The sequence below is a fragment of the Aulostomus chinensis genome, chromosome 1 (genome assembly GCF_037954235.1).
Source record: "Aulostomus chinensis isolate RoL2024-O1b breed Wild chromosome 1, RoL_Achi_v1.0, whole genome shotgun sequence".
Lineage (NCBI taxonomy): Eukaryota > Metazoa > Chordata > Actinopteri > Syngnathiformes > Aulostomidae > Aulostomus > Aulostomus chinensis.
Window position 1 is genome coordinate 17446678 of NC_141320.1, and position 144179 is coordinate 17590856.

A 144179-nucleotide genomic window follows, 5' to 3' on the forward strand; every position below is an offset into this window, starting at 1 on the left:
TGAGAGGGAAGGGTTCAGGGAACTGGTTCAGGTCCTTGAGCCTCATATGTTTGCCAACCAGAAAGGTTTGTGTGGAAATGATCTAAAGTAGTTGTTGATATCTCCAGTTTATTTAATCTTTAATTTCAATGTATTGATTTACTCTGGGTGTCATTTTCAGACCATCAAACAAACGGTGGCTAAAAAGTACCAGGAGGAACGGGAAGGAGTGAAAAAGGAAGTCCAGCTGCCATGTGGGCATCTGTGGACATGGAGGCTCCCTTGGCTCTGACCTGTCACTGCATTCGTGAGAATGAATGTGTTGGGAGTGCAAGACTTTCCACAAAGTCACCCTGCATCATTTCTTAGGTTAGTCGCAACTCTCGCGACATTACTGTAGCATCATTTTGAGATTCGTAGCAACTCTTACAACATTACTGGAAGCATCAGTTTGAGCATCGTAGCAACTCTGCCTACATCACTGTAGCATCATTTTGAGATTCGTAGCAACTCTTACAACATTACTGGAAGCATCAGTTTGAGCATCGTAGCAACTCTGCCTACATCACTGTAGCATCATTTCTTAGGTAAATAGCAACTCTCATTACATCACTTTAGCATGATTTTGAAATTACTATCAACTCTCACCACATCACGGTAGCATCATTTCTTAGGTTTGTAGCAACTCTCACTACATCACTGTCGCATCATTTCTTAGGTTTGTAGCAACTCTCACCACATCACTGTAGTATCATTTTGAGGATAGAGGCAACTCTCACGACATTACTGTAGCATTATTTTGAGGTTTTAAGCAACTCTCACAACATTACTGGAAGCATCATTTTGAGCATCGTAGCAACTCTCACTACATCACTGTACCATCATTTTGAGCATCGTAGCAACTCTCACTACATCACTGTACCATCATTTTGAGATTAGTCGCAACTCTCAATACATCACTGTAGCATCATTTCTTAGGTAAATAGCAACCCTCATGACATCACTGTAGCATCATTTTGCGGTTCGTAGCAACTCTCACTACATCACTGTAGCATCATTTCTTAGGGAAGTATCAACTCTCATTACACCGCTATAGCTTTATTTTGAAATTACTATCAACTCTCACTGCATCACTGTAGCATCATTTCTTAGGTTAGTAGCAAATCCCATGACATCACTGTAGCATCATTTTGAGGTTCGTAGCAACTCCCATGACATCACTGTAGCATCATTTTGAGGTTTGTAGCAACTCTCACTACATTACTGGAAGCATCAGTTTGAGCATCGTACCAACTCTGCCTACATCACTGTAGCATCATTTCTTCGGTTAGAAGCAACTCTCATGACATCACTTTAGCATCATTTTGAGATTAGTATCAACTCTCAATACATCACTGTCAGCATCATTTTGAGATTAGTATCAACTCTCACTCCATCATTGCCACCTCATTTTGAGGATCGTAGCAACTCTCACCACATCACTGTCGCATCATTTTGAGGATAGTCGCAACTCTCGCGACATTACTGCAGCATCATTTTGAGATTCGTAGGAACTCTCATTACATCACTGTAGCATCATTTTGAGGTTCGTAGCAACTCTCATTACATCACTGTAGCATCATTTTGAGGTTCGTAGCAACTCTCACCACATCACTGTCGCATCATTTTGAGGTTCGTAGCAACTCTCACCACATCACTGTCGCATCATTTCTCAGGTAAGTAGCAACTCTCATTACATCACTTTAGCATGATTTTGAAATTACTATCAACTCTCAGCACATGTCTGTAGCATAATTTCATAGGTTTGTAGCAACTCTCATTACATCACTCTAGCATCATTTGGTCATTTGTAGCAACTCTCATTACATCAATGTAGCATCATTTCTGAGGTTTGTAGCCACTCTCATTACATCACTTAAGCATCATTTGGACATTTGTAGCAACTCTCACTACATCACTGTCGCATCATTTCTTAGGTTAGTAGCAACTCTCACGACATCACTGTCGCATCATTTCTTAGGTTCGTAGCAACTCTCACCACATCACTGTAGCATCATTTTGAGGATCGTAGCAACTCTCACCACATCACTGGAGCATCATTTTGAGGATCGTAGCAACTCTCAATACATCATTGTCGCATCATTTTGAGGATAGTCGCAACTCTCACGACATTACTGAAGCATAATTTCTTAGGTTTGTAGCAAATCTCGTGACATCACTCTAGCATCATTTCTGAGGTTAGTAGCAACTCCCATGACATCACTGTAGCATCATTTTGAGGTTTGTAGCAACTCTCACTACATTACTGGAAGCATCAGTTTGAGCATCGTACCAACTCTGCCTACATCACTGTAGCATCATTTCTTCGGTTAGAAGCAACTCCCATGACATCACTTTAGCATGATTTTGAAATTACTATCAACTCTCACCACAACACTGTCAGTATAATTTCTTAGGTTAGTAGCAACTGTCATAACATCACTGTAGCATCATTTTGAGGATCGTAGCAACTCTCACCACATCACTGTCGCATCATTTTGAAGATCGTAGCAACTCTCACTATATCACTGTTGCATCATTTTGAGGATAGTCGCAACTCTCGCGAAATTACTGTAGCATCATTTCTTAGGTAAGTAGCAACTCTCACCACATCACTGTCGCATCATTTCTTATGTAAGTAGCAACTCTCATTACATCACTTTAGCATGATTTTGAAATTACTATCAACTCTCACCACATCACTGTAGCATCATTTCTTAGGTAAGTAGCAACTCTCATTACATCACTGTAGCATCATTTTGCGGTTCGTAGCAACTCTCCCTACACCACTTTAGCATTATTTTGAAATTAGTATCAACTCTCACCACATCACTGTAGCATCACTTCTTAGGCTTGTAGCAACTCTCATTACATCACTTAAGCATCATTTTGAGGATCGTAGCAACTCTCACTCCATCACTTAAGCATCATTTTGAGGATAGTCGCAACTCTCACGACATTACTGTTGCATCATTTTGAGATTCGTAGCAACTCTCATTACTCATTGTTGCATCATTTTGAGGATCGTAGCAACTCTCACTCCATCACTGTAGCATCTTTTTGAGGGAAGTAGCAACTCTCATTTCATCACTGTAGCATCATTTTGAAGATAGTCGCAACTCTCGCGAAATTACTGAAGCATCATTTTGAGATTCGTAGGAACTCTCATTACATCACTGCAGCATCATTTTGAGGTTCGTAGCAACTCTCATTACTCATTGTAGCATCATTTTGAGGATCGCAGCAACTCTCACTACATCACTGTCGCATCTTTTTGAGGGAAGTAGCAACTCTCATTTCATCACTGTAGCATCATTTTGAGGATAGTCGCAACTCTCGCGAAATTACTGAAGCATCATTTTGAGATTCGTAGGAACTCTCATTACATCACTGTAGCATCATTTTGAGGTTCGTAGCAACTCTCACCACATCACTGTAGCATCATTTCTTAGGTAAGTAGCAACTCTCATTACATCACTGTAGCATCATTTTGAGATTCGTAGCAACTCTTACAACATTACTGGAAGCATCAGTTTGAGCATCGTAGCAACTCTGCCTACATCACTGTAGCATCATTTCTTAGGTAAATAGCAACTCTCATTACATCACTTTAGCATGATTTTGAAATTACTATCAACTCTCACCACATCACGGTAGCATTATTTCTTAGGTTTGTAGCAACTCTCACTACATCACTGTCGCATCATTTCTTAGGTTTGTAGCAACTCTCACCACATCACTGTAGTATCATTTTGAGGACAGAGGCAACTCTCACGACATTACTGTAGCATTATTTTGAGGTTTTAAGCAACTCTCACAACATTACTGGAAGCATCATTTTGAGCATCGTAGCAACTCTCACTACATCACTGTACCATCATTTTGAGCATCGTAGCAACTCTCAATACATCACTGTCAGCATCATTTTGAGATTAGTATCAACTCTCACTACATCATTGCCACCTCATTTTGAGGATCGTAGCAACTCTCACCACATCACTGTCGCATCATTTTGAGGATAGTCGCAACTCTCGCGACATTACTGCAGCATCATTTTGAGATTCGTAGGAACTCTCATTACATCACTGTAGCATCATTTTGAGGTTCGTAGCAACTCTCACCACATCACTGTAGCATCATTTCTTAGGTAAGTAGCAACTCTCATTACATCACTGTAGCATCATTTTGAGGTTCGTAGCAACTCTCTCCACATCACTGTCGCATCATTTCTCAGGTAAGTAGCAACTCTCATTACATCACTTTAGCATGATTTTGAAATTACTATCAACTCTCAACACATGTCTGTAGCATAATTTCAGATGTTTGTAGCAACTCTCATTACATCACTCTAGCATCATTTGGTCATTTGTAGCAACTCTCATTACATCACTGTCGCATCATTTCTTAGGTTAGTAGCAACTCTCACGACATCACTGTCGCATCATTTCTTAGGTTCGTAGCAACTCTCACCACATCACTGTAGCATCATTTTGAGGATCGTAGCAACTCTCACCACATCACTGGAGCATCATTTTGAGGATCGTAGCAACTCTCAATACATCATTGTCGCATCATTTTGAAGATAGTCGCAACTCTCACGACATTACTGTAGCATAATTTCTTAGGTTTGTAGCAAATCTCGTGACATCACTCTAGCATCATTTCTGAGGTTAGTAGCAACTCCCATGACATCACTGTAGCATCATTTTGAGGTTTGTAGCAACTCTCACTACATTACTGGAAGCATCAGTTTGAGCATCGTACCAACTCTGCCTACATCACTGTAGCATCATTTCTTCGGTTAGAAGCAACTCCCATGACATCACTTTAGCATGATTTTGAAATTACTATCAACTCTCACCACAACACTGTCAGTATAATTTCTTAGGTTAGTAGCAACTGTCATAACATCACTGTAGCATCATTTTGAGGATCGTAGCAACTCTCACCACATCACTGTCGCATCATTTTGAAGATCGTAGCAACTCTCACTATATCACTGTTGCATCATTTTGAGGATAGTCGCAACTCTCGCGAAATTACTGTAGCATCATTTCTTAGGTAAGTAGCAACTCTCACCACATCACTGTCGCATCATTTCTTATGTAAGTAGCAACTCTCATTACATCACTTTAGCATGATTTTGAAATTACTATCAACTCTCACCACATCACTGTAGCATCATTTCTTAGGTAAGTAGCAACTCTCATTACATCACTGTAGCATCATTTTGCGGTTCGTAGCAACTCTCCCTACACCACTTTAGCATTATTTTGAAATTAGTATCAACTCTCACCACATCACTGTAGCATCACTTCTTAGGCTTGTAGCAACTCTCATTACATCACTTAAGCATCATTTTGAGGATCGTAGCAACTCTCACTCCATCACTTAAGCATCATTTTGAGGATAGTCGCAACTCTCACGACATTACTGTTGCATCATTTTGAGATTCGTAGCAACTCTCATTACTCATTGTTGCATCATTTTGAGGATCGTAGCAACTCTCACTCCATCACTGTCGCATCTTTTTGAGGGAAGTAGCAACTCTCATTTCATCACTGTAGCATCATTTTGAAGATAGTCGCAACTCTCGCGAAATTACTGAAGCATCATTTTGAGATTCGTAGGAACTCTCATTACATCACTGCAGCATCATTTTGAGGTTCGTAGCAACTCTCATTACTCATTGTAGCATCATTTTGAGGATCGTAGCAACTCTCACTCCATCACTGTCGCATCTTTTTGAGGGAAGTAGCAACTCTCATTTCATCACTGTAGCATCATTTTGAGGATAGTCGCAACTCTCGCGAAATTACTGAAGCATCATTTTGAGATTCGTAGGAACTCTCATTACATCACTGCAGCATCATTTTGAGGTTCGTAGCAACTCTCATTACTCATTGTAGCATCATTTTGAGGATCGTAGCAACTCTCACTACATCACTGTCGCATCTTTTTGAGGGAAGTAGCAACTCTCATTTCATCACTGTAGCATCATTTTGAGGATAGTCGCAACTCTCGCGAAATTACTGAAGCATCATTTTGAGATTCGTAGGAACTCTCATTACATCACTGTAGCATCATTTTGAGGTTCGTAGCAACTCTCACCACATCACTGTAGCATCATTTCTTAGGTAAGTAGCAACTCTCATTACATCACTGTAGCATCATTTTGAGATTCGTAGCAACTCTTACAACATTACTGGAAGCATCAGTTTGAGCATCGTAGCAACTCTGCCTACATCACTGTAGCATCATTTCTTAGGTAAATAGCAACTCTCATTACATCACTTTAGCATGATTTTGAAATTACTATCAACTCTCACCACATCACGGTAGCATTATTTCTTAGGTTTGGAGCAACTCTCACTACATCACTGTTGCATCATTTCTTAGGTTTGTAGCAACTCTCACCACATCACTGTAGTATCATTTTGAGGACAGAGGCAACTCTCACGACATTACTGTAGCATTATTTTGAGGTTTTAAGCAACTCTCACAACATTACTGGAAGCATCATTTTGAGCATCGTAGCAACTCTCACTACATCACCGTACCATCATTTTGAGCATCGTAGCAACTCTCACTACATCACTGTACCATCATTTTGAGATTAGTCGCAACTCTCAATACATCACTGTAGCATCATTTCTTAGGTAAATAGCAACCCTCATGACATCACTGTAGCATCATTTTGCGGTTCGTAGCAACTCTCACTCCATCACTGTTGCATCATTTCTTAGGGAAGTATCAACTCTCATTACACCGCTATAGCTTTATTTTGAAATTACTATCAACTCTCACTGCATCACTGTAGCATCATTTCTTAGGTTAGTAGCAAATCCCATGACATCACTGTAGCATCATTTTGAGGTTCGTAGCAACTCCCATGACATCACTGTAGCATCATTTTGAGGTTTGTAGCAACTCTCACTACATTACTGGAAGCATCAGTTTGAGCATCGTACCAACTCTGCCTACATCACTGTAGCATCATTTCTTCGGTTAGAAGCAACTCTCATGACATCACTTTAGCATCATTTTGAGATTAGTATCAACTCTCAATACATCACTGTCAGCATCATTTTGAGATTAGTATCAACTCTCACTCCATCATTGCCACCTCATTTTGAGGATCGTAGCAACTCTCACCACATCACTGTCGCATCATTTTGAGGATAGTCGCACCTCTCGCGACATTACTGCAGCATCATTTTGAGATTCGTAGGAACTCTCATTACATCACTGTAGCATCATTTTGAGGTTCGTAGCAACTCTCACCACATCACTGTAGCATCATTTCTTAGGTAAGTAGCAACTCTCATTACATCACTGTCGCATCATTTTGAGGTTCGTAGCAACTCTCACCACATCACTGTCGCATCATTTCTCAGGTAAGTAGCAACTCTCATTACATCACTTTAGCATGATTTTGAAATTACTATCAACTCTCAGCACATGTCTGTAGCATAATTTCATAGGTTTGTAGCAACTCTCATTACATCACTCTAGCATCATTTGGTCATTTGTAGCAACTCTCATTACATCAATGTAGCATCATTTCTGAGGTTTGTAGCCACTGTCATTACATCACTTAAGCATCATTTGGACATTTGTAGCAACTCTCACTACATCACTGTCGCATCATTTCTTTGGTTAGTAGCAACTCTCACGACATCACTGTCGCATCATTTTGAGGATAGTCGCAACTCTCACGACATTACTGTAGCATAATTTCTTAGGTTTGTAGCAAATCTCGTGACATCACTCTAGCATCATTTCTGAGGTTAGTAGCAACTCCCATGACATCACTGTAGCATCATTTTGAGGTTTGTAGCAACTCTCACTACATTACTGGAAGCATCAGTTTGAGCATCGTACCAACTCTGCCTACATCACTGTAGCATCATTTCTTCGGTTAGAAGCAACTCCCATGACATCACTTTAGCATGATTTTGAAATTACTATCAACTCTCACCACAACACTGTCAGTATAATTTCTTAGGTTAGTAGCAACTGTCATAACATCACTGTAGCATCATTTTGAGGATCGTAGCAACTCTCACCACATCACTGTCGCATCATTTTGAAGATCGTAGCAACTCTGACTATATCACTGTTGCATCATTTTGAGGATAGTCGCAACTCTCGCGAAATTACTGTAGCATCATTTCTTAGGTAAGTAGCAACTCTCACCACATCACTGTCGCATCATTTCTTATGTAAGTAGCAACTCTCATTACATCACTTCAGCATGATTTTGAAATTACTATCAACTCTCACCACATCACTGTAGCATCATTTCTTAGGGAAGTAGCAACTCTCATTACATCACTGTAGCATCATTTTGCGGTTCGTAGCAACTCTCCCTACACCACTTTAGCATTATTTTGAAATTAGTATCAACTCTCACCACATCACTGTAGCATCACTTCTTAGGCTTGTAGCAACTCTCATTACATCACTTAAGCATCATTTTGAGGTTCGTAGCAACTCTCACCACATCACTGTAGCATAATTTCTTAGGTAAGTAGCAACTCTCACTACATCACTTTAGTATCATTTTGAGGATAGTCGCAACTCTCACGACATTACTGTAGCATCATTTTGAGATTCGTAGCAACTCTCATTACATCACTGTAGCATCATTTTGAGGATCGTAGCAACTCTCACTACATCACTTTAGCATGATTTTGAAATTACTATCAACACTCACCACATCACTGTAGCATAACTTCTTAGGTTAGTAGCAACTCTCATTACATCACTGTAGCATCATTTTGAGATTCGTAGCAACTCTCACCACATCACTGTAGCATCATGTCTTTGGTTAGTTGCAATTCTTATGACATCACTGTAGCATCGTTTCTTAGGTTAGTAGCAACTCTCACTACATCACTTTCAGCATCATTTTGAGGTTCGTAGCAACTCTCACGACGTTACTGTAAGCATCATTTTGAGCATCGTAGCAACTCTCACTACATCACTGTACCATCATTTTAAGATAAGTCGCAACTCTCACTACATCACTGTCGCATCATTTCTTAGGTTAGTAGCAACTCTCACCACATCACTGTAGCATCATTTTGCGGTTCGTAGCAACTCTCACTACATTACTGTAGCATCATTTCTTCGGGAAGTATCAACTCTCATCACACCGCTTTAGCTTTATTTTGAAATTACTATCAACTCTCACTGCATCACTGTAGCATCATTTCTTAGGTTAGTAGCAACTCCCATGACATCACTGTAGCATCATTTTGAGGTTTGTAGCAACTCTCACTACAATACTGGAAGCATCATTTTGACATTTGTAGCAACTCTCATTTCATCACTGTAGCATCATTTCTTAGGTTAGTAGCAACTCCCATGACATCACTGTAGCATCATTTTGAGGTTTGTAGCAACTCTCTTTACATCGCTGTTGCATCATTTTGAGGATCGTAGCAACTCTCATGACATCACTTTAGCATGATTTTGAAATTACTATCAACTCTCACCACAACACTGTCAGTATAATTTCTTAGGTTAGTAGCAACTGTCATAACATCACTGTAGCATCATTTTGAGGATCGTAGCAACTCTCACCACATCACTGTCGCATCATTTTGAAGATCGTAGCAACTCTCACTATATCACTGTTGCATCATTTTGAGGATAGTCGCAACTCTGGCGAAATTACTGTAGCATCATTTCTTAGGTAAGTAGCAACTCTCACCACATCACTGTCGCATCATTTCTTATGTAAGTAGCAACTCTCATTACATCACTTTAGCATGATTTTGAAATTACTATCAACTCTCACCACATCACTGTAGCATCATTTCTTAGGTAAGTAGCAACTCTCATTACATCACTGTAGCATCATTTTGCGGTTCGTAGCAACTCTCCCTACACCACTTTAGCATTATTTTGAAATTAGTATCAACTCTCACCACATCACTGTAGCATCACTTCTTAGGCTTGTAGCAACTCTCATGACATCACTGTAGCATCATTTTGAGGATAGTCGCAACTCTCACGACATTACTGAAGCATCATTTTGAGATTCGTAGGAACTCTCATTACATCACTGTAGCATCATTTTGATGTTCGTAGCAACTCTCATTACTCATTGTTGCATCATTTTGAGGATCGTAGCAACTCTCACTACATCACTGTCGCATCTTTTTGAGGGAAGTAGCAACTCTCATTTTATCACTGTCGCATCATTTTGAGGATAGTCGCAACTCTCGCGAAATTACTGAAGCATCATTTTGAGATTCGTAGGAACTCTCATTACATCACTGTAGCATCATTTTGAGGTTCGTAGCAACTCTCATTACTCATTGTAGCATCATTTTGAGGATCGTAGCAACTCTCACTACATCACTGTCGCATCTTTTTGAGGGAAGTAGCAACTCTCATTTCATCACTGTCGCATCATTTTGAGGATAGTCGCAACTCTCGCGAAATTACTGAAGCATCATTTTGAGATTCGTAGGAACTCTCATTACATCACTGTAGCATCATTTTGAGGTTCGTATCAACTCTCACCACATCACTGTAGCATCATTTCTTAGGTAAGTAGCAACTCTCATTACATCACTGTAGCATCATTTTGAGGTTCGTAGCAACTCTCATCACATCACTGTAGTATCATTTTGAGGTTCGTAGCAACTCTCACCACATCACTGTCGCATCATTTCTGAGGTAAGTAGCAACTCTCATTACATCACTTTAGCATGATTTTGAAATTACCATCAACTCTCAGCACATGACTGTCGCATCATTTCTTAGGTTTGTAGCAACTCTCATTCCATCACTCGAGCATCATTTGGACATTTGTAGCAACTCTCATTACATCACTGTCGCATCATTTTGAGGATAGTCGCAACTCTCACAACATTACTGGAGCATCATTTTGAGATTCCTAGCAACTGTCATGCCATCACTGTAGCATCATTTAGAGGTTCGTAGCAACTCTCACCACATCACTGTAGCATAATTTCTTAGGTAAGGAGCAACTCTCACTACATCACTTTAGTATCATTTTGAGGATAGTCGCAACTCTCACGACATTACTGTAGCATCATTTCGAGATTCGTAGCAACTCTCATTACATCACTGTAGCATCATTTTGAGGATCGTAGCAACTCTCACTACATCACTTTAGCATGATTTTGAAATTACTATCAACACTCACCACATCACTGTAGCATAACTTCTTAGGTTAGTAGCAACTCTCATTACATCACTGTAGCATCATTTTGAGATTCGTAGCAACTCTCACCACATCACTGTAGCATCATTTCTTTGGTCAGTAGCAATTCTTATGACATCACTGTAGCATCGTTTCTTAGGTTAGTAGCAACTCTCACTACATCACTTTCAGCATCATTTTGAGGTTCGTAGCAACTCTCACGACGTTACTGTAAGCATCATTTTGAGCATCGTAGCAACTCTCACTACATCACTGTACCATCATTTTGAGATTAGTCGCAACTCTCACTACATCACTGTCGCATCATTTCTTAGGTTAGTAGCAACTCTCACCACATCACTGCAGCATCATTTCTTAGGTAAATATCAACCCTCATAACATCACTGTAGCATCATTTTGCGGTTCGTAGCAACTCTCACTACATTACTGTAGCATCATTTCTTAGGGAAGTATCAACTCTCATTACACCGCTTTAGCTTTATTTTGAAATTACTATCAACTCTCACTGCATCACTGTAGCATCATTTCTTAGGTTAGTAGCAACTCCCATGACATCACTGTAGCATCATTTTGAGGTTTGTCGCAACTCTCACTACAATACTGGAAGCATCATTTTGACATTTGTAGCAACTCTCATTTCATCACTGTAGCATCATTTCTTAGGTTAGTAGCAACTCCCATGACATCACTGTAGCATCATTTTGAGGTTTGTAGCAACTCTCATTACATCGCTGTTGCATCATTTTGAGGATCGTAGCAACTCTCATGACATCACTTTAGCATGATTTTGAAATTACTATCAACTCTCACCACAACACTGTCAGTATAATTTCTTAGGTTAGTAGCAACTGTCATAACATCACTGTAGCATCATTTTGAGGATCGTAGGAACTCTCACCACATCGCTGTAGCATCATTTTGAGGATCGTAGCAACTCTCAATACATCATTGTCGCATCATTTTGAGGATAGTCGCAACTCTCACGACATTACTGTAGCATCATTTCTTAGGTTTGTAGCAAATCTCATTACATCACTCTAGCATCATTTTGAGATTCGTAGCAACTCTCACTACATCACTGTAGCATCATTTTGCGGTTCATAGCAAACCTCACTACATCACTGTAGCATCATTTCTTAGGGAAGTAGCAACTCTCATTACACCGCTTTTGCATCATTTTGAAATTACTATCAACTCTCATTACATCACTGTAGCATCACTTCTTAGGTTTGTAGCTACTCTCATTACATCACTTTAGCATCATTTTGAGATTAGTATCAATTGTCACTACATCACTGCCACCTCATTCTGAGGATCGTAGCAGCTCTCACCACATCACTGTCGCATCATTTTGAGAATCGTAGCAACTCTCACTACATCACTGTCGTATCATTTTGAGGATAGTCGCAACTCTCGCGACATTACTGTCGCATCATTTTGAGATTCGTGGCAACTCTCATTACATCACTGTAGCATCATTTTGAGGTTCGTAGCAACTATCACCACATTACTGTAGCATCATTTCTTAGGTAAGAGGCAACTCTCATTACATAACTGTAGCATCATTTTGAGGTTCGTAGCAACTCTCACCACATCACTGTAGCATCATTTCTCAGGTAAGTAGCAACTCTCATTACATCACTCTAGCATCATTTGGACATTTGTAGCAACTCTCATTACATCACTGTCGCATCATTTTGAGGATAGTCGCAACTCTCACAACATTACTGGAGCATCATTTTGAGATTCGTAGCAACTCTCATTACATCACTGTAGCATCATTTTGAGGTTCGTAGCAACTCTCACCACATCACTGTAACATCATTTCTTTGGTAAGTAGCAACTCTCACTACACCACTTTAGCATTATTTTGAAATTAGTATCAACTCTCACCACATCACTGTAGCATCACTTCTTAGGTTATTCGCAACTCTCACTACATCACTGTCGCATCATTTTGAGGATAGAGGCAACTCTCAAGACATTACTGTAGCATTATTTTGAGGTTTTAAGCAACTCTAACAACATTACTGTAAGCATCATTTTGAGCATCGTAGCAACTCTCACTACATCACTGTACCATCATTTTGAGCATCGTAGCAACTCTCACTACATCACTGTACCATCATTTTGAGATTAGTCGCAACTCTCAATACATCACTGTCGCATCATTTCTTAGGTTAGTAGCAACTCTCACCACATCACTGTAGCATCATTTCTTAGGTAAATAGCAACCCTCATTACATCACTGTAGCATCATTTTGCGGTTCGTAGCAACTCTCACTGCATCACTGTAGCATCATTTCTTAGGGAAGTATCAACTCTCATTACACCGCTATAGCTTTATTTTGAAATTACTATCAACTCTCACTGCATCACTGTAGCATCATTTCTTAGGTTAGTAGCAAATCCCATAACATCACTGTAGCATCATTGTGAGGTTTGTAGCAACTCTCACTACATTACTGGAAGCATCAGTTTGAGCATCGTACCAACTCTGCCTACATCACTGTAGCATCATTTCTTCGGTTAGAAGCAACTCTCATGACATCACTTTAGCATCAGTTTGAGCATCGTACCAACTCTGCCTACATCACTGTAGCATCATTTCTTCGGTTAGAAGCAACTCTCATGACATCACTTTAGCATCATTTTGAGATTAGTATCAACTCTCATTACATCACTGTCAGCATCATTTTGAGATTAGTATCAACTCTCACTACATCATTGCCACCTCATTTTGAGGATCGTAGCAACTCTCACCACATCACTGTCGCATCATTTTGAGGATCGTTGCAACTCTTTCTACTTCACTGTCGCATCATTTTGAGGATAGTCGCAACTCTCGCGACATTACTGCAGCATCATTTTGAGATTCGTAGGAACTCTCATTACATCACTGAAGCATCATTTTGAGGTTCGTAGCAACTCTCACCACATCACTGTAACATCATTTCTTAGGTAAGTAGCAACTCTCATTACATCACTGTAGCATCATTTTGAGGTTCGTAGCAACTCTCACCACATCACTGTCGCATCATTTCTCAGGTAAGTAGCAACTCTCATTACATCACTTTAGCATGATTTTGAAATTACTATCAACTCTCAGCACATGTCTGTAGCATAATTTCATAGGTTTGCAGCAACTCTCATTACATCACTCTAGCATCATTTGGTCATTTGTAGCAACTCTCATTACATCACTGTAGCATCATTTCTTAGGTTTGTAGCCACTCTCATTACATCACTTAAGCATCATTTGGACATTTGTAGCAACTCTCACTACATCACTGTAGCATCATTTCTTAGGTTCGTAGCAACTCTCACCACATCACTGTAGCATCATTTTGAGGATCGTAGCAACTCTCACCACATCACTGGAGCATCATTTTGAGGATCGTAGCAACTCTCAATACATCATTGTCGCATCATTTTGAGGATAGTCGCAACTCTCACGACATTACTGTAGCATCATTTCTTAGGTTTGTAGCAAATCTCGTTACATCACTCTAGCATCATTTTGAGGATCGTAGCAACTCTCACGACATCACTTTAGCGTGATTTTGAAATTACTATCAACTCTCACCACATCACTGTTAGCATCATTTTGAGTTCATTAGCAGTTCTTCCGACATCACTGTCGCATTATTTTGAGGTTCGTTGCAACTCTTACTACATGACTGTCAGCATCACTTTGAGGTTTTTCGAAACACTTACTACATTACTGTAAGCATCACTGAGTTAATTAGCAACTATCACTACAATACAGTTAGCATCATTTTGAGTTCATTAGCAATTCTTCCAACATCACTGTCGCAATATTTTGAGGTTCTTAGCAACTTTTACTACATTAGTGTCGCATTATTTTGAGGTTCGTAGCAACACTTACAACATGACTGTCAGCATCACTTTGAGGTTATTCGAAACTTTCACTCCATTACTGTCAGCATAATTTTGAGTTCATTAACAATTCTTACTACATCACTGTCGCATTTTTTTTTAGGTTCGTAGCAACTCTTACTACATTACTGTCAGCATCACTTTGAGTTTATTAGCAACTATCACTACATTACTGTTAGCATTATTTTGAGGTTCGTAGCAACTCTTACTACATGACTTTCAGCATCACTTTGAGGTTGTTTGAAACACTTACTACATTACTGTAAGCATCACTGAGTTGATTAGCAATTATCACTACATTAGTGTTCGCATCATTTTGAGTTCATTAGCAATTCTTCCGACATGACTGTCGCAATATTTTGAGGTTCGTAGCCACTTTTACTACATTACTGTCGCATTATTTTGAGGTTCTTAGCAACTCTTACTACATTACTGTTGCATCATTTTGAGATCATCAGCAATCTTCTGACATCACTGTCACATTATTTTGAGGTTCGTAGCAACTCTTACTACATTATTGTTGCATTATTTTAAGGTTCGTAGGAACCCTTACTACATGACTGTCATAATAACTTTGAGGTTGTTCGAAACACTTACTACATTCCTGTAAGCATCACTGAGTTAATTAGCAACTATCACTACATTACTGTTAGCATCATTTTGAGTTCATTAGCTATTCTTCCGACATCACTGTCGCATTATTTTGAGGTTCTTAGCAACTCTTAGGACATGACTGTCAGCATCACTTTGAGGTTATTACGAAAGTTTCACTCCATTACTTTTAGCATCATTTTGAGTTCATTAGCAATTCTTACTAAATCACTGTCGCATCATTTTGAGATCTTTAGCAATTCTTCTGACATCACTGTCGCATTATTTTGAGGTTCGTAGCAACACTTACAACATGACTGTCAGCATCACTTTGAGGTTATTCGAAACTTTCACTCCATTACTGTCAGCATAATTTTGAGTTCATTAACAATTCTTACTACATCACTGTCGCATTTTTTTTTAGGTTCGTAGCAACTCTTACTACATTACTGTCAGCATCACTTTGAGTTTATTAGCAACTATCACTACATTGCTGTTAGCATTATTTTGAGGTTCGTAGCAACTCTTACTACATGACTTTCAGCATCACTTTGAGGTTGTTTGAAACACTTACTACATTACTGTAAGCATCACTGAGTTGATTAGCAATTATCACTACATTAGTGTTCGCATCATTTTGAGTTCATTAGCAATTCTTCCGACATGACTGTCGCAATATTTTGAGGTTCGTAGCCACTTTTACTACATTACTGTCGCATTATTTTGAGGTTCTTAGCAACTCTTACTACATTACTGTTGCATCATTTTGAGATCATCAGCAATCTTCTGACATCACTGTCACATTATTTTGAGGTTCGTAGCAACTCTTACTACATTATTGTTGCATTATTTTAAGGTTCGTAGGAACCCTTACTACATGACTGTCATAATCACTTTGAGGTTGTTCGAAACACTTACTACATTCCTGTAAGCATCACTGAGTTAATTAGCAACTATCACTACATTACTGTTAGCATCATTTTGAGTTCATTCGCTATTCTTCCGACATCACTGTCGCATTATTTTGAGGTTCTTAGCAACTCTTAGGACATGACTGTCAGCATCACTTTGAGGTTATTACGAAAGTTTCACTCCATTACTTTTAGCATCATTTTGAGTTCATTAGCAATTCTTACTAAATCACTGTCGCATCATTTTGAGATCTTTAGCAATTCTTCTGACATCACTGTCGCATTATTTTGAGGTTCGTAGCAACTCTTACTGCATGACTGTCAGAATCACTTTGAGGTTTTTCGAAACACTTACTACATTACTGTCAGCATCACTTTGAGTTCATTAGCAACTATCACTACATTGCTGTTAGCATCATTTTTAGGTTTGTAGCAACTCTTACTACATGACTGTCAACATCACTTTGAGGTTATTCGAAATGTTCACTCCATTACAGTTAGCATCATTTTGAGTTCATTAGCAATTCTTCCGACATCACTGTCGCAATATTTTGAGATTTGTAGCAACTTTTACTACATTACTGTCGCATTATTTTGAGGTTCGTACCAACTCTTAGTACATGACTGTCAGCATCACTTTGAGGTTGTTCGAAACTCTTGCGACATCACTGTAAGCATCACTGAGTTGATTAGCAACTATCACTACATTATTTTTAGCATCGTTTTGAGTTCAATAGCAATTCTTACGACATCACTGTCAGCATCATTTTTTATTTACTCGCAACTCAAACCACATGACTGTCAGCATCACTTTGAGGTTGTTCGAAACACTTTCTACATTACTGTAAGCATCACTGAGTTGATTAGCAACTATCACTACATTACTGTTAGCATCATCTTGAGTTCATTAGAAATTCTTCCGACATCACTGTCGCAATATTTTGAGGTTCGTAGCAACTTTTACGACATCACTGTCGCATTATTTTGAGGTTCGTAGCAACTCTTACTACATTACATTCAGCATCACCTTGAGGTTATTTGAAACGTTCACTCCATTACTGTTAGCATCATTTTGAGTTCATTTGCAATTCTTACTAAATCACTGTCGCATCATTTTGAGATCATTAGCAATTCTTCTGACATCACTGTCGCATTATTTTGAGGTTCGTAGTAACTCTTACTGCATGACTGTCAGCATCACTTTGAGTTTGTTCGAAACGTTCACTCCATTACTGTTAGCATCATTTTGAGTTTATTAGCAATTCTTATTAAATCATTGTCGCATCATTTTGAGATCTTTAGCAATTCTTCTGACATCACTGTCGCATTATTTTGAGGTTCGTAGCAACTCTTACGACATGACTGTCAGCATCACTTTGAGGTTGTTCGAAACACTTACTACATTACTGTAAGCATCACTGAGTTGATTTGCAACTTTCAGTACTTTACTGTTAGCATCATCTTGAGTTCATTAGAAATTCTTCCGACATCACTTTCGCAATATTTTGAGGTTCGTAGCAACTTTTACGCCATTACTGTCGCATTTTTTTAAGGTTCGTTGCAACACTTACTACATGACTGTCATCGTCACTTTGAGGTTGTTCGAAATGTTCACTCCATTACTGTTAGCATCATTTTGATTTCATTAGCAATTCTTTCCAAATCACTGTCGCATCATTTTGAGATCTTTAGCAATTCTTCTTACATCACTGTCGCATTATTTTGAGGTTCGTAGCAACTCTTACGACATGACTGTCAGCATCACTTTGAGGTTCTTGGAAACTTTCACTCCATTACTGTTAGCACCCTTTTGAGTTCATGAGCAATTCTTACTACATCACTGTCGCATCATTTTGAGATCATTAGCAATTCTTCCGACATCACTGTCACAATATTTTGAGGTTCGTAGCAACTTTTTCTACATTACTGTCAGCATCACTTTGAGGTTTTTCGAAACTTTCACTCCATTACTGTTAGCATCATTTTGAGTTCATTAGCAATTCTTAATACATCACTGTTGCATCATTTTGAGATCATTAACAATTCTTCTGACATCACTGTCGAATTATTTTGACGTTCGTAGCAACTCTTACTACATTACTCTTGCATTATTTAAAGGTTCGTTGCATCACTTACTACATGACTGTCATCGTCACTTTGACGTTATTTTAAACTTTCACTCCATTACTGTTAGCATCATTTTGAGATCATGAGCAATTCTTCTGACATCACTGTCGCATTATTTTGAGGTTCGTCGCAACTCTTACGACATGACTGTCAGCATCACTTTGAGGTTATTCGAAACTTTCACTCCATTACTGTTAGCACCCTTTTGAGGTCATGAGCAATTCTTACTACATCACTGTCGCATCATTTTGAGATCATTAGCAATTCTTCCGACATCACTGTCGCAATATTTTGAGGTTCGTATTAACTTTTACTACATGACTGTCAGCATCACTTTGAGGTTATTCGAAACTTTCACTCCATTAATGTTAGCATAATTTTGAGTTCATGAGCAATTCTTACTAAATCACTGTCGCATCATTTTGAGATCATTAGCAATTCTTCTGACATCACTGTCGCATTATTTTGAGGTTCGTAGCAACTCTTACTACATGACTGTCAGCATCACTTTGAGGTTGTTCGAAACACTTACTACATTACTGTAAGCATCACTGAGTTGATTAGCAACTATCACTACATTACCGTTAGCATCATCTTGAGTTCATTAGAAATTCCTCCGACATCACTGTCGAATTATTTTGAGGTTCGTAGCAACTTTTACTACATGACTGTCAGCATCACTTTGAGGTTATTTGAAACTTTCACTCCATTACTGTTAGCATCATTTTTAGTTTATTCGCAATTCTTACTACATCACTGTCGCAATATTTTGAGGTTCGTAGCAACTTTTTCTACATTACTGTCAGCATCACTTTGAGGTTGTTCGAAACTTTCACTCCATTACTGTTAGCATCATTTTGAGTTCATTAGCAATTCTTAATACATCACTGTTGCATCATTTTGAGATCATTAACAATTCTTCTGACATCACTGTTGAATTATTTTGACGTTCGTAGCAACTCTTACTACATTACTCTTGCATTATTTAAAGGTTCGTTGCAACACTTACTACATGACTGTCATCGTCACTTTGAGGTTATTTGAAACTTTCACTCCATTACTGTTAGCATCATTTTGAGATCATGAGCAATTCTTCTGACATCACTGTCGCATTATTTTGAGGTTCGTCGCAACTCTTACGACATGACTGTCAGCATCACTTTGAGGTTATTCGAAACTTTCACTCCATTACTGTTAGCACCCTTTTGAGGTCATGAGCAATTCTTACTACATCACTGTCGCATCATTTTGAGATCATTAGCAATTCTTCCGACATCACTGTCGCAATATTTTGAGGTTCGTATTAACTTTTACTACATGACTGTCAGCATCACTTTGAGGTTATTCGAAACTTTCACTCCATTAATGTTAGCATAATTTTGAGTTCATGAGCAATTCTTACTAAATCACTGTCGCATCATTTTGAGATCATTAGCAATTCTTCTGACATCACTGTCGCATTATTTTGAGGTTCGTAGCAACTCTTACTACATGACTGTCAGCATCACTTTGAGGTTGTTCGAAACACTTACTACATTACTGTAAGCATCACTGAGTTGATTAGCAACTATCACTACATTACCGTTAGCATCATCTTGAGTTCATTAGAAATTCCTCCGACATCACTGTCGAAATATTTTGAGGTTCGTAGCAACTTTTACTACATGACTGTCAGCATCACTTTGAGGTTATTCGAAACTTTCACTCCATTACTGTTAGCATCATTTTTAGTTTATACGCAATTCTTACGACATCACTGTCGCAATATTTTGAGGTTCGGAGCAACTTTTTCTACATTACTGTCAGCATCACTTTGAGGTTGTTCGAAACTTTCACTCCATTACTGTTAGCATCATTTTGAGTTCATTAGCAATTCTTAATACATCACTGTTGCATCATTTTGAGATCATTAGCAATTCTTCTGACATCACTGTCGCATTATTTTGACGTTCGTAGCAACTCTTACTACATTACTCTTGCATTATTTAAAGGTTCGTAGCAACTCTTACTACATTACTGTCAGCATCACTTTGAGTTTATTCGCAACTTTCACTCCATTAATGTTAGCATCATTTTGAGTTCATTAGCAATTCTTACTAAATCACTGTAGCATCATTTTGAGATCATTCGCAATTCGTCTGACATCACTGTCGCATCAATTTTCAGGTTCGTAGCAACTCTTACTACATGACTGTCAGCATCACTTTGAGGTTGTTCGAAACTCTTACTACATTACTGTAAGCATCACTGATTTGATTAGCAACTATCACTACATTACTGTTAGCATCGTTTTGAGTTCAATAGCAATTCTTACGACATCACTGTCAGCATCATTTTTTATTTACTCGCAACTCAAACCACAAAACTGTCAGCATCACTTTGAGGTTATTCAAAACTTTCACTCCATTACTGTAAGCACCCTTTTGAGTTAATTAGCAATTCTTACTACATCACTGTCGCATCATTTTGAGTTCATTAGCAATTCTTACTAAATCACTGTAGCATCATTTTGAGATCATTAGAAATTCTTCTGACATCACTGTCGCATTATTTTGGGGTTCATTGCAACTCTTACTACATTAATGTCGCATTATTTTGAGGTTCGTAGTAACTCTTACTGCATGACTGTCAGCATCACTTTGAGGTTGTTCGAAAAACTTAGTACATTACTGTAAGCATCACTGAGTTGATTAGCAACTATCACTACGTTACAGTTAGCATCATTTTGAGTTCATTTGCAATTCTTACTAAATCACTGTCGCATCATTTTGAGATCTATAGCAATTCTTCCGACATCACTGTCGCAATATTTTGAGGTTCATAGCAACTTTTACTTCATTACCGTCGCAATATTTTGAGGTTCGTTGCAACACTTACTACATGACTGTAAGCATCACTTTGAGGTTATTCGAAACTTTCACTCCATTACTGTTAGCATCATTTTGAGTTCATTAGCAATTCTTACTACATCACTGTCGCATCATTTTGAGATCTTTAGCAATTCTTCTGACATCACTGTCGCATTATTTTGAGGTTCGTAGTAACTCTTACTGCATGACTGTCAGCATCACTTTGAGTTTGTTCGAAACGTTCACTCCATTACTGTTAGCATCATTTTGAGTTTATTAGCAATTCTTATTAAATCATTGTCGCATCATTTTGAGATCTTTTGCAATTCTTCTGACATCACTGTCGCATTATTTTGAGGTTCGTAGCAACTCTTACGACATGACTGTCAGCATCACTTTGAGGTTGTTCGAAACACTTACTACATTACTGTAAGCATCACTGAGTTGATTAGCAACTTTCAGTACATTACTGTTAGCATCATCTTGAGTTCATTAGAAATTCTTCCGACATCACTTTCGCAATATTTTGAGGTTCGTAGCAAGTTTTACGACATTACTTTCGCATTATTTTAAGATTCGTTGCAACACTTACTACATGACTGCCATCGTCACTTTGAGGTTATTTGAAACTTTCACTCCATTACTGTTAGCATCATTTTGAGATCATTAGCAATTCTTACTAAATCACTGTAGCATCATTTTGAGATCATTAGCAATTCTTCTGACATCACTGTCGCATTATTTTTTAGGTTCGTAGCAACTCTTACTACATGACTGTCAGCATCACTTTGAGGTTGTTCGAAATGTTCACTCCATTACTGTTAGCATCATTTTGATTTCATAAGCAATTCTTACTAAATCACTGTCGCATCATTTTGAGATCTTTAGCAATTCTTCTTACATCACTGTTGCATTATTTTGAGGTTCGTAGCAACTCTTACGACATGACTGTCAGCATCACTTTGAGGTTATTCGAAACTTTCACTCCATTACTGTTAGCACCCTTTTGAGTTCATGAGCAATTCTTACTACATCACTGTAACATTATTTTGAGGCTCGTAGCAACTTTTACTACATTACTGTCGCATTATCTTGAGGTTCGTTGCAACACTTACTACATGACTGTCAGCATCACTTTGAGGTTATTCGAAACTTTCACTCCATTAATGTTAGCATCATTTTGAGTTCATTAGCAATTCTTACTAAATCACTGTCGCATCATTTTGAGATCTTTAGCAATTCATCTGACATCACTGTCGCATTATTTTGAGGTTCGTAGTAACTCTTACTACATGACTGTCAGCATCACTTTGAGGTTGTTCGAAACGTTCACTCCATTACTGTCAGCATCGTTTTGAGTTCAATAGCAATTCCTACGACATCACTGTCAGCATCATTTTTTACTTACTCGCAACTCAAACCACATGACTGTCAGCATCACTTTGAGGTTGTTCGAAACTTTCACTCCATTACTGTTAGCATCATTTTGAGTTCATTAGCAATTCTTACTACATCACTGTCGCATCATTTTGAGATCATTAGCAATTCTTACGACATCACTGTAACATTATTTTGAGGCTCGTAGCAACTTTTACTACATTACTGTCGCATTATTTTGAGGTTCGTTGCAACACTTACTACATGACTGTCAGCATCACTTTGAGGTTATTCGAAACTTTCACTCCATTAATGTTAGCATCATTTTGAGTTCATTAGCAATTCTTACTAAATCACTGTAGCATCATTTTGAGATCATTAGCAATTCTTACTAAATCACTGTAGCATCCTTTTTAGATCATTAGCAATTCTTCTGACATCACTGTCGCATTATTTTTTAGGTTCGTAGCAACTCTTACTACATGACTGTCGGCATCACTTTGAGGTTATTCCAAACTTTCACTCCATTAATGTTAGCATCATTTTGACTTCATTAGCAATTCTTACTAAATCACTGTAGCATCATTTTGAGAACATTAGCAATTCTTCTGACATCACTGTCGCATTTTTTTTGAGGTTCGTAGCAACTCCTACTACGTTACTGTCAGCATCAGTTTGGGGTTGTTCGAAACGTTCACTCCATTACTGTTAGCATCATTTTGAGTTTATTAGCAATTCTTACTAAATCACTGTCGCATCATTTTGAGATCTTTAGCAATTCATCTGACATCACTGTCGCAATATTTTGAGGTTCGTAGCAACTTTTTCTACATTATTGTCGCATTATTTTGAGGTTCGTAGCAACTCTTACTACATGACCGACAGCATCACTTTGAGGTTATTCGAAACTTTCACTCCATTACTGTTAGCATCATTTTGAGTTCATTAGCAATTCTTACTAAATCACTGTAGCATCATTTTGAAATAAGTAGCAAATCGTCTGACATCACTGTCGCATTATTTTTTAGGTTTGTAGCAACTATTACTACATGACTGTCAGCATCACTTTGAGGTTGTTCGAAACTGTTACTACATTACTGTGAGCATCACTGAGTTGATTAGCAACTAGCACTACATTACTGTTAGCATCGTTTTGAGTTCAATAGCAATTCTTACGACATCACTGTCGCAATATTTTGAGGTTCGTAGCAATTCTTCCGACATGACTGTCGCATTATTTTGAGGTTTGTAGCAACACTTACTACCTGACTGGCAGCATCACTTTGAGGTTATTTGAAACGTTCACTCCATTAATGTTAGCATCATTTTGAGTTCATTAGCAATTCTTACTACATCACTGTCGCAATATTTTGAGGTTCGTAGCAACTTTTACTACATTACTGTCGCATTATTTTGAGGTTCGTAGCAACTCTTACTACATGACTGTCAGCATCACTTTGAGGTTATTCGAAATTTTCACTCCATTACTGTTAGCATCATTTTGAGTTCATTAGCAATTCTTCTGACATCACTGTCGCATTATTTTGAGGTTTGTAGCAACTTTTACTACATTACTGTTGCATTATTTTAAGGTTCGTAGCAACCCTAACTACAAGACTGTCATAATCACTTTGAGGTTGTTCGAAATACTTACTATATTACTGTCAGTATCACTTTGACTTTATTAGCAACTATCACGACATTACTGTTAGCATCATTTTGAGGTTAGTAGCAACTCTTACTACATGACTGTCAGCATCACTTTGAGCTTGTTCGAAACTTTCACTCCATTACTGTTAGCATAATTTTGAGTTCATTAGCAATTCTGACTACATCACTGTCGCATCATTTTGAGATCATGAGCAATTCCTATTACATCACTGTCACATTATTTTGAGGTTCGTAGAAACTCTTACTACATGACTGTCAGCATCACTTTGAGGTTATTCGAAACTTTCACTCCATTACTGTTAGCATCATTTTGACTTCATTAGCAATTCTTACTAAATCACTGTAGAATCATTTTGAGATCATTAGCAATTCGTCTGACATCACTGTCGCATTAATTTTTAGGTTCGTAGCAACTCTTACTACATGACTGTCAGCATCACTTTGAGGTTGTTCGAAACTATTACTACATTACTGTAAGCATCACTGATTTGATTAGCAACTATCACTACATTACTGTTAGCATCGTTTTGAGTTCAATAGCAATTCTTACGACATCACTGTCAGCATCATTTTTTATTTACTCGCAACTCAAACCACATGACTGTCAGCATCACTTTGAGGTTGTTCGAAACTTTCACTCCATTACTGTTAGCATCATTTTGAGTTCATTAGCAATTCTTACTACATCACTGTCGCATCATTTTGAGATCATTAGCAATTCTTCTGACATCACTGTCGCATCATTTTGAGATCATTAGCAATTCTTCTGACATCACTGTCACATTATTTTGAGGTTCGTAGAAACTCTTACTACATGACTGTGAGCATCACTTTGAGGTTGTTCGAAACGTTCACTCCATTACTGTTGGCATCATTTTGAGTTCATTAGCAATTCTTACTACATCAGTGTCGCGTCATTTTGAGATCATTACCAATTCTTCTGACATCACTGTCGCATCATTTTTACATCTTTAGCAATTCTTCTGACATCACTGTCGCATTATTTTGAGGTTCGTAGCAACTCTTACTAAATGACTGTGAGCATCACTTTGAGGTTGTTCGAAACTCTTACTACATCACTGTCAGCATCACTGAGTATATTAGCAACTATCACTCCATTACTGTTGGCATCATTTTGAGTTCATTAGCAATTCTTCCGACATCACTGTCGCAATATTTTGAGGTTCGTAGCAACTTTTACTACATTACTGTCGCATTATTTTGAGGTTCGTAGCAACTCTTAGTACAAGACTGTCAGCATCTCTTTGAGGTTATTCGAAACTTTCACTCCATTACTGTTAGCATCATTTTGAGTTCATTAGCAATTCTTACTACATCACTGTCGCATCATTTTGAGATCATGAGCAATTTTTCTGACATCACTGTCGCATTATTTTGAGGTTCGCAGCAACTTTTACTACATGACTGTCGCATTATTTTGAGGTTTGTAGCAACTCTTAGTATATGACTGTCAGCATCACTTTGAGGTTATTCGAAATGTTCACTCCATTACTGTTAGCATCATTTTGAGTTCATGAGCAATTCTTACTAAATCACTGTCGCAATATTTTGAGATCATTAGCATTTCTTCCGACATCACTGTCGCAATATTTTGAGGTTCGTAGCAACTTTTACTGCATTACTCTCGCATTATATTGAGGTTCGTAGCAACTCTTACTACATGACTGTCAGCATCACTTTGAGGTTTTTCGAAACACTTACTACATGACTGTAAGCATCACTTTGAGGTTATTCGAAAGTTTCACTCCATTACTGTTAGCATCATTTTGAGTTCATTAGCAATTCTTACTACATCAATGTCGCATCATTTTGAGATCATTAGCAATTCTTCCGACGTCACTGTCGCAATATTTTGAGGTTCGTAGCAACTTTTACGACATTACTGTCGCATTATATTGAGGTCCGTAGCAACTTTTGCTACATGACTGTCAGCATCACTTTGAGGTTATTCGAAACACTTACTAAATTACTGTCAGCATCACTTTGAGGTTGTTCGAAACACTTACTACATTACTGTAAGCATCACTAAGTTGATTAGCAACTATCACTACATTACTGTTAGCATCATTTTGAGTTCATTTGCAATTCTTCCGACATCACTGTCGCAATATTTTGAGGTTCGTAGCAACTTTTACTACATTACTGTCGCATTATTTTAAGGTTCGTAGCAACTCTTACTACATTACTGTCAGCATCACTTTGATTTTATTACCAAGTATCACTAAATTACTGTAAGCATCACTGAGTTTCTTAACAACTATCACTACATTACTGTTAGCATCATCTTGAGTTCATTAGCAATTCTTCCAACATCACTGTAACATTATTTTGAGGTTCGTAGCAACTTTTACTACATTACTTTCGCATTATTTTGAGGTTTGTAGCAACACTTACTACATGACTGTCAGCATCACTTCCAGGTTATTCGAAATTTTCACTCCATTACTGTTAGCATCATTTTGAGTTCATTAGCAATTCTTATTACATCACTGTCGCATCATTTTGAGATCATTAGCAATTCTTCCGACATCACTGTCGCATTATTTTGAGGTCCGTAGCAACTCTTATTACAAGAATGTCAGCATCACTTTGAGGTTATTCGAAATTTTCACTCCATTACTGTTAGCATCATTTTGAGTTCATTAGCAATTCTTACTACATCACTGTCGCATCATTTTGAGATCATTAGCAATTCTTACTAAATCACTGTTGCAATATTTTGAGGTTCGTAGCAACTCTTACTATATTTCTGTTGCATTATTTTAAGGTTCGTAGCAACTCTTACTACATTACTGTCGCATTATTTTGAGGTTCGTAGCAACTCTTAGTACAAGACTGTCAGCATCTCTTTGAGGTTATTCGAAACTTTCACTCCATTACTGTTAGCATCATTTTGAGTTCATTAGCAATTCTTACTACATCACTGTCGCATCATTTTGAGATCATGAGCAATTTTTCTGACATCACTGTCGCATTATTTTGAGGTTCGCAGCAACTTTTACTCCATGACTGTCGCATTATTTTGAGGTTTGTAGCAACTCTTAGTACATGACTGTCAGCATCACTTTGAGGTTATTCGAAACGTTCACTCCATTACTGTTAGCATCATTTTGAGTTCATGAGCAATTCTTATTAAATCACTGTCGCAATATTTTGAGATCATTAGCATTTCTTCCGACATCACTGTCGCAATATTTTGAGGTTCGTAGCAACTTTTACTGCATTACTCTCGCATTATATTGAGGTTCGTAGCAACTCTTACTACATGACTGTCAGCATCACTTTGAGGTTTTTCGAAACACTTACTACATTACTGTAAGCATCACTGAGTTGATTAGCATCTATCACTACATTACCGTTAGCATCATTTTGAGTTCATTAGCAATTCTTACTACATCACTGTCGCATCATTTTGAGATCATTAGCAATTCTTCCGACATCACTGTCGCAATATTTTGAGGTTCGTAGCAACTCTTACTACATTATTGTTGCATTATTTTAAGGTTCGTAGCAACTCTTACTACATTACTGTTAGCATCACTTTGAGGTTATTCGAAAGTTTCACTCCATTACTGTTAGCATCATTTTGAGTTCATTTGCAATTCTTACGACATCACTGTGGCATCATTTTGAGATCATTAGCAATTCTTCCGACATCACTGTCGCATTATTTTGAGGTTTGTAGCAACTCTTAGTACATGACTGTCAGCATCACTTTGAGGTTATTCGAAACGTTCACTCCATTACTGTTAGCATCATTTTGAGTTCATGAGCAATTCTTACTAAATCACTTTCGTATCATTTTGAGATCATTAGCATTTCTTCCGACATCACTGTCGCAATATTTTGAGGTTCGTAGCAACTTTTACTGCATTACTCTCGCATTATATTGAGGTTCGTAGCAACTCTTACTACATGACTGTCAGCATCACTTTGAGGTTTTTCGAAACACTTACTACATTACTGTAAGCATCACTGAGTTGATTAGCAACTATCACTACATTACTGTTAGCATCATTTTGAGTTCATTCGCAATTCTTCCGACATCACTGTCGCAATATTTTGAGGTTTGTAGCAACTTTTACTACATTACTGTCGCATTATTTTGAGGTTCGTAGCAACACTTACTACATGACTGTAAGCATCACTTTGAGGTTATTCGAAAGTTTCACTCCATTACTGTTAGCATCATTTTGAGTTCATTAGCAATTCTTACTACATCAATGTCGCATCATTTTGAGATCATTAGCAATTCTTCCGACGTCACTGTCGCAATATTTTGAGGTTCGTAGCAACTTTTACGACATTACTGTCGCATTATTTTAAGGTTCGTAGCAACTCTTACTACATTACTGTCAGCATCACTTTGATTTTATTACCAAGTATCACTAAATTACTGTAAGCATCACTGAGTTTCTTAACAACTATCACTACATTACTGTTAGCATCATCTTGAGTTCATTAGCAATTCTTCCAACATCACTGTAACATTATTTTGAGGTTCGTAGCAACTTTTACTACATTACTTTCGCATTATTTTGAGGTTTGTAGCAACACTTACTACATGACTGTCAGCATCACTTCCAGGTTATTCGAAATTTTCACTCCATTACTGTTAGCATCATTTTGAGTTCATTAGCAATTCTTATTACATCACTGTCGCATCATTTTGAGATCATTAGCAATTCTTCCGACATCACTGTCGCATTATTTTGAGGTCCGTAGCAACTCTTATTACAAGAATGTCAGCATCACTTTGAGATTATTCGAAACGTTCACTCCATTACTTTTAGCATCATTTTGAGTTCATGAGCAATTCTTACTAAATCACTGTCGCATCATTTTGAGATCTTTAGCAATTCTTCCGACATCACTGTCGCAATATTTTGAGGTTCGTAGCAACACTTACTACATTACTGTAACCATCACTGGGTTGATTAGCAACTATCACTACATTACTGTTAGCATCATTTTGAGTTCATTAGCACTTCTTCCGACATCACTGTCGCAATATTTTGAGGTTCGTAGCAAATTTTACTACATCACTGTCGCATTATATTGAGGTTCGTAGCAACTCTTACTTCATGACTGTCAGCATCACTTTGAGGTTATTCGAAACACTTACTACATTACTGTAAGCATCACTGAGTTGATTAGCAACTATCACTACATTACTGTTCGCATCATTTTGAGTTCATTACCAATTCTTCCGACATCACTGTCGCAATATTTCAAGGTTCTTAGCAACTTTTACTACATTACTGTCGCATTATTTTGAGGTTCGTAGTAACACTTACTACATGACTGTAAGCATCACTTTGAGGTTATTCGAAAGTTTCACTCCATTACTGTTAGCATCATTTTGAGTTCATTAGCAATTCTTACTACATCACTGTCGCATCATTTTGAGATCATTAGCAATTCTTACTAAATCACTGTTGCAATATTTTGAGGTTCGTAGCAACTCTTACTATATTTCTGTTGCATTATTTTAAGGTTCGTAGCAACTCTTACTACATTACTGTCGCATTATTTTGAGGTTCGTAGCAACTCTTAGTACAAGACTGTCAGCATCTCTTTGAGGTTATTCGAAACTTTCACTCCATTACTGTTAGCATCATTTTGAGTTCATTAGCAATTCTTACTACATCACTGTCGCATCATTTTGAGATCATGAGCAATTTTTCTGACATCACTGTCGCATTATTTTGAGGTTCGCAGCAACTTTTACTCCATGACTGTCGCATTATTTTGAGGTTTGTAGCAACTCTTAGTACATGACTGTCAGCATCACTTTGAGGTTATTCGAAACGTTCACTCCATTACTGTTAGCATCATTTTGAGTTCATGAGCAATTCTTATTAAATCACTGTCGCAATATTTTGAGATCATTAGCATTTCTTCCGACATCACTGTCGCAATATTTTGAGGTTCGTAGCAACTTTTACTGCATTACTCTCGCATTATATTGAGGTTCGTAGCAACTCTTACTACATGACTGTCAGCATCACTTTGAGGTTTTTCGAAACACTTACTACATTACTGTAAGCCTCACTGAGTTGATAAGCAACTATCACTACATTACTGTTAGCATCATTTTAAGTTCATTAGCAATTCTTCCGACATCACTGTCGCAATATTTTGAGGTTCGTAGCAACTTTTACTACATTACTGTCGCATTATTTTGAGGTTCGTAGCAACTCTTTTTACATGACTATCAGCATCACTTTGAGGTTATTCGAAACACTTACTACATTACTGTAAGCATCACTGAGTTGATTAGCAACTATCACTACATTAGTGTTCGCATCATTTTGAGTTCATTAGGAATTCTTCCGACATCACTGTCGCAATATTTTGAGGTTCGTAGCAACTCTTACTACATTATTGTTGCATTATTTTAAGGTTCGTAGCAACTCTTACTACATTACTGTTAGCATCACTTTGAGGTTATTCGAAAGTTTCACTCCATTACTGTTAGCATCATTTTGAGTTCATTTGCAATTCTTACGACATCACTGTGGCATCATTTTGAGATCATTAGCAATTCTTCCGACATCACTGTCGCATTATTTTGAGGTTTGTAGCAACTCTTAGTACATGACTGTCAGCATCACTTTGAGGTTATTCGAAACGTTCACTCCATTACTGTTAGCATCATTTTGAGTTCATGAGCAATTCTTACTAAATCACTTTCGTATCATTTTGAGATCATTAGCATTTCTTCCGACATCACTGTCGCAATATTTTGAGGTTCGTAGCAACTTTTACTGCATTACTCTCGCATTATATTGAGGTTCGTAGCAACTCTTACTACATGACTGTCAGCATCACTTTGAGGTTTTTCGAAACACTTACGACATTACTGTAAGCATCACTGAGTTCATTAGCAACTATCACTACATTACTGTTAGCATCATTTTGAGTTCATTAGCAATTCTTCCGACATCACTGTCGCAATACTTTGAGGTTTGTAGCAACTTTTACTACATTACTGTCGCATCATTTTGAGATCTTTAGCAATTCTGCTGACATCACTGTCGCATTATTTTGAGGTTCGTAGCAACTCTTAGTACATGACTGTCAGCATCACTTTGAGGTTATTCGAAAGTTTCACTCCATTACTGTTAGCATCATTTTGAGTTCATTAGCAATTCTTACTACATCACAGTCGCATCATTTTGAGATCATTAGCAATTCTTCCGACATCACTGTTGCATTAAATTGAGTTCATTAGCAACTCTTACTAAATGACTGTCAGCATCACTTTGAGGTTGTTCGAAACTCTTACTACATTATTTTAAGCATCACTGAGTTTCTTAGCAACTATCACTACATTACTGTTAGCATCATCTTGAGTTCATTAGCAATTCTTCCGACATCACTGTCGCAATATTTTGAGGTTCGTAGCAACTCTTACTACATTATTGTTGCATTATTTTAAGGTTCGTAGCAACTCTTACTACATTACTGTTAGCATTACTTTGAGTTTTTTAGCAACTATCACTACATTACTGTTAGCATCATTTTGAGTTGTTGAGCAATTCTCACGACATCACTGTCGCATTATTTTGAGGTTCGTAGCAACTCTTACTACATGACTGTCACCATCACTTTGAGGTTATTCGAAACACTTACTACATTACATTAAGCATCACCGAGTTGATTGGTAACTATCACTACATGACTGTTAGCATCATTTTGAGTTCATTAGCAATTCTTCCGACGTCACTGTCGCAATATTTTGAGGTTCGTAGCAACTTTTACGACATTACTGTCGCATTATATTGAGGTCCGTAGCAACTTTTACTACATGACTTTCAGCATCACTTTGAGGTTATTCGAAACACTTACTAAATTACTGTCAGCATCACTTTGAGGTTGTTCGAAACACTTACTACATTACTGTAAGCATCATTGAGTTGATTAGCAACTATCACTACATTACTGTTAGCATCATTTTGAGTTCATTTGCAATTCTTCCGACATCACTGTCACAATATTTCGAGGTTCGTAGCAACTTTTACTACATTACTGTCGCATTATTTTAAGGTTCGTAGCAACTCTTACTACATTACTGTCAGCATCACTTTGATTTTATTACCAAGTATCACTAAATTACTGTAAGCATCACTGAGTTTCTTAGCAACTATCACTACATTACTGTTAGCATCATCTTGAGTTCATTAGCAATTCTTCCAACATCACTGTCGCAATATTTTTAGGTCCGAAGCAACTTGTACTACATTACTGTCGCATTATTTTGAGGTTTGTCGCAACACTTACTACATGACTGTCAGCATCACTTTGAGGTTATTCGAAAGTTTAACTCCATTACTGTTAGCATCATTTTGAGTTCATGAGCAATTCTTACTAAATCACTGTTGCAATATTTTGAGGCTCGTAGCAACTTTTACTACATTACTGTCAGCATCACTTTGAGTTCATTTGCAACTATCACTACATTACTGTTTGCATCATTTTGAGTTGTTGAGCAATTCTCACGACATCACTGTAGCATTAAATTGAGTTCATTAGCAACTCTTACTAAATGACCGTCAGCATCACTTTGAGGTTGTTCGAAACTCTTCCTACATTACTGTAAGCATCACTGAGTTTCTTAGCAATTATCACTACATTACTGTTAGCATCATCTTGAGTTCATTAGCAATTCTTCCGACATCACTGTCGCAATATTTTGAGGTTCGTAGCAACTTTTATTACATTACTGTCGTATTATTTTGAGGTTCGTAGCAACTTTTACTACATTACTGTTGCATTATTTTGAGGTTCGAAGCAACACTTACTACATGACGGTCAGCATCACTTTGAGGTTATTCGAAAGTTTCACTCCATTACTGTTAGCATCATCTTGAGTTCATGAGCAATTCTTCCGACATCACTGTCGCAATATTTTGAGGTTCGTAGCAACTCTTACTACAATATTGTTGCATTATTTTAAGGTTCGTAGTAACTCTTACTACATTACTGTCAGCATCACTTTGAGTTTATTAGCAACGATCACTTAATTACTGTTATCATCATTTTGAGTTCACTAGCAATTCTCACGACATCACTGTAGCATTAAATTGAGTTCATTAGCAACTCTTACTACATGACTGTCAGCATCACTTTGAGGTTTTTCGAAACACTTACTACATTACTGTAAGCATCACTGAGTTGATTAGCAACTATCACTACATTACTGTTAGCATCATTTTGAGTTCATTCGCAATTCTTCCGACATCACTGTCGCAATATTTTGAGGTTTGTAGCAACTTTTACTACATTACTGTCGCATTATTTTGAGGTTCGTAGCAACACTTACTACATGACTGTAAGCATCACTTTGAGGTTATTCGAAAGTTTCACTCCATTACTGTTAGCATCATTTTGAGTTCATTAGCAATTCTTACTACATCAATGTCGCATCATTTTGAGATCATTAGCAATTCTTCCGACGTCACTGTCGCAATATTTTGAGGTTCGTAGCAACTTTTACGACATTACTGTCGCATTATATTGAGGTCCGTAGCAACTTTTGCTACATGACTGTCAGCATCACTTTGAGGTTATTCGAAACACTTACTAAATTACTGTCAGCATCACTTTGAGGTTGTTCGAAACACTTACTACATTACTGTAAGCATCACTAAGTTGATTAGCAACTATCACTACATTACTGTTAGCATCATTTTGAGTTCATTTGCAATTCTTCCGACATCACTGTCGCAATATTTTGAGGTTCGTAGCAACTTTTACTACATTACTGTCGCATTATTTTAAGGTTCGTAGCAACTCTTACTACATTACTGTCAGCATCACTTTGATTTTATTACCAAGTATCACTAAATTACTGTAAGCATCACTGAGTTTCTTAACAACTATCACTACATTACTGTTAGCATCATCTTGAGTTCATTAGCAATTCTTCCAACATCACTGTAACATTATTTTGAGGTTCGTAGCAACTTTTACTACATTACTTTCGCATTATTTTGAGGTTTGTAGCAACACTTACTACATGACTGTCAGCATCACTTCCAGGTTATTCGAAATTTTCACTCCATTACTGTTAGCATCATTTTGAGTTCATTAGCAATTCTTATTACATCACTGTCGCATCATTTTGAGATCATTAGCAATTCTTCCGACATCACTGTCGCATTATTTTGAGGTCCGTAGCAACTCTTATTACAAGAATGTCAGCATCACTTTGAGATTATTCGAAACGTTCACTCCATTACTTTTAGCATCATTTTGAGTTCATGAGCAATTCTTACTAAATCACTGTCGCATCATTTTGAGATCTTTAGCAATTCTTCCGACATCACTGTCGCAATATTTTGAGGTTCGTAGCAACACTTACTACATTACTGTAAGCATCACTGGGTTGATTAGCAACTATCACTACATTACTGTTAGCATCATTTTGAGTTCATTAGCACTTCTTCCGACATCACTGTCGCAATATTTTGAGGTTCGTAGCAAATTTTACTACATCACTGTCGCATTATATTGAGGTTCGTAGCAACTCTTACTTCATGACTGTCAGCATCACTTTGAGGTTATTCGAAACACTTACTACATTACTGTAAGCATCACTGAGTTGATTAGCAACTATCACTACATTACTGTTCGCATCATTTTGAGTTCATTACCAATTCTTCCGACATCACTGTCGCAATATTTCAAGGTTCTTAGCAAGTTTTACTACATTACTGTCGCATTATTTTGAGGTTCGTAGTAACACTTACTACATGACTGTAAGCATCACTTTGAGGTTATTCGAAAGTTTCACTCCATTACTGTTAGCATCATTTTGAGTTCATTAGCAATTCTTACTACATCACTGTCGCATCATTTTGAGATCATTAGCAATTCTTACTAAATCACTGTTGCAATATTTTGAGGTTCGTAGCAACTCTTACTATATTTCTGTTGCATTATTTTAAGGTTCGTAGCAACTCTTACTACATTACTGTCGCATTATTTTGAGGTTCGTAGCAACTCTTAGTACAAGACTGTCAGCATCTCTTTGAGGTTATTCGAAACTTTCACTCCATTACTGTTAGCATCATTTTGAGTTCATTAGCAATTCTTACTACATCACTGTCGCATCATTTTGAGATCATGAGCAATTTTTCTGACATCACTGTCGCATTATTTTGAGGTTCGCAGCAACTTTTACTCCATGACTGTCGCATTATTTTGAGGTTTGTAGCAACTCTTAGTACATGACTGTCAGCATCACTTTGAGGTTATTCGAAACGTTCACTCCATTACTGTTAGCATCATTTTGAGTTCATGAGCAATTCTTATTAAATCACTGTCGCAATATTTTGAGATCATTAGCATTTCTTCCGACATCACTGTCGCAATATTTTGAGGTTCGTAGCAACTTTTACTGCATTACTCTCGCATTATATTGAGGTTCGTAGCAACTCTTACTACATGACTGTCAGCATCACTTTGAGGTTTTTCGAAACACTTACTACATTACTGTAAGCATCACTGAGTTGATTAGCATCTATCACTACATTACCGTTAGCATCATTTTGAGTTCATTAGCAATTCTTACTACATCACTGTCGCATCATTTTGAGATCATTAGCAATTCTTCCGACATCACTGTCGCAATATTTTGAGGTTCGTAGCAACTCTTACTACATTATTGTTGCATTATTTTAAGGTTCGTAGCAACTCTTACTACATTACTGTTAGCATCACTTTGAGGTTATTCGAAAGTTTCACTCCATTACTGTTAGCATCATTTTGAGTTCATTTGCAATTCTTACGACATCACTGTGGCATCATTTTGAGATCATTAGCAATTCTTCCGACATCACTGTCGCATTATTTTGAGGTTTGTAGCAACTCTTAGTACATGACTGTCAGCATCACTTTGAGGTTATTCGAAACGTTCACTCCATTACTGTTAGCATCATTTTGAGTTCATGAGCAATTCTTACTAAATCACTTTCGTATCATTTTGAGATCATTAGCATTTCTTCCGACATCACTGTCGCAATATTTTGAGGTTCGTAGCAACTTTTACTGCATTACTCTCGCATTATATTGAGGTTCGTAGCAACTCTTACTACATGACTGTCAGCATCACTTTGAGGTTTTTCGAAACACTTACTACATTACTGTAAGCATCACTGAGTTGATTAGCAACTATCACTACATTACTGTTAGCATCATTTTGAGTTCATTCGCAATTCTTCCGACATCACTGTCGCAATATTTTGAGGTTTGTAGCAACTTTTACTACATTACTGTCGCATTATTTTGAGGTTCGTAGCAACACTTACTACATGACTGTAAGCATCACTTTGAGGTTATTCGAAAGTTTCACTCCATTACTGTTAGCATCATTTTGAGTTCATTAGCAATTCTTACTACATCAATGTCGCATCATTTTGAGATCATTAGCAATTCTTCCGACGTCACTGTCGCAATATTTTGAGGTTCGTAGCAACTTTTACGACATTACTGTCGCATTATATTGAGGTCCGTAGCAACTTTTGCTACATGACTGTCAGCATCACTTTGAGGTTATTCGAAACACTTACTAAATTACTGTCAGCATCACTTTGAGGTTGTTCGAAACACTTACTACATTACTGTAAGCATCACTAAGTTGATTAGCAACTATCACTACATTACTGTTAGCATCATTTTGAGTTCATTTGCAATTCTTCCGACATCACTGTCGCAATATTTTGAGGTTCGTAGCAACTTTTACTACATTACTGTCGCATTATTTTAAGGTTCGTAGCAACTCTTACTACATTACTGTCAGCATCACTTTGATTTTATTACCAAGTATCACTAAATTACTGTAAGCATCACTGAGTTTCTTAACAACTATCACTACATTACTGTTAGCATCATCTTGAGTTCATTAGCAATTCTTCCAACATCACTGTAACATTATTTTGAGGTTCGTAGCAACTTTTACTACATTACTTTCGCATTATTTTGAGGTTTGTAGCAACACTTACTACATGACTGTCAGCATCACTTCCAGGTTATTCGAAATTTTCACTCCATTACTGTTAGCATCATTTTGAGTTCATTAGCAATTCTTATTACATCACTGTCGCATCATTTTGAGATCATTAGCAATTCTTCCGACATCACTGTCGCATTATTTTGAGGTCCGTAGCAACTCTTATTACAAGAATGTCAGCATCACTTTGAGATTATTCGAAACGTTCACTCCATTACTTTTAGCATCATTTTGAGTTCATGAGCAATTCTTACTAAATCACTGTCGCATCATTTTGAGATCTTTAGCAATTCTTCCGACATCACTGTCGCAATATTTTGAGGTTCGTAGCAACACTTACTACATTACTGTAAGCATCACTGGGTTGATTAGCAACTATCACTACATTACTGTTAGCATCATTTTGAGTTCATTAGCACTTCTTCCGACATCACTGTCGCAATATTTTGAGGTTCGTAGCAAATTTTACTACATCACTGTCGCATTATATTGAGGTTCGTAGCAACTCTTACTTCATGACTGTCAGCATCACTTTGAGGTTATTCGAAACACTTACTACATTACTGTAAGCATCACTGAGTTGATTAGCAACTATCACTACATTACTGTTCGCATCATTTTGAGTTCATTACCAATTCTTCCGACATCACTGTCGCAATATTTCAAGGTTCTTAGCAACTTTTACTACATTACTGTCGCATTATTTTGAGGTTCGTAGTAACACTTACTACATGACTGTCAGCATCACTTTGAGGTTATTCGAAAGTTTCACTCCATTACTGTTAGCATCATTTTGAGTTCATTAGCAATTCTTACTACATCACAGTCGCATCATTTTGAGATCATTAGCAATTCTTCCGACATCACTGTTGCATTAAATTGAGTTCATTAGCAACTCTTACTAAATGACTGTCAGCATCACTTTGAGGTTTTTCGAAACACTTACTACATTACTGTAAGCATCACTGAGTTGATTAGCAACTATCACTACATTACTGTTCGCATCATTTTGAGTTCATTACCAATTCTTCCGACATCACTGTCGCAATATTTCAAGGTTCTTAGCAACTTTTACTACATTACTGTCGCATTATTTTGAGGTTCGTAGTAACACTTACTACATGACTGTAAGCATCACTTTGAGGTTATTCGAAAGTTTCACTCCATTACTGTTAGCATCATTTTGAGTTCATTAGCAATTCTTACTACATCACTGTCGCATCATTTTGAGATCATTAGCAATTCTTACTAAATCACTGTTGCAATATTTTGAGGTTCGTAGCAACTCTTACTATATTTCTGTTGCATTATTTTGAGGTTCGTAGCAACTCTTAGTACAAGACTGTCAGCATCTCTTTGAGGTTATTCGAAACTTTCACTCCATTACTGTTAGCATCATTTTGAGTTCATTAGCAATTCTTACTACATCACTGTCGCATCATTTTGAGATCATGAGCAATTTTTCTGACATCACTGTCGCATTATTTTGAGGTTCGCAGCAACTTTTACTCCATGACTGTCGCATTATTTTGAGGTTTGTAGCAACTCTTAGTACATGACTGTCAGCATCACTTTGAGGTTATTCGAAACGTTCACTCCATTACTGTTAGCATCATTTTGAGTTCATGAGCAATTCTTATTAAATCACTGTCGCAATATTTTGAGATCATTAGCATTTCTTCCGACATCACTGTCGCAATATTTTGAGGTTCGTAGCAACTTTTACTGCATTACTCTCGCATTATATTGAGGTTCGTAGCAACTCTTACTACATGACTGTCAGCATCACTTTGAGGTTTTTCGAAACACTTACTACATTACTGTAAGCCTCACTGAGTTGATAAGCAACTATCACTACATTACTGTTAGCATCATTTTAAGTTCATTAGCAATTCTTCCGACATCACTGTCGCAATATTTTGAGGTTCGTAGCAACTTTTACTACATTACTGTCGCATTATTTTGAGGTTCGTAGCAACTCTTTTTACATGACTATCAGCATCACTTTGAGGTTATTCGAAACACTTACTACATTACTGTAAGCATCACTGAGTTGATTAGCAACTATCACTACATTAGTGTTCGCATCATTTTGAGTTCATTAGGAATTCTTCCGACATCACTGTCGCAATATTTTGAGGTTCGTAGCAACTCTTACTACATTATTGTTGCATTATTTTAAGGTTCGTAGCAACTCTTACTACATTACTGTTAGCATCACTTTGAGGTTATTCGAAAGTTTCACTCCATTACTGTTAGCATCATTTTGAGTTCATTTGCAATTCTTACGACATCACTGTGGCATCATTTTGAGATCATTAGCAATTCTTCCGACATCACTGTCGCATTATTTTGAGGTTTGTAGCAACTCTTAGTACATGACTGTCAGCATCACTTTGAGGTTATTCGAAACGTTCACTCCATTACTGTTAGCATCATTTTGAGTTCATGAGCAATTCTTACTAAATCACTTTCGTATCATTTTGAGATCATTAGCATTTCTTCCGACATCACTGTCGCAATATTTTGAGGTTCGTAGCAACTTTTACTGCATTACTCTCGCATTATATTGAGGTTCGTAGCAACTCTTACTACATGACTGTCAGCATCACTTTGAGGTTTTTCGAAACACTTACGACATTACTGTAAGCATCACTGAGTTCATTAGCAACTATCACTACATTACTGTTAGCATCATTTTGAGTTCATTAGCAATTCTTCCGACATCACTGTCGCAATACTTTGAGGTTTGTAGCAACTTTTACTACATTACTGTCGCATCATTTTGAGATCTTTAGCAATTCTGCTGACATCACTGTCGCATTATTTTGAGGTTCGTAGCAACTCTTAGTACATGACTGTCAGCATCACTTTGAGGTTATTCGAAAGTTTCACTCCATTACTGTTAGCATCATTTTGAGTTCATTAGCAATTCTTACTACATCACAGTCGCATCATTTTGAGATCATTAGCAATTCTTCCGACATCACTGTTGCATTAAATTGAGTTCATTAGCAACTCTTACTAAATGACTGTCAGCATCACTTTGAGGTTGTTCGAAACTCTTACTACATTATTTTAAGCATCACTGAGTTTCTTAGCAACTATCACTACATTACTGTTAGCATCATCTTGAGTTCATTAGCAATTCTTCCGACATCACTGTCGCAATATTTTGAGGTTCGTAGCAACTCTTACTACATTATTGTTGCATTATTTTAAGGTTCGTAGCAACTCTTACTACATTACTGTTAGCATTACTTTGAGTTTTTTAGCAACTATCACTACATTACTGTTAGCATCATTTTGAGTTGTTGAGCAATTCTCACGACATCACTGTCGCATTATTTTGAGGTTCGTAGCAACTCTTACTACATGACTGTCACCATCACTTTGAGGTTATTCGAAACACTTACTACATTACATTAAGCATCACCGAGTTGATTGGTAACTATCACTACATGACTGTTAGCATCATTTTGAGTTCATTAGCAATTCTTCCGACGTCACTGTCGCAATATTTTGAGGTTCGTAGCAACTTTTACGACATTACTGTCGCATTATATTGAGGTCCGTAGCAACTTTTACTACATGACTTTCAGCATCACTTTGAGGTTATTCGAAACACTTACTAAATTACTGTCAGCATCACTTTGAGGTTGTTCGAAACACTTACTACATTACTGTAAGCATCATTGAGTTGATTAGCAACTATCACTACATTACTGTTAGCATCATTTTGAGTTCATTTGCAATTCTTCCGACATCACTGTCACAATATTTCGAGGTTCGTAGCAACTTTTACTACATTACTGTCGCATTATTTTAAGGTTCGTAGCAACTCTTACTACATTACTGTCAGCATCACTTTGATTTTATTACCAAGTATCACTAAATTACTGTAAGCATCACTGAGTTTCTTAGCAACTATCACTACATTACTGTTAGCATCATCTTGAGTTCATTAGCAATTCTTCCAACATCACTGTCGCAATATTTTTAGGTCCGAAGCAACTTGTACTACATTACTGTCGCATTATTTTGAGGTTTGTCGCAACACTTACTACATGACTGTCAGCATCACTTTGAGGTTATTCGAAAGTTTAACTCCATTACTGTTAGCATCATTTTGAGTTCATGAGCAATTCCTACTAAATCACTGTTGCAATATTTTGAGGCTCGTAGCAACTTTTACTACATTACTGTCAGCATCACTTTGAGTTCATTTGCAACTATCACTACATTACTGTTTGCATCATTTTGAGTTGTTGAGCAATTCTCACGACATCACTGTAGCATTAAATTGAGTTCATTAGCAACTCTTACTAAATGACCGTCAGCATCACTTTGAGGTTGTTCGAAACTCTTCCTACATTACTGTAAGCATCACTGAGTTTCTTAGCAATTATCACTACATTACTGTTAGCATCATCTTGAGTTCATTAGCAATTCTTCCGACATCACTGTCGCAATATTTTGAGGTTCGTAGCAACTTTTATTACATTACTGTCGTATTATTTTGAGGTTCGTAGCAACTTTTACTACATTACTGTTGCATTATTTTGAGGTTCGAAGCAACACTTACTACATGACGGTCAGCATCACTTTGAGGTTATTCGAAAGTTTCACTCCATTACTGTTAGCATCATCTTGAGTTCATGAGCAATTCTTCCGACATCACTGTCGCAATATTTTGAGGTTCGTAGCAACTCTTACTACAATATTGTTGCATTATTTTAAGGTTCGTAGTAACTCTTACTACATTACTGTCAGCATCACTTTGAGTTTATTAGCAACTATCACTTAATTACTGTTATCATCATTTTGAGTTCACTAGCAATTCTCACGACATCACTGTAGCATTAAATTGAGTTCATTAGCAACTCTTACTAAATGACTGTCAGCATCACTTTGAGGTTGTTCGAAACTCTTACTACATTACGATAAGCATCACTGAGTTTCTTAGCAACTATCACTACATTACTGTTAGCATCATCTTGAGTTCATTAGCAATTCTTCCGACATCACTGTCGCAATATTTTGAGGTTCGTAGCAACTTTTACTACATTACTGTCGCATTATTTTGAGGTTCGTAGCAACACTTACTACATGACTGTCAGCATCACTTTGAGGTTATTCGAAAGTTTCACTCCATTACTGTTAGCATCATTTTGAGTTCATTAGCAATTCTTACTACATCACTGTCGGATCATTTTGATATCAATCGCAATTCTTCTGACATCACTGTCGCATTATTTTGTGGTTCGTAGCAACTCTTAGTACAAGACTGTCAGCATCACTTTGAGGTTATTCGAAATGTTCACTCCATTACTGTTTGCATCATTTTGAGTTCATTAGCAATTCTTACTACATCACTGTCGGATCATTTTGATATCAATCGCAATTCTTCTGACATCACTGTCGCATTATATTGAGGTTCATAGCAAATCTTACTACATGACTGTCAGCATCACTTTGAGGTTATTCGAAACTCTTACTACATTACTGTTAGCATCATTTTGAGTTCATTAGCATTTCTTCCGACATCACTGTCGCAATATTTTGAGGTTCGTAGCAACTTTTACTGCATTACTCTCGCATTATATTGAGGTTCGTAGCAACTCTTACAACATGACTGTAAGCATCACTTTGAGGTTATTCGAAAGTTTCACTCCATTACTGTTAGCATCATTTTGAGTTCATTAGCAATTCTTACTACATCACTGTCGCATCATTTTGAGATCATTCGCAATTCTTCCGACATCACTGTTGCATTAAATTGAGTTCATTAGCAACTCTTACTAAATGACTGTCAGCATCACTTTGAGGTTGTTCGAAACTCTTACTACATTACTTTAAGCATCACTGAGTTTCTTTGCAACTATCACTACATTACTGTTAGCATCATCTTGAGTTCATTAGCAATTCTTCCGACATCACTGTCGCAATTTTTTGAGGTTCGTAGCAACTCTTACTACATTATTGTTGCATTATTTTAAGGTTCGTAGCAACTCTTACTACATTACTGTTAGCATCACTTTGAGTTTATTAGCAACTATCATTACATTACTGTTATCATCATTTTGAGTTGTTGAGCAATTCTCACGACATCACTGTCGCATTATTTTGAGGTTCGTAGCAACTCTTACTACATGACTGTCACCATCACTTTGAGGTTATTCGAAACACTTACTACATTACATTAAGCATCACCGAGTTGATTGGTAACTATCACTACATTACTGTTAGCATCATTTTGAGTTCATTAGCAATTCTTCCGACGTCACTGTCGCAATATTTTGAGGTTCGTAGCAACTTTTACGACATTACTGTCGCATTATTTTAAGGTTCGTAGCAACTCTTACTACATGACTGTCAGCATCACTTTGATTTTATTAGCAAGTATCACTAAATTACTGTAAGCATCACAGAGTTTCTGAGCAACTATCAACACCATTACTGTTAGCATCATCTTGAGTTCATTAGCAATTCGTCCAACATCACTGTCGCAATATTTTGAGATCTTTAGCAATTCTTCTGACATCACTGTCACTATATTTTGAGATTCGTAGCAACTCTTACTACATGACTGTCAGCATCACTTTGAGGTTGTTCGAAACACTTACTACATTACTGTAAGCATCACTGAGTTTATTAGCAACTATCACTACATTACTGTTAGCATCATTTTGTGTTGTTGAGCAATTCTCACGACATCACTGTAGCATTGAATTGAGTTCATTAGCAACTCTTACTAAATGACTGTCAGCATCACATTGAGGTTGTTCGAAACTCTTACTACATTACTGTAAGCATCACTGAGTTTCTTAGCAACTATCACTACATTACTGTTAGTATCATCTTGAGTTCATTAGCAATTCTTCCGACATCACTGTCGCAATATTTTGAGGTTCGTAGCAACTTTTACTACATTACTGTCGCATTATTTTAGGTTTGTAGCAACACTTACGACATGACTGTCAGCATCACTTTGAGGTTATTCGAAAGTTTCACTCCATTACTGTTAGCATCATTTTGAGTTCATGAGCAATTCTTACTACATCACTGTCGCATAATTTTGAGGTTCGTAGCAACTCTTACTACATGACTGTCAGCATCACTTTGAGGTTGTTCGAAACACTTACTACATTACTGCAAGCATCACTGAGTTGATTAGCAACTATCACTACATTACTGTTAGCATCATTTTGAGATCATTAGCAATTCTTGGGACATCACTGTCGCACTATTTTGAGGTTCGTAGCAACTCTTGCTACATGACTGTCAGCATCACTTTGAGGTTATTCGAAACACTTACTACATTACTGCAAGCATCACTGAGTTGATTAGCAAGTATCACTACATTACTGTTAGCATCATTTTAAGTTCAATATCAATTCTTCCGACATCAGTGTCGAAATATTTTGAGGTGATTAGCATCTTTTACTACATTACTGTCGCATTATTTTGAGGTTCATAGCAACTTTTACTCCATTACTGTCGCATTATTTTGAGGTTCGTAGCAACTCTTAGTACATGACTGTCAGCATCACTTTGAGCTTATTCGAAACGTTCACTCCATGACTGTTAGCATCATTTTGAGTTCATTAGCAATTCTGACTAAATCACTATCGAATCATTTTGAGATCATTAGCAATTCTTCTGACATCACTGTCGCATTATTTTGAGGTTTGTAGCAACTCTTACTACATTATTGTTGCATTATTTTAAGGTTCGTAGAAACTTTTATTACATGACTGTCAACATAACTTTGAGTTTATTAGCAACTATCACTACATTACTGTTGGCATCATTTTGAGATCATTAGCAATTCTTCCGACATCACTGTCCCATTATTTTGAGGTTCAAAGCAACTCTTGCTACATGACCTTCAGCATCACTTTGATGTTATTCGAAACTTTCACTCCATTACTGTTAGCATCATTTTGAGTTCATTAGCAATTCTTACTACATCACTGTCGCATCATTTTCAGATCATTTGCAATTCTTCTGATATCACTGTCGCATTATTTGAGGTTCGTAGCAACTCTTACTACATGACTGTCAGCATCACTTAGAGGTTATTCGAAACACTTACTACATTACTGTAAGCATCACTGAGTGAATTAGCAACTATCACTACATTACTGTTAGCATCATTTTGAGTTCATTAGCAATTCCTACGACATCACTGTCGCAATATTTTGAGGGTAGTAGCAACTCTTACTACATGACTTTCAGCATCATTTGAAATTGTTCGAAACACTTACTACATTACTGTCAGCATCACTGAGTTTATTAGCAACTATCACTACATTACTGTTAGCATAATTTTGAGTTCATTAGCAATTCTGACTCCATCACTGTCACATCATTTTGAGATCATGAGCAATTCTTCTGACATCACTGTCGCATTTTTTGGAGGTTCGTAGCAACTCTTACTACATGACTGTCAGCATCACTTTGAGGTTGTTCGAAACTTTCACTTCATTACTGAAAGAATCACTGAGTTTATAGCAACTGTCACTACATTACTGTTAGCATCATTTTGAGTTTATTAGCAATTTTTACTCCATCACTGTCGTTTCATTTTGAGATCATTGGCAATGTTTCCAACATGACTGTCCCATTATTTTGAGGTTCGTAGGAACTTTTACTACATTACTGTCGCATTATTTTGAGGTTCGTAGCAACACTTACTACATGACTGTAAGCATCACTTTGAGGTTATTTGAAAGTTTCACTCCATTACTGTTAGCATCATTTTGAGTTCATTAGCAATTCTTACTACATCACAATTGCATCATTTTGAGATCATTAGCAATTCTTCCGACATCACTGTCGCATTATTTTGAGGTTCGTAGCAACTTTTAGTACATGACTGTCAGCATCACTTTGAGGTTTTTCGAAACGTTCACTCCATTACTGTTAGCATCATTTTGAGTTCATTCGCAATTCTTACTAAATCACAGTCGCATCATTTTGAGATCATTTGCAATTCTTCTGACATCACTGTCACATTATTTTGAGGTTCGTAGCAACTCTTACTACATTATTTTTGCATTATTTTAAGGTTCGTAGCAACTCTTACTACATTACTGTCAGCATCACTTTGAGTTTATTAGCAACTATCACTACATTACCTTTAGCATCATTTTGAGTTTATGAGCAATTCTCACGACATCACTGTAGCATTGAATTGAGTTCATTAGCAACTCTTACTAAATGACTGTCAGCATCACTTTGAGGTTGGTCGAAACTCTTACTACATTTCTGTAAGCATCACTGAGTTTCTTAGCAACTATCACTTCATGACTGTTAGCATCATCTTGAGTTCATTAGCAATTCTTCCGACATCACTGTCGTATTCATTTTTATGTTCGTAGCAACTTTAACTACATTACTGTCGCATTATTTTGATGTTCGTAGCAACTCTTAGTACATGACTGTCAGCATCACTTTGAGGTTATTCGAAACGTTCACTCCATTACTGTTAGCATCATTTTGAGTTCATTAGCAATTCTTACTACATCACTGTCGCATCATTTTGAGATCATTAGCAATTCTTCCGACATCACTGTCGCAATATTTTGAGGTTCGTAGCAACTCTTACTACATTACTGTTGCATTATTTTAAGGTTCGTAGCAACTCTTACTACATTACTGTCAGCATCACTTTGAGTTTATTAGCAACTATCACTACATTACTGTTAGCATCATTTTGAGTTGTTGAGCAATTCTCACGACATCACTGTAGCATTAAATTGAGTTCATTAGCAATTCTTCCGACATCACTGTAGCATTATTTTGAGGGTAGTAGCAACTCTTACTACATTACTGTCAGCATCACTGAGTTGATTAGCAACTATCACTACATTACTGTCAGCATCACTGAGTTGATTAGCAACTATCACTACATTACTGTCAGCATCACTGAGTTTATTAGCAACTCTCACTACATTACTGTTAGCATCATTTTGAGTTCATTTGCAATTCTTACGACATCACTGTCACAATATTTTGAGGTTCGTAGCAACTTTTACTACATGACTTTCAGCATCATTTGAAATTATTCGAAACACTTACTACATTACTGTAAGCCTCACTGAGCTTATTAGCAACTATCACTACATTACTGTTAGCATCATTTTGAGTTCATTAGCAATTCTGACTCCATCACTGTCACATCATTTTGAGATCATTAGCAATTCTTCCGACATCACTGTCGCATTTTTTGGAGGTTCGTAGCAACTCTTACTACATTATTGTTGCATTATTTTAAGGTTCGTAGCAACTCTTACTACATGACTGTCAGCATCACTTTGAGGTTATTCGAAACTTTCACTTCATTACTGAAAGAATCACTGAGTTTATAGCAACTATCACTACATTACTGTTAGCATCATTTTGAGTTTATTAGCAATTCTTACTCCATCACTGTCGCATCATTTTGAGATCATTGGCAATGTTTCCAACATCACTGTATCATTATTTTGTAGTTAGTAGCAACTCTTACTGCATGACTGTCAGCATCACTTTGAGTTTATTAGCAACTATCACTACATTACTGTTAGCATCATTTTGAGTTCATTCGCAATTTTTACAACATCATTGTAGCATTATTTTTAGGTTATTAGCAACTCTTCCTCCATTACTTTCGCATCATTTTGAGATCATGAGCAATTCTTCCGACATCACTGTAGCATTATTTTGAGGTTTTGAGGTACCTTTGTTTGTAACCTCGTCCCCACTGATCCTGGATCTGCTCGACGTTCCTGCCTTTTAAAAGGAAGGTTTTCATCACCACTGTTGCAGGATGTGCTGCTGATGGAGAATTGTTGGGTGGAGGTTCATTGAAGGAGTTTGGTGCTGGACCTGCTCTACTAGTAAAGAGACATGACAGAACTTTGTTGTGATTTGGTGCAATACAAATAAAAATGACTTGACCAGTGTCATTTGTGGTCTTTTGTTAATTGCATGTCACATGAAATTATTATTGGTCACTTTTCTAGCAACAGTCTCACAGCGTCAAGACAAGAACACTTCTACTTTTGATGATGACAGTTTGTTCAACACTAAACTTCAACCAGTCCCATGTTGTCAAACACTGGAACCTCCACAGCACCTGAACAGGGACTTGAACCCTGGACCCTCACATTAAAAGTCTGATGCTCTACCGTCTGAGCTCCTCAGGCTCTTTCTACAGCATTGAGACAGGAACAGAAACACCTGTGAAGGTCAAACTGATGCTTTCTTGACTTGTTCAGTCCTCCATGTTGAAGTCCACCATGCTTTTGATTGGCTCTGATTCTCTGTGGCAAAATCCAACAAGAGGCTCCAAAAATGTCCTGAATGTCACAAGAATGCACAGGACAAGATGTTAGTTTCCTTCATGTCTCTGCAGTTCCTCCACTGGAAAGTAAAGTCAATGCTGCTCCTCTGCTGAAACCTGGGATCGGACCAGGGACCTTTAGATCTTCAGTCTAAGGCTCTCCCAACTGAGCTGGTTCAGTTCTGAGGGAGGGCCCTGCTTCTCTCATTTATAATCTCTTCCACTCTCACTGGACCTTAGAGAGGATTGGAGCTTCTGAAGTCCTGACACATTGAACAGTTCTCCAGGACCAAACTGAACGAACTGAAGAAGCTTCTTGGAACTCTAAACTTCTTAACTCTCCTTCTCCAAGAACTGTGCCTGGACGAAGGCCGTTTCCAGCTGTCCTTCAAGCTGACGAGGGCCAAGTTTGATGACCTGTTTGTGAGGATATCAAGAATGGACACCAACTACAGGCTCCAGGTCCGTTGACATGACTTCCCTGCCACCAGGGGAATGTCAGTGCTGACAGGCTCTCTGGACTCATTGTCATGAGAATTTGTCACATCAGTTGAATATCTTCACATACGTGAATTCATTGAAGGAGTGTGGTTCTGGACCTGCTCTACCTGTCAAGTGTCTTGAGATAACTTTTGTTGTGATGTGGCACAATATAAATAACATACTTAACATAATTAACTTAACTTAATTAGAAAACATAATTAGTAATAAATAATTAGTAATAAATAAATAATAATAATAAATAATAATAATTAATTAGTTAATTAATTAATTAATTAATTAAGTAGTAATAAATAATTAGTAATAAAAACATAATTAGTAATCCTCTTCATTAATCACTTCTTCTCCTTCATCATTTAACACACTTTTGTCCTGGTATCCTAGGTTTCCAGGTTCTAGTTCTTCTTCTAAATGCAGGGCTCCATTGAGCAGTGGGAGAGAGTGAGGCAGACAAGTTCTGCTCTCTTTTAGGAAGCTTAGACAGTTCACCAAGTGACGGAACAGGACTTTGGAGATCATCATTGGCAGCAGCAGCTGCTCAAGCAGAGGTGGAGGACTGAGTAGGTTTGCTATTGGGAGTCTGCTGCTGTAACTGGTAAAAGGTGTTCTCCTACCAGTCTACATGATCAGTGGAGTCGTTGCATCGAGTCTGTAACCTCAGGTGTTTAGGATCCCATCCTCGTCGCCATTAATTGTGGTCAAGTGGCCCTGCGTGGGGGGGTCGTCCGGCGGAGCAGTGAACAGAAAGGAGGCGGTGGTCTCTTTCTCAAACCTTACACACTTTATTCATGCATGAGAGAGAAGTTACAGCACTCACAGAGCATCAGAAGTTCTCTGGTGTTTCTGAGGAACAGTCAGCTATTTATCACCGTGGGGAGGGGACATACAGATTGGAGGTAGAGTCATGTCACATCCAAGGATTCTCAAAATCTCAAAATAGGCGCCCAGGTTGAGGTCAAATAGTTCAGATTATTAAAATTAACACATGCAAACATCAATCTGCCAACCACAAAGTAAGTTTACAACTTTGAGACCTGGAGCATGAGGGTACACACTTCAGCTCCTGTGGTTTGACCCAAATATATTTTAACGTCCATGAATAAACATCCTATTCTGCATGAATAGCACTTTTACAACATGAGCAAACATTCTCTAAGGTTTTAACAGTCTCAGCTGTGACGCTCTTCCACATTCTGCCTGACGTTTGCAGAGAAACATAGAAACCAACAGGTCATCTTCAGCTGCACAAATCCTGAGTGTCATATATTTTCATGAGCTCTTTTCTTGAGAACTCATCTGGAGGGCAGGGAGCTGTTCATTCCTCTGAGTTGGAAGCTCCTGGGTCCAGAGCTCTCTTCACTGACACCCTATTACTGGCCACTGCCTCCTCCTCATCCATCGTCACTTTGATTTTCAGCAGCCAACATCTCTTCCTTTCACCTCTAAAAACTCGTGCACATGCGCACACACACACACACACACACACACACACACACACACACACACACACACACACACACACACACACACAGACTCTACTAATGATCACATCCCATTTTTCTCTTAGTTCAATTTCAGTTTATTTTTGCATTTTTTGTTAAATGAATTCTTCAGTTGGACTTCAACATGCAACTCTCACTCTGGTTACGGCTTCAGAGCGACATTGTGACAAATGGTTTATTTCAAGGGTGTGTTCTCATGTGTGTTTTCAGGTGTCTCTTATCTAAAAATCTTTTGCCACATACCGAGCAGGGGAATGGTTTCTCCTCAGTGTGTGTTCTTTTGTGTCTTTTCAGATCCCCCTTTTTGGTAAATCTTGTGCCACAAACTGAGCAGGGGAAAGGTTTCTTCCCTGTGTGCGTTCTTGTGTGTATTTTCAGATCCCCCTTTCTGGAAAATCTTTTGCCACAAACTGAGCAGGGGTATGGTTTCTCCCCTGTGTGCGTTCTCATGTGTCTTGTTAGTTGTCCTTTTTCTGAGAACCTTTTGCCACAGACAGGGCAGGGGACTGGTTTCTCCCCAGTGTGAATGTACGTGTGTGTTTTCAGATGTCCTTTAAGTGAGAATGTTTTGCCACAAATAGAACAGGAAAATGGTTTCTCCCCAGTATGTGTTCTCATGTGACTTTTCAGATATGCCTTTTCTGAAAATCTTTTGCCACAAACTCAGCATGAGAATGGTTTCTCCCCAGTGTGTGTTCTCATGTGTTTATCCAAACTATTTTTGTAACCTTTACTGCATGTTGAGCACCTAAAGGGACGCTCATCCTTCCTGACTTCAGTCTCAGCCTCAGAAGAGTCTGACATCTGGTCTTCAGTCTGGGGTTGTACAAGTGGATCTGGATCATACCTTGCTGGCTGGTTCTGGTCCCCCACTCTCTTCTCCATCAGCTTCTGTTTTCAGAGGATGAACTGGGCTGCTGCTCAGAGACTCTTCTTTCAAGTTCTCCTCAGTTAGACTCTGATGAAGCTGTGGGAACTGAGGTTTCTCTTCGTTCCCTTCACTCTTCACAGGGACCAGAGTGAAGGAGAACGTGGTGATATCAGCCTCCTGCTGCCCTTGAAGCTGCCCTCCCTCCTCACTGGTCCAGAGCTCCTCCCACTCCTCTTTAATGTGGGGGGGCTCTGGGTCCTGCAGCTCAGGGGGAACCTCTTCTTTAATCACCAGCAGCTGCTCCACATCTGCAGGACACAAACAGCAACATCAGAAATCTCTTCATTTGACTCTGAAACAGCGGAGCAACAGACAGAAACAGAACTCAACTACGATCTGTTATCACGTAACTTCAAACTGAACATACTTGAATGACTGCAGATGTGTATGATGGTGTCTCATTGACTAATAAAAGTAGGGCTGCATTTCAAAATAAGAGAATATTAATTAAACTGTGCATGTTCAAATCAAGTGCTCCATTTCAGAAAAATAACAAAGGAGCCAAAGCTTGAGTTTCTCTTGTCCTGTCTCACATCTTGACTCAGTCTCAATCTCACAAAGAGGAAATCCCTCAACAGGTGAACCCTTGACTTCCTTCCCCTCTTGTGTTCTGCTCCTCCACTTCTTTGCTCACTGAGAGAATTGAGCTGACAGGATTTTAAACCTGGGCCTGAATGGAGTGGAGGGGCTCATTAGTGAGCCTGGAACGATCCTTAGTTTGATGAAGAGGAGGAGGAACCTGCCTGCAGTGGTTATGAGGAGCCAAAAAGGACCAAACACAAAGATGTGATTTTTTGAGGCGGTGGTGTTACAGGTCTCAGATTGAGACTCTGTGTGCAGATGATGTTTCCTGTAAAACAGGATAATTAAGACAATCGGTGAGACGCGTCTGCTCTGTTCAGCTTCTCCGTGAAGACTGGGGAAGGAAACCGGCGTTCACCGGGAGAAGCAGCCCGCGACACTGCCCCCTGCTGGCGGAATGACAAAACTCTCCCATTTTACATGGGACAGAAATAACATTAAAAAATAATCAAAATAACATAAAATGTGACCGACATTTAATGAGCGTCACAGTGGCATAAACAGACAGACATCGCTATCGGTTGATGCTGCTGGGAGCGACACAACACCTTCTCCTGGTCAGTGTGGGGGGGACTCACCTGCTCTGTCCAGCCGGACTAGGGGCTTCACCACGGCATCGAGCAGCAACCTCTGCTGGCGGTTCTCCCGCTCGTACTCCGCCACGGTTTCCTCCAGCAGAGCCCCGATCTGCTCCGCGGCCGCCGCCAGCCGCTCGGTGAGCAGCGCTCTCAGCACCGGGACTCCAGCCGCTGAGTCTCCTTCTCCCAGCTGCAGCAGGAAGTCTTCAGCGGCAGCGAGGATCCGCTCCTGGAACGACACCCGCAGCAGCTGCGCGGCGCACATGTTGAGGTTCTACCGGCGCCACTCAGCCTTCAGGAGACAAAGACCGAGGCCTTCCGCTTCTTTTCTTCTTCTTCTTCTTCTTCTTCAAAACGAGCAGAGTCCAAGCTCTGTTCTCTGTGCCACTCCAGACTCGCTAACCTGGTAGCAGCGGTAGTGATGAGTGGAGTGATCCAGGATTTCGTTTTGAAAAACGCGTATTGATAACGTATTTAGTGACGTCCAAAGCCTCGCCGACCGGCAGTGACCACGTGACTGATTCAAACCCTGGTTCTCCGGTTTGGCGTTAGATTCTAAACCACTAAAGCCTGATTTATGCTTCTGCGTCGCGTCGACGCAGACCCCAACAAAATCCTGCCTCCGTGACACGTCGACGCGTGGTGACGACAACGTTGAGGACTGTGATTTGTCCGCTCAAAACGTCATTTCCGGTTCAGTCGCAGCACAACAACACCGCCATTTTCAAAGTTTCTGAGGTGAAAGCTCCAAGAAAAAATGGACCAAGCTGAAGAAAGGATTATTGGCGGCACTACAAAGACTGACAAATGGCCAACAATTGTTGTCTGTGACCGGAAGAAAACCAAGGAATCCGACAAGAGCCCGTAAACAATACAAAGACAAAGCCACACCCCCTAGCGGCTTGGCGGTGAATTGCAGAGCAACGCGTTCCCTCGACTCAGAATAAACCAGGCTTTCCAATCTCACCTGTTTTACGCCCCCGTGCCAGATAAGGACCCCCATCGGGCTGTGCCACTCTGGAGGGAGCGCGTCTCACAGTCAGTCAGCGGAACCATGCGGATCCGGGCCGGAGCTGTGGGAAGGAGCGCCAATTGTATCGGGTTGTTGTTTTCTGGACTGCAGCAGAACAGGAGCAGCCGGGACTGGAATGTAGAAGTAGGTTATCTTGAAGTTGACTCAGTTATGGTGAACGATATTGTGGTTCAACACTTTAATGAGCTTTAAGGCAAACATATTTCATCAGGAAACAACGCCGGAATTGGACGGATTTCAGCGGCACACAACAACGTATCCGATACACCTCATTGGAAACCTGGTGGTCTCAGACTAAGAAACACCAGTCACCATGAAGAAAGGAACTTTTAGCTGAGTACTCATTTTCTTTTCTGCAGGTTGAATGTGGCATTTGTTGGACAGAAGCGTCTCATCTCAACAAAAGCACCTCTTCAGTGCTGAGGCATGATGGGGCCAGGCATGAGAATGAAGTCCCAGATCCACCAGGATGAACTCAGGTATACAGCCACTCTCCAACTGACTCACAGTTGCTTCATTGATCATTAATTCCTATTTATTTCTTCTCTCCTTCATCTTTAACCATCCAGCTTCCAGGAAGCAGATGCTGGATGAGGCTCTGCTGAATTTGATCCTGAAGGACTGCCAGCCCCTCAGCACTGTTGAGAGGGAAGGGTTCAGGGAACTGGTTCAGGTCCTTGAGCCTCATATGTTTGCCAACCAGAAAGGTTTGTGTGGAAATGATCTAAAGCAGTAGTTGATATCTCCAGTTTATGTCATCTCTCATTTCAATGTATTGATTTACTCTGGGTGTCATTTTCAGACCATCAAACAAACGGTGGCCAAAAAGTACCAGGAGGAACGGGAAGGAGTGAAAAAGGAAGTCCAGCTGCCATGTGGACATCTATGGACATGGAGGCTCCCTTGGCTCTGACCTGTCACTGCATTCATGAGAATGAATGTGTTGGGAGTGCAAGACTTTCCACAAAGTCACCCTGCATCATTTTGAGGTTCGTAGCAACTCTCACTACATCACTGTCGCATCATTTTGAGGTTAGTAGCAACTCTCATTACATCACTGTCGCATCATTTTGAGGTTAGTAGCAACTCTCACTACATCACTGTCGCATCATTTTGTGGTTTTTAGCAACTCTTACTACATCACTGTCAGCATCATTTTGAGGTTTGTAGCAACTCTCACGACATCACTGTCACCTCATTTTGAGGATAGTAGCAACTCTCATTACATCACTGTCGCATCATTTTGACATTTGTAGCAACTCTCATTTCATCACTGTAACATCATTTCTTAGGTTAGTAGCATCTCCCATGACATCACTGTAGCATCATTTTGAGGTTTGTAGCAACTCTCACTACATTACTGGAAGCATCAGTTTGAGCATCGTACCAACTCTGCCTACATCATTGTAGCATCATTTCTTCGGTTAGAAGCAACTCTCATTACATCACTTTGGCATGATTTTGAAATTACTATCAACTCTCACCACAACACTGTCAGCATCATTTCTTAGGTTAGTAGCAACTGTCATAACATCACTGTAGCATCATTTTGAGGTTAGTATCAACTCTCACTACATCACTGTCACCTCATTTTGAGATTAGTAGCAACTCTCACCACATCACTGTAGCATCATTTCTTAGGTCAGTAGCAACTCCCATGACATCACTGTAGCATCATTTCTTAGGTTTGTAACAAATCTCATTACATCACTCTAGCATCATTTTGAGATTAGTAGCAACTCTCACTACATCACTGTCGCATCATTTTGAGGATAGTCGCAACTCTCACGACATTACTGTAGCATCATTTTAAGATTCGTTGCAACTCTCACCACATCACTGCAGCATCATTTCTTAGGTAAGTAGCAACTCTCAAGACATCACTTTAGCGTGATTTTGAAATTACTATCAACTCTCACCACATCGCTGGAGCATCATTTTGAGGATCGTAGCAACTCTCACGACATCTCTTTAGCGTGATTTTGAAATTACTATCAACTCTCACTACATCACTGTTGCATCATTTTGACATTTGTAGCAACTCTCATTATATGACTGTAGCATCATTTCTTAGGTTAGTAGCAACTCTCACGACATTACTGGAAGTATCAGTTTGAGGTTCGTAGCAACTCTCACCACATCACTGTAGCATCATTTCTTAGGTAAGTAGCAACTCTCATTTCATCACTTCAGCGCGATTTTGAAATGACTATCAACTCTCACCACATCACTGTAGCATCATTTCTTAGGTTTGTAGCAACTCTCATTACATCACTCTAGCATAATTTTGAGGATAGTCGCAACTCTCACGACATCACTGTAGCATCATTTTAAGATTCGTGGCAACTCTCACCACATCACTGTAGCATCATTTCTTAGGTTTGTAGCAACTCTCATTACATCACTCTAGCATCATTTGGACATTTGTAGCAACTCTCATGACATCACTGTAGCATAATTTTGAGGATAGTCACAACTCTCACGACATTACTGGAGCATCATTTTGAGATTCCTAGCAACTCTCATTACATCACTGTAGCATCATTTTTAGGTTCGAAGCAACTCTCACCACATCACTGTAGCATCATTTCTTTGGTAAGTAGAAACTCTCACGACATTACTGTAGCATCACTTCTTAGGTTTGTCGCAACTCTCATTACATCACTTTAGCATCATTTTGAGGATCGTAGCAACTCTCACGACATTACTGTAGCATCATTTTGAGGTTCGTAGCAACTCTCACCACATCACTGTAGCATCATTTATTAGGTAAGTAGCAACTCTCACCACATAACTTTAGCATCATTTCTTAGGTATGTAGCAACTCTCATTACATCACTTTAGCGTGATTTTGAAATTACTATCAACTCTCACCACATCACTGTAGCATTAAATTGAGGTTAGTAGCAACTCTTACTACATGACTGTCAGCATCACTTTGAGGTTATTCGAAACTTTCACTCCTTTGTTGTTAGCATCATTTTGAGTTCATTAGCATTCTTACTACATCAGTGTCGCATCATTTTGAGATCATTAGCAATTCTTCTGACATCACTGTCGCATTATTTTGATATTCGAAGCAACTCTTACTTCGTTACTGTTGCATTATTTAAAGGTTCGTAGCAACTCTCACTACATTACTTTTAGCATCATTTTGAGTTTATTAGCAATTCTTCCGACATCACTGTCGCAATATTTTGAGGTTCGTAGCAACTTTTAATACATTACTGTCGCATTATTTTGAGGTTCGTAGCAATTCTTAGTACATGACTGTCAGCATCACTTTGAGGTTGTTCGAAACGTTCACTCCATTACTGTTAGCATCATTTTGAGTTCATTAGCAATTCTTACGAAATCACTGTCGCATCATTTTGAGATCTTAAGCAATTCTTCTGACATCACTGTCTCAATATTTTGAGGTTCGTAGCAACTTTTACTACATTACTGTCGCATTATTTTGAGGTTCATAGCAACTCTTACTACATTATTGTTGCATTATTTTAAGGTTCGTAGCAACTCTTACTACATTACTGTCAGCATCACTTTGAGTTTATTAGCAACTATCACTACATTACTGTTAGCATCATTTTGAGTTCATTAGCAATTCTTACGACATCACTGTAGCATTAAATTGAGGTTAGTAGCAACTCTTACTACATGACTGTCAGCATCACTTTGAGGTTGTTCGAAACACTTACTACATTACTGTAAGCATCACTGAGTTTATTAGCAACTATCACTACGTTACTGTAAGCATCGTTTTGAGTTCAATAGCAATTCTTCCGACATGTCTGTCGCATTATTTTGAGGTTCGTAACAACTCTTAGTACATGATTGTCAGCATCACTTTTAATGTTATTCGAAACGTTCACTCCATTAATTTTTGCATCATTTTGAGTTCATTAGCAATTCTTACTACATCACTGTCGCATCATTTTGAGATCTTTAGCAATTCTTCTGACATCACTGTCGCAATATTTTGAAGTTCGTAGCAACTCTTACTACATGACTTTCAGCATCACTTTGAGGTTATTCGAAACTTTCACTCCATTACTGTTAGCATCATTTTGAGATCTTTAGCAATTCTTACGACATCACTGTCGCATCATTTTGAGATCATTAGCAATTCTTACTACATCGCTGTCGCATTATTTTGAGCTTCGTAGCAACCCTTACTACATGATTGTCAGCATTACTTTGAGGTTGTTCGAAACACTTCCTACATTACTGTCAGCATCACTTTGAGTTCATTAGCAATTCTTCCGTCATTACTTTCGCATGATTTTGAGGTTATTAGCAATTCTTACTACATGACTGTCAGCATCACTTTGAGGTTGTTCGAAACACTTACTACATTACTGTAAGCATCACTGAGTTTATAAGCAACTATCACTACGTTACTGTTAGCATTGTTTTGAGTTTATTAGCAATTCTTACGACATCACTGTCAGCATAATTTTTAATTTACTCGCAACTCAAACCACATGTGTGTCAGCATCACTTTGAGGTTATTCGAAACTTTCACTCCATTACTGTTAGCACCCTTTTGAGTTCATTTCCAATTCTTACTACATCACTGTCGAATCATTTTGAGATCATTAGCCATTCTTCCGATATCACTGTCGCATTATTTTGAGGTTCGTAGAAACTCTTACTGCATGACTGTCAGCATCACTTTGAGGTTATTCGAAACGTTCACTCCATTACTGTTAGCATCATTTTGAGTTCATTAGCAATTCTTACTAAATCACTGTGGCATCATTTTGAGATCATTAGCAATTTTTCTGACAAAACTGTCACATTATTTTGAGGTTAGTAGCAACTCTTACTAAATGACTGTCAGCATCACTTGGAGGTTGTTCGAAACACTTACGACATTACTGTTAGCATCGTTTTGAGTTCAATAGCAATTCTTACGACATCACTGTCAGCATCATTTTTAATTTACTCGCAACTCAAACCACATGACTGTCAGCATCACTTTGAGGTTGTTCGAAATGTTCACTCCATTACTGTTAGCATCATTTTGAGTTCATTAGCAATTCTTCTGACATCACTGTCGCATTCTTTTGAGGTTCGTAGCAACTCTTACTACATTATTGTTGCATTATTTTGAGGTTCGTAGCAACTCTTACTACATGACTGTCAGCATCACTTTGAGGTTGTTCGAAACACTTACTACATTACTGTTAGCATCATTTTTCGTTCATTAGAAATTCTGACTAAATCACTGTCGCATCATTTTGAGATCTTTAGCAATTCTTCTGACATCACTGTGGCATTATTTTGAGGTTCGTAGCAACTCTTACTACATGACTGTTGCATTATTTAAAGGTTCGTAGCAACTCTTACTACATTACTGTCAGCATCACTTTGAGTTCATTAGCAACTTTCACTCCATTAATGTTAGCATCATTTTGAGTTCATTTGCAATTCTTACTTAATCACTGTAGCATCATTTTGAGATCATTCGGAATTCTTACTACATCACTGTCGCATCATTTTGAGATCATTAGCAATTCTTCTGACATCACTGTCGCATTATTTTGAGGTTCGGAGCAACTCTTACAACATGACTGTCAGCATCACTTTGAGGTTTTTCGAAACACTTACTACATTACTGTAAGCATCACTTAGTTGATTAGCAACTATCACTACATTACTGTTAGCATCGTTTTGAGTTCAATAGCAATTCTTACGACATCACTGTCAGCATCATTTTTAATTTACTCGCAACTCAAACCACATGACTGTCAGCATCACTTTGAGGTTGTTCGAAATGTTCACTCCATTACTGTTAGCATCATTTTGCGTTCATTTGCAATTCTTACTAAATCACTGTCGCATCATTTTGAGATCTTTAGCAATTCTTCTGACATCACTGTTGCATTATTTTGACATTCGTAGCAATTCTTATTACATCAGTCGCATCATTTTGAGGTTGTTCGAAACACTTACGACATTACTTTTAGCATCATTTTGACTTCATTAGCAATTCTTACTAAATCACTGTCGCATCATTTTGAGGTTCGTAGCAACTCTTACTACATTACTGTAAGCATCACTGAGTTTATGAGCAACTATCACTACATTACTGTCAGCATCACTTTGATTTCATTCGCAACTCTTACTACATTACTGTCAGCATCACTTTGAGTTTATTACCAACTTTCACTCCATTAATGTTAGCATCATTTTGAGTTCATTAGCAATTCTTACTAAATCTCTGTAGCATCATTTTGAGATCATTAGCAATTCTTACTAAATCTCTTTAGCATCATTTTGAGATCATTAGCAATTCTTCTGACATCACTGTCGCATTATTTTGATGTTCGTAGCAACTCTTACTACATTACTGTTAAATTATTTAAATTTTCGTAGCAACTCTTCCTACATTACTGTCAGCATCAATTTGAGGTTGTTCAAAACTTTCACTCCATTATTGTAAGCATCACTGAGTTTATTAGCAACTATCACTACATTACTGTTAGCATCATTTTGAGTTTCATACCAATTCTTACGACATCACTGTTGCAGCATTTTTAGGTTATTTTCAACTCTTCCTCCATTACGTCAGCATCATTTTGAGTTCATTACAATGCTTACTACGTCACTGTTGCATCATTTTAAGATCATTAGCAATTCTTCCACCATCACTGTTGCATTATTTGGAGGTTCGTAGCAACTGTTACTACATGACTGTCAGCATCACTTTTAGGTTGTTCGAAACACTTACTACATTACTGGAAGCATCACTGACTTTATTAGCAACTATCTCTACATTACTGTTAGCATCATTTAGAGTTTATTAGCAATTCTTACGAAATAACTGTCGCATTATTTTGAGGTTCGTAGCAACTCTTCCTACATGACTGTCAGCATCACTCTGAGGTTTTTCGAAACTTTCACTCCATTACTGTTAGCATCATTTTGAGTTCATTAGCAATTCTTACTACATCACTGTAGCATCATTTTGAGATCATTAGCAATTCTTCCGACATCACTGTCGCATTATTCGGAGGTTCGTAGCAACTCTTACTACATTACTGTCGCATTATTTTGAGGTTCGTAGCAACTCTTTCTACATGACTGTCAGCATCACTTTGAGGTTATTCGAAACTTTCACTCCATTACTGTTAGCGTCATTTTGAGTTCATTAGCAATTCTTACTACATCACTGTCGCATCATTTTGAGATCATTAGCAATTCTTCCGACATCACTGTCGCATTATTTTGAGGTTCGTAGAAACTCTTCCTACATGACTGTCAGCATCACTTTGAGGTTGTTCGAAACACTTACTACATTACTGTAAGCATCACTGAGTTGATTAGCAACTATCACTACATTACTGTTAGCATCATTTTGAGTTCATTAGCAATTCTTCCGACATCACTGTCGCAATATTTTAAGGTTCGTAGCAACTTTTACTACATTACTGTTTCATTATTTTGAGGTTCGTAGCAACTCTTTCTACATGACTGTCAGCATCACTTTGAGGTTATATGAAACTTTCACTCCATTACTGTTAGCGTCATTTAGAGTTCATTAGCAATTCTTACGACATCACTGTCGCATTAAATTGAGTTCAGTAGCAACTCTTACTACATGACTGTCAGCATCACTTTGAAGTTGTTCGAAACACTTACTACATTCCTGTCAGCATCACTTTGAGGTTGTTCGAAACTCTTACTACATTACTGTAAGCATTACTGAGTTTATTAGCAACTATCACTACATTACTGTTAGCATCATCTTGAGTTCATTTGCAATTCTTCTGACATCACTGTCGCATTTTTTTGAGGTTCGTAGCAACTCTTACTACATTAGTGTCAGCATCACTTTGAGGTTGTTCGAAACGTTCTCTCCATTACTGTTAGCATCATTTTGCGTTTCATACCAATTCTTACTAAATCACTGTCGCATCATTTTGAGATCTATAGCAATTCATCTGACATCACTGTCGCAATATTTTGAGTTTCGTAGCAACTTTTTCTACATTACTGTCGCATTATTTTGAGGTTCGTAGCAACTCTTAGTACATGACCGTCAGCATCACTTTGAGGTTATTCGAAAGTTTCACTCCATTACTGTTAGCATCATTTTGAGTTCATAAGCAATTCTTACTACATCACTGTCGCATCATTTTGAGATCATTAGCATTTCTTCTGGCATCACTGTCGCATTATTTTGATGTTCGTAGCAACTCTTACTACATTACTGTTGCATTATTCAAAGGTTCATAGCGACTCTGACTACATTCCTGTCAGCATCACTTTGAGTTTATTAGCAACTTTCACTCCATTAATGTTAGCATCATTTTGAGTTCATTAGCAATTCTTACTAAATCACTGTCGCATCATTTTGAGATCATTCGCAATTCTTCCGACATCACTGTCGCAATATTTGAGGTTCGTATTAACTCTTACTACATGACTGTCAGCATCACTTTGAGGTTATTCAAAACTTTCACTCCATTAATGTTAACATCATTTTGAGTTCATTAGCAATTCTTACTAAATCACTGTAGCATCATTTTGAGATCATAAGCAATTCTTCTGACCTCACTGTGGCATTTTTTTGATGTTCGTAGCAACTCTTACTACATTACTGTTGCATTATTCAAAGGTTCATAGCGACTCTGACTACATTCCTGTCAGCATCACTTTGAGTTTATTAGCAACTTTCACTCCATTAATGTTAGCATCATTTTGAGTTCATTAGCAATTCTTACTAAATCACTGTCGCATCATTTTGAGATCATTCGCAATTCTTCCGACATCACTGTCGCAAGATTTGAGGTTCGTATTAACTCTTACTACATGACTGTCAGCATCACTTTGAGGTTATTCAAAACTTTCACTCCATTAATGTTAGCATCATTTTGAGTTCATTAGCAATTCTTACTAAATCACTGTAGCATCATTTTGAGATCATAAGCAATTCTTCTGACCTCACTGTGGCATTTTTTTGAGGTTCGTAGCAACTCTTACTACATTACTGTCAGCATCACTTTGAGGTTGTTCGAAACGTTCACTCCATTACTGTTAGCATCATTTTGAGTTTTTTAGCAATTCTTACTAAATCACTGTCGCATCATTTTGAGATCTTTAGCAATTCATCTGACATCACTGTCGCATTATTTTGAGGTTCGTAGAAACTCCTACTACATTACTGTCAGCATCACTTTGAGTTTTTTAGCCATTATCAAAACATTACTGTTAGCATCATTTTGAGTTTATTAGCAATACTTACGACATCACTGTAGCATTAAATTGAGGTTAGTAGCAACTCCTACTACATGACTGTCAGCATCACTTTGAGGTTATTCGAAACTTTCACTCCATTACTGTTAGCACCCTTTTGAGTTCATTAGCAATTCTTACTACATCACTGTCGCATCATTTTGAGATCATTAGCGATTCTTCCGACATCACTGTCGCATTATTTTGAGATTCATAGAAACTCTTACTACATGACTGTCAGAATCACTTTGAGGTTGTTCGAAACACTTACTACATTACTGTTAGCATCATTTTGAGCTCATTAGCAATTCCTCACTAAATCACTGTCGCATCATTTTGAGATCTTTAGCAATTCTTCTGACATCACTGTCGCATTATTTTGAGGTTCGTAGCAACTCTTACTACATGACTGTCAGCATCACTTTGAGGTTGTTCGAAACACTTACTACATTACTTTAAGCATCACTGAGTTGATTAGCAACTATCACTGCATTACTGTTAGCATCATTTTGAGTTCATTAGCAATTCTTCTGACATCACTGTCGCATTATTTTGAGGTTCGCAGCAACTCTTACTACATGACTGTCAGCATCACTTTGAGGTTTTTCGAAACACTTACTACATTACTGTAAGCATCACTGAGTTGATTAGCAACTATCACTACATTACTATTAGCATCGTTTTGAGTTCAATAGCAATTCTTACGACATCACTGTCAGCATCATTTTTAATTTACTCGCAACTCAAACCACATGACTGTCAGCATCACTTTGAGGTTGTTCGAAATGTTTTCTCCATTACTGTTAACATCATTTTTAGTTCATTAGCAATTCTTACTAAATCACTGTCGCTTCATTTTGAGATCTTTAGCAATTCTTCTGACATCACTGTCGCATTATTTTGAGGTTCGTAGCAACTCTTACTACATGACTGTCAGCATCACTTTGAGGTTTTTTGAAACACTTACTACATTACTGTAAGCATCACTGAGTTGATTAGCAACTATCACTACATTACTATTAGCATCGTTTTGAGTTCAATAGCAATTCTTTCGACATCACTGTCAGCATCATTTTTAATTTACTCGCAACTCAAACCACATGACTGTCAGCATCACTTTGAGGTTGTTCGAAATGTTCACTCCATTACTGTTAGCATCATTTTGAGTTCATTAGCAATTCTTACTAAATCACTGTCGCTTCATTTTGAGATCTTTAGCAATTCTTCTGACATCACTGTCGCATTATTTTGAGGTTCGTAGCAACTCTTACTACATGACTGTCAGCATCACTTTGAGGTTGTTCGAAACACTTACTACATTACTGTAAGCATCACTGAGTTGATTAGCAACCATCACGAAATTACTGTTAGCATCATTTTGAGTTCATTAGCAATTCTTACTAAATCACTGTCGCATCATTTTGGGATCTTTAGCAATTCTTCCGACATCACTGTAGCATTATTTTGAGGTTCGTAGCAACTCTTACTACATGACTGTCAGCATCACTGAGTTTATGAGCAACTATCACTACATTACTGTTAGCATCATTTTGAGTTCATTAGCAATTCATACTAAATCACTGTCGCATCATTTTGAGATCTTTAGCAATTCTTCTGACATCACTGTCGCATTATTTTTAGGTTCGTAGCAACTCTTACTACATGACTGTCAGCATCACTTTGAGGTTATTCGAAACTTGCACTCCATTACTGTTAGCATCATTTTGAGTTTATTAGCAATTCTTAAGACATCACTGTAGCATTAAATTGAGGTTCGTAGCAACCCTTACTACATGACTGTCAGCATCACTTTGAGGTTCTTCGAAACTCTTACTACATTACTGTAAGCATCACTGAGATTATGAGCAACTATCACTACATTACTGTTAGCATCATTTTGAGTTCATTAGCAATTCTTACGACATCACTGTCCCATCAGTTTGAGATCATTACCAATCTTCTGACATCACTGTCGCATTTTTTTGAGGTTAGTAGCAACTTTTACTAAATGACTGTCAGAATCACTTTGAGGTCGTTCGAAACTCTTACTACATTACTGTAAGCATCACTGAGTTTATTAGCAACTATCACTACATTACTGTTAGCATCATTTTGAGGTTAGTGGCAACTCTTACTACATGACTGTCAGCATCACTTTGACGTTGTTCCAAACACTTACTACATTACTGTAAACATCACTGAGTTTATTCGCAACTTTCACGACGTTACTGTTAGCATCATTTTGAGTTCAATAGCAATTCTTACGACATCACTGTCAGAATCATTTTTAATTTACTCGCAACTTAAACCACATGGCTGTCAGCATCACTTTGAGGTTATTCGAAACTTTCACTCCATTACTGTTAGCATCATTTTGAGTTCATTAACAATTCTTACTTCATCACTATCGCATTATTTTGAGGTTCGTAGCAACTCTTACTACATGACTGTCAGCATCACTTTTAGGTTGTTCGAAACACTTACTACATTACTGTAAACATCACTGAGTTTATTCGCAACTTTCACTACGTTACTGTTAGCATCATTTTGAGTTCAATAGCAATTCTTACGACATCACTGTCGCAATATTTTGAGGTTCGTAGCAACTCTTACTACATTGCTGTAAGCATCACTTGAGTTTATCGCAACTATCACAACATTACTGTTAGCATCATTTTGAGTTCATTAGCAATTCTTACAACATCACTGTCCCATCAGTTTGAGATCATTACCAATTCTTCTGACATCACTGTCGCATTATTTTGAGGTTCGAAGAAATTTCCCACAATGCAATAGGGCGGCGTTTGGTCAGTGTTGAGCAGGCGTCAGTCTGACAATGATGTCATATTATTGTGTCATCACCTGACCAGACCCAAAAGTAGGCTCAGGTATCTGTTTCTTCTCAATGCTAATGTCTGCTAGCTTAGTCTGCTACTTTGATGGCTCTGCCTGCTCAAAGGTCCAGACCCCTGGATGTGGTGGTTCCTACCTGAACGTAGATTCTGTCAGCTCATGTTGTTAAATCAACTCACCAGGAACACCAGTAGATTTCAATGGACTGACAATGAGTCTCATTGAATGGGTGTCTCGTCCAACGAGAAACAATCAGTCTCAGGTTGAAGCTCATCAATGAGGTCTTGTGGATCAGTGGCTTGCATGAATGAATGAGTTGGAAGACTTCTTGGAAATTAAAGAGGATTTAATACAATTAAGAAAACCCTTAAGACAGAGTGATAATTCCAGCAGAGTAATTAAGGCCCATATTGAGTAGCAGGTATGAATTAGCCTGGATTTATCTGAGCTTCAAGTAGACGGCTAAGAGGCAGGTGGAAAGGTGTGTAGGATGAACGATGGTGACCTCCAACCAAATGAAGAGGACTGAGTGGAGGCTGACCAGCTCTACGGAGTCAGGCGGAGTTTGGCGGCGAGACAGGAGTCCAGGCCTGAATCGGTGAAAACCAACGTAACCGGCTGACGTTCTCAGCTGGATTCTCCCATCGATGTACGACGCCTCTCCAACGAACTGGTGGGAGGACGGCCTCCAAAGCCTCCACCTCGTCGACCGTGGCTCCCGCTGAGATTCGCTCGATGAAGAAGGGAAGCGCGTTGATTGGCTACCCTCTGGTCTCAGGCTGCTGGCTGCCTGGACTAAGCTGCTCTTCTCCGACACAAAGGTGGCTTCTCTCTCTTCAAGGCTCACAGGAGGTCAAGAGTGTAGCGACCGTGAGCCGAGATCGATGATGAATTATAAAAATAGAAAATCAAAAAATAAATTAGAGGAATAGAAAAGAAAAGGGGAGGAGCCGGACCAGCTGCTCTAGGAGCTCACACACAAAGGGCAGAAACAAGAAGCACTGAAGAGAGCGCCAGCAGTGGATGGTGCCACCACTGTTACAGTAAACTGGTCCGCCTCCGAGCAGTGACCTTTGACCTGTGAGGGGTTGTTGGCCAATCAGCACACTTTGCTGTCTTCAGTCCTTCTCAGATATCAACAAATGAAGCTGGTTGAACAGACAGCAATCATCATCACTCAGAGACATCACCTGGAGAGGAAGACTGCTCAGAGTTCTGACAATGACAGTGAAGAGGCAAGGAGAGATGGACAACCACAGACAGTGAAACATTCGGAACATCATGTTTCTACACGCGTGTGTGTGTGTGTGTGTGTGTGTGTGTGTGTGTGTGTGTGTGTGTGTGTGTTTACATGTAGACTTTCTCTTGTGACAGCTGATTTGGTTTGGAATCCATCTTAGTCAGGAAATTTGGAGAAAAGTTTGGAGAAAATTTGGAGTTTGATCAAAATCTTGAACTGACAGTAGAAATATCCTTTTGTATGTTGACCTTTGTTGACAGAAGTCACTTTAGCTTGGCAGTGAAAAGAATGGCTGCTAGCTTGACAAAGAACTGCACAAACCAGGTTCAAGCTGGACTTTGGACCCTGGTATCTGCAACGACTCCATCAACTCCTAATCTAGCAGCTCTGCTGGGTCCAACTATTTTACAGAACATTTGACAGACCTGTGGAGCAGTGAGGACACACATGAGTTGATCACATGATCCACTGAAGCGCCATATTACCTGCCACTGAGGTCACCAACATGAGCTGGAGTTGGGAATCTTGAACTGAACCTGGTATCACAGCGACCCCTACTGCTGCAAAATGGAAAAGCAACACTGAACCAAGTACAGGATTGGAGGGAGACTGATGGTCGCTGTTTGGGTTTTTGAAGAACAAGGAGGGCGTTGGTTCAAGCTGGATTCTCAGAGACTATTTCCCAAACCTCTACATTGGCATCTACGCTGTCATCCAGTCATGTGACTGAAGTCATCCAGTCACATGACTGAGGTCATCCAGTCATGTGACTGAAGTCATCCAGTCAGGTGACTGAAGTCATCCAGTCATGTCAGTGATGTCACTCTGCAGGACTGTCACTGCCATCACATTCTAGAAAAGAATCCAGACTCCACATTTCTGGGGCAGTTTTGGTCTTTAAACACTTTACAGTTCCAGGAGATTTAGTCTGGCTCAAGATCTTCAGATCAACCCAGGACAGAAGGCTATGACTCCATTGGATTGTGTAGTTGGAGCATTCAGAGATCTGGTGGATCTCAGTAGGAGCTGTATTTATCCACTGAATGATCCTGGTCAATGTGATCCTGCTCCTCCATCTCTAAGGCTGACAGAGCAGGAGGACCTGACTGAGAAGAAAGCTGCACTTGAGCAGCTTCAGTCTCTGTGTGACAACACACAGGCAGAAAACCAGAATTTGAGGAAACAAGTTTCTACTCTTGAACGTGAGAATAAAAGAGCAATCCAGGAGCTCCAGAACCTCACTGCTGTGGTGGCCAACCTCCAAACGGTCCAGGACAAGAACCAGACTCAGATAGAAGACCTGAACGCAACAGTCCACAGTCTTCAGCATGAGGGGAGGAAGGTTGATGGAGAGAACAATGAGCTCAGAAAAGAGCTGACCCACGTTCAGTCTCTGAGGGAGAGTGAACAGGTGGAGATGAAATGTCTTGAGGAAGACCTGACTGAGAGGAAAAGTGCACTTGATCAGCTTCAGTCTCTGTGTGACAAGAGATGGACAGAAAACCAGAATTTGTGGGGACAGGTTTCTAGTCTTGGACAAGAGAAGATTATTGCATATCAGCTGGAAGAGAACATGTCTGCCATGGTGGGCAACCTTGAATCTGTGAGGGAGGAGAACCAGACTCAGATCAGAGACCTGAACACACAAGTCCACAATCTTCAGCTTGAGGTGAAGATGGTTTACAAGGAGAAGTGTGACCTCAAGTGTGAGCTCAACTCCATCCAGGCAGAGAAGAACAAAATGAGAGAAGAACTCACTGAGAAGAAGACGACTCGTGAACAGCTGAGGTTCCAGAGTGAGGAGAGAGGCAGAAAATGGATGTTTGAGGAGACGAGTTTCTACTGCATCTCAGGAGACAGACACCTTCACTGCTGAGTTGGCCCACCTTGAATCAAGGAAGGACCAGGACCCCACAAAGACTGGCAGTCTGAACGGTGAAGTTCAGAGTCTTCTATGTGCAGTGAGAACACAAAAGAAGAAAAGGAGCAGTGCTCAGTGGGAAATCCTGGGAAATCTTCATGATTTAAAAAGCTGTTTGAAAGAGGAAAATCATGACCTTCAAGTGAAGGTCCAGCAAACTTCTGAAGAGCAAGCAGACTCTCCCCTACGTCCAGCCAGAGAAGAGCAAACAGACTCTCCCCTACGTCCAGCCAGAGAAGAGCAAGCAGACTCTCCCCTACGTCCAGCCAGAGGAGAGCAAGCAGACTCTCCCCTACGTCCAGCAAGAGAAGAGCAAACAGACTCTCCCCTATGTCCAGCCAGAGAAGAGCAAGCAGACTCTCCCCTACGTCCAGCCAGAGAAGAGCAAGCAGACTCTCCCCTACGTCCAGCCAGAGAAGAGCAAACAGACTCTCCCCTACGTCCAGCCAGAGAAGAGCAAACAGACTCTCCCCTACGTCCAGCCAGAGAAGAGCAAACAGACTCTCCCCTACGTCCAGCCAGAGAAGAGCAAGCAGACTCTCCCCTACGTCCAGCCAGAGAAGAGCAAACAGACTCTCCCCTACGTCCAGCCAGAGAAGAGCAAACAGACTCTCCCCTACGTCCAGCCAGAGGAGAGCAAGCAGACTCTCCCCTACGTCCAGCCAGAGGAGAGCAAGCAGATGCTCTCATATGTTCTTCTGCAGAGGAGCGACGGGATTCTGCTGCATGTCCTGCAACTGAAAAGCAGAATGATGGGGGCACCCTGGAGACTGGAACCTGCTGCGGGTCAAACCAGAGGTCTACTGAGCCGTGTGACATCTGGTGTAGAAGATGCTCTGTTTATGTTCACAGTTTCTTCTTTGTGTGCTTTTCCTCAACTCTGTTTTCTTTGTTTGTTATATATGATGATACCTTGAGCACCACAGCAGTTGATCCTAGCTTGATTAGCTGAGTGCTTTGCAGTCTAAAGCACTTTAGTGATACCTGTGGGGTCCCTTATCCTCCCTGACCACAGGGATTCAGCCTCACTGAAGGAGAGTGAACCTTCCAGGTTGCAGCTCCTAGACTCTGGAACGCTCTCCCACTGGACATGAGGACACTGTGGACACCTTTAGAAAGAAGCTAAAGACCCATTTGTTTAGTAATATTATTGTTCATGATGGAATTGTCCCTCTGTACCTGCCCACACAGGTCAAGAGGTCAAATGATTCCCTGTTTAAAACAGCTCTTCATCACATGGATGTGCATCCCAACAGTCAGAGCTCACTGATGCTCCTATTCCCTCCAGTGTGAGGCACTAGGAGTGACTGATGAGGGTCAGGGGGGTCAGGTTAGTCTAGATAGTGGGTCTGTATGAGGTTGTTAGGGAGGGATAAGGTAGTGGCAGAGTTCAGGCTGTAGTTGTGCTCCAACAGTTGAGACAGGGCAGGAAAAAAAATGACCTCCTGATGGCGTTAGGAGTGATTCTTACAAGAACCAATCAATAAAAGTGGGTGGTGACCTGCTCATGTGACGCTTGTGTCGATGATTACTGGGTCTCCTCCATGCTCATTTATCATGAATGAATCCCTCTGAGTAAAACACCTGATGACTCCTGAGTTGTTTCACAAAATGTGTGTGTGTGTGTGTGTGGGCAATATGTGTTATGGTTGTTATGGAGTTTAAGGTTATTATCTCTGTTTCTTGTGTCTTTGTCTTTGTTGTCCTCCCATTCGTCCGTCCTGGATTTTTGACCTTGGTTGCAGGAAGCGTGTGACCTCAACTCCTTTTTCTGTGTTGCTGAACGTAGAGCCTTGCTTCATTGTGCTCGCTAAAGTGTGATCCTCCCTGCTTATTCCTTATTTCGTTGACTAATTACCCACCAAAAATTAATACCTAATTGCTTTATTTGGCTGAAGTTTAAAAGACCATCATTCTTGTAGCAACAGTCTTTCTGCCTTGTAAACACGCTAAGCTAACGATGGCTTCTCCCTCTTGTTCTCCTCTCTCCTGCTCAGGGTGCCACATGTTTTCTTCCTCCTCTGCCTCCTTTAGTGATACTGATCAGTGTGTTAAATGTAGTTTTCTTGTTGTGTTGGAGGTGAGGCTTAGCGAGGTTGAATTGGACCTGCAGCGGCTCTGCACCAAAAGCTGCAAGAGCTAGCCAGCCCTCACTAGCTGGTGCAGACCAACTTAGCTTAGCTCCTAGCTTAGGCCTAACTAGCGCTTCCCCAGCAGCTCCCATGCATCTGGGAGAGCGCCAAGAAAAGTTGGGCCTAAGCTAGGATGTGCTTGCTCATGAAGAATTGTTGGGTGTAAATTCATTTAAGGAGTGTTGAGCATTCATCACCCAGCAGCTCCTCTGATCAACAGAACAAGTTAAAGTATTCTGGAGAATGAGGGCATCGATCCCTCTACCTCTCACATGCTAAGCGAGCGCTCTACCATTTGAGCTAATGGACGTTGACCTTCATGCATGGTTGAATGAGCGTCACCAGTTGAAGCTTCTCTGGTTGACCAATGTAATGGAGACCAAGGTTTCCATGACATCAATGATTAATTGAAGGTAGCATTTGTCTTGGTATTAACAGTTTATGTAAATTAGAGGATCACACACATGTTAATGGTCAGGTTTATTGAATCAGCAAACATGTGAAACATTTTCTATGCCATGTGTTCCAGGGAGGGACCTGGGAAGCACAGGGGGACCGGCCATCCTGCCTGTGGAAAATGAAGACCCCAGTGTCAGTCAGTGGTAATCTCTGTGCAAGGCCTGGTATTTTGTGTTGATCTAGTTTGTCTCATGTAAATGTGGCAGTTTCAGTCGTCACGTCAGTCCTCACCTCTTCCTGGTGGTTTCCTTAAAGGGGGTGGAGCCAAAAGGGGAGAGTCGCCCAAGGAAGCGCCTTAAGAGCTGTAGGTGCAAACCTTTGCTCCCAGATGGGGGAGGGGGTACAATCACAGGCAAGGTTCATTGAATGATTATGCATGTGGATGTATGATTGAGTTGGTGTAGTAGTCTGTAATCATGTATATATTTAGTCAGGTTATGTTATTGAGATGGTGCTGGTTTGATGTAAATATTGATTGTAGAGCATGATTGTGGTCTCACCTCCACTCTAGGGGCTGGTCTGTCTAATTTCCTGCAGCCAGGAGGGAATTAAAGGCAGTCAGGGGTTTTTAAATATAAGTTGATGGTGTCTCATGCAACCTCTTTCAATACTCCAGTGGTGGTTTAAGTGAAGAAAAACATGGGTTAGTCAGTAGGACTCTGTGTGTGTGTGTGTGTGTGTGTGTGTGTGTGTGTGTGTGTGTGTGTGTGTGTGTGTGCAATAACTACGAGTTATCTATGTATACATCAAACAATTATTCATCAATTGGATACATTGACAGTGGAAGTTCAGGTTTACTGTAATTCAGTTTGCAGACAACACAGAAAACTGCCCCTGACCCCTCCCCTCATTCTGGAGGAGGCTTGGTCCTGGATTTTTGACCTTGGTTGCAGGAAGCGTGTGACCTCAACTCCTTTTTCTGTGTTGCTGAACGTAGAGCCTTGCTTCATTGTGCTAGCTAAAGTGTGATCCTCCCTGCTAATTCCTTATTTCGTTGACTAATTACCCACCAAAAATTAATACCTACTTGCTTTATTTGGCTGAAGTTTAAAAGACCATCATTCTGGAAGCAACAGTCTTTCTGCCTTGTAAACACGCTAAGCTAACGATGGCTTCTCCCTTTTTTCCTCCTCTCTCCTGCTCAGAGTGCCACATGTTTTGTTCCTCCTCTGCCTCCTTTAGTGATACTGATAAGTGTTTTAATGCAGACTTTCCTTTGTGACAACCGATTTGATTTGGAAACCATCTCATCTAAATCTCCCTCCAAAAACCCTCTTCTGCAACTTTGTACCCAAGTTGTCTCCTCATCAGGCACCACAGTATCCAGTAGGTTCAGTTAAAACAGTCATCAGTGATTAATGTTCATGTTCAATGATGAGGTTTTGATTTATTCTTCCAGAATCATCTGAACAAACCCTCCTCATCACAGTGAAACCTTCATCTGACAGGAGGAGTTTCTTTTCCCAGTGATTCCACTGGTAAAGTGAAAAGCTTCGTTCATCAGACTGGTCTGATAGGATCAACTACTGGTTGCTCTTGAGCGGAAACAGCAACCTGTCAGGAAACATTAGTCAGATCAAAGCCAAGATTAAAGCAAGAGCCTCCAGATCAAAGAGAGAATTGATGATGATGTCATCAGGGGGCTTTGATAGTGTATTTATTTGTACCTAGAATTCTGTCTTTGATCTCAGGAGGACATGAAAGAAACACAATAGAGGAAAGTATAAGAGAGCACATTCAACTTCATTAGAAACACTGTTCAACAGTAGAATTTGTTTGAAACATTTTACAACACTGAGATTTTTGTATTTTCAGTTTAATTCTAACTTTAAACTGGGCATGAACATTTTTAGTCGTTCATATTCTAATATACAGAGGAAGTCATGACATTCCCTTTTTTTTAACCTGTCCTGTTCAGGAAATGGAAATGGAAATTTAGCTGCTATGTTGAATCAGAAAAACCTTTTGAAGTCTACTTTTGCTTCAGTCAGAAAGTGGACTGTTGTTAACTCTCACAATGGTTGGTGATTGTGGAGGAAGACAAAATCCTTATGAACCTCTTTTTAACAGACACACATTTCTAAAATGCAGGTTCATTTTATTTTGTTCTTTTAGCAGAGGATGGTTTTGATCCATCGACCTCTGGGTTCTGGGCCCAGCACGCTTCCTCTGCTCCTCTCTGCTCTACCATTGACTGAACAGTCCTTTTTTTAGGAGAGCATTCTCTGTCTTTGTCTCTGCCCTGCTCTCCTGCTCTCTTTCCCCCAAACCGGTCAAAGCAGAAGGCCGTCCCCACTGATCCTGGATCTGCTCCACGTTCCTGCCTGTTAAAAGGAAGGTTTTCATCACCACTGTTGCAGGATGTGCTTGCTGGTGGAGAATTGTTGGGTGGAGGTTCATTGAAGGAGTTTGGTGCTGGACCTGCTCTACTAGTAAAGAGTCATGAGAGAACTTTTGTTGTGACTTCACACACACACACACACACACACACACACACACACACACACACACACACACACACATTCATTTCTTCCTGCCATGAACACAGACTGTGTTTAATGTTAACAAAAATTCTACTTTGTCAGTGAATTAATTCAGTCTGCAGAACCTCCTCATTGTGTTTGGTTCCATGGTGGAATGGTGAGCACTCTGGACTCTGGATCCAGTGATCCCAGTTCAAGTCTCAGAAGGACCTTCCTGTCTGGAAGGTGTCCCATGTAACAAACTGGTCAAGAGATGCAATGTGGTTCAAATGTTCTGGTTCATTTCTTCCTGCCATGAACTCAGACAGTGTGTTTAATGTTAACAATTAAAAATTCTACTTTGTCAGTGAATTAATTCAGTCTTCGTCTAAGTGTCTGTCAGGATGGCTGAGCGGTCTAAGGCGCTGAGTTCAGGTCGCAGTCTCTCCTGGAGGCATGGGTTCAAATCCCACTTCTGACAAAGGACATTTTCTCCACATTCCTATGCATCCACAGTGGTACATTCCAAACCCAGTTGAAGCTGCTCTCCACTGATGGGAGTGAGTGGTTGAACTGGCAGCAGAGGAGGCAAAGGAGCTTCCCTGTGACGGTCCAACATCGCCAGGTTTCCTCCAACATGGAGCAGCCACCAAACTCTAACTTCAATGTTGGATCAAAGTCAACTGAAGGAATGTGTTTGGTTCAAAAACCCATTTGTGTTCATCCTTCAATTCACATTTTGTCCATTAACTTCATCATCAGAGTCTCCATCTCATCACATGACTAAAGTCTGGGTTCTGTGTTGGTGGTAAACATCCTTCCACTCACCCAGGCTCCCCACTGGTCTGCACGCAGAAATGCATATTTTACTGGTTTAACCAGTTCCTCAAGTAGTTTAGGAAAAAAGACACTTTGTTTGCTCCTGTAAAGGTCCCACTTTGGGTCGTAACACTTTTTTCCTGACTGCTTGACGTCTCAGTCAGAACAGCTGAGATGAGAACTGAATGTCTGGATTTCTTCCTGACATCATCAGGGTCTGAGGAGTTCATGAAAAAAAGGATTCAGTCAGATGGGAGTTAGAACTTGGAGACCAAAGAAGGAACCTCCAAATTCAGGACCCTGAGATCAAAGTGAACGCTCTGATCTCAGAGGTCTGGGATATTTCACATCCTGATGGCCCTCCAAAATAAGAGCCCTGTGTTACTGTCTAAAAATCGTCATTCGTTTGTGAAAAAATCAGGGTAGGTTTGTCAGACTTTGTCAGACCTTTCCCCAAATCATCATTTGTTTGTGGAAATTAGATCCAGAAAACCACTGCAGTCCCTCGTACATGCTTAGTGCCATAGTTTGTCTCACTTGTTTCATCTTTGATGGTTCCATGGTGGAATGGTGAGCACTCTGGACTCTGAATCCAGTGATCCCAGTTCAAACCTCAGTGGGGCCTCCAGCAGGTCTCTGACAGGTGTTGATAGAGGAGTTGTGGCTGCTGACTACAGTGGAAGACACCATCAACAATGATGTGTAGAAGCTCTCAGCTCCTTCAGTCACATGACTGGGTCATCCTGTCATGTCAGTGATGTCACTTGGCAGGACTGCCATTGCATTCTTAATTCTGTAACATCTGAGATTAAAATCTATGGAATTACAACCAACAAGCAGTCAAACACCTGATCAGATGCTCCTTCATCAGGCTGAGAAGAATCAATCTAAACTGGGATGAAGAAAATTAACTGAGAGGAGAAACCTCCTGATTGGATGACATGGACCCACCTGATCCATGTCAGCCTTGCTGGAGCAGAAAGAGGTGGATCAGAGGAATCAGTGGATCAAGACTCAGGTGGCAGATGAAGAGTCTCTGTATTCACAATGGAGTCAGAGAAATCTTCCAACGTGAGAGAACGTGACAGACCATTTTATACCAAAGACAGGCTGTGTGTGTGTGTGTGTGTGTGTGCGTGTGTGTGCGTGTGTGTGCGTGTGTGTGTGCGTGTGTGTGTGTGTGCGTGTGTGTGTGTGTGTGTCCCTACTGACTGGAAACTGAATAATAACCAGAGTAACTTTTATCTTTGACCAAGTCTGGTTGACTCACTAAATTCATAACTGAAGTGATTATTTAATTAATAAACAGAACATGTGTCTAAAGTCATGATCAAATTAATGTAAAATCTGAGCAACGAGGGTTTGAAAATGTTCAAATGAGCCAAACCAATGTTGACAGTTAAAAGAAGCCAATGTGGGAGGATTCTTTCTGTCTCAGCAGTAAAGACCAATCCCACAGCTCACGTGAAGCATCAGGTCCTCTGTGAGAGGTGGGAATCCAACCAGGGACCTTTAGATCCACACCAGTCTTCCCTGACCTCATAGAAACTGGAACCTTTCAACAAATAAATTCAAATTCAACTCAGCAGCAACTCTAGAACAGTTGCTAACTTGCTAATTCCTGTTAGCTCCAGATCAGACAATGCAGGCTCACCTTCACGCTTGGTTGTACGACCGTCACCAGTTGAAGCTTCTCTGGTTCAACAAACTCTGGGGACTCAAGACACAAGTCAGCACCGGTGCAGGTCCAGATCCAGATGTTAGCTGAGGGGGACAATGGCTTACGGGAGCTCCAGGGAGCTGGTTTGAACTGGTCCCTCATCTCTGTGAGTAGAAACCATCTGAGGTGGAGGGTGAAGATCTGCTTTGACCTCCTGATCTCCCAGTAAAGCCAGTATAGATGTTGAGCTTGGAGGAGTTGATGGCCTCCTTCATCTTCTTGTTGGAGATGTTTGCTAAACTCAGCACCACCACAGATCAGAGGAAAGTCCACTTGTCAGCTGGACACTGGAGTTTCTTGTGACCTGCAGGATCTTAGTTGTGGTGGCAGCAGGCCTGTTCCAAGAGCTTTGCTCACATTCCTGATCAGGCTTCATCATGGTTCTGGACCACTGAGTGATAGAAGCTGATCCTGGGGGTGGACTGTCTTTAGGGGGCTGAGGTGTCTGGTGGTCTTGGTGGACCCTCTGCATCTCAAGCTGAGACCACAGAGTCCTGTGTTCTTGAGTCATTGTCTATAGTCTCTGTTGTTGGAGCGCTCGGTGTGGTCCCTGATGGTCTAGTGGCTAGGATTTGGCGCTTTCACCGCCGCGGCCCGGGTTCGATTCACGGTCAGGGAATGAGTTATTTAGAGGTTGAGGGAGAGGTGATCAAGTGGTCCACATGATGGTGGAGGTGATGAACTGTGAATCCATCATGGCTCCACTCTCACCCCCATTGTAGTGTTCTTGGTTCACTCTGCCATGGCCCCATGTTGAAGGGTGACTGTCTCATTCAGGTTCAACCCTTTGTTAGACTATTAAGTCACTGACTCCTGCAAGGACAAACTCTGTAATCTTCCTTCATAGCTTTGGTTCCTTGCAGCACAGAAAGTCCATTCACTGATGTAGGAACTGGAAAACTTAGAGCTCCAGTCCTCGGTTCCTTGCACCAAAGAAAGGAGGGAAATGCAATCAATGTTGAATTCATTTACATTTCTTATATTTGATCAAAGCTAGAACTTAAGAAGCTGCCATCGACCTTGATGATCAACTCCTTCACTGTGTAGTTCAAAGTCCCTGGTTTCATTTGTGTCAGGACTTCAGAAGCTCCAATCCTCTCTAAGTTCTCGTGAGAGTGGAAGAGATTATAAATGAGAGAAGCAGGGCCCTCACTCAGAACTGAACCAGCTCAGTTGGGAGAGCCTTAGACTGAAGATCTAAAGGTCCCTGGTCCGATCCCAGGTTTCAGCAGAGGCGCAGCATTGACTTTACTTTCCAGTGGAGGAACTGCAGACATGAAGGAAACTAACATCTTGTCCTGTGCATTCTTGTGACATTCAGGACATTTTTGGAGCCTCTTGTTGGATTTTGCCACAGAGAATCAGAGCCAATCAAAAGCATGGTGGACTTTAACATGGAGGACTGAACAAGTCAAGAAAGCATCAGTTTGACCTTCACAGGTGTTTCTGTTCCTGTCTCAATGCTGTAGAAAGAGCCTGAGGAGCTCAGACGGTAGAGCATCAGACTTTTAATGTGAGGGTCCAGGGTTCAAGTCCCTGTTCAGGTGCTGTGGAGGTTCCAGTGTTTGACAACATGGTACTGGATGAAGTTTAGTGTTGAACAAACTGTCATCATCAAAAGTAGAAGTGTTCTTGTCTTGCCACTGTGAGACAGTCGCTAGAAAAGTGACCACTAATAATTTCATGTGGCATGCAATTAACAAAAGACCTACATTGATGGTCGAGGGGGGTGGAGCCTATCCCAGCATCTACAGGCCAGAGGTGGGGTTCACCCTGGACAGGTCGCCAAAACCATTCACACTCACATCTGCAGTCAATTTAGAGTGTCCAATCAGCCTCATCCCAAATTACATGTCTTTGGACGGTGGGAAGAAGCTGGAGTACCCAGAGAGAACCCACGCATGCACGGGGAGAACATGCAGATTCTGCACCCGAGCCTGGACTCAAATCCAGAACCTTCTTGCTGTGAGGCCACATTGCTGACCACTAAACCATCATGCTGCCGTGGTCTCATATACTTTTCTAAATTGTGTTTCTTTCATGTCCTCCTGAGATCAAAGACAGAATTCTAGTTACTGTCAAAGCCCTGATGACATCATCAGGAATTCTGACTTTGATCTGGAGACTCTTGCTTTAATCTGAATTTGATCTGACTAATGTTTTAGTTTAGGTTGCATGAAACCGACCACCTGATTTCTCCTGATGGACTGGTGACCTGTCCAGGGTGAACCCTGCCTCTTGAACAATGTCACCTGGGATCACCCCCCCCCCCCCCCGTGACCCTTAAAGGATAGAACAGAAAGTGGATGGAGGGATGGACTCAACACTGAAATCAGCTGATCTGATCCACATTCTAATGTTTCCTGTCCCTCTTTAGGAGTCAATGAGAATAGTAGTGTATATAATAATGTATATCCAACCTTGTAGTATCTTTCCAAAGCTTTTAGTATTTCTTCTTGTTTCTACTTGTAGTTTTAGTGTCTGGATCTTTTCTTTTGATGTCCTGCTGTCTGCTCTTTGCTTTTGGAGCTTCCTTCAACAACTACCAGGCCTCCTGGGTACTGTAGGAAACATGGTCAAGTTCTTCTGACTTCTCCAGGAACGTCCTGCTCACATTGGTCTGTCTTCATTTTGACTCCTCCCACTGCCACAATGACCAGCCTTTATACTCTTGGTGACTGGGGCCCTGGTTGCTGCAGGCCTCAACACCAGCCTGTGGTTGTGAGCAGGGCAGAACAGAACTGACAGTATCTCCCATGCAGGACCTGGGTCAGCACCTGCTGCCAGCTGGGGCACCGCTTTAACCTGGACCCCTAGAAGATCTTCTCCAGGAACTGGCCTTTTTGGTTCCATCAAGGCCTGAGAGGATGGTGAAGAGTGATCCTCCACCAGGCAGCACAGTCAGCAGCAGCCATTTTGTTCCACTAGAATCAAGTATGATAGTGAAAGACTGGTGAGTACTTGCTAACTAACACTTCCTGTTTTTGTTGCTATTCTTCCATGAATGTGCTCATGTTGGCTGGTCCCCAACCACAGTTTCAAAGCCATGATGACATCTTTCATCAACAATCAGACTTATTTTTTCTCTATTAGGACAAATAAGGTTTCAACTGACACGGCTGGCCAACGTCCTGGAGTTCATTCAGCCTGGAGAACCAGGTGCTGGTTCCTTCTTTTACCAGGCAGGAACGGGCAGCAGATCCAAGATCAGTAGGTGAAGATGTCTGCTTTGACTGGTAGGAGGAAAGAGAGCAGGAGAGCTGGTCAGAGACTCTCTGACCAGGGTCAGGGGTCAAGGGTCTCTGTTGTTGGCTCCACCCCCTTTAAGGAAACCACCAGGAGGAGGTGAGGACTGACCGTGACGACTGAAACTGCCACATTTACATGAGACAAACTTGATCAACACTAAATACCAGGCCTTGCACAGTGACTCCCACTGACTGACACTGGGGTCTTCATTTTCCACAGGTAGGATGGCCGGTCCCCCTGTGCTTCCCAGGTCCCTCCCTGGAACACATGGCATAGAAAATGTTTCACATGTTTGCTGATTCAATAAACCTGACCATTAACATGTGTGTGTGCCAATAATTTACATAAACTGTTAATACCAAGACAAATGCTACCTTCAATTCATCATTTATGTCATGGAACCCTTGGTCTCCATTACATTGGTCAACCAGAGAAGCTTCAACTGGTGACGCTCATTCAACCATGCATGAAGGTCAACCTGCATCATCTGCTGTGCTCCTTAACAGGGGAATTAGCTCAAATGGTAGAGTGCTAGCTTAGCATGTGAGAGGTAGAGGGATCGATCCCCTCATTCTCCAGAATACTTCAGCTTGTTCTGTTGATCAGAGGAGCTGCTGGGGGATGAATGCTGATGTTTGTCCACTGCTGTGATAAAGTGTCCCCCTGTTACTGAGATGTGAATGAACACCTGCTCAGGTCAAAGCTGCAATGAAGTCAAGTCATCACCCTGTAAAGCACCAAATAACAAAAGTTACACTTTACAAGTAGAACAGGTCCAGTTCAACACTCCTTAAATGAATTTACACCCAACAATTCTTCATGAGCAAGCACATCCTAGCTTAGGCCCAACTTTTCTTGGCGCTCTCCCAGATGCTTGGGAGCTGCTGGGGGAGCGCTAGTTGGGCCTAAGCTAGGCGCTAAGCTAAGGTGGTCTGCACCAGCTAGTGAGGGTTGGCTAGCTCTTGCAGCTTTTGGTGCAGAGCCGCTGCAGGTCCAATTCAACATAGCTAAGCCTCACCTCCAACACAACAAAAAAACTACATTTAACACACTTATCAGTATCACTAAAGGAGGCAGAGGAGGAACAAAACATGTGGCACCCTGAGCAGGAGAGAGGAGGACAAGAGGGAGAAGCCATCGTTAGCTTAGCGTGTTTACAAGGCAGAAAGACTGTTGCTACAAGAATGATGGTCTTTTAAACTTCAGCCAAATAAAGCAGTTAGGTATTAATTTTTGGTGGGTAATTAGTCAATGAAATAAGGAATTAGCAGGGAGGATCACACTTTAGCTAGCACAATGAAGCAAGGCTCTACGTGCAGAAACACAGAAAAAGGAGTTGAGGTCACACGCTTCCTGCAACCAAGGTCAAAAATCCAGGACGGACGAAGGGGAGGACAACAAAGACAAAGACACAAGAAACAGAGATAATAACCATAAACTCCATAACAACCATAACAAATATAACCATACAGAACATATAGAACAAATATAACAAGAAAAGCATGAAAAAATATGTCACCTCTGGTCAAATACCCTGATTTGCATTTGTGTCTGTCAGCATTTTCATTTTCATTTTAAAGCCTCCAGAATGAGGGGAGGGGTCAGGGGCAGTTTTCTGTGTTGTCTGCAAACTGAATTACAGGAAACCTGAACTTCCACTGTCAGTGTATCCAATTGATGAATAATTGTTTGATCTATACATAGATAACTTGTAGTTATTGCACACACACACACACACACACACACACACACACACACACACATATACACACACACACGCACACACACACACATTTTGTGAAACAACTCAGGAGTCATCAGGTGTTTTACTCAGAGGGATTCATTCATGATAAATGAGCATGGAGGAGACCCAGTAATCATCAACACAAGCGTCACATGAGCAGGTCACCACCCACTTTTATTGATTGGTTCTTGTAAGAATCACTCCAAACGCCATCAGGAGGTCATTTTTTGTCCTGCCCTGTCTCAACTGTTGCTTGAGTCATTGTGTATCCTGGCTGCATTCAGTGCTTTCACCGCTGCAGCCCAGCATGATTGGCTGTCAGGACAGGTGTTATTAAGAATGGTAGAGGGGACAGTTTTGGCAGGACAAGTTGCTCCACATTCAGGAGATGGTGGGAATTTTAAAGGCTGGTGACAAACTCCTTCATTGTGGGAGGTTCAGAGTCCCTGGTTTGATTGCAGCTTTGACCTGAGCAGGTGTTCATCCACATCTCAGTAACAGGGGACACTTTATCACAGCAGTGGACAAACATCAGCATTCATCACCCAGCAGCTCCTCTGATCAACAGAACAAGTTAAAGTATTCTGAGAATGAGGGCATGGATCCCTCTACCTCTCACATGCTAAGCTAGCACTCTACCATTGGAGCTAAGTCCCTGCTAAGGAGCAGCAGATGATGGAGGTTGACCTTCATGCAGGGTTGGATGACCTTCACCAGTTGGAGCTTCTCTGGTTGACCAACATGTGGAATCTCTGTCAATACTCCAGTGGTGGTTTAAGTGGTGATAATATGGGTTAGTGACTGGGAGGGTGTGTGTGTGTGTGTGTGTGTGTGTGTGTGTGTGTGTGTCAGTGTTGTGTCAGGATGGCGCTACACTCCCCACCATGAGGGGCAGTGTGGCAGACGATAGTGAGTGGTCACCTAGCAGTAGACCTGGTCCGACCCTTCTCCGTCCTTTCCACTTCCTCTCCCTCCTTTACAGAGCTGACAGCCGTGCGTGGTGGAGTCTCGCTGGTCAGCAGATCGGTTACAAACAAAGGTATGCATGCTTGCTCTGCTCCATTATTCAGTGTCCTGGGCCCCATGTTTACTCCAGTTTTGCTCCGTCCAGCGGTGTGGTGTTACCGGGAGCTGGGCTGTCTCCCTGGGGCCGGTGTGTGCGTGGTGCGCTCTCTGGGGGTAAGACGCGTAGTTGTCTGCCTTTCATATCAAGCTGCCGATGGTCTGTGGTGTTCTGATTATCCTCTCCCGGCCATCGTTTGTGTAGTCTGGGCTGCGGGCTTCCTCCTCCTGCCTCGTCTGACACCACGATTCTGCTCTGCGGTAGGAAATGTTTATTCTTAGCTTTTGTTATTCTGTAATGTCCTTCATCCACATTTTAATTAGGTTAACTTGTTTATTTTGCAGTGCGCAGCCGTCAATTGCTGCTGTGAGCCTCGCTGCTGTTTTGGTTCTTCTTCTCTTCTCCTCGTCTTCAGTCTGTATTCTTGCTGATTCGGCTCATAACGGCTCTGATCCCAGTAACGGCGGTTAAAGCCGTGCACTACGGCCTTTATAAGAGCCTCAACGTGGGCCAAGAGAGGGCATCCCGACCCTCATCGGTGCTGAGCCATCCCCCTTGGAGACTGGTTTTAATTAGAGGGGGAGACATTTCCTTAATTACTTGAGTTTATTCCTTTTCTATTTGTTATTTCTTTCTTTGAATTATTATTGTTAGTTTTTGTGGGTTACATTTGATTTATTGTTTAGAACCCTTATTATTATTATTATTACTATTATATTATTATTATTATTATTATTGTTGCCTTTTGCTCCCCATTTTGATCATTTGGATTTAAAACAGTTTCTTTTGGGTTATTTGTGGTAGCGATATTTAGTTCGTGTGTGAGGGTTGCCTTGATTTCATGTTTTTGATGGTGTTCTTTTCTTTTCTTTGACAGGTGTTGAGGGCCCAGAGCGGCAGCGGTCCCCCTGGTGGTGGCTCCTTATTCATGTTTTTTTGGTTTGCTGTGTCACGGGTGCAGTGTAGTTTTTTTGGATCCCTCCCCTTTTCGTTACCGCTGTCGTGGTAAGCCCCAGCCCTGTCCCCTTTTCCTTTTGGTCATTCCTCTTGCACTCCTTATTATATCCATTGGTATTCATTTAGTCTGTTGCTCATTTTAAACTATTTTTCTAATAAAAGTATTTTTATAATTGGAAATCACGGTCCTGTCCTGTTGTGTCTCTCGAACTGTGTGCCTTTGTTCAAATGGAAGCCTGGTCATTTTGAAATTTTGTTTATATCCTGGGGTGAAAGCCTCCAGGTGGCGTTGTTGGCAACTGTTCCCCACCGCTCGCCTTGCCACACTACGAACCTCAAAATAATGCGACAGTGATGTTGTAAGAATTGCTAATGATCTAAAAATGATGCTTACAGTAATGTAGTAAGAGTTGCTAATAACCTCAAAATAATGCTACAGTGATGTAGTAAGAATTGCTAATGAACTCAAAATGATGCTAACAGTAATGTAGTAAGTGTTTCGAATAACCTCAACGTGATGCTGACAGTCATGTAGTAAGAGTTGCAACGAACCTCAAAATAATGCGACAGTGATATCGTAAGAATTGCTAATGATCTCAAAATGATGCGACAGTGATTTAGTAAGAATTGCTAATGAACTCAAAATGATGCTGACGGTAATGTAGTGAAAGTTTCGAATAACCTCAAAGTGATGCTGACAGTCATGTGGTTAAAGTTGCGAGTAACCTCAAAATAATGCGACAGTGATGTTGGAAGAATGGCTAATGAACTAAAATGATGCGACAGTAATGTAGTGATAGTTGCTAATAAACTCAGTGAGGCTTACAGTCATGTAGTAAGTGTTTCGAACAACCTCAAAGTGATGCTGACAGTCATGTAGTAAGAGTTGCTACTGACCTCAAAATAATGCGACAGTGATGTCAGAAGAATTGCTCATGTACTCAAAATGATGCTAACAGTAATGTAGTGAAAGTTTCAAATAACCTTACAGTGATGCTGAAAGTCATGTAGTGAGAGTTGCTAATAACCTCAAAATAATGCAACGATGATTTTGTAAAAATCGCAAATGATCTCAAAATGATGCGACAGTAATGTACTAAGAGCTGCTAATAACCTCAAAATAATGCGACAGTGATGTTGGAAGAATTGCTAATGAACTCAAAATGATGCTAACAGTAATGGAGTGAACGTTTCGAATACCGTCAAAGTGATGTTGACAGTAATGTGGTTAGAGTTGCAAATAACATAAAAATGATGCTGACAGTAATGTAGTAATTGTTTCGAACAACTTCAAAGTGATGCTGACAGTAATGTAGTAAGAGTTGCTACTAACCTCAAAATAATGCTACACTGATGTCGGCAGAATTGCTGATGTCATCAAAATGATGCTGACAGTAATGTAGTTATAGTTGCTAATCAACTCAGTGATGCTTACAGTAATGTAGTAAGTGTTTCGAATAACCTCAAAGTGTTGCTGACAGTCATGTAGTGTGTTGCTACGAACCTCAAAATAATGCGACATTGATGTCAGAAGAATTGCTAAAGATCTCAACATGATGCGACAGTGATTTAGTAAGAATTGCTAATGAACTCAAATTGATGCTAACAGTAATGGAGTGAACGTTTGGAATAACCTCAAAGTGATGCTGACAATCATGTAGTAAGAGTTGCTACTAACCTCAATTTAATGCTACAGTAATGTCGTAAGAATTGCTAATGAACTCAAAATGATGCTAACAGTAATGGAGTGAACGTTTCGAATAACCTCAAAGTGATTCTGACAGTCATGTAGTAAGAGTTGCTACGAACCTTAAAAAATGCAACAGTAAAGTAGTAAGAGTTGCTACGAACCTCAAAATAATGAAACAGTGATGTCAGAAGAATTGCTCATGAACTCAAAATCATGCCAACAGTGATGTAGTAAAAGTTTCTATAACCTCAAAGTGATGTTAACAGTCATGTAATAAGAGTTTCTACGAACCTCAAAATAATGTGACATTGATGTCAGAAGAATTGCTAATGATCTCAAAATGATGCTGACAGTGATTTAGTAAGAATTGCTAATGAACTCAAAATGATGCTAAGATTAATGGAGTGAACGTTACGAATAACCTCAAAGTGATGCTGACAGTCATGTAGTAAGAGTTGCTTAAAACCTCAAAATGATGCTGACAGTGATGTCGTAAGAATTGCTATTGAACTCAAAATGATGATAACAGTAACGTAGTGATAGTTGCTAATCAACTCAGTGATGCTTACAGTAATGTAGTAAGTGGTTCGAACAACCTCAAATTGATGCTTACAGTCATGTAGTAAGAGTTGCTACTAACCTCAAAATAATGCAACAGTGATGTCAGAAGAATTGCTAATGAACTCAAACTCATGCCAACACTGATGTAGTAAAAGTTTCTAATAACCTCAAAGTGATGTTAACAGTCATGTAGTAAGAGTTGCTACGAACCTTTAAATAATGCAACAGTAATGTAGTAAGAGTTGCTACGAACCTAAAAATAATGCGACAGTGATGTCAGAAGAATCGGTAATGATCTCAACATGATGCGACAGTGATGTCGTAAGAATCGCTAATGAACTCAAAATGATGCGACAGTGACGTAGTAAGAATTGTAACGAACTCAAAATGATGCTAACTGTAATGTAGTGAAAGTTTCGAATAACCTCAAAATGATGCTGACAGTCATGTACTAAGAGTTTCTACGAACCTCCAAATAATGCGACAGTGATTTTTGGAAGAATTGATAATGACCTCAAAATGATGCGACAGTGATGTATTAAGAATTGCTAATGAACTCAAAATGATGCGAACAGTATGGAAGTGAAAGTTTCGAACAACTTCAAAGTGATGCTGACAGTCATGTAGTAAGAGTTGCTACGAACCTTAAAATGATGCAACAGTCATGTAGTAAGAGTTGCTATGAACCTCAAAATAATGCGAGAGTGATGTCAGAAGAATCGGTAATGATCTCAACATGATTCGACAGTGACGTCGTAAGAATTGTAATGAACTCAAAATGATGCTAACTGTAATGGAGTGAAAGTTTGGAATAACCTCAAAGTGATGCTGACAGTCATGTAGGAAGAGTTGCTACGAACCATAAATAATGCAACAGTAATGTATTAAGAGTTAATACGACCTTCAAAATGATGTGACAGTGATGTAGTAAGAATTGCTTATGATCTGAAATGATGGGACAGTGATGTAATAAGAATTGCTAATGAACTCAAAATGATGCTAACAGTAATGTAGTGATAGTTGCTCATCAACTCAGTGATGCTCACAGTAATGTAGTAAAAGTTTCGAAAAACCTCAAAGTGATGCTGACAGTCATGTAGTAAGAGTTACTACGAACTTCAAAATGATGTGACAGTGATGTAGAAAGAATTGCTTATGATCTGAAATGATGGGACAGTGATGTAGAAAGAATTGCTAATGAACTTGAAATGATGCTCACAGTAATGTAGTGAAAGTTGCGAGTAACCTAAAAATGATGCTGACAGTAATGTAGTAAGAGCTGCTGATAACCTCAAAATGATGCTACAGTGTTGTCGGAAGAATTGCTAATGAACTCAAACTGATGTTGACGGTAATGTAAGAAGAGTTGAAACTAACCTCAAAATGATGTGACAGTGATGTTGTAAGAATTGCTAATGAACTCAAAATGATGCGAACAGTAATGTAGTGATAGTTTCGAATAACCTCAAAGTGATGCTGACAGTCATGTAATCAGAGTAGCTACGAACCTCAAAATAATGCTACAGTGATGTCAGAAGAATTGCTAATGAACTCAAAATGATGCGACAGTGATGTTGTAAGAATTGCTAATGACCTCAAAATGATGTTGATGGTAATCTAGTAAGAGCTGCTAATAACCTAAAAATGATGCTGACAGTAATCTAGTAAGTCTGCGAATAACCTCAAAATAATGCTACAGTGATGTAGGAAGAATTGTTAATGAAATCAAAAATGATGCTGACAGTGATGTCGTAAGAATTGCTAATGAACTCAAAATGATGCTAACAGTTATGTAGTGAAAGTTTTGAATAACCTAAAAGTGATGCTGACAGTCATGTGGTTAGAGTTGCGAGTAACCTAAAAATAATGCTACAGTGATGTCGTAAGAATTGCTGTTGAACTCAAAATGATGCTAACATTAACGTAGTGATAATTGCTAATAAACTCAGTGATGCTTACAATAATGTAGTGAGTGTTTCGAACAACCTCAAAGTGATGCTGACAGTCATGTAGTAAGACTTGAAACTAACCTCAAAATAATGATACAGTGATGTAGTAAGAGTTGCTACGAACCTAAAAATAATGCGACAGTGATGTCAGAAGAGTTGCTAATGAACTCAAAATGATGCTAACAGTAATGGAGTGAAAGTTTGGAATAACCTCAAAGTGATGCTGACAGTCATGTAGTAAGAGTTGCTACGAACCTTAAAATAATGCAACAGTGATGTCAGAAGAATTGCTAATGATCTCAAAATGATTCAACAGTGATGTCGTATGAACTGCTAAGGAACTCAAAATGATGCTAACAGTAATGTAGTGAAAGTTTCGAATCACCTAAAAATGATGCTGACAGTCTTGTTGTAAGAGTTGCTAATGAACTCAAAATAATGCTACAGTGATGTAATAAGAATTGCTAATGAACTCGAAATGATGCTAACAATAATTGAGTGAAAGTTTCAAATGACCTCAAAGTGATGCCGACAGTCATGTAGTAAGAGTTGCTACGAACCTCCAAATAATGCGACAGTGATTTTGGAAGAATTGCTAATGAACTCAAAATGATGCTAACAGTAATGGAGTGATAGTTGCTAATAAACTCAGTGATGCTTACAGTAATGTAGTAAGAGTTTCGAACAACCTCAAAGTGATACTGACAGTCATGTAGAAAGAGTTGCTACGAATCTCCAAATAATGCAACAGTAATGTAGTAAGAGTTGCTCCGAACCTCAAAATAATGCGACAGTGATGTCGGAAGAATTGCGAATGATCTCAAAATAATGTGACAGTAATGTAGTAAGAATTGCTAATGAACTCAATATGATGCTAACAGTAATGGAGTGAAAGTTTCGAATAACCTCAAAGTGATGCTTACAGTCATGTAGTAAGAGTTGCTTAAAACCTCAAAATAATGCTACAGTGATGTCGTAAGAATTGCTAATGACCTAAAAATGATGCTCACAGTCATGTCGTAAGAATTGCTACGAACCTCAAAATAATGCGACAGTGATGTCAGAAGAATTGCTATTGAACCCAAAATGATGCTACAGTAATGTAGTGATAGTTGCAACTGACCTCAAAATAATGCCAAAGTGATGTCGTAAGAATTGCAAATAAACTCAAAATGATGTGAAAAGTAATGTAGTGATAGTTGCTAATAAACTCAGTGATGCAGACAGTAATGTAGTAAGAGCTGCTGGAGGCTCAAGGACCTGAACCAGTTCCCTGAACCCTTCCCTCTCAACAGGGCTGAGGGGCTGGCAGTCCTTCAGGATGAAATTCAGCAGAGCCTCATCCAGCATCTGCTTCCTGGAAGCTGGATGGTTAAAGATGAAGGAGAGAAGAAATGAAGAGGAATTAATGATCAACGAAGCAACTGTGAGTCAGTTGGAGAGTGGCTGTATACCTGAGTTCATCCTGGTGGATTTGGGACTTCATTCTCATGCCTGGCCCCATCATGCCTCAGCACTGAAGAGGTGCTTTTGTTGAGATGAGACGCTTCTGTCCAACAAATGCGACATTCAACCTGCAGAAAAGAACATGAGTACTCAGCTAAAAGTTCCTTTCTTCATGGTGACTGGTGTTTCTTAGTCTTAGACCACCAGGTTTCCAATGAGGTGTATCGGATACGTTGTTGTGTGCCGCTGAAATCCGTCCAATTCCGGCGTTGTTTCCTCATGAAATATGTTTGCCTTAAAGCTCATTAAAGTGTTGAACCACAATATCGTTCACCATAACTGAGTCAACTTCAAGATAACCTACTTCTACATTCCAGTCCCGGCTGCTCCTGTTCTGCTGCAGTCCAGAAAACAACAACCTGATACAATTGGCGCTCCTTCCCACAGCTCCGGCCCGGATCCGCATGGTTCCGCTGACTGACTGTGATACGCGCTCCCTCCAGAGTGGCACAGCCCGATGGGGGTCCTTATCTGGCACGGGGGCGTAAAACAGGTGCGACTGGAAACCCAGGTTTATTCTGCGTCGAGGGAACGCGTTGCTCTGCAATTCACCGCCAAGCCGCTAGGGGGTGTGGCTTTGTCTTTGTATTGTTTACGGGGCTCTTGTCGGATTCCTTGGTTTTCTTCCGGTCACAGACGACAATTGTTGGCCATTTGTCAGTCTTTGTAGTGCCGCCAATAATCCTTTCTTCGGCTTGGTCCATTTTTTCTTGGAGCTTTCACCACAGAAACTTTGAAAATGGCGGTGTTGTTGTGCTGCGACTGAACCGGAAATGACGTACTGAGCGGACCAATCACAGTCCTCGACGTTGACGTCACCACGCAGGATATTTTGGAAACGTGTGTCAGGCTACGGTGTAGGGGTCTGCTTCGACGGCGTAGGTACGAATACTACGCGACGCAGAAGCATAATTCAGGCTTTATAGTCGAACAGGAAGTTAGCATGTCAGGGATGAGACACCCTTATCGTCCAAAAGGAAGTTAGCATCTCCATGGTTCCCTTGACCAGAAGCCAGTGGGATCGTTCCATTCTGACATCTTGATTGACATTTGTCCTTCTCTGAGCTAAATAGCTGGCAATCATTTGAAAAAAACCTTGATTTACTTTTTCTATTTTGCTCTTCAGCTCATTTGCATGCTTTTGTTAAAATTCTCCCCCTTTTTTTTGTTTTTGTTTGTTTTTTTGCTGCTGTTTTTAGCACAAAGTCCACCTGGTGCCTAAAGACCAGTTCAGCATGGACTACGTTGAACCTTCAGTCCGCTGCATCAGCACCCATGGACGGTTCCCCCCTGATAGGTGGATTCTGGTGAGGAACATTAGTGGGACAGCGCTCTTGTTAGAACGGTTCTGATCCACCTTCCCTCCCCCTGTAGCTCCTCCTCTGTCCCCTCAGCGATCTTGTTAGAGCGGTTCTGATCCACCTTCCCTCCCCCTGTAGCTCCTCCTGTGTCCCCTCAGCGCTCTTGTTAGAACGGTTCTGATCCACCTTCCCTCCCCCTGTAGCTCCTCCTGTATCCCCTCAGCGCTCTTGTTAGAAGGGTTCTGATCCACCTTCCCTCCCCCTGTAGCTCCTCCTGTGTCCCCTCAGCGCTCTTGTTAGAACGGTTCTGATCCACCTTCCCTCCCCCTGTAGCTCCTCCTGTATCCCCTCAGCGCTCTTGTTAGAACGGTTCTGATCCACCTTCCCTCCCCCTGTAGCTCCTCCTGTGTCCCCTCAGCGCTCTTGTTAGAATGGTTCTGATCCACCTTCCCTCCCCCTGTAGCTCCTCCTGTGTCCCCTCACGTTTCCAAACTCCCTCCCACTGGCTGGTGCTGAAGGAGGGCCAGAGCTCCTCCTACAGGATCCCATCCTGACCTCCCCCGCTGCAGCTCCTCCACTGACCTCCCACCAGAGAGATGAGCCCCCTGGTTCAGAGTGACAGACCACCTCTGGGAGCAGACAACAGAGACCACATCAGGCTGGACTCCGTGCAGGTACGGAGGCTGACGGCTGCTGAGTGAGTGAGTTTACGACGCTCCCACCACCGCTGCTGGATTGATTTAACACATCTGGAATATTTAGATTTATTCTGGGTCAACATCTGCATCTGTTGAAGTCCTCAGTCTCCATGCAGGTGGTGTTGTTCCAGATAAAATGTCTCAATAACAGCATCACTCCAGGTGAAACCATTCCAAAGAAGGCTAAGTGGAGCTGGCATATCAGCCACCAATGGAAGCCTGCTGCTGCTGCCAAGCTCTCCATGTCATCATGGAAAAGTTGATTGTTCAACTCAATGTTTTTCCCATTGGGAGGAGATTTGTTGTTCCACCATGAAGTCTTTTCTTGTGATGAGTTTGTGTGTTGTAGTAGCATGAAGATATCTTGTTATCATGATCAACTAATCTGGCCTGGTGGAAGAACGCTGCTGTGTTTGGATTCAGACGAGTCAAATCTGAACCAGGGAATTGTAATGAACTCAAAATGATGCTAACTTTCACTCCATTACAGTTAGCATCATTTTGAGTTCATTAGCAATTCTTCCGACATCACTGTAGCATTATTTTGAGGTTCATAGCAACTCTTACTACATGACTGTCAGCATCACTTTGAGGTTATTCGAAACTTTCACTACATTACCGTTAGCATCATTTTGAGTTCGTTACAATTCTGACTACATCACTGTCACATCATGTTGAAATCATTACCGATTCTTCTGACATCACTCTCGCATTATTTTGAGGTTCGTCGTAACTCTTACTACCTTACTGTTGCATTATTTAAAGGTTCGTCGCAACTCTTACTACATTACTGTCAGCATCACTTTGAGGTTGTTCGAAACACTTACTACATTACTGTAAGCATACTGTTCGCATCATTTTGAGTTCATTACATTTCTTACTACATCACTGTCACATCATTTTGAGTTCATTAGCAATTCTTATGACATCACTGTCGCATTATTTTTTAGGTTCATAGCAACTCTGACTATTATTATAACTATTATAATTTATTATTACTTATTATTATTATTTATTATTTACATTATTATTTATTATTTACATTATTATTTATTTATTTACACTTATTATTACTTATTACTTATTATAACTCTTATTATAACTTATTATAACTCTTATTACATGACTGTCAACAATTTGAGGTTTTTCGAAACTTTCACTACATCACTGTTGGCATGATTTTGAGTTCATGAGCAATTCTTACTACATCACTGTCGCATCATTTTGATGTCATTGGCAATTCTTACGACATCACTGTAGTATTATTTTGAGGTTATTAGCAACTCCTGCTACATTACTGTCAGCATCAATTTTAGGTTACTCGAAACTTTCACTTCATTACTGTGAGCATCATTTTGAGTTCATTAGCAATTCTTAGGACATCACTGTCAAAATCATTTTTGATTTCATTAAAATTCTTCCGACATCACTGTAGCATCATTTTTAAGTCCGTAGCAACTATCACTACGTTACTGTTAGCATCATTTTAAGTTTATTAGCAATTCTTTCAACATCACTGTCAGCATCATTTTGAGTTCATTAGCAATTCTTACGACATCACTGTTGCATTATTTTGAGGTTAGTAGCAACTCTAACCACATGACTGTCAGCATCACTTTGAGGTTATTCGAAACTTTCACTCCATTACTGTTAGCATCATTTTGAGTTCATTAGCAATTCTTCCGACATCACTGTCGCATAATTTTGAGATCATTAACAATTCTTCTGACATCACTGTCGCATTATTTTGAGGTTCGTAGCAACTCTTACTACATGACTGTCAGCATCACTTTGAGGTTTTTCGAAACTTTCACTCCATTACTGTTAGCATCATTTTGAGTTTATTAGCAATTTTTACTACATCACTAATGCATCATTTTGAGATCATTAGCAATTCTTCCGACATCACTTTCACTTTATTTTGAGGTTCGAAGCAACTCTTACTACATTACTGTCAGCATCACTTTGTTTATTAGCAACTATCACTACATTACTGTTAGCATCATTTTTCGTTCATTAGCAATTCTTAAGACATCACTGTCCCATCAGTTTGAGATCATTAACAATTCTTCTGACACCACTGTCGCATTATTTTGAGGTTCGAAGCAACTCTTACTACTTTACTGTTGCATTGTTTTAAGGTTCGTAGCAACCATTACTACATGACTGTCATAATCACTTTGAGGTTGTTCGAAACACTTAATACATTACTGTCAGCATCACTTTTAGTTTATTTGCAACTATCACTACATTACTGTTAGCATCATTCTGAGTTCATAGCAAATATCACTACATTACAGTTAGCATCATTCTGAGTTCATTAGCAATTCTTACGACATCACTGTCCCATTAGTTTGAGGTTCATAGCAACTCTTACTACATTACTGTTGCATTATTTTGGGATTATTAGAAACTCTTAGTACATGACTGTCAGCATCACTTTGAGGTTATTCAAAACACTTACTACATTACTGTAAGCATCACTTTGAGGTTATTCGAAACGTTCACTCCATTACTTTTAACATCATTTTGAGTTCATTAGCAATTCTTCCAACATCATTGTCGCAATATTTTGAGGTTCTTAGCAACTCTTAGTACATGACTGTCAGCATCACTTTGAGTTTATTAGTAATTTTTACGACATCACTGTAGCATTAAACTGAGTTCATTAGCAACTCTTACTACATGACTGTCAGCATCACTGAGTTTATTAGCAACTATCACTACATTACTGTTAGCATCATTTTGAGGTTAGAAGCAACTGTTACTACATGACTGTCAGCATCACTTTGAGGTTGTTCGAAACACTTACGACATTACTGTAAGCATCACTGAGTTAATTAGCAACGATCTCTCCATTACTGTAAGCATCATTTTGAGTTCATTAGCAATTCTTCCGACATCACTGTAGCAATATTTTGAGGTTCGTAGCAACACTTACTACATTATTGTTGCATTATTTAAAGGTTCATAGCAACTCTTACTACATTACTGTAAGCATCACTTTGAGTTTATTAGCAACTATCACTACATTACTGTTTGCATCATTTTGAGTTTATTAGCAATTCATATGACATCACTGTGGCATTGAATTGAGTTCATTAGCAACTCTTACTACATGACGGTCAGCATCACTTTGAAGTTGTTCGAAACTCTAACTACATTACTGTAAGCATCATTTTGAGTTCATTAGCAATTCTTACGACATCACTGTCCCATCAGTTTGAGATCATGACCATTCTTCTGACATCACTGTCGCATTATTTTGAGGTTCGAAGCAACTCTTACTACTTTACTATTGCAATATTTTCAGGTTCGTAGCAACCATTACTACATGACTGTCAGCATCACTTTGAGGTTGTTCGAAACTCTTACTACATTACTGTAAGCATCACTGAGTTAATTCGCAACTATCACTACATTACTGTTAGCATCATTTTGAGTTCATTCGCAATTCTTCCGACATCATTGTCGCAATATTTTGAGGTTCGGAGCAACACTTACTACATGACTGTCAGCATCACTTTGAGGTTATTCGAAACTTTCACTCCATTACTGTTAGCATCATTTTGAGTTCATTAGGAATTCTTCCGACATCACTGTCGCATTATTTTGAGGTTTGTAGCAACTCTTGCTACATTACTGTAAGCATCATTGAGTTGATTAACAACTATCACTACATGACTGTTAGCATCATTTTGAGTTCATTAGCAATTCTTCCGACATCACTGTCGCAATATTTTGAGGTTCGTAGCAACTTTTACTACATTACTGTCGCATTATTTTGAGATTCGTAGCAACTCTTAGTACATGACTTTCAGCATCACTTTGAGGTTATTCAAAACGTTTAATCCTTTACTTTTAGCATCATTTTGAGTTCATTAGCAATTCTTACTAAATCACTGTCGCATCATTTTCAGATCTTTAGCAATTCTTCTGACATCACTGTCGCATTATTTTTAGGTTCATAGCAACTCTTACTACATTACTGTCAGCATCATTTTGAGGTAAGAAGCAACTCTTACTACATGACTGTCAGCATCACTTTGAGGTTGTTCGAAACACTTACTACATTACTGCAAGCGTCACTGAGTTGATTAACATTCATCACTACATTACTGTTAGCATCATTTTGAGTTCATTAGCAATTCTTCCGACATCACTGTCGCAATATTTGAGGTTCGTAGCAACTTTTACTACATTATTGTTGCATTATTTAAAGGTTCATAGCAACTCTTACTACATTACTGTAAGCATCACTTTGAGTTTATTATCAACTATCACTACTTTAATGTTTGCATCATTTTGAGTTCATTAGCAATTCTTATGACATCACTGTGGCATTGAATTGAGTTCATTAGCAACTCTTACTACATGACTGTCAGCATCACTTTGAAGTTGTTCGAAACTCTAACTTCATTACTGTAAGCATCATTTTGAGTTCATTAGCAATTCTTACTACATCACTGTCGCATTATTTTGAGGTTCGTAGCAACTCTTACTACATGACTGTCAGCATCACTTTGAGGTTGTTCGAAACTCTTACTACATAACTCTAAGCATCACTGAGTTTATTTGCAACTTTCACTCCATTACTGTCAGCATCATCTTGAGTTCATTAGCAATTCTTACGACATCACTGTCCCATCAGTTTGAGATCATTACCAATTCTTCTGACATCACTGTCGCATTATTTTGAGGTTCGAAGCAACTCTTACTACTTTACTGTTGCATTTTTTAAGGTTCGTAGCAACTCTTACTACATGACTGTCAGCATCACTTTGAGGTTGTTCGAAACTCTTACTACATAACTCTAAGCATCACTGAGTTTATTAGCAACTTTCACTCCATTACTGTCAGCATCATCTTGAGTTCATCAGCAATTCTTGCTAAATCACTGTCGCATCATTTTCAGATCTTTAGCAATTCTTCTGACATCACTGTCGCATTATTTTTAGGTTCGTAGCAACTCTTACTACGTTACTGTCTGCATCACTTTGAGGTTGTTCGAAACACTTACTACATTACTGCAAGCATCACTGAGTTGATTAGCAACTATCACTACATTACTGTAAGCATCATTTTGAGTTCATTAGCAATTCTCCTGACATCACTGTCACATTATTTTGAGGTTCGTCGCAACTCTTACTACATTATTGTCAGCATCACTTTGAGTGTATTAGCAACTATCACTGCATTACTTTTACCATCATTTTGAGTTTATTAGCAAATCTTACGACATCACTGTAGCATTAAATTGAGTTCATTAGCAACTCTTACTACATGACTGTCAGCATCACTTTGAAGTTGTTCGAAAAACTTACTACATGACTGTCAGCATCACTTTGAGGTTGTTCGAAGCTCTTACTACATTACTGGAAAAATCACTGAGTTTATTAGCAACTATCACTACATTACTGTTAGCATTATTTTGAGGTTCGTAGCAACTCTTACTACATGACTGTCAGCATCAGTTTGAGGTCATTCGAAACTTTCACTACATTACTGTTAGCACCATTTTGAGTTCATTAGCAATTCTTAATACATCACTGTCGCATCATCTGGAGATCATAAGCAATTCTCACGAAATCACTGTAGCATTGTTTTGAGGTTCGGAGCAACTCTTACTACATTACTGTAAGCATCAGTGAGTTTATTAGCAACTATCACTACATTACTGTTAGCATCATTTTGAGTTCATGAGCAATTCTTACTACATCACTGTCACATCATTTTGAGATCATTAGCAATTCTTCCGACATCACTGTCGCATTATATTGAGGTTCGTAGTAACTCTTACTACATTACTGTTGCATTTTTTTGAAGTTCGTAGCAACTCTTTCTACATTACTGTTAGCATCATGTTGAGTTTATTAGCAATTCTTAAGACATCACTGTCGCATAATTTTGAGGTTCGTAGCAACTCATCCTACATGACTGTCAGCATCACTTTGAGGTTATTCGAAACTTTCACTACATTACTGTAAGCATCACTGAGTTGATTAGCAACTATCACTACATTACTGTTAGCATCATTTCGAGTTCATTAGCAATTCTTACTCCATCACTGTCGCATTATTTTGAGTTCATTAGAAATTCTTTTGACATCACTGTCGCATTATTTTGAGGTTCGCAGCAACTCTTACTTTATTACTGTCAGCATCAATTAGAGGTTCGAAACTTTCACTCCATTACTGTTAGCATCATTTTGGCTTCATTAGCAATTCTTACTACATCACTGTCCCATCATTTTGAGATCATTAGCAATTCTTCCGACATCACTGTCGCATTATTTTGAGGTTATTATCAATTCCTACTACATGACTGTCGCATCATTTTGAGATCATTAGCCATTCTTACTACATCACTGTCGTATTGTTTGGAGGTTCGTAGCCACTCTTACCACATTACTGTCAGCATCACTTTGAGGTTGTTCGAAACACTTACTACATTAATGTAAGCATTACTGAGTTTATTAGCATCTATCACTACATTAGTGTTCGCATCATTTGAGTTCATTAGCAATTCTTACTCCATCACTGTCACATCATTTTGAGATCATTAGCAATTCTTCCGACATCACTGTCGCATTATTTTGAGGTTCTTCGCAACTCTTACCACATGACTGTCAGCATCACTTTGAGGTTATTCGAAACTTTCACTACAGTACTGTTCGCATCATTTTGAGTTCATTAGCAATTCTTACTACATTACTGTCAGCATCATTTTGAGTTCATTAGCAATTCTTAAGACATCACTGTAACATTATTTTTACGTTATCAGCAACTCTTACTACATTACTGTCAGCATAATTTTTAGGTTACTCACAATTTTCAGTACATTACCGTTAGCATCATTTTGAGTTCATTAGTAATTCATACTACATCACTGTCACATCATTTCAGATCATTAGCAATTCTTACTACATCACTGTCACATCATTTGAAGGTTCGTAGTAGCTCTTACTACATTACTGTTGCATTATTTTAAGGTTCGTAGCAACTCTTCCTACATGACTGGAAGCATCACTTTGAGGTTATTCGAAACTTTCACTACATTACTGTTAGCATCATTTTGAGTTCATTAGCAATTCTTACGACATCACTGTAGCATTATTTTGAAGTTATTATCAACTCTTACTCCATCACTGTCGCATCATTTTGAGATCATTAGCAATTCTTCCGACATCACTGTCGCATTAATTGGAGGTTCGTAGCAACTCTTCCTACATGACTGTCAGCATCACTTTGAGGTTATCAGCAACTCTTACTACATTACTGTTAGCATCATATTGAGTTCATTAGCAATTCTTACTTAATCACTGTCACATCATTTCAGATCATTAGCAATCCTTACTACATCACTGTCACATCATTTTAAGGTTCGTAGTAACTCTTACTACATTACTGTTGCATTATTTTAAGGTTCGTAGCAACTCTTCCTACATGACTGTCAGCATCACTTTGAGGTTATTCGAAACTTTCACTACATTACTGTTAGCATTATTTTGAGTTCATTAGCATTTCTTACTCCATCACTGTTAGCATCATTTTGAGATCATTAGCAATTCTTCCGACATGACTGTCGCATTATTTTCAGGTTATTAGCAGGTCTTACTAGATTCCCGTCAGCATCATTTTGAGTTCATTAGCAATTCTTAAGACATCACTGTAGCATTATTTTGAGGTTATCAGCAACTCTTACTACATGACTGTCAGCATAATTTTTAGGTTACTCATAATTTTCACGACATTACTGTTAGCATCATTTTTAGGTTACTCATAATTTTCACGACATTACTGTTAGCATCATTTTGAGTTCATTAGCAATTTTTACTACATCACTGTCACATCATTTCAGATCATGAGCAATTCTTACTACATCACTGTCACATCATTTTGAGGTTCGTAGTAACTCTTACCACATCACTGTCAGCATCATTTTGAGGTTCGGAGCAACTCTTACTACATGAGTTTCAGCATCACTTTGAGGTTATTCGAAACTTTCATTACATTACTGTTAGCATCATTTTCAGGTTTGTAGCAACTCTCATTACATCACTCTAGCGTCATTTCTAAGGTTAGTTGCAACTCTCACTACATCACTGGAGCATCGTTTTAAGGTTATTAGAAACTCTTATTCAGTTCATTAGCAATTCTTACAACATGACTGTAGCATCATTGAGAGGTTTTTAGGAACTTACTACATTACTGTCAGAATCATTTTGAGGTTAGTAGAAACTCTCACCACATCTCTGGAGCATCATTTCTTAGGTCAGTAGCAACTCTCACTACATCACTGTAGCATCATTTTGAGGTTTTTGCAACTCTCACCACATCACTGGAACATCATTCCTTAGGTTAGTTGCAACTCTTACTCCAGGACTGCAGCATCATTTTAAGGGTTTTAAGCAACTCTCACTACATTCCTGTCAGCATCATTTTTAGCATAGTAGCAACTCTCACTACATCACTGTCGCATCATTTGTTAGCTTAGTAGCAACTCTTATTGCATCACTTTAGCATCATTTTGAGATTAGTAGCAACACTCACCACATCACTGGAGCATCATTTTGAGGTTAGTAGAATGTCTTACGACATCACTGTAGCATCACTTGTAGGTTTGTAGCAACTCTCACTCCTCTAATGTCAGCATCATTTTGAGTTCAGTAGAACTCTCACTACATTACTGGCAGCATCATTTTTAGATTTTTAGCAACTCTCTCTCCATCACTGTCAACATTATTGTAAGGTTAGTCGCAACTCTCACCACATCACTGTAGCAGCATTTCTTAGGTGAGTAGCAACTCTCATTACATCACTTTAGCATCATTTTGAGATTAGTAGCAACTCTCACGACATTACTGGAAGTATCAGTTTGAGATTAGTAGAAACTCTCACTACATCACTGTCGCATCATTTCTGAGATTAGGAGCAACTCTCATGACATCACTTTAGCATCATTTTGAGATTAGTAGAAACTCTCACTACATCACTGTCGCATCATTTCTGAGATTAGGAGCAACTCTCATGACATCACTTTAGCATCATTTTGAGGTTCGTAGCAACTCTAACGACATCATTGTGAGAATCATTTTGAGGTTAGTCGCAACTCTCACTACATTACTGTCGCATCATTTTGAGGTCATATGCAATTTTTTTTTCCATCACTGATGCTGATATTTTCAGCAATTCTTACGAAATTACTGTACCATCATTTTGAGATCATTAGCAATTCTTACTACATCTCTATAGCATTATTTTGAGATTAGTATAAACTCTTACGACATTATTCTCAGCATCATTTTGAGTTCAATGGCAATTCTTACTACATCACTGTCGCATCAGTTTTAGGTGAGTAGCAACTCTCATTACATCACTTTAGCATCATTTTGAGATTAGTAGAAACTCTCACCCCATCACTGTATTATCATTTCTGAGATTCGGAGCAACTCTCACGACATCACTTTAGCATCATTTTGAGGTTCGCAGCAACTCTCATTACATCATTGTAGCATCATTTCTAAGGTTAGTTGCAACTCTCACTACAGAACTGGAGCATCGTTTTAAGGTTGGTAGAAACTCTCATTACATTACTGGAGCATTATTTTGAGGTCATATGCAATTTTTTTTTACATCACTGATGCTGATACTGTCAGCAATTTTTACGAAATTACTGTACCATCATTTTGAGATCATTAGCAATTCTTACTACATCTCCATAGCATTATTTTGAGATTAGTATAAACTCTTACGACATTATTCTCAGCATCATTTTGAGTTCAATGGCAATTCTTACAACATCACTGTAGCATCAGTTTGAGGTTTTAAGATACTCTCACTACATTTATGTAGCATCACTTTGAGCATCGTAGCAACTCTCACCACATCACTTTCGCATCATTTCTTAGCTTAGTAGCAACTCTCATTACATCACTTTCGCATCATTTTGAGATTCGTAGCAACTCTCACCACATCACTGTAGCATCATTTTGAGGTTTTTAGCAACTTTTACTACATTACTGTCAGCATCATTTTGAGATTTGTAGCAACTCTCATTTCATCACTTTAACATCATTTCGAGGTTTTTAGCAACCCTTACCACATCACTGGAGCATCATTTGTTTGGTTAGTAGCAACTCTCACTACATCACTGGAGCATCATTTCTTAGGTTAGTAGCAATTCTTATTACATCACTGGAGCATCATTTCTCAGGTAAGTAGCAACTCTCACTACAGGACTGCAGCATCACTTTAAGGGTTTTAAGCAACTCTCACTACATCACTGTCAACAACATTTTTAGCATAGTAGCAACTCTCACCACATCACTGTAGCATCATTTCTTAGCTTTGTAGCAACTCTCATTACATCATTTTAGCATCATTTTGAGATTAGTAGCAACACTCACCACATCACTGTAGCATCATTTCATAGATTAGTAGCAACTCTCATTACATCACGGGCATCATTTTGAGATTTGTAGCAACTCTCACTACATCACTGGAGCATCATTTCAAGGTTTTTAGCAACTCTTACCACATCACTGGAGCATCATTTCTTAGGTGAGTGGCAATTCTTATTGCATCATTGGAGCATCATTTCTTAGTTTAGTTGCAACTCTTACTACATGACTGTAGCATCATTTTGAGGTTGGTAGCAACTCTCACTACATTACTGTAGCATCATTTTCAGGTTTGTAGCAACTCTCATTACATCACTCTAGCGTCATTTCTAAGGTTAGTTGCAACTCTCACTACATCACTGGAGCATCGTTTTAAGGTTATTAGAAACTCTAATTACATGACTGGAGCATTATTTTGAGGTCATATGCAATTTTTTTTACATCACTGATGCTGATACTGTCAGCAATTCTTACGAAATTACTGTACCATCATTTTGAGATCATTAGCAATTCTTACTACATCTCTATAGCATTATTTTGAGATTAGTATAAACTCTTACGACATTATTCTCAGCATCATTTTGAGTTCAATGGCAATTCTTACTACATCACTGTAGCATCAATTTGAGGTTTTAAGCAACTCTCACTACATTTATGTAGCATCATTTTGAGCATCGTAGCAACTCTCACCACATCAGTGTAGCAGCATTTCTTAGGTGAGTAGCAACTCTCATTACATCACTTTCGCATCATTTTGAGATTAGTAGCAACTCTCACCACATCACTGTAGCATCATTTCGTAGGTTAGTAGCAACTCTCATTACATCACTTTCGCATCATTTTGAGATTAGTAGCAACTCTCACCACATCACTGTAGCATCATTTCTTAGGTGAGTAGCAACTCTCATTACATCACTTTCGCATCATTTTGAGGTTCGTAGCAACTCTCACCACATCACTGTAGCATCATTTCGTAGGTTAGTAGCAACTCTCACTACATAACTGTAAGCATAATTTTTTAGGTTAGTCGCAACTTTCACGACATTACTGTGGCATCATTTTTGAGATTTTGAGCAACTCTCACTACATTATTGTCAGCATCATTTTGACGTTTTTAGCAACTCTCACCACATCACTGTCAGCATCATTTTGAGGTTGGTAGTGTTGTGTGCTGAAGAGCGAATTGGTCAAAAATAATGATGATTGATAATTATGAATATAATTATCGATTATTAAATAAATTACTAATTAATATTAAATATTAATTATATGGGGCACCACCCTGATGAGTTCAGGGAAACTAAAATACGACCAAACTTTTAACAGTTATCAGTCTCTAACAGAGTTTATCTACTAACAGTCAATATTCTGTAACATTAACTACCAAAGGACAGCTCTGATGTTGGAGGATGAGATCAGAGCACTGGCTATTGCTTAGACACGTGACAACATGTTGGTACACAAAAGACACTATGACTTTTCTCTCATAATAAAAATATATTGATGCTAACAGTGATGTAGTAAGAGTTGCTAAAGAACTCAAAATGATGATGAAAGTGATGTCGTAAGAGTTGCTAATGAATTCAAAATGAATGAATCAATCAGCAACACGTTGGTATGACGGTTATCTAACCAAAAGACACAAGTGATAATATGTGTGTGTGTGTGTGTGTGTGTGTGAGTGAATGAAGAAGGGGAGGGGGAGTATGGTTGCCTCGCAACCAGTTAGCGTCAGCAGTGCTAAAAGCTAGGCTAGTTAGCTGAGGCTAGCTAGCCGCTAGTTAGAACCGTGTAGGTAGAACTTACGGAATGTTAATAACTAAGCAGAGCGCTTAGTGAGAGAGAGAGAGAGAGAGAGAGAGAGAGAGAGAGAGAGAGAGAGAGAGAGAGAGGACAAAGGTAAACCCAAAAATGTGTGTGTTAACACACTTGTGCAGTATTAATAACAGGTAACACCTTCTTGAGAGGTCACGGTTATTAATAACTAACATCAATAAATAATATATAATGCTATGTAATTTCTGCTAATTACAGGACTTCGTCACATAAACAGAACATTCACAGACATTATACAACACACTAAGCTATTTCTCTGCCCAGAAAATGCCTAGTTCAGGGAATCCTTACTTGACCCGGTGGAGCGGTAAGGGATTCAGTTTCAGTGTTCCGGTGCGCGTTTCGGCTCGACTCGGAAGGCAGCAGAGCGGCGGCGGGGCAGCCTGCAGGGTCTGCTGGAGTTACTGGTGGGAAGGATGAAGAAGCTGGGATGGGCTTTCTTTCTCCTGGGACCAGTTCACGCGGGTTGCGTGGCTCAACGGTGGCTTCTCTGGACGAGTGAACAGGAGGGAGAGAGTTGTCCTTCTGGGGTCTCTGTCGTCGCTGCACTGTACTCGAGGTCCGAGGTGGAGAACCGGAGGGTTGAATCCTCTGAAGACTTGCAAACCACCCAAGGGAAGAAAATCCCCGAGAGGCGAAAATCACAGAGAGAGAGAATCTTCTTCGTGCTGAAGTTTTATATGTGGAGGCTGATGATGTCACTTCCTGTGGGATGATACTGGCTCTCAGCCAATAGCATTTTGACAGGTTCTTGGATGTGGTCAGTGGCCAGGTTCTCAGAGGGGGGTCAGTGGCCAGAGTCATAACCTTTTACGACCCTTTGTTCAAGAGCATGTGGTCACTTGAATTCAGGCTTTGTAAAGGGGTGTTAGGCCTCACAGGTCGAAAGCCTTCTTCAGCTGGACTGATTGTCACATCTCTGAATTAATCTCTTGGTCTGGTTGAGTTGGCACAACACTGTGCAGGTCCAGACCCATATTGAAGTTGGTGGAGACAATTGACTGAATGAAAAGATTTGCCCAGAGTCCAACTCACCCCTCTGAACTGACCCCTCATCTCTGTGTGGAGTAAACATCAGAGGTTGGGGGTGCAGGTTCTGCTTTGACCTCTGACCTCCTGGGTAAAGCAGTGGAGATGTTGAGCTTGAAGGAGTTGACGGCCTCCTTCATCTTCTCATTGGTTTGCTAAACTCAGCATCATGAAATGTTGCTGAAATTCAACATGTCAGCTGAGGCCAGAGATTCCTGCGTTCCCTGAGTCCTTGAGTGTCGTCTCTGTTGTTTGAAAGCACAAAGCTGTTCCTGATGGTCCAGTGTGTCAGATTCTGGGCTCCCACAGCTGTAACTGGGGTTTGAGCTCCGTTAAGGGACTGGTTTTGTGGAGAGAACCAAGCAGAAGAATTGACAGTTTCAGCAGGAAAGGTGACCATTGCTCCACAACCTCAGTCCCAGGATTCATTCCTGCCTCACCCAGCATGGCCCTATGATCAACAGAAATGAACTGCCAGTGGAGGTCCTCAGTAATCCAGGTCATGGTTTCTCTAGATTGCTGTGTTGTAGTCAGAACACATGCAAATATCAGCCTCTTTCCTCCATGATCTCTCATTCTTTCTGTTCTCTCCATTTCTCCTCTTCATTTCTACTCCTTGCTGCCTGCTGTTCCTCATTTGTGGCAGAGTTCAGTCAGTGGGCCAGACATTTTGCCACTACACTGTCCATCATCAGGGCATTTAACATCCAGGACTGGCTCCCAGATCATGGCCATGACCTCATCCCCTGCACCAGTGGACAGTTCATCAAGGATGGCAAACATGTGGGTCTCAATTCCCCTCCATCTTTGTAGGTTGGTTACATTTCCTCCTGGTCTTTAATCCATCTTTATTTGACATTTTTCTGTTGAGCCCAGTTTGTTGACTGCCAGGCTGTCTTACTTTTCAATGGCACAGCAGCAGACAGCAAGAGGGTTGCTATGGTGCAGTTGGTAAACTCCCTATCAATGGTCTGCAGAAATATGCTGGGAGTTCTTTTTTATTATGAACCAGAATTCAAAGACTGACCAAGGAAACCAAAGCTCAGAATTTAGAGATCAAAGAAAGAAATCAAAGACAGAACCTGAAGATCAGGAAATGGCACAGATCAATGAGATCCATGGACTCATCAGTGAAGGTTTTCTTTGGTTCACGGTCACTTGTTGTCGTACTGGTGTGATGATGTCAGACCCTTCCCATTCAGTTCAAACAGACTCCAAAGTGTGGCTGTGATGCAGAGGGCAGCAGCCTTGTGCTTGGTTCCGTCATGGTTCTCTGCATTGTTAGCAAACTCACCAAAGACCTCCCTGAAAGCAGGATCATTTTCCCAGAGTGCTTTTTTGACCAAGTACCAATTTGTCCCTCATTAAAAAACAACAAACAAAGATGAGATCAGACTGAGATGGACGAGATGATATGGATGTGATTTATGGCTTTCAAACTCCAAATATTCAATTTTTCTTCAGGGCTTTTGAGAGGTTCTGGGTCATGAATGAAAATTTAAGTTGGACAGAAACGACATGCGGGGTCACTGTGTGTGTTTACACGTGTCTGTATTTCTTGTTTTATGGTGTTGGAGACCATTTCCATCATCAACACTGATCAGGAGTCCTCGTCCTCATGGGGACCAAAGACCGGCCCTGATGCAGCGCAATGCAGTTTGTGAGTTCTTGCATGAATTTCAGAGTCAAGGTCTGGATTGAGTTTAGTTTCAAATAAAGATTAAGATTCAGTTGGTTAATATTAAGATTAAGATTAAGGTTAGGCTGCACATAGAATGAAGTTGATCGAATGTTCTCATAAGAATAGCTGGGCACACCTGAGTGTCTTTACATGCAGACTTCCTCTTGTGACAACTGATGTCATTGGAAACCATCTTGAGGACATTTTGAGAAAGTTCAATCTTTTAGCTGCAGTTACAGTGACTTACAACACTGCAACAACAACAAAAAAACACCCTCCACAAACACTCTTGTCCAACATTTGTGCCCAAATTTTCTCCTCATGAGGCATCAAATCACTACAAAAACAGCCATTAAGTTGATCTGGTTGGCACTGGTATTTGTTCTTGCTGCAGCTCAGGAGTGATTCAGGAGAAGAGTTTCAGAACAGCCAAGGTTGGGGACTGGAATTTTGAACTTTCACCATGAACCAAACAACCTTGGGAGGTAAAACCTCCAATCCTAGCCACTCAGATGCAGCAGCAGAAGAAGCTGTCATCCACCCTGACAGTCAGAGCATCAAGTCAAGAAAACATCAACCATCTTGTATGTGGAGTCTGGATTCTTTTCTAGAATGAGACGGCAATGACAGTCCTGCCAAGTGACATCACTGACATGACTGGATGACTTCAGTCATGTGACTGCATGACTTCAGTCACGTGACTGGATGACTTCAGTCACGTGACTGGATGACTTCAGTCACATGACTGGATGACCTGAATGAATAAGGAATCAAATATAAAAATGCTTTATTTTAAGATCTAGAATATCTTGTGAATATCTGGAGCTTCATTCCAGCAGCAGACCTCCTCAGGTGATGACTTCATATTTGACATGTTTACCATTCGATGAGACTCATTGTCAGTCCATTGAAATCTACTGGTGTTCCTGGTGAGTTGATTTAACAACATGAGCTGACAGAATCTACGTTCAGGTAGGAACCACCACATCCAGGGGTCTGGACCTTTGAGCAGGCAGAGCCATCAAAGTAGCAGACTAAGCTAGCAGACATTAGCATTGAGAAGAAACTGATACCTGAACCTACTTTTGGGTCTGGTCAGGTGATGACACAATAATATGACATCATTGTCAGACTGACACCTGCTCAACACTGACCAAACACTGCCCTATTGCATTGTGGGAAATTTCTGCTTGGCTTGTGTCCATCAATACACACAAAGAAATTTGTCTCATGCTGCCGTGACCCGGATTCGAACCGGGGTTGCTGCGGCCACAACGCAGAGTACTGACCACTATACGATCACGGCCTCCTCAACAGCAGCTTGAGCTTCTATGTCTTTGTCTCATTGAGTGTTAGGGCGAACAGCTGTTGAACAGCTGAGGTGCGACTGCCCCTGATGCAGGAGATGGGCCAGGCCCCGTTCAGAAGGTGGTGGATATTATTCTTGGTGTTTTTAGGGCATGTTCCCACCCATCTTGAAGTGGGTGACAAAAATGGATTTTTTGAAAAGATTTCGGCGCGAGTTCGGCCTGTCAAATCCTGATCAGGGCCAGTTTGGTTGTGTTGTCTGCAGCGCCTGGCGTGCTCAGCAGGAGCGAGTCCGATCATTATAAAGGTGGGTCAAACAATTGAGGTTGAGATGAAGGACGGCACGGGCAGAGCAGACGCAGGTCTTCATTCCACCCGCAGAGCTGTAGAGCATGGATCATGTCAAGGACTAAATGAGGGGAAAGAGAGCAGGAGAGCAGGGGAGAGACAAAGACAGATAATGCTCTCCTAAAACAAGGACTGTTCAGTCGATGGTAGAGCAGAGTGGCTCAGCGGAAGCGTGCTGGACCCACAACCCAGAGGTCGATGGATCAAAAACCATCAAAACCATCAAAAGGATCAAAACCATCCTCTGCAAGTTAGAATTAAACTGAAAATACCAAAATCTCCCCTCTTCAATCCTGTCACTCAGTGTTGTAAACTGTTTCAAACAAATTCTACTGTTGAACAGTTCAAGTGTTTCTAATGAAGCTGAATGTTCTCCTCTGCTTTCCTCAATTGGGTTTCTTTCATGTCCTCCTGAGATCAAAGACAGAATTCTAGCTACAAATAAAGACACTATCAAAGCCCCCTGATGACATCATCATCAATTCTGACTTTGATCTGGAGGCTCTTGCTTTAATCTTGGCTTTGATCTGGCTAATGTTTCCTGACAGGTTGCTGTTTCCACTCCAGAGCAACCAGTAGTTGATCCTATCAGACCAGTCTGATGAACGAAGCTTTTCACTGTCAGTGGAATCACTGGGAAAAGAAACTCCTCCTGTCAGATGAAGGCTTCACAGTGTTGAGGAGGGTTTGTTCAGATGATTCTAGAAGAATAAATCAAAACCTCATCATTGAACATGAACATTAATCACTGATGACTGTTTTAACTGAACCTACTGGATACTGTGGTGCCTGATGAGGAGACAACTTGGGTACAAAGTTGCAGAAGAGGGTTTTTGGAGAGGAGATTTAGATGAGATGGTTTCCAAATCAAATCGGTTGTCACAAGGGAAAGTCTGCATGGAAACACACAAACACACACACACACACACACACACACACACACACACACACACACACACACACACACACACACACACACACACACACACAGAGTCCGACTGACTAACCCATGTTTTTCTTGACTTAAACCACCACTGGAGTATTGAAAGAGATTGCATGAGACACCATCAACTTACATTAAAAACCCCTGACTGCCTTTAATTCCCTCCTGGCTGCAGGAAATTAGACAGACCAGCCCATAGCGGGGCTGCACGGTGGTGCAGTGGTCAGCACTGTGGCCTCACAGCAAGAAGGTTCCGGGTTCGAGTCCTGGCTAGGGCGCGGGATCTTTCTGTGTGGAGTCTCCATGTTCTCCCCGTGCCTGCGTGCGTCCTCTCTGATACTCCGGCTTCCGACCACAGTCCAAAGACATGCAATTTGGGGACGAGGCTGATTGGATTCTCTAAATTGACTGTAGGTGTGAGTGTGAATGGTTGTTTGTCTCTGTGTGTTGGCCCTGCGATGGACTGGCGACCTGTCCAGGGTGAACACCGCCTCTCGCCCGTAGATGCTGGGATAGGCTCCAGCCCCCCCGCAACCCTTACGAGTAAGGAATAAGCAGAAGATGACGATGGTTGGCCCATAGAGTGGAGGTGAGACCACAACCATGCTCTACGATCAATATTTACATCAAACCAGCACCATCTCAACAACTTAACCTGACTAAATATATACATGATTCCAGACTACTACACCAACTCAATAATACATCCACATGCATAATCATTCGAATGAACCTTGCCTGTGATTGTACCCCCTCCCCCATCTGGGAGCAAAGGTTTGCACCTACAGCTCTTAAGGAGCTTCCTTGGGCCACTCTCCCCTTTTGGCTCCACCCCCTTTAAGGAAACCACCAGGAAGAGGTGAGGACTGACCGTGACAACTGAAACTGCCACATTTACATGAGACAAACTAGACAAACACTAAATACCAGGCCGTGCATAGTGATTACCACTGACTGACACTGGGGTCTTCATTTTCCACAGGCAGGATGGCCGGTCCCCCTGTGCTTCCCAGGTCCCTCCCTGACACACATGACAGAGAAAATGTTTCACTTGTTTGCTGATTCAATAAACCTGACCATTAACATGTGTGTGTGCCAATAATTTACATAAACTGTTAATACCAAGACAAATGCTACCTTCAATTAATCATTCATGTCATGGAACCCTTGGTCTCCATTACATTGGTCAACCAGAGAAGCTTCAACTGGTGAAGGTCATCCAACCATGAAGGTCAACCTGCATTATCTGCTGTGCGCCTTAACAGGGGAATTAGCTCAAATGGTAGAGCGCTCGCTTAGCATGTGAGAGGTAGAGGGATCGATGCCCTCATTCTCCAGAATACTTCAGCTTGTTCTGTTGATCAGAGGAGCTGCTGGGGGATGAATGCTGATGTTTGTCCACTGCTGTGATAAAGTGTCCCCCTGTTACTGAGATGTGAATGAACACCTGCTCAGGTCAAAGCTGCAATGAAGTCAAGTCATCACCCTGTAAAGCACCAAATAACAACAAAAGTTACACTTTACAAGTAGAACAGGTCCAGTTCCACACTCCTTAAATGAATTTACACCCAACAATTCTTTATGAGCAAGCACATCCTAGCTTAGGCCCAACTTTTCTTGGCGCTCTCCCAGATGCTTGGGAGCTTCTGGGGGAGCGCTAGTGGGCCTAAGCTAGGCGCTAAGCTAAGGTGGTCTGCACCAGCCAGTGAGGGCTGGCTAGCTCTCGCAGCTTTTGGTGTAGAGCCGCTGCAGGTCCAATTCAACCTCGCTAAGCCTCACCTCCAACACAACAAAAAACTACATTTAACACACTTATCAGTATCACTAAAGGAGGCAGAGGAGGAACAAAACATGTGGCACTCTGAGCAGGAGAGAGGAGAACAAGAGGGAGAAGCCATCGTTAGCTTAGCGTGTTTACAAGGCAGAAAGACTGTTGCTACCAGAATGATGGTCTTTTAAACTTCAGCCAAATAAAGCAATTAGGTATTAATTTTTGGTGGGTAATTAGTCAATGAAATAAGGAATTAGCAGGGAGGATCACACTTTAGCGAGCACAATGAAGCAAGGCTCTACGTTCAGCAACACAGAAAAAGGAGTTGAGGTCACACGCTTCCTGCAACCAAGGTCAAAAATCCAGGACGGACGAAGGGGAGGACGACAAAGACAAAGACACAAGAAACAGAGATAATAACCTTAAACTCCATAACAACCATAACACATATTGCCCACACACACACACACACACACACACACACACACACACACACACACACACACACACACACACACACACACATTTTGTGAAACAACTCAGGTGTTTTACTCAGAGGGATTCATTCATGATAAATGAGCATGGAGGAGACCCAGTAATCATCAACACAAGCGTCACATGTGCAGGTCACCACCCACTTTTATTGATTGGTTCTTGTAAGAATCACTCCTAACGCCATCAGGGTGTCATTTTTTGTCCTGCCCTGTCTCAACTGTTGGAGCACAACTACAGCCTGAACTCTGCCACTACCTTATCCCTCCCTAACAACCTCATACAGACCCACTATCTGGACTAGCCTGACCCCCCTGACCCTCATCAGTCACTCCTAGTGCCTCACACTGGAGGGAATAGGAGCGTCTGTGAGCTCTGACTGTTGGGATGCACATCCATGTGATGAAGAGCTGTTTTAAACAGGGAATCATTTGACCTCTTGATCTGTGTGGGCAGGTACAGAGGGACAATTCCATCATGAACAATAATATTACTAAACAAATGGGTCTTTAGCTTCTTTCTAAAGGTGTCCACAGCGTCCTCATGTCCAGTGGGAGAGCGTTCCAGATTCTAGGAGCTGCAACCGGGAAGGTTCACTCTCCTTCAGTGAGGCTGAATCCCTGTGGTCAGGGAGGATAAGGGACCCCACAGGTATCACTAAAGTGCTTTAGACTGCAAAGCACTCAGCTAATCAAGCTGGGATCAACTGCTGTGGTGATCAAGGTCTCATCATATATAACAAACAAAGAAAACAAAGTTGAGGAAAAGCACACAAAGAAGAAACTATGAACATAAACAGAGCATCTTCTACACCAGATGTCACACGGCTCAGTAGACCTCTGGTTTGACCCGTAGCAGGTCCAGTCTCCAGGGTGCCCCCATCATTCTGCTCTTCAGTCACAGGACATGCAGCAGAATCTCGTCGCTCCTCTGCAGAAGAACATATGAGAGCGTCTGCTTGCTCTTCTCTGGCTAGACGTAGGGGAGAGTCTGCTTGCTCTTCTCTGGCTGGACGTAGGGGAGAGTCTGCTTGCTCTTCAGAAGTTTGCTGGACCTTCACTTGAAGGTCATGATTTTCCTCTTTCAAACAACTTTTTAAATCATGAAAATTTCCCAGGATTTCCCTCTGAGCACTGCTCCTTTTCTTCTTTTTTTTTCTCATTGCACATAGAAGACTCTGAACTTCACCGTTCAGACTGCCAGTCTTTGTGGGGTCCTGGTCCTTCCTTGATTCAAGGTGGGCCAACTCAGCAGTGAAGGTCTCTGTCTCCTTAGATGCAGTAGAAACTCGTCTCCTCAAACATCCATTTTCTGCCTCTCTCTCCTCACTCTGGGATCTCAGCTGTTCAAGAGTCGTCTTCTTCTCAGTGAGTTCTTGTCTCATTTTGTTCATCTCTGCCTGGATGGAGCTGAGCTCACACTTGAGGTCACACGTCTCCTTGTAAACCATCTTCACCTCAAGCTGAAGATTGTGGACTTGTGTGTTCAGGTCTCTGATCTGAGTCTGGTTCTCCTCCCTCACAGATTCAAGGTTGCCCACCATGGCAGACATGTTCTCTACCAGCTGATATGCAATAATCTTCTCTTGTCCAAGACTAGAAACCTGTCCCCACAAATTCTGGTTTTCTGTCCATCTCTTGTCACACAGAGACTGAAGCTGATCAAGTGCACTTTTCCTCTCAGTCAGGTCTTCCTCAAGACATTTCATCTCCACCTGTTCACTCTCCCTCAGAGACTGAACCTGGGTCAGTTCTTTTCTGAGCTCATTGTTCTCTCCATCAACCCTCCTCCCCTCACACTGAAGACTGTGGACTGTTGCGTTCAGATCTTCTATCTGAGTCTGGTTCTTGTCCTGGACCGTTTGGAGGTTGGCCACCACAGCAGTGAGGTTCTGGAGCTCCTGGATTGCTCTTTTATTCTCACGTTCAAGGGTAGAAACTTGTTCCCTCAAATTCTGGTTTTCTGCCTGTGTGTTGTCACACAGAGACTGAAGCTGCTCAAGGGCAGCTTTCTTCTCAGTCAGGTCCTCCTGCTCTGTCAGCCTTAGAGATGGAGGAGCAGGATCACATTGACCAGGATCATTCAGTGGATAAATACAGCTCCTACTGAGATCCACCAGATCTCTGAATGCTCCAACGATACAATCCAATGGAGTCATAGCCTTCTGTCCTGGGTTGATCTGAAGATCTTGAGCCAGACTAAATCACCTGGAACTGTGAAGTCTTTAAAGACCAAAACTGCCCCATAAATGTGGAGTCTGGGTTCTTTTCTATAATGTGATGGCAATGACAGAGTGACATCACTGACATGACTGGATGACTTCAGTCATGTGACTGATGTCTTGAGTCACATGACTGGATGACAGTGTAGATTCCAATGTAGAGGTTGGGGAAATAGTCTCTGAGAATCCAGCTTGAAGCCACGCCCTCCTTGTTTTTGAAAAACCCAAACAGAGACCATCAGTCTCCCTCAAATCCTGTACTTGGTTCAATGTTGCTGTTCCATTTTGCAGCAGCAGGTGTCGCTGTGATACCAGGTTCAGTTCAAGATTCCCAACTCCAACTCATGTTGTTGACCTCAGTGGCAGGTAAAATGGCGCTTCAGTAGATCATGTGATCAACTCATGTGTGTCCTCACTGCTCCACAGGTCTGTCAAATGTTCTGTAAAATAGTTGGACCCAGCAGAGCTGCTAGATTAGGAGTTGATGGAGTCGTTGCAGATACCAGGGTCCAAAGTCCAGCTTGAACCTGGTTTGTGCAGTTCTTTGTCAAGCTAGCAGCCGTTCTTTTCACTGCCAAGCTAAAGTGACTTCTGTCAACAAAGGTCAACAAACAAAAGGATATTTCTACTGGCAGTTCAAGATTTTGATCAAACTCCTTTTTCAGAGCTGGAACCTTCCTCTTGTGTCAGCTTTCTGTTCCCATCTCTATGTTAACGGTCAGTTTTGACCCACGTCTTCAATCAGCTGTCAAATAAACTAAAACAATTTTCTATCCTCCAAGTTGTTTCTATCTCTTGGTGACCTTGTTAGGCTTCCTTATCCATGGAAATATTGATTGATTGATTGATTGTTTGTGTTTAGATGCATGTGTGACACTTCTGAGTGTTCTTTCCAGAGATGTTTCCTGCAGTTGAAGCACAATCCATTTGTCCTGCTGTCCTGACTGCTTGGGCAGTCCTGACCCTCTTTCTTCTGGAACCAGATCCTGAGTGGGGTTGTGGCTGTGGCTGTTCTGGTTGGTGTTGAGGCAGGGCTGCTGAGGAGGATGCTGTTGCACTCTTGGTGGATGTGGGTCCACAACACAAATGCAGTCTATGCAGACACATCAAGGATGGTCTTTGTTGTGTTGTTGTGTAGGTCGATGGGAGAACGAGGCTGATGAGAGTCCCTGAAGCTCCCATGACTGGGAGAGGAGCTGCTGGCAGTGTTGCTGACAGTGCACTTCTGACTTCAGGTTTGGCTCTGATTGTTGCTTTGTCATCTTATTTTGATAACTGGGTCTAAACCAATCCTTATGATTTTATAATTCAGTGAAAAACATTTTTTCTTTTATTTTGTTGAACTAGAGGTTCCTAACAAAGTCAAAAATCCTTGATACAATAAACAAATTGATGTGGTTCTTTGATGCATTTAAATCCTAAAACAGGTCCCACAGGAGGAAGGTTAAATCATGTGACCATCATCATAACAGCTGTTGACCTTGTTGTAACTAGTTGATGGTGCTAAATATCACCAGCTTGCTAACGTTAACTAGCTAACATTGCTAGCTAGCGAATATTATTTTCTAACTTCAGGCCTAAATTTTGGATTGACTGTTAAAATTGTTCCCCTCACCTTTGTAACACCAGGTTTTGTCTTGATGATGTCATTGTAACTGCCTTTCTGATTCTAAAATATAAATGCATCCAAAATAAAAATGTCAAACTGCCCCTCCATGGAAACATCATATTTAATATCCTGCAATATTCTTTTCCAGTGTACTGCACTATATTTTTGTTTTATCAGAGAGACTTTAATGTCTGTCTTTGATCTCTAAACTCTGACTCTGATGTCATTGGTGGTGACTGAATTCTACCCCCTGACAGACTGGGAAGGCTCATATTGGTGATGTCATCATAAATATATGAAGGTCTTGTTTCAAAGTAACTTGTTATTTTGTTCTTGGTTGTCATGGTGACTCGTGGTAGCGGATTGATGATGGCATTTTGTGGTGGTTGTGCACGTGTGACACTCAAGGTGAACGTACTCACAGCTGATTGGACCAACTGAGATCAGCTGTTCTGAACCTGATACTCAGAGTTTCCATCTCAGTGTCAACTCAGGAGTGACTGAGGAGAAGAGTTTCAGAACAGCCACAGTTGGGGGACTTCCATCCAGCAGCCATTTTCTATCCCTGTAAGGAGTTAAGGGATCTGGAGCTGCTGGGTTCAGGTGGATCCAGAACACAAGATGGAGGTCAGTCAGGACCCCAGAAGGAGACCAGCATCTGGAAGGTGGAGATGCTTTAATCTGACACCGTTGTGTCAACAGTTCTGAAATCAGAACAAAAATAAACAGTTGTATTTCCACCTGCTACTCCTGCATGTATTCAAGTGAACAGGAACACAGATTCATGTTCAACTTCTCCTGTGTGTTCATCCACAGTCACTAAACAACAACCAGACTGAAGAACTCCTTCATCCCCCGAGCCATTAAACTGTTAAACTCCTCACTGGAGGGGGGGAGGGCCAACAGAAGGACTGTAGGAGAGGGCTGAGCACCATTAACTTGCCCCGATAACAACCGGACACTCGTGCAATATAAGAGACTGTACATTATTATCCATCCATCATCATCTTTCCGCTTATTCCTACACATTAAGGGTCGTGGGGGGGCTGGAGCCTATCCCAGCGTCAACGGGCGAGAGGCGGGGTTCACCCTGGACAGGTCGCCAGTCCATCGCAGGGCCAACATACAGAGACGAACAACCATTCACACTCACATTCATACCTACGGTCAATTTAGATAATCCAATTAGCCTAGTCCCCGAATGTCCATGTCTTTGGACAGTGGGAGGAAGCAGGAGTACCCGGAAAGAACCCACACAGACACAGGGAGAACATGCAAACTCCACACAGAAAGATCCCGTGCCCGAGCCGGGACTCGAACCCGGAACCTTCTTGCTGTGAGGCCACAGTGCTATCCACTGCGCCCCGTACATTATTATTCTTATTATTATTCTTATTATTATTATTATTATTTTATTTATTATTAGTATTATTATATAATTCTTGTTACTACTGCTATTATTATTATTATTATAACTATTATATATTTTATCATATTACATCATCATCATCATTATTATTGTTATAATTATTATTATTGTTATAATAACAATTAAGAACAATTAATATTATGATTATTCCTGTCACTATGCACATATACATAACCATCCAGGTACACAGAGGCACACGCACATGTATATATGCACACATATATATATATATAGTCTTTGTTTTCTCTTCTTTGCTATTTTTATTCTAATCTATGGTAACAGTGCTGTGAATGTATGTTGAGGAGAGTGCAATTTCCCTCGCAGAACGTCCAAAAGGGATTAATAAAGTAGTCTGTCTGTCTGTTTGTCTGTCTGTCTGTCTGTCCAAACCAGACAAAAGGGGGTTTGCTAGCATGGCTGCTGAGATAGGAAGGCTCTGTTTAAATTGAGTCCTTTTCCATTTCTTTCCCGGCTTCTTCAAGCGGTGCTGTCGTCACTTCCTGTGACCACGGGAGGGAAGGGGTCACCCTTCAGAATAAGTTTGAAATCATTGTTACTTCCTGTTCAACACTTCTTTAGCAGACCAACTCAGTGAACAATTCAGTGAGGTAGTGTGGCTGAGCGGTCTAAGGTGCTGGATTAAGGCTCCAGTCTCTGAGGAGGCGTGGGTTTAAATCCCACCACTGCCATCATGTCCCAGGTCACTGGAGAGGTGTGGCAGGTCTCTCCCAGCCTCTCTGTGCTGGAGGTGTTGGCTGCTTTTATCACTGTGGGAGGAAAATGTCCTGAACTTGAGGTGTTCTCCTCATCTTGAACTCTCCAAAACAACAAAGTGCAGTAACGCTGAGCTGCCTTCAAGCCAACAACATGGGCACAGTGTACCCAGAGCCACAGGCTCCTCCCAGTATATGCAGCACTGCCAGTGACCTCTGCTCCAGTGCAACAGTGACTCTCCAAACTGAAGCTGATCCAGGACCAGCTCAGGAGGAGCCATGGAGCAGACAGGCTCTCTGATTTAATGCTGCTGTCTATTGAGAGGAACATCCCAGTTGACTCCAACAAGGCTGCTGATGTCTTCAAAGCCAGGACCAGAAGAAGAACCCTCCTCTGAGTCCACAGACCTGAGCACCGCTGCTCTGACTACCAGGTTACCTCCTGGTTATCAGTGTGAAGTCATGGTGAGGTGGTCAGTTGTTCCTTGGGTTTTATTCCAGAGGCCTGGGAGTTAAACACTGAATTAAATCATTTTAATTCTTTACTTGAAGTTTCCTGCTGTTTAGCTGGAAATGTAAGACAACTTCCTCCATGCTGGTGCCCCATCACACATAACAGGTGCACTTGTCCTCTTTTCACCTCTGACCCTCAAACATTCCACCGGTGAACGTCCAGAAATTGAAGCATCAACAGTTCAGCAACAATGAATTCTTCAAATCACCTCTGAAATAAAAGATGAATCTTTACCTGCTGAGGCTTCAGAGCCAAATTGTGAACCTTCAACACTCAAATTCCTGTTCTTGTCTCAATCCTGCTCTCCTAAATCAAGACTTGTTCAATAGATGGTCAAGCAGAGAGGAGCAGAGGAAGAGAGCTGGGACCAGAACCAGAGGCTGATGGATCAAAACCATCCTCTGCTCAAAGAAAGGAGAAAAATAAACCTGTTAGTTTAGAAATGTGAATCTGATAAAAAAGGGGTGGAAAACAAATTGATCTTACTGCAGAATCACCAACCATTGTGAGTTAACAACAGTCTCCTTTCTGACTGAAGCAAAAGTTTACTTCAAAATGTTTTTCTGATTCAACATAGCAGCTAAATGTCCATTTCTATACTGATTATCTGCAGTGGTTCATGGGGGGTGGAGCCTATCACAGCTGACAATGGATGAGAGGCGGAGTTCACCCTGGACAGGTCACCAGTCCATCACAGGACAAACACATAGAGACAGACAACCATTCACTCTCACAGTCACACCTACAGTCAATTTAGAGTATCAATCAGCCTCGTCCCCTCTTGATGTCTTTGGACTGTGGGAGGAAGCTGGAGTACCAGAGAGAACCCACACAGGAACAGGGAGAACATGCAAACCCAGAACCTTCTTGCTGTGAGGCAACAGCACGAACCATCGCACCATTTTGTCCCCTGAAAATGCCATCAGAATTTTTCAATTTTCTGTAAAATCAAGTACACATGAACACACTACACTGATCTCAGGGGTAGTGGCACACTGGATAATGTGTCTGACTACAAATCAGAAGCTTCTAGGTTCAACTCCTGGCCAGCTTAATTAAAACTTTACACTGAGAAGCTTTCATTTCCTGTCCTTCTTCCCAGGATGGTTCCACCTCAGTGGAAAGGTTCACTAAATACTCATCAACTTCTCTGGTCCAATCACATTTATGTTGGCACACAGAGAACAGATCCAGAGTCAGAGCTGAGACTTCAGTCTAACCACCTTAAGATGGAGGAGAAGAAGCCCTGATTTCTGGGTCTCACAGTCTTTTTACTCTCTTGGCTCCACCCACACAGGGCAGGAGAACATCCTCATAGTGAGTCAGTGTTTTTCCATGTTTAACCCAATCAGCTCTCAGTGGTTAAGAACAGGTGAGTTAGTGAGTGTGGTTCGTTCTAATCTGATGTCCAAGCTGCAGGGAACAGCAAAGCCAAACAGTACAGAAGCCTTTCAGCATTCATGCAGACTGGAAAGAGGCTGAAATGCTCCCTGCTTCTGGAAGGAGCAGAGATGGAGCCAGAAAAAACACAGAATTTACCCAGACTCTGATTTGAACTAGCAAGAGACTCAAGCTGGTCATGAAGTATGATTGGCTGCCTCTTTGTGATGTCATTCACACACACCTGTATAATCAGGATGTGAGCTGAGGGGTGGAGATCGATGAGTCCTGGAGACGTTCAATAATGTCCACAACTTTGGCACCAGGAAGACAGCAGGTGATGGCACCTGGGAGTTCAACAGACCTGATGATTGAACCACCAACCACAAGGATTTCAGCCTCCATTGTAAACAGAGAGTTTAGATGAGAGAGAACCTGCTGTCAGCCTCACCAGTCAGGGCAGTGGCAGAGGCAGCAGAGTTGAATGAAGCAGGACCACCTGGCAGGTCTCAGCTGGGGGTGATGACATCACTGGCCTCAGTCCTCACCAGTGCTCTGCCTAGCAACAGGGACGATGGAGAGAAACCAGTAGAAGCACTCTGAGAGTTGGAGACAGCAGGAGAGAGACCATGACAGAGTCACCCATGGGAAACTGTTGGATCCACTCAGGACCGGCTGGACAGACACAGATCAAAGACAGAATTGATGATGATGTCATCAGGAGGCTTTGATAGTGTCTTTATTTGTACCTAGAATTCTGTCTTTGATTTCAGGAGGACATAAAAGAAACCCAATTGAGGAACGTAGAGGAGAACATTCAGCTTCATTAGAAACACTTGAACTGTTGAACAGTAGAATTTGTTTGAAACAGTTTACAACACTGAGTGACAGGATTGAAGAGGGGAGATTTTTCTACTTCACATTTAATTCTAACTTTAAACTGGAGATGAACATTTTTAGTAGTTCATATTCTAACATACAGAGGAAGTCATGTCATTCCCTTTTTAAGAAAATGAAAAACATGTGAAGCTCCTCCCCCCAGCTCCAGATGGACAGACAGACATGAGAGTGGCCAGGAAGCAAAGAAGTGTTGTGCTCCTCTCCAGTGCTCTGGTGTTGTTGTGTTCTTCTCAGCTCCATCATGAAGACCTGCTGGCACTGGGCGCTGGTGGAAGTTTGCAGCTCTCACTGGAAAGTCCTGAGGCTCCTCCCACTCTGAAGCAGGCAGTTGCTCCCAGCCAGCCCACACTTTCACTCTCTGGTGTAGGAGTGAAGAACAAAATCAGAATCAAGAACCATCACTCTTTCATTGGGGCTCCTTTCTCCTTGTTCTGATCCAGAAACTCAACAGCTTCTATCATTGATTTGACAGGAAATGTTGATGACACACTGGGATTTTTGTTCTCCTGCTGTCACTGTCAAGTGCCAGTTCAGATGTACTTGACGTTACAGAAAATCCAGCACGGTGGTACAGTGGTCAGCACTGTGGCCTCACAGCAAGAAGGTTCCAGGTTCCAGTCCCGGCTCCAGCACAGGATCTTTCTGTGTGGAGTCTGCATGTTCTCCCTGTTCCTGTGTGGGTTCTCTCTGGTACTCCAGCTTCCTCCCACAGTCCAAAGACATCAAGAGAGGACGAGGCTGACTGATACTCTAAATTGACTGTAGGTGTGAATGGTTGTCTGTCTCTATGTGTTGGTCCTGTGATGGACTGGTGACCTGTCCAGGATGAACCCCGCCCCTTGACCAATGTCAGCTGTGATAGGCTCCACCCCCCCATGAACCTTAACAGATAATCAGTGGAGAAATGGAAATTTAGCTGCTATGTTGAATCAGAAAAACCTTTTGAAGTCTACTTTTGCTTCAGTCAGAAAGTGGACTGTTGTTAACTCACAATGGTTGGTGATTGTGGAGGAAGACAAAATCCTTATGAAGCTCTTTTTAACAGACACACATTTCTAAGACGCAGGTTCATTTTATTTTGTTCTTCTAGCAGAGGATGGTTTCGATCCATCGACCTCTGAGTTATGGGCCCAGCACGCTTCCTCTGCTCCTCTCTGCTCTACCATTGATGGTGCCAGGAGGCCTAAAAACACACAAACACCATTCAATCCAGGACCTTGGAGCCTAAACTGAAGCTCCATCACACGGTGGCTCTGCTGGGGCTCCCACAGGTGAGTGAGGCTGAGCTCCAGTCTGCTCTGAGGAGGCAGCAGACATCTGCACCACTCAGAGGTTTGGTTGGTGGCTTTGACAAAATCCCAACAAACTCAAATCCTGTTGAAGCAGGAAGTTCTAGTTGAACTCTCATCCACGTCACATGACCAAGAAAACCTCCTCTTTCATTCAGACCAGAACAGACAAACATAGAAACATTGTTTCAGCTTCTGATCAAACAATAACATGTTCTTGATTGTTTGTCATGTTCTATTAATCAGACTGATGATCTCTGGATGTTCTAGGAGGTGTGTCTGTTTCTGATGAAGCCTGTTTGGTCTGGGGGGGTTAAGATGGTGGGGGCTGTTTCAGTTCTAGTGCTGAAGGCTTTCACCATGACAGTCAGACTCTCCTCTGTCCTTCATGGTCCCTCAAATGTGCAGTGGACCTCACAAACTGAATTTAGCCTGAAAACTCTTCATGAAAAGCAGGTGCCTCAGAGTCTCTGTGGCGCAATCGGTCAGCGCGCTCGGCTGTTAACCGAGAGGCTGGTGGTTCAAGCCCACCCAGGGACGATGAGCAGGCTCTACTGGTGCTTAGGAGTCGCTGTGTTAATGATCTGAATGTGGACGGACAGATTGACCCTCCACAGCAGACGCCTGTTACAGATCTCTTGATGAGACGCTTCAGTCTTCTGTTTAGTCGTCGTGTGTCATGCAGTGTTGAGGAGGCCTGCTGGCTGTGGGTAAAGTGGGGGCTCAGAGTTTGTGGAGTCGGCTCTGGAATGAAGGGGGTCACTGTTTGGTTCTCAGATGCTCCAGCTCAGGTTAGCGAGGTGGTGGAGAAATGAATGAGAGCTCTGCCAGCTGGAGCCTCTTGGGTCCCGGGAGGCTTCACTCCTGGAGGTGGAAATGGTGAGGAGTTTTAAAATCTGCTCCTCTTTCACGCTGACTTGTTTTCTTGGGTTCCCTCTTTTATTCATGTGTGATTTTAGTCTCAGCTCTCTAAACCTGAATGGAGCCAGAACCCATTCTAAAAGAGCTGCTCTTTTATTCTCCTGGAGATCAAGAGGATCCTGCCATGTTTGTCCAGGAGACCCACAGCACAACAGTCAGTGAATGGGGATGCAGGCAGACTTTTAATGGGGGTCATTTGAAGTCCCAAGTCCAGTTGGAGCAGAGGGTGGAGTTTGATTCTCCAGGAGTTTTTGTTGTTTTTTTTTACCAGTTTCTTTTGGTTTGGAGGAAATCATTCCAGGTGTATGAAAGAAGGTGAGAGCAACTTTGGAAAATGTTCAACTGGTGTTTTTAAATGTCTTTGCACCAACAAATGGTGGACAGGACAGCTTTTGAGACATTTTAATGCCACCGTTCAACAGTGAATCTGCTGGTTTCCTGTTTTTAGGAGCTGATGGGAGCTGCACAGAGAAGCTCTTTGAGACAGGAACCATTCAGAGCTCCACCCTGCTTCTTCCAGCAGGATCCACAGATCCACCAACACACCAGCTGTTTGATGTGTGGAGGCTTTTGACCAGGATTCCTGGACAGCACAGCTGGACTCACTCAACAGCTAACTTGTTAGCACCGACTAGACAGGAGTGCTTCTATGGTTTTACTCAGTGGTTCAATATTTTTAAGAGATGTCCCATTCAGCCTGTGGGTTTGAGTGATCACTCTTCAGTCTCCTGTTCTGTTTTATTAAAATATTCATTGAAAAGCTCCTGAGAGAGAGAGAGAGAGAGAGAGAGACAGAGAGAGACAGAGAGAGACAGAGACAGAGAGAGAGGCTCAAACTGATCTCAAAATTTACTTCAAAATTCTTTGATTATAATCATTTTTACTCCTTGATAGATTCATCACTACAGTGTCATAGAGGGTCCATTACTATTGCAGTATATTAAAGAATATAATGGGTTGGGCCTGTGGCTGTTTCCTGGGGGAGGGGTGGCTTGGGGCTCCCTGTGTTCTGGGGGTTTCTGGGTGCTCTGGTGGCCTGGTCCTGACCTGCCTGCCTATCCTGGACTGGGGGCATGTTGTCCTGGTCCCCCACATCAGCTACAGCCAGCTACCCACGGCATCCAAGACAAACCGTAGCACACACATACACATACACACATGTATACACACATACACGCATGGAGCGCACAACTGACCCATAATCACACACTCAGACATTTATCTTAAAATGATATTAAACCAAATGGTAAATCTGCACTGGAAATTCTGCAACCAATGTTTTTCTTTTTTTCTGTTGTTATTGTTTTTGTTTGTTTTTCTCCTATTGCCCCCCCCCCTTGTCCTCCCTGTCCTGTCCCTGCTCTCTCTTCCTGTCCTCTCCTGAGTCTCAGTCCGGTAGCTTCATCAATGAACCAACACCATTCCTAATAAAGTTCAACACAGATGGGGATAGGAGGAGTTTATCAGGTTCCTCCTTAGCAGAGTAGAACTGCTTCAGTCCAACAAAGCACCAGGAACATGGATGCTGCTGCTGAACAGGACAGGTTAAAAAAAATAAAAAAATGAAAACACCAGTTGAACATTTTCCAAAGTTGCTCTCACTTTCTTTCAAACACCTGGAATGATTTCCTCCAAACCAAAAGAAACTGGTGAAAAAAACAACAACAAAAACTCCTGGAGAATCAAACTCCACCCTCTGCTCCAACTGGACTTGGGACTTCAAATGACCCCCATTAAAAGCCTGCCTGCATCCCCAGTCACTGACTGTTGTGCTGTGGGTCTCCTGGACAAACATGGCAGGATCCTCTTGATTTCCAGGAGTTTAAAAGAGCAGCTCTTTTAAAATGGGTTCTGGCTCCATTCAGGTTTAGAGAGCTGAGACTAAAATCACACATGAATAAAAGAGGGAACCCAAGAAAACAAGTCAGCGTAAAAGAGGAGCAGATTTTAAAACTCCTCACCATTTCCACCTCCAGGAGTGAAGCCTCCCGGGACCCAAGAGGCTCCAGCTGGCAGAGCTCTCACCTGCGTCTGCTGTGGACGGTCAATCTGTCCGTCCACATTCAGATCATCGATGCAGCGACTCTGCTCGGATCAAACTACTGAGGATGAAACAGACCAATGTTGACATCAAGTAGCAACTCAGCAGCTGATCAACAGAGTCCTCAGCACCAGTAGAGCCTGGTCCTGGTCCCTGGGGGGCTCCAACCACCAGCCTCTCTGTTAACAGCCGAGCGCCACAGAGACTCTGAGTCTGTGAGGTTTGTGTCGTTCTGGTTCCACTTTTCCTGCCTCTGCTGTCTTTTTTCAGGTCTTCTTGATGGTCCGGCTTCTTCTACCTCATCAAGGGAGTGAGCAAAAGAAATTTACAATCCATACCAGGCAGAACACCAACAAAACACTTCTTTCTTCACAGTTTCAACATTTGTGATAAATTTCCACCCAACAAACAAACAACTTAACAGACAACATTCACCTATAAAGTTTTATACATTTATTAAACAATAAAAGACAACTGATTATGAAAAATATTATAAAAACACAGCTCTGACATCATCAAAATAACCTCAAAACTGTCACTGACACAAAGAGTAAAATAATCAAGAACCATTAATTTATTCAAAACAAAAACAGATTTGAAGATGAAAGAACACACAACATAATTTTAACTGAAGAGAAACAAAAAAACATTCCTCTTTTCTGCCTCCACCTCTACCACCTTCTCTTCATTCTTCTAGTATTTATAAACGTGCAATATTCTTTTCAAATATATTTCTCTATATTTTGGTTTTCTAAGAGAGGCTTTGATGTCTGCTTTGATGTCTAAACTCTGACTCTGATGTCATTGGTGCTGACTGAATTCTACCCCCTGACAGACTGGGAAGGCTCCTATTGGTGATGTCATCATAAATAAATGGAGGTCTTGTCTCAGTGTCAGGAACCAATCAGAGCAGCCTCCTCCTGACTAAACAGCTCTACTCATCAAGCCCCTGACCCCAGACTCTTCTTGGTGAACTGATCAGAGATCAGATTAGTAGAGAAGCAGTGACACAAAGGGAAACTTCCTCATTTCCTGAACGCAGCTTCATCAAACAGAGCAATGCTAACTGTTCACCTGCAGCAGTGATGTCATCAGGACAGGAAGTTGATCAGACATGGGAACTTTGACTCAGATCAACCAGGGAGGGAGGAGTTCTCAGAGTTTGATTGTGCTGATGAATCATCAGAACTCTCCATCACGCCGTGGTCTCAGCGTTGGACCTGAAGTCCCAGGCTTCAAGGGTTCTCCCCAAACTCTCAGGGTGGGTCTGACCACATCTGAAGGAAGTAATTCCACCAGTATTAAACTCAATGCCATGTCTCCCTACTACAGAGATCCCTGATTCTGAGTTGAGTCCTTGAAGGCAGCTGTCATGAAACCACTGCTTCAGAAGCCTCCTCTAGACCCTGAGGTTCTCGCCAACTCCAGACTGATAGCTAACCTCCCCTTTCTCTCTAACGTCCTGGAGAAAGCAGTTGGTAATCAGCTGAGTGACTTCCTACATGACAAGAGTTGATTTGAGGGGTTCAGTCTGGTTTTAGAGCCCAGCCCAGCACAGAGACAGCGCTGTAGAAACTACTAACTACCTTTAATTCATCAGATCATGGCTTTGTGTCTGTACTCGTCCTGTTAGACCTCAGTGCTGCCTTTGACACAATTGACCATCAAATCCTGCCACAGAGACTTGAACACTTCAACACTTCCTTTAGGTCATGTTATTCAAAAACACTCCATACATTTCCATGGTTACACAGATGATACTCAATTATATTCATCAATAAAGTTGGATGAAGGCCAACAGTTATCCAAACTACAAACATGCATTCCAGACCTGAAGGCCTGGATGACTTGTAACTTTTTACTGTTCAACTCTGATAAGACAGAAGTTCTTGTGCTTGGCCCCAAACCCTTAGAGGCCCATTTTCTAGTGATATCACTGCTCTGGATGGCATCACTATGGCCTCCAGCAGCACAGTTAAGAACTTAGGGAGTTCAATTTGGTCAGGAGTTGTACTTCAATTCCCACATTAAACAAATTTCAAGGACCGCCTTTTTTCATCAACACACTATCTCAAAAATTAGACACATTCCATCCCAAGATGATGCTAAAAAAAATAGTCCATGTATTTGTTACTTCTAAGCTGGATGGTTGTAATTCTTTATAATCAGGCTGCACTAACAAGTGGTTGAAGACTCTGCAGCTGGTCCAGAATGCAGCTGCAAGCGAACTGACAGGAACTAGGAAGAGCGACCACATCACCCAAGTCTTAGCTTTGCTGCACTGGCCTCCAGTAAAATCCAGAGTAGTGTTTAAAATCCTCCTCCCTTTGAAGCTCTTCAAGAACAGTTCTGACACAAAACAAACTGAAGGTGTGTTCTTGTATTATTATTTTGAACGATTGCAGGGATTTGTTTTTGCAGCATCAAAATGTGATCCAGTTTTGGCGCACACCGCTCATTAGCTCCCAATACACCGGTTGAACTGAAAAGTCACGTGGAATCTCATGTCTTTTGGAGGGTGGGGAAATGTTCATTCCTCCTAGTTGGAGGCACCTGGGCCCATATTTGGTTCATCATTGTGTTGTTTTTTTTTTTTGTTAAATACATTCATTATTTGGCTTTCAACCTGCATCTCCCACACTTTTGTTACAGCTTCAATGTCATGCTTTGACAAATGGTTTCTCCCCAGTGTGCGTTCTTAAGTGTCTTTTCCAATTTCCCTTGACTGAGAATCTTTTACCACAAACTGAGCAGGGGAATGGTTTTTCCCCAGTGTGCGTTCTCATGTGTTTTGTCAGATTTCCCTTTTCTGACCATTTTTTGCCACAAACTGTGCAGGTTAAGGGTTTCTCCCCAGTGTGCATTCTCATGTGTTTTGTCAGGTGTCGCTTTTCTGAGAATCTTTTGCCACAAACGGGGCAAGGGAGTGGTTTCTCCCCACTGTGCGTGCTCATATGTGATTTCAGATGTCCCTTAACAGAGAATGTTTTGCCACAAAGGGAGCAGGGGAATGGTCTCTCTCCTGTGTGTGTTCTCATGTGGTTTTTCAGATATCCATTTTCTGGAAATCTTGTGCCACACACTGAGCAAGGGAATGGTTTCTCCCCAGTATGTGTTATCATGTGTCTTTTCAGATGTCTCTTTTCTAAGAATCTTGTGCCACAAACTGAGCAGAGGAATGGTTTCTCCCCAGTGTGCGTTCTCATGTGGTTTTTCAGATATCCATTTTCTGAAAATCTTGTGCCACAAATTGAGCAGGGGAATGGTTTCTCCCCAGTGTGTGTTCTCATGTGTCTTTTCAGATGTCTCTTGTCTGAGAATCTTGTGCCACAAACTGAGCAGGGGAATGGTTTCTCTCCGGTATGTGTTCTCATGTGTGTGGTCAAATATCCCTTTGAGAATCTTTTGCCACAAATTGAGCAATGGAATGGTTTCTCCCCAGTGTGTGTTCTCATGTGTTTATCCAAACACTTTCTGTTACTAAAACCTTTACTGCATGTTGAGCACCTAAAGGGACGCTCATCCTCACTGACTTCTGTCTCAGATTCAGAAGAGTCTGACATCTGGTCTTCAGTCTGGGGTTGTACAAGTGGATCTGGATCTACCTTGCTGGCTGGTTCTGGTTCTGGTCCTCCACACTCTTCTCCATCAGCTTCTGTTTTCAGAGGATGAACTGGGCTGCTGCTCAGAGACTCTTCTTTCAAGTTCTCCTCCGTTAGACTCTGATGAAGCTGTGGGAACTGAGGTTTCTCTTCGTCCCCTTCACTCTTCACAGGGACCAGAGTGAAGGGGAACGTGGTGATATCAGCCTCCTGCTGCCCTTGAAGCTGCCCTCCCTCCTCACTGGTCCAGAGCTCCTCCCACTCCTCTTTAATGTGGGGGGGCTCTGGGTCCTGCAGCTCAGGGGGAACCTCTTCTTTAATCACCAGCAGCTGCTCCACATCTGGAGGACACAAACAGCAACATCAGAAATCTCTTCATTTGACTCTGAAACAGCGGAGCAACAGACAGAAACAGAGATCAACTCAATGAAAAGAGACGTCCTGCTACTGACGACCAGTCAGCAAACTGGGAACAGAAACGCTGGCTTCAGATGCTTGGATCAACGTTGTGTCACCCAGGTCAAAGGTCAAAGGTCCCCTCTGCTGAATGGTTTTGTCCATTCATGATCACATCTGCTAGTTGATTCATCAGTTAATGTCTGACATTTCTTGCACATTTGTCAGGCTCATCCATTTCAGATCCAGCAAACCTAAATATTTTACAAAGATAAAACACAAGGAAACACAAAATGCAGTTTTTGGTGCCAATGTCATTTAATAAGGTAAAAAACATCTGAGCCTCCGAAGGCCCATGTGAATAAGTGATTGCCCCCCTGACCCTAACAGCTGGTTGAACCACCTTTTGCAGCAATAACTGCAGTCAAGTGTTAGCGATAAGAGGCGATGAGTCTTTCACATCGCTGTGGTGGGATTTTGGCCCACTCTTCTGTGCAAAATTGAAAAGATCAATCAGATTGGATGGTTTTCCGGCATGAACAGCCTTTTTAAGGTCCTGCTACAGCATCTCAATAGGGTTCAGGTCAGGACTTTGACGAGGCCACACCAAAACCCTCATTTTGTTCTTTTTTAGTCTTTCAGATGTGGACTTGCTGGTGTGCTTCAGATCGTTGTCTTGCTGCAGAACCCAGGTACGCTTCAGCTGGAGGTCTTGAACTGATGGCCCAACATTCTTTGCCAGGATTTCTTGATAGCGAGCAGAATTCATGGTTGTTCCACAGCTGAGTCAATGCCTATGATATCATTTTACTCTTAATTTGGTGAACTTTCTAAACCTCTAATACTGTAATATTGTAGTAGTAACAGTGTGATGGCCTTTTATTTAGAATTGGAAACTCTTCTCATTGTTCTGTGCTGTTGATGAATGGTTGATGGTCTTCAAGGTTCCTGTTCATGTTGGAGCACTGGAGGTCTGAACCACTGAGACACTCAAAGAGCTGCATGAGTGACGTCACTTCAAGCTGGCAGAACGACTCCAGCCAGGGTCCTGCTGAGTGTTGTGATGCTCATGTTTAGCTGTCAAGCTAGCAGCTCTGGACTCACTGATCTGGACTGAAACTGCATTGAAATGAAACAACAGAGCTTCACTGGTGTCTGCAGGAGGTTTGCCTTTGGATTTTGTCCCCTAAAGCGACTGTAACGTTGGTTCATTCTGACGGGACTCATTTGCATATCATGTGACTTGCTGCAGGAGACAGACTGCTGACGTGTGTGTGTGTGTGTGCGCTGACTGTTTTGATGTTGAGGTGTTAATTGTCATGTTGTATGCATTTCTTTGGAGGTTTTAAATTAAATCAGTAACAACAGGAAATAAACCAATTGTTTCAGGTCGACTTTGTTTCCTGAGCTCCTAAAACTTCCCTTTATGTTGGTAACAATGCAGCAGGAGCCTGGTTCACATTCTGGTCCACAAGTTAGCAGCAGTTGGTGATCCAGTGTGAACGTCATTCAGGCGAGGTGTTGTTGTGGTTCAGTTCAATGGTAACACGCTGCTACTGATTGTTAAGGCAGGGCTTCTTAACAGGACCCAGGAATGAGGGGCCCAGCAGGTCCCTGCGGGGACTCACCTGCTCTGTCCAGCCTGACTCGGGGCTTCAGCACGGCATCGAGCAGCAACCTCTGCCGGCGGTTCTCCCGCTCGTACTCCGCCACGGTTTCCTCCAGCAGAGCCACGATCTGCTCCGCGGCCGCCGCCAGCCGCTCGGTGAGCAGCGCTCTCAGCACCGGGACTCCAGCCGCTGAGTCTCCTTCTCCCAGCTGCAGCAGGAAGTCTTCAGCGGCGGCGAGGATCCGCTCCTGGACCGACACCCGCAGCAGCTGCGCGGCGCACATGTTGAGGTTCTACCGGCGCCACTCAGCCTTCAGGAGACAAAGACCGAGGCCGGGGGTTCACGGACTTCTCCTTCTTTCCTTGTTGTGTTCAAAGCTTCCCGCTTCTTCTTCTCGTTTTGTGAAGCGCGTATTGATGACGTATGTGGTGACGTCCAAAGCCTCGCCAGACGGCAGTGACCACGTGACTGATTCAGGACCTGCTTCTCCGGCTTGGCCTGAGATTCTAAATGTAAAGCAGTGAAACGCCGTGGTTTCCTCCCTCTGGTTCGCGCGTCTGTTGGAGCTCCACGGCAGGAGAAATCGCTTCAAGAAACCCAACAGACTTGATTTGAAAACGTTGGAAAAACTTCTTTTTTTAATAAAAATTGTAAAATCAAAGCGTCCTCATTCCCATCACTTTCACTGAGACTTTCACATCATGGTCCCATTGTTCAAAGACATGGAACGATCCAGTATGAACGCAAAGACTTCAATGATCTCATTGTGTTCACGGGTCATCAAATCAGTGTCAGTTCAGTCGGTCAAGCCTGCAGGGAAGTTTACAGTCCAGCAGGTGTCAGTATTCAGTGACAGTAACACAGTGTCATGGCGTCCACAGGCTTCATGACGCCTCATCCACCCTTCACTCCTGTCTCGTCCTTGTGTGCTCACTCCAGCCCGTTGATGCACAGTTCCTGCCACAGCCTCTACCTTGTTAATGCAGCCGTGCCTGTCTTGTGTTCTTCAGCCTCTGAGAGTTTTTGAAAGTTTTATCCGATAGTCTAGATTTAGTGGATACGTTTGCAGCCGTTTGGTTTCTCTGCTCGGAGTACAAGAACATCAACGTCCCTTGCCGTGAACCCTGCTTCTGTCCTGAGTCTGAGCCTGGTCCTGTCAATCACAATGATCCAATTTTTGGAACTGACCATATCTTTCTTTCAAAAACAAAAGAAATCAAGAGAGCGATTCCTCCGTGATGGCATGAAAAGATCTTCCTCACAAACGTGGACGATACAAAGCTCTCTTCCTCTTCATCTCCAATTATTTGACCAAATTTGGCCGTCAAACTGGAGAGAAAACTCAGCCCTGTTGAACTCTGGCAGCTTTCCATTTACAAATAACACGTGTCCACGTGACAAAGTGTGTGAGCAGGAAGGAAGGGAGAAGGGGGGCTGAGAAAATAACAGCAGATCCCTGGATGGAGACCCCGTGCTCTTCTCTCCACCTCTCTTCCTCCCTGCTCTCTCCACCCCTCTTGAACAACACTGCAGGTGAACAGTTAGCATTGCTCTGTTTGATGAAGCTGCGTTCAGGAATGAGGAAGTTTCCCTTTGTGTCACTGCTTCTCTACTAATCTGATCTCTGATCAGTTCACCAAGAAGAGTCTGGGGTCAGGGGCTTGATGAGTAGAGCTGTTTAGTCAGGAGGAGGCTGCTCTGATTGGTTCCTGACACTGAAACAAGGCCAAAGCTCAAGTACACAGGCTCACATATTGTAGTATTCTCAGTCTTCCCACTTCAAGTATTTTCTCCCTTCAAGTATTTTCTACTCTGCACACCAAGCTACCTCTTATGTTAAGTTACTAGCTGAGAGTTGTGCAGGACACTTGGATGGAAACATAACCTTTTTCTCTAATCAGCACAACAATGTGGGCGTGTAGTGAATCAACACCATAACAGTAACGAGGAATGAATGCAGCAGCCATCTTGGAATCACCAGGTTTACAAGGCTTCCACTCGGTGAGAGCAACCCCTCGATGGAGGAGAAGAAGCCGGACCATCAAGAAGACCTGAAAGAAGACAGCAGAGGCAGGAAGAGGGACCAGAGACACACAAACAGACACAACACTGCCACCTTCTGATCTGATGACATCAGAGTTGAATGTGTGGACTGATTTGGAGGCCAAGCCTCACAATAAAAGAAGCATTTTCATGGGAATGTGTTCCATCCAGGGCTGCACGGTGGTGCAGTGGTCAGCACTGTCTCCTCACAGCAAGAAGGTTCCTGGTTCCAGTCCCGGCTCCAGCACAGGATCTCTCTGTGTGAGTCTCCATGTTCTCCTGTTCCTGTGTGGGTTCTCTCTGGTACTCCAGCTTCCTCCCACAGTCCAAAGACATCAAGAGGGGACCAGGTTAATCCAGACTCTAAATTGACTGTAGGTGTGACTGTGAGAGCGAATGGTTGTCTGTCTCTATGTGTTGGACCTGTGATGGACTGGTGACCTGTCCAGGGTGAACCCTGCCTCTCGCCTGAAGATACTGGCATAGGCTATGGACATCAGGCAGCTGGTGTGTTGGTGGATCTGTGGATCCTGCTGGAAGAAGCAGGGTGGAGCTCTGAATGGTTCCTGTCTCAAAGAGCTTCTCTGTGCAGCTCCCATCAGCTCCTAAAAACAGGAAACCAGCAGATTCACTGTTGAACAGTGGCATTAAAATGATGCCAGTGCTGGTTGTCTCTGTCTAAGGGTTTTGAGGGCATCCAGCTGCAGCCAGGAGACAAACAGGGATGCTGCTTGAGGACATCATCCAGGAGGCTGTCCATGGGGTGGAGCTGGGGTCTCAGACTGGGGACATTGGACAAGAACTTCTCAGAGGAAACTCATCATGGTGGCTCAGTGAAGAAAACTAGACCTGAGCTGCCTGCTGGAACCTAGCAGGTGAAGGACAGAGCTCCACCTCTTTGGAGACACCACCACTGTGGGCTCATGTTGGCAAAAGAAGTGGGTCAGTATTTGACACACACACACACACACACACACACACACACACACACACACACACACACACACACACACACACACACATACATGCATGTTCTTACACACAGAGACTTTTCCTCTGTTTTTGTTTTTTACTGGTTTTGAACCAGTAAGTGGTTTCTGTTGGTTTGGTTTGCTTGACTGGTTGTTGTTTGTTGACCTTCCAAATCCACATTTTGGGTTCTGGCTTGTTCTGCTTTTCATTTTGTGTTTGTATTAAAGTTCTGTTGCTGAAAAAGAGACTTCTTTCTCTTTTTCTTGAAGTAAATATATGAGGGTCCAAACTGACCCATAACACCATGGATGTTCCAATAGTTAATGATATTAAAATGAATACTAAATCAAACCAATCCATGTCAGAGATGTGTTCTAACACCCTCAGTAACGGTCAGGAAACACAACAACCTTTGGTTCATTTCTAGGATTTTCTTGAGGTTCATTTTACCATTTTTTAACTGAAATCGAGGGTTTAGTGACTAAAAAAAGGTCCAGAGGCCCACAACTAAATCTTCAAACCAATATTTCCATGGATAAGGAAGCCTAACAAGGTCACCAAGAGATGGAAACAACTTGGAGGATAGAAAATTGTTTTAGTTTATTTGACAGCTGATTGAAGACGTGGGTCAAAACTGACCGTTACCATAGAGATGGGAACAGAAAGCTGACACAAGAGGAAGGTTCCAGCTCTGAAAAAGGAGTTTGATCAAAATCTTGAACTGCCAGTAGAAATATCCTTTTGTATGTTGACCTTTGTTGACAGAAGTCACTTTAGCTTGGCAGTGAAAAGAATGGCTGCTAGCTTGACAAAGAGCTGCACAAACCAGGTTCAAGCCGGACTTTGGACCCTGGTATCTGCAACGACTCCATCAACTCCTAATCTAGCAGCTCTGCTGGGTCCAACTATTTTACAGAACATTTGACAGACCTGTGGAGCAGTGAGGACAGACATGAGTTGATCACATGGTCCACTGAAGCGCCATTTTACCCTGGTACTGAGGTCACCAACATGAGCTGGAGTTGGGAATCTTGAACTGAACCTGGTATCACAGCGACACCTACTGCTGCAAAATGGAACAGCAACACTGAACCCAAGTACAGGATTGGAGGGAGACTGATGGTCGCTGTTTGGGTTTTTGAAGAACAAGGAGGGCGTGGCTTCAAGCTGGATTCTCAGAGACTATTTCCCCAACCTCTACATTGGTATCTACACTGTCCTCCAGTCATGTGACTGAGGTCATCCAGTCACGTGACTGAAGTCATCCAGTCATATCAGTGATGTCACTCTGCAGGACTGTCATTGCCGTCTCATTCTAGAAAAGAATCCAGACTCCACTTTTATGGGGCAGTTTTGGTCTTTAAAGACTTGACAGTTCCAGGAGATTTAGTCTGGCTCAAGATCTTCAGATCAACCCAGGACAGAAGGCTATGACTCCATTGGATTGTGTAGTTGGAGCATTCAGAGATCTGGTGGATCTCAGTAGGAGCTGGATTTATCCACTGAATGATCCTGGTCAATGTGATCCTGCTCCTCCATCTCTAAGGCTGACAGAGCAGGAGGACCTGACTGAGAAGAAAGCTGCCCTTGAGCAGCTTCAGTCGCTGTGTGACAACACACAGGCAGAAAACCTGAATTTGAGGGAACAAGTTTCTACTCTTGAACATGAGAATAAAAGAGCAATCCAGGAGCTCCAGAACCTCACTGCTGTGGTGGCCAACCTCCAAACGGTCCAGGACAAGAACCAGACTCAGATAGAAGATCTGAACGCAACAGTCCACAGTCTTCAGTGTGAGGGGAGGAAGGTTGATGGAGAGAACAATGAGCTCAGAAAAGAGCTGACCCAGGTTCAGTCTCTGAGGGAGAGTGAACAGGTGGAGATGAAATGTCTTGAGGAAGACCTGACAGAGAAGAAAAGTGCACTTGATCAGCTTCAGTCTCTGTGTGACAAGAGATGGACAGAAAACCAGAATTTGTGGGGACAGGTTTCTAGTCTTGGACAAGAGAAGATTATTGCATATCAGCTGGTAGAGAACATGTCTGCCATGGTGAGCAACCTTGAATCTGTGAGAGAGGAGAACCAGACTCAGATCAGAGACCTGAACACACAAGTCCACAGTCTTCAGCTTGAGGTGAAGATGGTTTACAAGGAGAAGTGTGACCTCAAGTGTGAGCTCAACTCCATCCAAGCAGAGAAGAAAAAAATGAGACAAGAACTCACTGAGAAGAAGGCGACTCTTGAACAGCTGAGGTCCCAGAGTGAGGAGAGACAGGCAGAAAATGGATGTTTGAGGAGACGAGTTTCTACTGCATCTCAGGAGACAGAGACCTTCACTGCAGAGTTGGCCCACCTTGAATCAAGGAAGGACCAGGACCCCACAAAGAGTGACAGTCTGAACGGTGAAGTTCAGAGTCTTCTATGTGCAGTGAGAACACAAAAGAAGAAAAGGAGCAGTGCTCAGAGGGAAATCCTGGGAAATCTTCATGATTTAAAAAGCTGTTTGAAAGAGGAAAATCATAACCTTCAAGTGAAGGTCCAGCAAACTTCTGAAGAGCAAGCAGACTCTCCCCTACGTCCAGCCAGAGAAGAGCAAGCAGACTCTCCCCTACGTCCAGCCAGAGAAGAGCAAGCAGACTCTCCCCTACGTCCAGCCAGAGAAGAGCAAACAGACTCTCCCCTACGTCCAGCCAGAGAAGAGCAAACAGACTCTCCCCTACGTCCAGCCAGAGAAGAGCAAGCAGACTCTCCCCTACGTCCAGCCAGAGAAGAGCAAGCAGACTCTCCCCTACGTCCTGCCAGAGAAGAGCAAGCAGACTCTCCCCTACGTCCAGCCAGAGAAGAGCAAGCAGACTCTCCCCTACGTCCAGCCAGAGAAGAGCAAGCAGACTCTCCCCTACGTCCAGCCAGAGAAGAGCAAACAGACTCTCCCCTACGTCCAGCCAGAGAAGAGCAAGCAGACTCTCCCTTACGTCCAGCCAGAGAAGAGCAAGCAGACTCTCCCCTACGTCCAGCCAGAGAAGAGCAAACAGACTCTCCCCTACGTCCTGCCAGAGAAGAGCAAGCAGACTCTCCCCTACGTCCAGCCAGAGAAGAGCAAGCAGACTCTCCCCTACGTCCAGCCAGAGAAGAGCAAGCAGACGCTCTCATATGTTCTTCTGCAGAGGAGCGACGGGATTCTGCTGCATATCCTGCAACTGAAAAGCAGAATGATGGGGGCACCCTGGAGACTGGACCTGCTAAGGGTCAAACCAGAGGTCTACTGAGCCGTGTGACATCTGGTGTAGAAGATGTTCTGTTTATGTTCATAGTTTTTTCTTTGTGTGCTTTTCCTCAACTTTGTTTTCTTTGTTTGTTCTATATGATGATACCTTGATCACCACAGCAGTTGATCCCAGCTTGATTAGCTGAGTGCTTTGCAGTCTAAAGCACTTTAGTGATACCTGTGGGGTCCCTTATCCTCCCTGACCACAGGGATTCAGCCTCACTGAAGGAGAGTGAACCTTCCAGTTTGCAGCTCCTAGACTCTGGAACGCCCTCCCACTGGACATGAGGACGCTGAGGACGCCTTCAGAAAGAAGCTAAAGACCCATTTGTTTAGTAATATTATTGTTCATGATGGAATCGTCCCTCTGTACCTGCCCACACAGGTCAAGAGGTCAAATGATTCCCTGTTTAAAACAGCTCTTCCATCACATGGATGTGCATCCCAACAGTCAGAGCTCACCGATGCTCCTATTCCCTCCGGTGGGAGGCGCTACGAGTGACTGAGGGTCAGGGGGGTCAGGCTAGTCCAGATAGTGGGTCTGTATGAGGTTGTTAGGGAGGGATAAGGTAGTGGCAGAGTTCAGGCTGTAGCTGTGCTCCAACAGTTGAGACAGGGCAGGACAAAAAATGACATCCTGATGGCGTTAGGAGTGATTCTTACAAGAACCAATCAATAAAAGTGGGTGGTGACCTGCTCATGTGACGCTTGTGTTGATGATTACTGGGTCTCCTCCATGCTCATTTATCATGAATGAATCCCTCGAAGTAAAACACCTAATGTCTCCTGAGTTGTTTCACAAAATGTGTGTGTGTGTGTGTGTGTGTGTGTGTGTGTGTGTGTGTGTGTGTGTGTGTGTGTGTGTGTGTGTGTGTGTGTGTGTGTGTGTGTGTGAGTGTGTGGGCAATAACTACAAGTTATCTATGTATAGATCAAAAAATTATGAATCAGTTGGATACATTGACAGTGGAAGTTCAGGTTTCCTGTAATTCAGTTTGCAGACAACACAGAAAACTGCCCCTGACCCCTCCCCTCATTCTGGAGGCTTTAACATGAAAATGAAAATGCTGAGAGACACAAATGCAAATCAGAGTATTTGACCAGAGGTGACATTTTTTAATGCTTTTCTTGTTATATTTGTTATATATGTTCTGTATGGTTATATTTGTTATGGTTGTTATGGAGTTTATGGTTATTATCTCTGTTTCTTGTGTCTTTGTCTTTGTTGTCCTCCCCTTCGTCCGTCCTGGATTTTTGACCCTGGTTGCAGGAAGCCTGTGACCTCAACTCCTTTTTCTGTGTTGCTGAACGTAGAGCCTTGCTTCATTGTGTTAGCTAAAGTGTGATCCTCCCTGCTAATTCCTTATTTCGTTGACAAATTACCCACCAAAAATTAATACCTACTTGCTTTATTTGGCTGAAGTTTAAAAGACCATCATTCTTGTAGCAACAGTCTTTCTGCCTTGTAAACACGCTAAGCTAACGATGGCTTCTCCCTCTTGTCCTCCTCTCTCCTGCTCAGAGTGCCACATGTTTTGTTCCTCCTCTGCCTCCTTTAGTGACACTGATAAGTGTGTTAAATGTAGTTTTTTGTTGTGTTGGAGGTGAGGCTTAGCGATGTTGAATTGGACCTGCAGCGGCTCTGCACCAAAAGCTGCAAGAGCTAGCCAACCCTCACTCGCTGGTGCAGACCAGCTTAGCTTAGCTCCTGGCTTAGGCCCAACTAGCGCTCCCCCAGAAGCTCCCAAGCATCTGGGAGAGCGCCAAGAAAAGTTGGGCCTAAGCTAGGATGTGCTTGCTCATGAAGAATTGTTGGATGTAAATTCATTTAAAGAGTGTGGAACTGGACCTGTTCTACTTGTAAAGTGTAACTTTTGTTATTTGGTGCTTTCCAGGGTGATGACTTGACTTCATTGCAGCTTTGACCTGAGCAGGTGTTCATCCTCATCTTACTAACAGGGGACACTTTATCACAGCAGTGGACAAACATCAGCATTCATCACCCAGCAGCTCTTCTGATCAACAGAACAAGTTAAAGTATACTGGAGAATGAGGGCATCGATCCCTCTACCTCTCACATGCTAAGCGAGCGCTCTACCATTTGAGCTAATTCCCCTGTTAAGGAGCACAGCAGATGATGCAGGTTGACCTTCATGCATGGTTGAATGAGCGTCACCAGTTGAAGCTTCTCTGGTTGACCAATGTAATGGAGACCAAGGGTTCCATGACATAAATGATGAATTGAAGGTAGCATTTGTCTTGGTATTAACAGTTTATCTAAATTAGAGGCACACACACATGTTAATGGTCAGGTTTATTGAATCAGCAAATATGTGAAACATTTGCTATGCCATGTGTTCCAGGGAGGGACCTGGGAAGCACAGGGGGACCGGCCATCCTGCCTGTGGAAAATGAAGACCCCAGTGTCAGTCAGTGGGAATCACTGTGCAAGGCCTGGTATTTAGTGTTGATCTAGTTTGTCTTATGTAAATGTGGCAGTTTCAGTCGTCACGTCAGTCCTCACCTCTTCCTGGTGGTTTCCTTAAAGGGGGTGGAGCCAAAAGGGGAGAGTGGCCCAAGGAAGCTCCTTAAGAGCTGTAGGTGCAAACCTTTGCTCCCAGATGGGAGAGGGGGTACAATCACAGGCGAGGTTCATTGAATGATTATGTGGATGTATGATTGAGTTGGTGTAGTAGTCTGGAATCATGTATATATTTAGTCAGGTTAAGTTGTTGCTGGTTTGATGTAAATATTGATTGTAGAGCATGGTTGTGGTCTCACCTCCACTCTATGGGCCATCCATCGTCATCTTCTGCTTATTCCTTACTAGTAAGGGTCACGGGGGGGGGGGGGGCTGGAGCCTATCCCAGCATCTACGGGCAAGAGGCGGGGTTCACCCTGGACAGGTCACCAGTCCATCGCAGGTCCAACACACAGACGAACAACCATTCACGCTCACGCCTACGGTCAATTTAGAGTATCAATCAGCCTCGTCCCCTAATGTCCATGTCTTTGGACAGTGGGAGGAAGCCGGAGTACCTGGAGAGAACCCACGCAGGCCCGGGGAGAACATGCAAACTCCACACAGAAAGATCCCACGCCCGAGCCAGGACCCGAACCCGGAACCTTCTTGCTGTGAGGGCACAGTGCTGACCACTGCACCACCGTGCAGCCCCGCTATGGGCTAGTCTGTCTAATTTCTTGCAGCCAGGAGGGAATTAAAGGCAGTCAGGGGTTTTTAATGTAAGTTGATGGTGTCTCATGCAATCTCTTTCAATACTCCAGTGGTGGTTTAAGTGAAGAAAAACATGGGTTAGTCAGTAGGACTCTGTGTGTGTGTGTGTGTGTGTGTGTGTATGTGTGTGTGTGTGTGTGTGTGTGTTTCCATGCAGACTTTCCCTTGTGACAACTGATTTGATTTGGAAACCATCTCATCTAAATCTCCTCTCCAAAAACCCTCTTCTTCAACTTTGTACCCAAGTTGTCTCCTCATCAGGCACCACAGTATCCAGTAGGTTCAGTTAAAACAGTCATCAGTGATTAATGTTCATGTTCAATGATGAGGTTTTGATTTATTCTTCCAGAATCATCTGAACAAACCCTCCTCAACACAGTGAAGCCTTCATCTGACAGGAGGAGTTTCTTTTCCCAGTGATTCCACTGACAGTGAAAAGCTACGTTCATCAGACTGGTCTGATAGGATCAACTACTGGTTGCTCTGGAGTGGAAACAGCAACCTGTCAGGAAACATTAGTCAGATCAAAGCCAAGATTAAAGCAAGAGCCTCCAGATCAAAGACAGAATTGATGATGATGTCATCAGGGGGGCTTTGATAGTGTCTTTATTTGTACCTGGAATTCTATCTTTGATCTCAGGAGGACATGAAAGAAACACAACTGAGGTAAGTAGAGGAGAACATGCAGCTTCATTTGAAACACTCGAACTGTTGAACAGTAGACTTTGTTTGAAACAGTTTACAACACTGAGTGACAGGATTGAAGAGGGGAGATTTTGGTATTTTCAGTTTAATTCTAACTTAAAACTGGGCATGAACATTTTTAGTAGTTCATATTCTAACATACAGAGGAAGTCATGACATTCCCTTTTTTTTAACCTGTCCTGTTCAGGAAATGGAAATGGAAATTTAGCTGCTATGTTGAATCAGAAAAACCTTTTGAAGTCTACTTTTGCTTCAGTCAGAAAGTGGACTGTTGTTAACTCTCACAATGGTTGGTGATTGTGGAGGAAGAAAAAATTCTTATGAACCTCTTTTTAACAGACACGCATTTCTAAAGACACTGGTTCATTTTATTTTTCTTCTTCTAGCAGAAGATGGTTTCGATCCATCGACCTCTGGGTTATGGGCCCAGCACGCTTCCTCTGCGCCACTCTGCTCTACCATTGACGGAACAGTCCTTGTTTTATGAGAGCATTCTCTGTCTTTGTCTCTGCCCTGCTCTCCTGCTCTCTTTCCCCTCATTTAGTCCTTGACATGATCCATGCTCTACAGCTCTGCGGGTGGAATGAAGACCTGCGTCTGCTCTGCCCGTGCTGTCCTTCGTCTCAACCTAAATTGTTTGACCCACCTTTATAATGATCGGACTCGCTCCCGCTGAGCGTGCCAGGCGTGCTCTCGCTGCAGACAACACAACCAAACTGGCCCCGATCAGGATTTGACAGGCCGAACTCGCGCCGAAATCTTTACAAAAAATCCATTTTTGTCACCCACGTGAAGATGGGTGGGAACATGCCCTAAAAACACCAAGAATAATATTCACCACCTTCTGAACGGGTCCTGGCCCGTCTCCTGCATCAGGGGCCGCCGCAGTCGCCCATCAGCTGTTCAACAGCTGTTCGCCGCAACACTCAATCAGACAAAGACATAGAAGCTCAAACTGCTGTTGCGGAAGCCATGATCGTATAGTGGTCAGTACTCTGTGTTGTGGCCGCAGCAACCCTGGTTTGAATCCGCGTCACGGCAGCATGAGATAAATTTCTTTGTGTGTGTTGATGGACACAAGCCAAGCAGAAATTTCCCACGATGCAATAGGGCAGTGTTTGGTCAGTGTTGAGCAGGCGTCAGTCTGACAATGATGTCATATTATTGTGTCATCACTTGACCAGACCCAAAAGTAGACTCAGGTATCAGTTTCTTCTCAATGCTAATGTCTGCTAGCTTAGTCTGCTACTTTGATGGCTCTGCCTGCTCAAAGGTCCAGACCCCTGGATGTGGCGGTTCCTACCTGAACGTAGATTCTGTCAGCTCATGTTGTTCAATCAACTCACCAGGAACACCAGTAGATTTCAATGGACTGACAATGAGTCTCATTGAATGGTAAACATGTCAAATATGAAGTCATCACCTGAGGAGGTCTGCTGCTGGAATGAAGCTCCAGATATTCACAAGATATTCTAGATCTTAAAATAAAGCATTTTTATATTTGATTTATTGTTCATTAGCCTGCTTCACATTGTTTGATTTTATGTGTTGGATATAAATAGAACTTTGATCCACAACCTCCACAAACACTCTTGTCCAACTTTTGTGCCCAAATTTTCTCCTCCTGAGGCACCAAATCAAGTCAAATCATTTTTATTTGTTTGAACCAAATCACAACAAAGTTCTCTCATGACTCTTTACTAGTAGAACAGGTCCAGCACCAAACTGCTTCAATGAATCTACACCCAACAATTCTCCATCAGCAGCACATCCTGCAACAGTGGTGATGAACACCTTCCTTTTAACAGGCAGGAACGTCGAGCAGATCCAGGATCAGTGGGGACGGCCTCCTGCTTTGACCGGTTGTATGTAAAGCTCCATCAGATTGGAACAACCTTTCCTCCTCACTTGGGTCTCTCTCTTCCTTTCTCATCTTCAAATCATCAAGCATTTTCAAACATCTGCTCTCGTTTCTGATGCACCTCCCCTTTTCTCTCCAGGATTCACTCTCTACTTGTTCTTGTTTGTTCTCTGTACTGTAAATATGTGGATATTTGTGTATGAATATTCATTGTGTACTTTAATGGTGCATGGAAGCAGTATTTATTGAGATGGGTGTTTAAATGTATGAGTATGTGAACACAGGCCCACTCTTATTCTGCAGTGGGATCTCTGATCATACTTTGTATAATACTGGATGGTGGGGGGGGGGGGGGGGGGCTTTGGGGAACATTGTTGGCCTGTACCTGGGTGTATGATGTGTGTGTCCTTGTGTTGAAAATATAATCTACTTTTATTATTGTTGTATTGTTGGTCATTATTTGTCAGGACCCCCTCCAAAATGAGATGGTGCATCTCAAGGGGCTGCCCTTGAAATCAAGAATCAAGAATGAAGGTGTCTGCTGGTCTTGGTGGACCCTCTGCTCCTCCAGCTGAGTCAACAGATTCCTGTGTATCCTGAGTCATTGTGTATCCTGGCTGCATTCAGCGCTTTCACCGCTGCAGCCTAGCTTGATTGCCAGTCAGGACAGGTGTTATTAAGAATGGAAGAGGGGACAGTTTTGGCAGGACAAGTTGCTCCACATTCAGGTGATGGTGGGAAGTTTCAAAGCTGCCATAAATCTTGATGACAAACTCCTTCACTGTGTGGGAGGTTCAGAGTCCCTGGTTTGATTGCAGCTTTGACCTGAGCAGGTGTTCATCCACATCTCAGTAACAGGGGGACACTTTATCACACCAGTGGACAAACATCAGCATTCATCACCCAGCAGCTCCTCTGATCAACAGAACAAGTTAAAGTATTCTAAGAAGGACGGCATGGATCCCTCTACCTCTCACATGCTAAGCTAGCACTCTACCATTGGAGCTAAGTCCCTGCTAATGAGCAGCAGATGATGGAGGTTAACCTTCATGCAGGGTTGGATGACCTTCACCAGTTGAAGCTTCTCTGGTTCAACAAACCCTTGGGACCAAGACAGGAATTGGAACCTGTGCAGGTCCAGACCCATGTTTAAGCTGGTGGAGACAATTGTTTAAACCAGGGACTAAATGAAAAGACTTGCCCAGACTCCAGCTCGCTCTTCTGAACCGACCCCCATCTCTGTGTGGAGTAAATATCAGAGGTGGAGGGTGCAGGTTCTGCTTTGACCTCTGACCTCCTGGGTAAAGCAGTGGAGATGTTGAGCTTGAAGGAGTTGACGGCCTCCTTCATCTTCTCATTGGTTTGCTAAACTCAGCATCATGAAATGTTGCTGAAATTCAACATGTCAGCTGAGGCCAGAGATTCCTGCATTCCCTGAGTCCTTGAGTGTCGTCTCTGTTGTTTGAAAGCACAAAGCTGTTCCTGATGGTCCAGTGTGTCAGATTCTGGGCTCTCACAGCTGTAACTGGGGTTTGAGCTCTGTTAAGGGACTGGTTTTGTGGAGAGAACCAAGCAGAAGAATTGACAGTTTCAGCAGGAAAGGTGACCATTGCTCCACAACCTCAGTCCCAGGATTCATTCCTGCTTCACCCAGCATGGCCCTATGATCAACAGAAATGAGCTGCCAGTGGAGGTCCTCAGTAATCCAGGTCATGGTTTCTCTAGATTGCTGTGTTGTAGTCAGGACACTTGCAAATATCAGCCTCTTTCCTCCATGATCTCTCATTCTTTCTGTTCTCTCCATTTCTCCTCTTTGTTTCTACTCCTTGCTGACTGTTGTTCCTCATTTGTGGCACAGAGTTCAGTCAGTGGACCAGACATTTTGCCACTACACTGTCCATCATCAGGGCATTTAACATCCAGGACTGGCTCCCAGATCATGGCCATGAC

General features: G+C 41.2%; 2 long non-coding RNA genes, 2 other non-coding genes and 1 pseudogene across 5 annotated transcripts; 3 read left to right on the forward strand and 2 right to left on the reverse strand.

Annotated features, from left to right (window-relative positions):
- Nucleotides 1-51113: 51113 nt before the first annotated feature.
- LOC147270603 (uncharacterized) lies at nt 51114-78974 on the reverse strand (annotated as a pseudogene).
- A 3977-nt stretch (nt 78975-82951) lies between these two features.
- LOC147270604 (uncharacterized) lies at nt 82952-84115 on the forward strand. Of its 2 annotated transcripts, XR_015112073.1 has the most exons (5): nt 82952-83029; nt 83102-83169; nt 83258-83313; nt 83398-83591; nt 83931-84115. It is a non-coding gene; the product is annotated as an uncharacterized LOC147270604 (long non-coding RNA). The 2 variants fall into 2 exon arrangements; XR_015112066.1 differs by having other exon boundaries at nt 83398-84115.
- Nucleotides 84116-107897: 23782 nt separating this feature from the next.
- Nucleotides 107898-107969, reverse strand: trnah-gug (transfer RNA histidin (anticodon GUG)). The gene has a single exon. It is a non-coding gene; the product is annotated as a tRNA-His (tRNA).
- Nucleotides 107970-109835: 1866 nt separating this feature from the next.
- Nucleotides 109836-110301, forward strand: LOC147270606 (uncharacterized). The gene is made up of 3 exons (XR_015112080.1): nt 109836-109851; nt 110037-110121; nt 110245-110301. It is a non-coding gene; the product is annotated as an uncharacterized LOC147270606 (long non-coding RNA).
- An 11745-nt stretch (nt 110302-122046) lies between these two features.
- On the forward strand, nt 122047-122120 carry trnan-guu (transfer RNA asparagine (anticodon GUU)). The gene has a single exon. It is a non-coding gene; the product is annotated as a tRNA-Asn (tRNA).
- The last annotated feature ends 22059 nt before the right edge of the window (nt 122121-144179 follow it).